This window comes from Corythoichthys intestinalis, chromosome 10 (genome assembly GCF_030265065.1).
Source record: "Corythoichthys intestinalis isolate RoL2023-P3 chromosome 10, ASM3026506v1, whole genome shotgun sequence".
Lineage (NCBI taxonomy): Eukaryota > Metazoa > Chordata > Actinopteri > Syngnathiformes > Syngnathidae > Corythoichthys > Corythoichthys intestinalis.
This window is the reverse complement of record NC_080404.1, coordinates 41,772,890-41,880,510: the sequence shown is the minus strand read 5'-3', so window position 1 is coordinate 41,880,510 and position 107,621 is coordinate 41,772,890. Positions and strand designations below refer to the sequence as shown.

The 107,621-nt window shown below is 38.7% G+C and overlaps 2 protein-coding genes across 3 annotated transcripts; both read right to left on the bottom strand.

Moving 5' to 3' along the window:
• Window positions 1–17,361: 17,361 nt before the first annotated feature.
• LOC130922737 (heparan sulfate glucosamine 3-O-sulfotransferase 1-like) lies at window positions 17,362–105,130 on the bottom strand. Its single transcript, XM_057847705.1, has 2 exons — window positions 104,809–105,130; window positions 17,362–19,608 (listed from the first exon to the last, which is right to left on the bottom strand). The coding sequence occupies exon 2, from the start codon at window positions 19,432–19,434 to the stop codon at window positions 18,541–18,543; it is 894 nt and encodes a 297-aa protein (XP_057703688.1). The 5' UTR covers window positions 19,435–19,608; window positions 104,809–105,130; the 3' UTR covers window positions 17,362–18,540.
• Window positions 76,215–94,184, bottom strand: LOC130922736 (uncharacterized). Of its 2 annotated transcripts, XM_057847704.1 has the most exons (3): window positions 87,521–94,184; window positions 87,385–87,440; window positions 76,215–87,128 (listed from the first exon to the last, which is right to left on the bottom strand). In XM_057847704.1, the coding sequence occupies exon 1, from the start codon at window positions 93,897–93,899 to the stop codon at window positions 87,864–87,866; it is 6,036 nt and encodes a 2,011-aa protein (XP_057703687.1). In that variant the 5' UTR covers window positions 93,900–94,184; the 3' UTR covers window positions 76,215–87,128; window positions 87,385–87,440; window positions 87,521–87,863. The 2 variants fall into 2 exon arrangements, with proteins under 2 accessions (XP_057703687.1, XP_057703686.1); XM_057847703.1 differs by having other exon boundaries at window positions 87,385–94,184.
• Window positions 105,131–107,621: the final 2,491 nt, after the last annotated feature.

Below are 107,621 nucleotides of genomic sequence, written 5' to 3'. Positions count from 1 at the left end.
AATAATAATTATTAAATAATATTTAAATAGTTATTTTAAACCAGAGATATTCTTGTACTTACGGTTTTAAACCAGCCGGGGGGAGGCGTTCGCTAAGTGACGTGCATGGGCAATAAATGTTCGCATTTTAGAGCAAATAAGAAATCAGCCGTCTTGGCAGTAATGTGAGACGGACGATGTAAACTAGTATTTTTTTCTTGTTTGAGGTGAGAAAATGAGTATAATTTGACTGTGTATATTAGCGGATTGCTTTATTTTAGGATGAGTGTGATGTGTGCTGAGTGTTAATATAGTTCAGAAATATGTTAATCGTTAAGTATTGTAATGTCCGTAACTATTTGTGGGCCCTTGAAGAGGCCATAGTAGTGACGTAGCGGGAAGCAAGGAGGAGAGAGCGTACGAGCGGAGTTAGCATGTTGCTGATGCCGCTGTTATTTTGTTTATTATTTCTATGGTTGCCACAATAAGGTGGGAAAGTCATCACCGACTCCTCTCCTTCCTATTTCCACATTCGGGGCTATTATAGTTCGTTTATGTGTGACTGCAGATGTGTTCGTAATGGCGAGCGGACGACGAGTGAATGCTAGTAGTGTCTAAAATGCAGAAGTTAAATGTTTTGTCACAAAAACTTGCATTTGTTTATCCATATAATTATATAAGAATCGGCATTTAGAGCGAATAAGAAATGAGCCGTCTGCGTGCAGCAATGCGAGACGGACGTTTTTTTTTCTTGTTTCAGCTGTATAAGAAAAATGAAAATAAAGCAAAATTAAATGTGTAACAACAGACTGAAGCATTTAATCCCTGTCTGCACCATGCTACAGATCCATCGCTACTATTTCAACTGACTGCCACACGCATCATCAGACTTCGAACGTCCTCCACAGCCACACCTGGAGTATCTGTAGTGTCCCGACCCAAATGTCGCCTGATCACTGGCTTGCCAATTAAAAAAATGTGAGCGCCCCTACTGGTTGCTCTTTTTAACGGTTCGCCTGTGGCTCTTACGCCCGCCAGGTTTCTCCCGAGGTCCTAGCGCCCTTCCCATTACATGACGAAACTTTTTTTTTTTTTTTTTAAGGGTACCTTGGATAGAAAGACATGTAGTTTAAAAGACAAATGTTAGTACAAGTTATAATGATTTGATATTAAAACCCATCTTAGTATTTTCATTTCAATAATATTTGTAAAATTATTTTAACTGGTCGGTCGCCATCATTAGCCACGTTTACATGCTGACTTTTATTCATACCGATTCAAATAATTCTGAATGGAAATTTCAGATCAGCTGTTTACATGTCACTTCATCTATTCCGATCCAGCGTTTACATGTATCTGCCTTTATTCCGAAAGGACGTTTGACAACTGCCGTCTGACATGCGCAGATTAATCAAAACAAAGCGTCACGTTGCAAAACATGGAGATCGATCGTCAGATCAGCTGCTGTTTTAACTTTTCGAGTGGAAACAAAACTTCAGAATGACACGCCGTTCATTTAAAAAGTTGTGTGGGTGCGCTGTGCGTGTGCTTGGAAGCCATGTTGCAAGTGACGTTACTTACGTCACCAAGTGACGTCACCACGTCAGTACGGAGCATGTGCAGAAAGAACGCAACCAGACACCATTCCGCTTCCCTGTTTACATGATATAATTTTACTTCTAATCGGTTTGGGAAAAGGAATATTCCACCCCTGTGAAACGGAATGAAATTCCATTCGGTTTGGGCCTGTTCATTCCGAATGAGGTGTTTATATGGAACACATTTATTCGGTTTGAACATCTAAACCGATTGCAATTGGAATATTTGGCTCCATGTAAACGTGGCTATTGTTAAAGTCGCTCAGCGGTGACGTCAAAGGGCCACGCTGCCGTACTTCTGTGTCACTCTTTAATTATGTAAGGTAGTGATTTAAATACGCCACAGGGTGTCAATGGCGAGTTTTAAATTAATTAGGTATCAAGCCATTAACTGCGTTTTGTCCCTTGCTCACGCAGAAGTTTTCCTTTAATGCACAATGGGGTATAAGGCAGAAAGAGAGTGGACATGCATTCAGATTCGTAGCTTGGACCGCCCCATTTATTGGCATAAGCTTTAGCAACTCCTTCACAACAAACTTAAGTATCATATAGACCCCACTCACATGACGTCACAACCCCGCCTCCGCGCCATATTGTCCGTCAGCTCGTCGTGTTTACGCATTACCGCTACGTACATTCCTCCTATTATGGCGTGTTTTTCTGCTCGTTAACATTAATAATCAAAATGGTGAAGGCGTGTGTGGCGGTTGGTTGCAGTAACAGAGAAGATAGACGGAGAGACTTGAAGTTCTACCGTATTCCGAGAGACCCGGAAAGGAGAGCGAGATGGACTGCTGCAATTTGACGAGAAAACTGGGCACCAAACGATCACCACAGATTATGTAGTAGTCATTTTATATCTGGTAAGATGCATTTAATATACAGTGCCTTGCAAAAGTATTCGCCCCCCTTGAACCTTGCAACCTTTCGCCACATTTCAGGCTTCAAACATAAAGATATAAAATTTTAATTTTTTGTCAAGAATCAACAACAAGTGGGACACAATCGTGAAGTGGAACAAAATTTATTGGATGATTTAAACTTTTTTAACAAATAAAAAACTGAAAAGTGGGGCGTGCAATATTATTCGGCCCCCTTGCGTTAATACTTTGTAGCGCCACCTTTTGCTCCAATTACAGCTGCAAGTCGCTTGGGGTATGTTTCTATCAGTTTTGCACATCGAGAGACTGACATTCTTGCCCATTCTTCCTTGCAAAACAGCTCGAGCTCAGTGAGGTTGGATGGAGAGTGTTTGTGAACAGCAGTCTTCAGCTCTTTCCACAGATTCTCGATTGGATTCAGGTCTGGACTTTGACTTGGCCATTCTAACACCTGGATACGTTTATTTTTGAACCATTCCATTGTAGATTTGGCTTTATGTTTTGGATCATTGTCCTGTTGGAAGATAAATCTCCGTCCCAGTCTCAGGTCTTGTGCAGATACCAACAGGTTTTCTTCCAGAATGTTCCTGTATTTGGCTGCATCCATCTTCCCGTCAATTTTAACCATCTTCCCTGTCCCTGCTGAAAAAAATCAGGCCCAAACCATGATGCTGCCACCACCATGTTTGACAGTGGGGATGGTGTGTTCAGGGTGATGAGCTGTGTTGCTTTTACGCCAAACATATCGTTTTGCATTGTGGCCAAAAAGTTCAATTTTGGTTTCATCTGACCAGAGCACCTTCTTCCACATGTTTGGTGTGTCTCCCAGGTGGCTTGTGGCAAACTTTAAACGAGACTTTTTATGGATATCTTTGAGAAATGGCTTTCTTCTTGCCACTCTTCCATAAAGGCCAGATTTGTGCAGTGTACAACTGATTGTTGTCCTATGGACAGACTCTCCCACCTCAGCTGTAGATCTCTGCAGTTCATCCAGAGTGATCATGGGCCTCTTGGCTGCATCTCTGATCAGTTTTCTCCTTGTTTGAGAAGAAAGTTTGGAAGGACGGCCGGGTCTTGGTAGATTTGCGGTGGTCTGATGCTCCTTCCATTTGATATGATGGCTTGCACAGTGCTCCTTGAGATGTTTAAAGCTTGGGAAATCTTTTTGTATCCAAATCCGGCTTTAAACTTCTCCACAACAGTATCTCGGACCTGCCTGGTGTGTTCCTTGGTTTTCATAATGCTCTCTGCACTTTAAACAGAACCCTGAGATTATCACAGAGCAGGTGCACTTATACGGAGACTTGATTACACACAGGTGGATTCTATTTATCTTAATCGGTCATTTAGGACAACATTGGATCATTCAGAGATCCTCACTGAACTTCTGGAGTGAGTTTGCTGCACTGAAAGTAAAGGGGCCGAATAATATTGCACGCTCCACTTTTCAGTTTTTTATTTGTTAAAAAAGTTTAAATTATCCAATAAATGTTGTTCCACTTCACGACTGTGTCCCACTTGTTGTTGATTCTTGACAAAAAAATTAGATTTCATATCTTTATGTTTGAAGCCTGAAATGTGGCGAAAGGTTGCAAGATTCAAGGCGGCCGAATACTTTTGCAAGGCACTGTATATTTAGAGGGTTTTGGGCTGACAACCACAATTAAGATCATTGCGAGGCTAATCGCCGACAACATACAGTTTCAAATTCAAGATGCTTATTTCTTCCACCATCATTATTTTTTTAATAATATTTAGCTGGTACCAAGTGAAAGAAGCTGGCCTCGTCTACGGATCATCAGTTAAACAGGTGTATCCCAACCTTTTGCAAAGGGGGCCATATTTGGTGTGGTAAAAATGCGGAGGGCTACCTTGGCTGATTTACATAGAACAATATATTTAAACAAATTTTAGCAAGCCCTTCTGTGTGTCACATTTGCTTTATTATTATTTTTTTAAATTCATAATTTCAACAATCTCATCTTTGTGGCGTTCTCTTTCAACACTCGGGCTCTTGCGAAATACTGCTGCTGTGAATTTAAACTAGCTTCTAGTTGCTATAATTTCTCGCTGCGTATCTTCCCTTTAATGTTGTCGTACATGTCAGCGTGTCTTGTTTGGTAATATCACGTCACATCGAACTCTTTGAAAACAGCGACTGTCTCTTTGCAAATGAGGCAGACACAGTTGTTGCGTGTTTTTTGAAGAAATAGTCCAATATCCACCTATCCTTGAAGCGTCGGCCATCGCAGTCAACTTTTTTTTTTTTTTTGATTGTCGCCATTTTAGAAATCACACAGGGTAATGTTGCTTAGAGTGCTGCTCTTAAAGTTTTTCAAACTTTCGTGAGAATAGGCTGATTTTGTGTGGACAAGATAGTTGTAGATATCAGAGTAGCAGATGTCAGGCACAGATGGCGAAGACAGCGGGTCGAAAAATATCGATTTAGGCATCAAATATGGATCTGGCGAATGGATAGACTAAAGCTTTTCCACACAACGCCTTTTATGCAACGCAGCCAATGAGTTAATAGTGTCTGAAAGCACCGGGGCTTCCATGAATTGCACTATAAATTGCATGACAAATTGAAACCATTGAGAATACGGATAAGCAATGACGGACAATATGGTGGCCAGATACAGCGACACGTTATTGTGTGACGTTGGTGAATGGGGTCTATAGTGAAAATACAACAAAAATATTCATATCTCTAAAAAAAATATTGTTCACAAAAAGAAAAGTGCTTCAATCTGTATTAAGGAGGCCCTATTCTCACACAGTTAAACAACAATGCAAAGAGAACTGGCGTTCACAAATTATCAATCAAAAAATCAACTTCTATTTAAACATTTTAGCAACTGGTTTAGCTCAACAAATACACTGGATGGCAATATTTAGTAACAATATGAGCGCAGTCAATATATCCAACTGAAGTCATTTAAATCCTCACCCTCCCCTGTTACCTCCGGTGTGCCTCAGGGCTCTGTCCTGGGGCCCCTACTCTTCATCATATACCTACTTCCCCTTGGCAATATTTTTCGTAAATTCAACATCCACTTTCACTGCTATGCCGACGACACCCAACTGTACCTCATTTCTGAACCCTCCTCCTCTCTCCCGCCCTCATCTCTGACTGACTTTATCACTGAAATAAAAATCTGGTTTACCCACAATTTCCTAAAATTTAACAGTAATAAAACTGAGGTGCTCCTCGTTGGCTCAAAATTCACCATCTCGTAAAACCATAACATATCCACTACGAGTGACAACTCCACTGTTTCACCCTCCCGCCAAGTCAAGAGCCTAGGAGTAATCCTCGACAACAAACTTTCCTTTTAATCGCACATCAATAACATTACCCGGATTGCCCACTTTCACCTACGCACCATTAATCGCCTCCGCCCTTCCCTCACACAACATTCTGCTGCAATCCTGGTTCACAGCCTTGTCACTTCCCGTCTGGACTACTGCAACTCCCTCCTCTTCGGCCTCCCTCGTAAAACTCTCCATAAACTCCAACTGGTCCAGAATTCAGGTGCCCGCATCATAACCTGTACCCCGTCCATCCACCACATCACTCCAGTCCTCCAACAGCTTCACTGGCTCCCGGTCCACTTTCGAATAGAGTTCAAAGTTCTCCTCCTTACATTCAAGGCCTTCCATAACCTCTCCCTTCTATAGACCCTACCCACCGACGTCACAAAATCACGTGCTCGCTGTATGGTTCCGCCCCCTTGTCCGTCATTTTGTGTCTGTATTATCAATGGTCTCAATTGATCGAGCAATTTATAATGCATTTCATGGAAGACCCGGTGCTTTCGGATGCCGTAAACTCACTTGATGCGTTGCATAAAAGGCGTTATGTAGAAAAGCTTCAGTTTATCCATTCGCCAGATCCATATTTGATGCCTAAATCGATGTTTTTTGACCCGCTGTCTCCGCCGTATTTGCCTGACATCTGCTAGCTGCCCTGATATGTACAACTATCTTGTCCACACAAAATCAGCCTATTCTCACGAAAGTTTGAAAAACTTTAAGAGCTTGAAGGCTTATAAATACTTCGTTGCTGGTTGGGTGAAACAGGTCCTCGTCTACGAAAATTCGGCAGGAATCTATCTTGTGCTTGGAAAGGTGAGTTACGAAATGTTCAATTCAAAATCTTTTGTTATTGCTAACATCCACTGTCAAGTCTAATGTATTTCATGTCGTTTGTCAATGGAGTTAGGGCTTTTAATGTTTATATGGTTTAGCGATAGCACTCTCACTACATACATACGTGTATGTTGTCGGCGATTAGCCTAGCAATGATCTTAATTGTGGTTGTCAGCCCAAAACCCTCTAAATATATATTAAATGCATCTTACCAGATATAAAATGACTACTACATAATCTGTGGTAATCGTTTGGAGCCCAGTTTTCTCGTCGAATTGCAGCAGCCCATCTCGCTCTCTTCTCTCCGGGTCTCTCGGAATCCGGTAGAACTTCAAGTCTCTCCGTCTTCTCCGTCTATCTTCTCTGTTATTGCAACCGACCGCCACACACGCCTTCACCATTTTGATTATTAATGTTAACGAGCAGAAAAACACGTCGTAAATAGGAGGAATGTACGAAGCCGTAACAGGGCAACATGATGTGTTGACGGACAATTGGGCTGCACCAGTCAGGAGGAAGGAGTTGTGACGTCACGTGGGTACGGGTCTATACCTGTCCGATCTCATTCATGTTACTACTCCCTCTTGTGCCCTTAGATCGTCCTCCTCCATACAACTGTCTGTCCCCCCCGCTCGCCTTAGCACCATGGGGAGCCGAGCGTTCAGCCGCTCGGCCTCCCCGACTTTGGAATTCACTCCCACCCGATCTCAGGAACACAGATTCCCTCCCCCTTTTTCAAACAAAACTCAAAACTCACCTGTTTAGACTAGCCTATACACAATAATCACTTAGTTTCTTAGTCTTAGTCTTAACTGCCCCTATATCTCTTTTAGTATTTTAAATTTTTCTTATACGTTATATACTTTCATTTTCTCACTTTTAATATTTTTAAATGATTGTACGGCGACCTTGAGTGCCAGAAAGGCGCCTTTAAATAAAATGTATTATTATTATTATTATTATTATTAATATAGGCTACAGACTATGATGCTGGGAGCCATTATCAGAAGTGCTGTTTGTTGTGACTGACTCTACTACAGCGTCAGTCGAGGGACAAAACGCAATCAATGTTTTGAGCTCTTATTAATTTAAAACTCGCCAATGACACCTTGTGGTGTATTAAAATCTACTTAAATAATTAAAGAGTGACACGTTTTTTTTTTTGTTTTTTTTGTGACACTGTAATGTACGGCAGCGTGGCCCTGTGACGTCACCGCCGTGCGACGTCAACAGCAATGGCTAGCTACTAGTTTAGTTTTTTATTTAAAATTTTACAAAATTTATAAAAACGAAAACATTAAGAGGGATTCTAATATCAAATTATTGTAACTCGTACTAACATCTTTTAAGAACTACATGTCTTTCTATCCAAGGTACCCTTTAATAATTGAAGATTTGTCTGCGAGCAAGATGCAGCCGTCAAAAGAGCCATATCTGGCTCGTGAGCCATAGGTTCCTGACCCCTGTGCTAAACATCTTATATAATTATTGTGACACAAACTGGGCAATATTGTGATCAAATATTTTTGCCAAATTGCCCAGCACGAGTTAAATTTTGATTGAGGAAAAAAAGGAAATACTGTATCAGAGCACCTGAGATTAAAAAACACTGGCATTTGGAAGATGTGTAACATTGCACAACCGCTATCACACATCTTTCAGTGCCATCTCAAAACACTCCTCTGTTTGCCAATATTTTTCCATCACCTCAAAGGATTAATCACAGACTTTAATAATGCTTTGCAAATAAGGAGGCACGTCTTATGTCTCCTCCCTTGAGCCGGATGCCGTGCTAGCATTCCTCCCCTTGAGTGCCACAGGATGTCATCAAACACATCCCCGCTGTACCTGAGGCAATGTTACGGAGAGCCAGCAAGAAATAAATTGTTAATCACAAAGGAAGACAAAAGATTGAGATTCATATTTAGGATTGGTTGGACCATTAATATAAACTAAACCAGTAGGGGTGTGACAAAATATCAAAATGGTGATATATGGTGATACTTTGTATCCCCAAAGGTTATCGATATGCTCCTGCCAAGAAGTGAGATATCGTTTTAAAAAGGTGTCAATGTCAAAAAACAAATAAATAAAAAGGAACCAACAAGTTGCTACCAAAATCTTCCACTATAATAGTGTCTCAGTTAACTCTAAGGTTGCATTGACGGTGCTCGACGCCCAATCCATTTAGACCAGGGGTCCCCAACGACCGGGCCGCGGATCGGTACCGGTCCATGGCGCATTTGGTACCGGGCCGCGCAGAAATAATAAACGATTTATTAACGACCGCATTCTGGCCGATTGAGTTTGGCCTGTGCTGCTTAACACACCAATATCCCTGTCATAGAATTTTTTACGGGGAAAAGGGAACCTGACGAGCCAGAAGATGAGCCTACAACCTCCAAGAAAACAAAACCTATGCTACTTCCCAATCACTAAAGACCCACGAACTGTGAAGGAGTGGATTCGTGACCCATATGTGAATAAACCGAGTGCTTCGAGCATGTCTGTGCAACAGGAATATCAGCTTGTAGAGATCGCAAATCACGGCGACCTTAAACATACATTTCAGACAACAACTCTAGCGAGGTTCTGGATTAAAGTCATTACGGAATTTCCTGACATCGCTAGGAGCGCACTAAAAACTGTGCTACAATTTCCAACATCGTATCTTTGTGAAGCTAGCTTCTCTCACTCTCCCATCTCGGGACCATCTCGTCACAACGAAACAAGCTCAGGCCTCCCACTGATTCAGCGGGTAAGTTGTATTTTCCCTGCACTTAACACGACGGCGCTAAAAACAAATGTTTTATATTTGCTGTTTTTTTCTGCCACACATTGCCGGTTTTCTGACAAATTTGGCATGCGCGTAACGTTAAAAATGACCGCGAATACAGCGATTCCAAAGTACACACTACAAACTTTCGTTAAAGAAAGGAATATTAACTTATGTTTTATAGCTGCACACAACAACTGCACGCAGCTCTCTCACTTAACGACTTTGCTGTGTCGTTAAGCATTAATTTCGCCATTTTCGTGCTGCACGTGTATGTTTATGACGTAAATAGTTTTTTAGCACCGTTGGATAACATTGAGGGATTGAATATAAAAGAGGGCTTTTTTCTCCGCCACAAAAGCTTTGGGAGCAAAATTTTATAAGGGTGCAAAATTTGACAGAACACCGGTCCGTGAAAAAAAAGACCCAAATTAAAGGTTGGGGACCCCTGATTTAGACTAGAAACGTTCGTTCACTCGAAAACAGAGCATTTACAGTCATTCTGTCCGATTTTCAGGGCATTTACAGGTCATTTGCTGTTTTTACAGGTCACTTGCTGTTCATTTTAAGGCATTTACAGGTCATTTCCTGTTGAGTTTGAGTCACTGCCTATATATTTAGGTGATTCCCAGGTCACTTCCTGTTATGTAACTCAAAATAAACAGGAAGTGACCCATAAAATACCCCAAAATCAACAGGAAGTAACTGAAAATCAACAGGTAAATGACCTTAAATGGCCCAAAATTACCTCATTGCCTGGCATTGGCTGCCACTGACGGCCATAGACGTTCAATCCATTTGAAGTGGGAGGGATGGCAGCGAATGAACGAATGTTCATTCGCTGCCACCCTCCCAGTTCAAACGGATTGGACGTCTATTAGTGATAAACTCATTCCAATTCACAGCAGAAGCTTGTTTTTCTGTTTATTAGTCGTTTGTAAAATATCACTGAATGATTTCCTGACCAAAGTATCGATAATCGTTGTATCGCCATATCGTCAGATCATCGCTGTCGTGAGCTTTGTATCGCAAATCGTATCATATCGTAAGGTACCAAGAGGTTCCCACTCCTATAAACCAGTGTGCAATGTTTTGCAAATGTAGCCAGTACCATGTTGTGTATTCCAGGCCTACCCAACCTTCCTGAAGATTATATTCTGTTTAGCAAGCAGAGAGTGTTCCTTGCACTTTGATTTGATGAAGTACTTCATCAATCATCATCCAGACAGATCATTAGGGGTTCTGTGAATGACAAGACCCGCAAAAACATCAACCGCAGATAGCTCTGGTTCACCCCTCAAAACTTTAATTACACTTCAGACTGGCATTCATCAGAGACATGCGCTGACAAGCGAGACAATCAATTGCGGCCACTTGTCAGTATTGGTGCCTTTAAATGACTTATCTTAAAAGTTCAGTGTCTCTATCCCGAAGTGTGCAGAATAAATAGAAGATAATTTAGATATAAAGCTAGTTTGGCACAAATGAATGGATGCTACAGATGGAAATTTATTCCGTTTACTCACATTTTGTTCTCACCCGTAGCAATTTTGTGAATCCTGAATGAGGAATAAAAGGCTGTGGGTTGGGATTGTGTTTTTATTGTGCAATACGCACCAGGACAGACAGACAGTTATCAGCCAGGGCACTGCATATGCTGCCACAAATCTTCTCAAATTTCCTTTTTTAACAAAACAGAGCCTTAACCCTTTATAAGGCACTTATTTAACTCATTAGCTGCCACTGATGGCACTAGACATCCAATCCATTTTGACTGGGAGGGGTTGGCAGCAATCATTCATTGACAATTGATCACTAACAGACACTCCTCCCGGTTTAAATGAATTGGACGTCTATCCTTGTCAATGGCAAGCAGTGAGCGAAATATTATGTTTGGTTTTCTTTTTATATTTAACTTTAACGTGTGGTTGGGGACCATGACCAGAATTTATTTTTGTTTTCATGCATTTTAATTTCAATATTTTTTTGTTTTTATTAACATTTTTTTCATTTTTATTTTTTTTTATTTGTAGGAAATATATTTTTAAAAATGATTAGTAATAAAAATTGAAAACTGCTGGCTTTCTAGGTAGGTGGATATCCCGTTTTGGTTCATGTAGACCACACCTGTATGCTAAATGTTAATAGTGTGGCCTACATGAGACAAAATGTAATGTGCACATATGTGGGAACCAGGTCTTTATGGGGTTAAGGTTGTTTTGTTTATTTATTTTTAAATGACCAAAAATAGTGACTTGTCCTATAAAGGGTTCATTTTCTCTCACAGTCTCATGGTGAGTTATTCTGGTGTGCAAGTGCCCCCTGGTGAGGAAAAAGGGAGAATTCCCTGTGTGAATTTTAGTGTTGTCCAGTAATACTTTTAAGTTGATAATTAATCAATAACACAGCATTTATTTAAAAAAAAAATTGTATATCGCTTTTTTTTTTTTTTTTTTTTTTTAAATAATATGAACAGAATATTTAGTTTTTCGTTTTTTAAAAATGTTTAAATCTTAAAAACTAATGAATAAAAAAAAAAAATCCAGTTTTGTATTTTTTTTATATATTAAACAAAAATAATTTAATAAATAAAATAAATAAGATAATATATATTTTTTCCTTTTTTGTTTTTATTTATATTTTTTAAATGACAAAACATGAAGCAGTGTTTAACATAGTGAAATAAATAAATAAATGACAGAATATTTACTATTAAAACTCAACTGCAACTGACAATGATGGACGTCCAATTCATTTAAACTGAAAGGACTGGCTGTGATTCAAAGGAGTAGGTTTGCATAGGGATAGTAGGGATATAACACCACCAACTTTTGAGGACGCTCAAATTGTCCCCACTAACTTTAAAGCAACCTTATTTGCATTATACAATGAGTTCAGTTATATAGGTAATTTCCCATATGTTGTAACGATAGAATTGACCCAACCACTGTTAAGTGAATTATTTTCATTATGTTCATACTTACATTTACCTCTTTCACTTGGTGAATGTGCCGGTCCATTTTTTCCCGTCAAATGCGCGTTTGATTGGCTGATGACTTGCATTCATTTAAAATGTATTTATTTATTTTCTATATCATTTATTTTATTTATTAATTTATTTATTTGCAACTGATGCAGATATTTTTTCAGATAATCATACATTACTGTAATTTTGGCATTATAAGGCGCAGCTGACTAAAAGCCGCCACCTACCAAATTTGACACAAAAACGGCATTTGTTCATAGATAAACTGCACCAGAGTATAAGCCACAGCTGTCCTCACTGTATTATGGGTTATTTTTACCCAAAAAGGTTACATTAACCGGTAACACTTTATTTGACAGCAGCATCATAAAACTGTCATAAGACCAAATGAACCACCATGAAGCTTAGAAACACTGCTCCCTTGGTGGAGACAGTTAACCTCTGCTGCCACCTGCTATCAACATTATTGTAGTCCAACATGCCTCCTAGCATGCATTGCAGTGCTACAGATGTAAATAACAATCGAAATTTATGTTCTGTGCTAATTATTTCTTCAGTTACTGTTCTAGAGTTTCATTAATTGCTAATTGTGGTATTTAGTAACACTTTATTTGACAGTGGTGCCGTAAGAATGTCATAAGATCATCATAATTATGACATGACACTGTCATGAGCATTAATGAATGCTTATGACAGGTGTCATTTTCTGCGATCCGGCAAATGATCTCACTTTGGAATTGATGTAAAAGATCCGAGCTGGACATAAATGGAGTTAGTGACATAATTTGCAGGATGACAACTAATGACATTAATTGTATAAGCATTCATTAATGCCCATGACAGTGTAATGTCATAATTATGACTGTCTTATGACGCCGCTGTCAAAGTGTTACCTATTAACCCAAATAAATCAACAAATAAATCGCATTGGACTATAAGCCACAGGATTAAAAATCAGAAGAAAACGTAGCAGTTTATACTCCGAAAATTACGGTAATCATAGTGGAGGTAAAAAAAAAAAACATTTTTGCTACAGATATAAATAACAATCAAAATTCATGTTTTGTGCTAATTATTTCTTCAGTTACTGTTCTAGTTGTTTCACTAATTGCTAGTTATGGTATTTAGTAACACTTTATTTGACAGTGGTGCCATAAGAATGTCATAAGACCATTATAATTATGACATGACACTGCCATGAGCATTAACCAATGCTTATGACAGGTATCATTTTGTGCGATCCAGCAAATGATCTCACTTTGGAATTGATGTAAAAGATCCGAGCTGGACATAAATGGAGTTAGTGACATAATTTGCCGGATGACAACTAATTACATTAATTGTATAAGGATTCATTAATGGCCATGACAGAGTCATGTCATAATTATGACTGTCTTATGGCTGACTTATGACGCCGCTGTCAAAGTGTTACCAATTAAACCAATAAATCAACAAATAAGTCGCACTGGACTATAAGCCACAGGATTCAAAATAAGACAAAAAAGTAGCGGCTTATAGTCCAAAAATTACAGTAATCATAGTCCAGGTAAAAAAAAAAATAAAAAAAATTTTGTTGAGTTGATCTGTGCTTGTGGACAAAAGCCGTAGTTTTGCCTGAAGGAAGTGTCCATTTTTATTTGGTTTTTTTATGCCCTAAGACGTTTTTTTCCCCAGGTATATATATTTAGACAATGTTAAGCGATCCTGAGAATTTTTAAATTTTTTTTGTATTCCTTGTTAGTTTAGAGATTTAGAGATTATTAACAAGTATTGATCTATTATGTATGTTAATATAATATATTTACAGATTTATTTTGCAATGATCATTTAGCATATCAATTAATTAGGTTCATATTTGTGAGAAATGTAGCCCTGATCTCCGTTTCCCTAATTTGTTTGGTCTTATCATTTTCCCATCCTCAGCAAAAAGTGTACATGCAGGTTATGCTGTTATATTGTCCCTACCAATGTTGAGACCAATCTTATGCCCTTGTTGTGAACGCTCATCCTTCAGCACAGCTGCAAAACCATTATTCGCCTCTATATTATAGCCTCTCCCAGTCGAAACGGATCGGATGTCTAGCGCTGCCAGTGGCAGCCGATGAGTTAAATGAGTGCCCTAGGTTAAGGCCTTTTCACACCAGTATGAAAGAAGGCCGTTGCTTGCCAGAATGCCCATGTTCAAAAGTGCTGACGCAAAGGGATGTATTTTTCTTTGTTGCACAGTTTTGCTTAAAGGGAACCTCTGACTTAAAGACTTGTAGACTCCAATAAGCCACAATTGTTCTCTTTTACTAAAATATGTTTTAGTATGTTACACACAAAATATTGACATTGATTTAAAAATCTGTAATATTTAGAGCTGCAACAATTAATCGATTAACTCGAGTAATCGATTAGAAAAAAAAGACTCAAATTAAATTTTGCTGCTTCGAGTATTCGTTCGATTAAAGTGGCGTTGCAATGTTTTGTTTTTGAAAGTGTTTGGATTTAGTTTTATTGATTTGGGTGGATACACTGCCCTCTAGTCTGCCTCATTTTACATGGCCATATCCAGCTGCCTCCTGTTAAGACCAACATAAGCTAGGTTTTTGTTTGAGGTAATGTTTTTTAATGCATTCGTAATTTAGTTTAAAGGTATATTTAGCCAATTTTTGTCGGAATATGTGTCGGAACCATTTGTTAAGAGCATTGTATTTAAAAAAAAAAAAAAAAAAAAAAAGAATAAGTAAGTATTTTATAGCATTTAAGGTAGTGGACTTTTGCTATGTAAGTTAGCCAATTGTTCTTTTGTTGTACATATGTAGTTCCTTATTATTATTATTTTTTTTTTTTTTTTATACCGCTTGAGGCCCAGCTCAGGCATTTTAATTTTTTTCATGTTTATACGATTACTCGATTATTCGAACTAACTCGTTCATCGATTAATCGACTACTAAAATAATCGATAGCTGCAGCCCTAGTGTGTTATCAAGCGTAATGAAATTTTTAGGTAAAAAACAAGATTTTTTAAAATCTTTTTTTTAAAATTTTTTATCTAGAAGTTTTTGAGTGAAAACAGTAAAAAAGTTTTTTTTTTCTAGTTACTTCTAAAATGCAATTGTTGGCGGTTTTCAACAATCTGCATCAAAAATAAAGACATTGATTGACTGAAAATGGTTCAATATTAGATGAAATGTCTTGTTTTCTCGTGTATATTTATAATTGCTCCTTTCCTAAAAAAAGTTTTGTCCGATTACTCGATTAATCGATAGAATTTTCAGTCGAATACTCGATTACTAAAATATTCGATAACTGCAGTCCTAATACAATTTAGTACGTTTTGACCTACGGAAGGCGCCATTTTTTACGGACGCTCGGGGTGATGACGTAGATTGTCACTGTCACTCGACGAAAAATACCGGGTTACTGCAATTCCTTCCACGCGGCGAGACGTCCAACACATGCACTCATCGGGTAAAAGCGGCCACTTTTTACTATGTGTTTTTATTCAGTCTTTTGTCACCTTATCGTTGCGTCAAAATACTTCCATCCATCCATTTTCCATGCCGCTTATTCCTCACGAGGGTCGCGGAGGTGCTGGAGCCTATCCCAGCTAACTTCGGGCAGTAGGCTTTTTGCATGTATTTCCCTCTCATAATTTTAAGCATTGTGTTTTTCTGGTGGTAGCTTTAAAGCAGATTGTTGATCTGTTGACCACATCATTCACGTAGCATATTTAAACCATCCGTATTTGATATTACTGTGTTTAAGTATTTTCTTAAGGCATCTTCAGTATTTTTTGTCTGTATGCATCTAAACAAAACACACTGAAAGCACACGGTAGTACCTTGGGTACCTTCCCTCTTGCAGGACGTTTCCCCGGTGTAGCACATTTTGGCAGAACGCCTTTTTCTCTCTCTCTCTCTCTCTCTCTCTCTCTCTCTCTTCTCGTCTCATCCTGTCTTTCCTGTTACGGTAATTTTGCTTTTGCTGCTTGTTTTGTGAAATATCGACGATGCTGTCATGCTCATTAATGTTCCTCTCGAGTTCAAATTTAAAGGGCTGAACAGATGACATGTTTATGTCGCTAGAGTCATACTCTGGAAGCCCGAAAGCATAAGCATGTAACGTCACCGCCCTGCGACCATAAGCGGATTTTAAGGGGGGCAGGCCCCCCCCTGCTGACCGAAAAGTGTCATTGCATGAAACTGACTTTCTTATATATATAAAAGTTGTAAAGCAATAAAACTGCAACAAAAATGAATGAAATGAACAGAAAAATATATTTTTGTAATGGGTTAAAATTATTTTTCGAACAGATCATGTGACTAGCACCTTAGACGGTCATTTGCTTTGCATATAATCCACCGCCCCCCCGCCCCCCGCAAAAAAAAAAAAAAAATTAGGGGAGGGCAATTTTATTTTTCAAATGTCTTTCCTTTGATTGAATTTTTTTTTTTTTTTTTTTTTTTGATTGAAGCAACTTTTTTGCGGGTTGAATGATTTACACACAAATGTCCTACCACTAATATGGCCCAAACACAAAAATGATTTCTTCAATCAAAGAAAACTTTTTCAATGAAAAATTAAGTGTTCAAATGCCAATTTTTCAATTTCGAATATTTTTCGCATTCAAAAACGGTTTCTATGATTGAATTTTTTTTTTTTTTTGGATTGAAGTGATTTTTCTTTTTGAAAATGTATTTTTTTAAGCAACTTATTTTTTGCTTGAATAATAAAGACAAAAACGTTCTAGCCAAAATGTGGCTCATACACAAATCAACATTACTTTAATCAATAAAGTTGCTTTAATTAAAAAAAAAAAAAAAACGACTCCTATCAAAAAAAAAAAAAAACAAAAACAAAAAAAAATCAAAGAAAAATAGCTTTCACATGCATTTTTTTTTAGTTTCAAATTTATTTTTGCATTAAAACACTTTTTTTTTTTTTTTTTGGATTAAAGAAACTTTTTTTTATTGAAGCAACTTTTTTTTGATTGAATAATAAAGACACAAATCTACCTCCATACGGTAACTACATTGTCACAACACTGGCGGGCGTACCATTTTCAATGGGTGACGGTCTTGGCGAAAGGTATTGCCTAAACAGCCTGATTTAGAACTCCCCTCAAGAATGGTGGGAAACAAAAAACGTTCATTGTCAACTTATTCTTATAAATATTCTTGTAAGTTAATTTTATTGCTGACACTGCGTTTCGGGGTCATCAACATGTTCTGCCCCCCTCTCCCCCAAAAGTCAAGCTCCGCCTATGCCTGCGACATCAACAACAATGGCGACTTACAAGTTAAACTCATTTTACAATTGTATAAAAACGAAAACATCAAGAGGGGGCTCAATATGAAATTGTTTTAACTCAAAATAATGTTTATCTTTTAAGAACTATGTGTCTTTCTATTCGTGGGTCCCCTTAAAGACTCCACATTTTTCTCAGTTCCCAGAAGAGCGTCAACTTCAGATGATGTTTGGAACCAAATCAATGAAAGAAACATGACCCCATGCCGTGGCTAGCATGAAATGATGGGAAATCAGCCTTTTAAATATTGTGCTGGAAAGTGACGTCTTAAAGGTTGGAAAAATGTTTTCCAGGCATTTTACTTGATCCTAACACCTGACTGTTATGTTCAGCAAAACAGCAGTGAAATGCAAGGAAAGCTCTCGGGATCTGGCTCAGATTAACTGATTCAGCTGTGGGCACAGGCTACTACCTTAGGTGTCCAAAACCATTAGTGATTTCTGTACTACTAAAGCTGTGCTCCAGGGTACCCATTTCATTGCATTAAGGTCTACTTTCCACAGCAGAAACACCTCTGTTAGAATAGAAGGGCTCAGTTATGAAGAAATGTAGCGAGCGAGAAACACAGGCATGCCAGAAAGACTTAAAAGAACAATTTATTATCAAGAACAAGGATATGAAACAGACAGAAAAAGAAAAAATCAAGTCAATTTGATCAGTTTTGTGCTTGCGGCAGAGAGAAAATGTGAAAACTTGACGAATCATCCGTTTTGCCTTGTTGTGTAAACGCAGTTAATAACAAGTCTGCAGAAACGAGAGAAGGCAAGGTTAGAAACTGAACTGAGGGGCTTTGAATGTCAGTTCTCTAAAGTGCTTGAAGTCTCATTTCCACCTTCTCACAGACAGCTTCCTTTGAGTTATGTTCTGGTTCATTATTGCCAGTTGAAGGTGCGCTTCACCAGCCTAAAGAAGGTTCTGTTGTGCTCCTGCAGGTAAGAACGGAGTTGTTGGAGCACAGTTCTGTTGACGGCAGGGTGCGGTCGTCCCTTCGACTCGTGCAGACACCGCTCTCGACCGTCACTCCGAATGCAGTAAAAACCTTTCGTCTGGTTAAAGTAAAAATTGGAGGCGACTATCCTGGGTGGCAAGTTGAGGAATTGCTCCACTTTTTTAAGTTCTGGCAAGGGGTTGTGAATAAGCAAATCCCCGTCCACAATGTGAATCTGTTCTAGAGGGAAATAACGCAACCAGTTGCGCATGTGGATGTCGTACAGGCTCCTTTGAATGGCCTTGTAGCGGGTATTCAGGGCACCGTTTCGTACTAGAAGGTTCTCGATGGCTTGAACCGGCTTGTGGTTCTCCAGACGATTGAAGTACACTTGCGTGTAGTCAGAGACGACCCGTTCGGCCGGGTCGCGCAAGATCAGGAGCAGCTTCATGGAGGAGTTCATTGCGCGGATGCGTTCGGGCGCAAGAGTTGATGTGAAGTATCCTGGTGTCTTCTCTACTGTTATCTGGTGAGGGTATGAGTAGGGCATCAGCTCACGGTACCATTCTAAACCTTTGGAATAGTTCTCATCCCAGTCAAAGAAATGCACCTCCGTTGCAGCAGCAGCAACCTCAGGGTGTATGTCGAGCATTTCAAGCAGAGCTCTTGTACCGCCTTTGCGCACCCCAATTATAATGCTATGTGGGGGTCTTTTGCTGGTCCCTGGTGGAGGAGACAAGGCCACATCTTCATCGGTGTTAAAACTTACGCCTGTCTGATGCGGCGCAGCAAACGTTTGGAGGATGAAAAGAAAGGCAGACACCAGGAAGCATGCCATGGTGAGAGTGGGAAATAATGATGGAGAGAGCTGAGAACAGGAACTTGTGATTTAGCTGTAAACCAGATCTGGCTCTCTGGGCTCAGTGGTAACAAGACCGATGGAAAGTGCAGGTTTTATCGGCCATGGAATTTGAACAGCAGGAGAAGAAATTACAGCCAATCCACAGCACATCTGTAGGGTAAAAAAAAAGAGAGAAGAGAAAGGCTTTTAGATTTGAGGTATGCGCTGCAGGATGAATGTCTGCTTTATATGGAAATGGAAATCCTCATTCCCTGAAAATGCAATCCAGCGCCTAAATACAATCCATGTCTCCTGTAAGTGTATCATCTCGAAAGGATGATATCTATTCATCTTTCTCTGAGCCTCTTTCATCATCCTCCATCCAATCTTTTTTTCTCTTCTCACTGTATCAAGCCATTCTTTATTGATTCTGTAATTTCTCAGACTGAAAAACGTCCAGCAATGCAGCTCGTTAGGAAACATAACTGAGGAATGCAAGTGTGGCTGAAGGCCAGCGGGCACTCTAAGAGCTTTGTCTTCCTTTACTAGCCCAGAATCCATATGAAAATCAATACAGATACTGTCTCTCCACAGAATACCTTCATATCAGAGGCTGAGATATATAAAGACACATTTAGCGCAGGAAATCAGATGAGTTCCCACTTGTATGCCACTTTGATTTCCTATAAATGTCAAGAAAGATCAATAGCAGGGCACCCGAATGCAGCTACCTTATTGAGCTTTTGATAACTGGCATTAAATTAGATGAATTATACTGATGAGAACATAGAAGAACCACAGAAAAGTAAACATTAAAAAAAAAAAAAAAAAAAAAAAAAATTTTTATGATTTTGAGAACTTTCATCAACATATGCATAATAGACGAGTTCCAAAAAAATCGATTATTACATGCATCGCGATTCGACACGTGACGATTCGATTACGATTCATAAAGGTTAAAAAAATGATGGTTTTCACTCATAACTTTATGACAGCCGCGCGTAGCGGAACGAAATTCAAGACACGTCTGCCGCCCGGACACCGTGAACGGACTCACGCACAAGGTTATGATGGATGCTCCCAGTTTCTGGGAGAGAGATTTACTCCTTTTTAAAAGACTGGAAAATAAATTTATGTATGAGACAGGCATGTACAGAAGCGCGACCCGGTGGTCGCGGTTTTGTGCGCAAGTTATTTTTTAGAGCGAGGGGGGAAGAGAGAGTTTGTTGCTCCTTGACTTTCAGATGTCCAGCTGTAGTTTTAAGGCATTTCAATTGAAAAATGTCCTGAGTGTGTTGCTAAGACCTGTGTGCGTCTATAAGAGGTGAGTACACAAACCCTCTTTTACTGTTTAGCCTTTATTGTTGTTGTTTTGCTGTAGCGGAACGAAATTCAAGACACGCCTGCCGCCCGGACACCGTTAACGGACGCACACACAACGTTATGATGGATGCTCCCAGTTACTGGGAGAGAGATTTACTCCTTTTTAAAAGACTGGAAAATAAATTTGTGTATGAGACAGGCTGGAACAGAAGCGCCCGGCGGTCGCGCTTTAGTGCGCAAGTTATTTTTTAGCGCGAGAGGGGAAGAGAGATAGTTCGTTGCTCCTTGTCTTTCAGTCCTAAGTGTGTTGCTAAGACCTGTGTGCGTCTATAAGAGGTGAGTACACAAACCCTGTTGTACTGTTTAGCCTTTATTGTTGTTGTTTTTGAGATGTTAACAGTAAGCGCCGCGCGCTAAGATAATTAGCTAATTCGGTAACATGTATTTCATATGCAGAACGTGTAAAACCATTATTATGTACAGCGGTAACACAAACATGTGAAATAGTACAGAAATCTGTTGTTGTGGGAGAGAGAGGGAGAGAAGAAACTGCGCGCGCTGTAATGAGAGTGCGTGTGGTGGTGTCAAGAGCAGTTGTGATTTCCACCTGTCACTCCAAGAGTTACACAAGGGAGGTAACACTGTGAAAACAAAGTATATTTGTTAAATGAAGTCTTATTTCTAAAGACACTTTCTTTGTGTTAAGAAAATGTGGAATTCATTCCACCAGTGTAAATTTTATTGTATTGTTGAGAGCAATAAGTACTCTCTTTAAAATGGTTAATGTTTTTGCACTTTCTTGTAAAAAAATAAATAAAAAAGCAGCTTAAGGGCAGCTTTTTGTGGTATGGGCATGTTTCCATCTTTCCTATTGAATCCTAAGGATATTTTAAATAAATAATGGACATAAATTTGTTTGGCTACTTTATTAATCAGTACTGCACGATGCACCGATAATCGTGATAATCGCGATCATCGTCAATACCGCGATCATCGTTCAAAAATTGAATCGTAGCACCCTGAATCGTAATCGAATCAAATCTAAGATGGCCAACCCCTAATGCATAATATGTTAACATAAAATGTTTTCTTGTTTTAATACAGCTGTTCTTAACCTGGGTTCGATCTATCCCCAGGGGTTTGATGAGTACGTTTAAGGGGTTCGGCGAAGGTAAAGAAACGCAAAGCCCTATTTTGGTACGCTGATTAAATCCAAGCAAAATGGCTTTTCAGACCAGGTTTTGGACTGGTTTACTCCCAATTTACAGGCTTAATCTATTTCTTTTAACTGCTAGTCTTCAATCTGATGGGAGGAAGAATTGGTTTGCTCAGTGGAAGGTTGACTCGCACTTGGTATGAGGGAATATAACAGACCAATGGGCAGCGTGGTCTCAAATTTTGACACGTTTATAAAACATGCTGTCAAAATGAGAAGAATTTTGACCGGGAATTTGTTAAATTATTGGCTTGCTAGCTTAGATATATTGAATTTGAAAAAACATTGCTTTAATATCTAATTCCGAAGGGTTCGGTAAATCCACATGTGAAACTTGTCGGGTTCAGTACATTTAGCAAGGTTAAGAAATACTGCTTTAATGGTATATAATTTCAAATCCATTCACACACAGAGGCAAAAAAGCATGCTTTCAGAAGGCATTTTGAGGAAAACAACCAGGGAGAGTAGTTGCTGACACAGTGCTAGTCAAAACAAAGGAGCCAAGCTTCGTAAATAAAGCAGATCCTAGCTAAGGTTGTTTCACAAACAAAGATAGTGTCCATATGGGAACAGATTTTGAGAAACACCTGCAAATCTGCATGATTTCATGTTGAATAAAATAATGTGGAGTGTAGAAAGGTTATATTATGTGCTGTGGGTAATGTTTGTCCAAACTGTTTTATTAACGAAATAATGAGGTAAAATGTTAAAATGATAATTGCTCCTTTGCATGTCAGTGTCAAAAGTATGAAAAGTTTTAGTAGTTACACTACAGCATGTGAAGTTTTGTAAACTTCAAATTCAGTTCAAAACTTGAATGCAATTCAACGTATGTCAAAATTTTATTTAATTATGGACTAAAAAAAAAAAAATCCTCTTCCTGTGTGGATTTGATGTATTTATTTTTTAAATACAATATGTTATTGTAGAAGCACTGGGCTAATATATCCAAAAAGGTTAACTCTAATTGTGCTCAACACCACATTTTTTTGCCTTTTGGAAACGTCAAACTAGCAATGTTATTTAATTGAAATGTTTTGTAATGAAGCAAAAAAGTTGTCTCACTTACATATCTTCCATATTGTTATTCGTCATAATCGTCTATGAGAAATTGTGTACAGTGATCCCTCATTCTTCATGGTTAATGGGGATCAGAACCAACCGCGATAAGTGAAAACCAGCCCCCCCCCTAATTTTTTGGTATATGTGTGTGTGTGTTCAATGTGTTTATTCAGAGTTAGCATTGGAAAGAAATACATAAAAGACATGATTTTCCACTTTTTCCCCCCCAAAGTATAATTAAAAAAAATATTTATATACAGTATATATTCTAATAATGGTTTTTAAGCACTTGAAATATAATAATTATGATATTTTAAACATGTAACTGTCCCAGCGAATTATTTTTAAACAAGTACAAAATGCTTGTCTTTATTAAAAGCTTTATTGAAGCTGCTCACGTCCACACAATAAGTTGCCACAGCAGCTGTTTAACAAGTTAAACGATGATTAAAGCATGCGGCGCTTTGAAGCTTCGGCTTCCAAGCATCTGTGGCAAGATCAAACATTAACTCATTTGCTCCTAAAAATGTATAAATGTGTTCTATTTTTAATTGTTTCATTGTCCCAAAGACATATTTATACGTCTTTTACATTTTTTTTTTTCACAAGAGACATCTCTGGGTTCTGATTCACCTTAGCTATATATTTCAATCTACTTGCTTTCTATTCCTCTTGTGCTTATCTCCATTGCTGATTTCAATTATTATTATTAGTAGTAGTTTTTGTTTTATTTTTATTTTTATTCTATTTGTTATTAAATGCGATTTTTATGTATAATTTTATTTCCGATTTTGATTGTCTTGGTTTTTACGTTGTATTGATTTAAATGTGATTTTTATGATCTTCATGTGATGTAAAACACTTTGAATTGCCTTGTGTTGAATTGTGCTATATAAATAAATTTGCCTTGCCTTGCCTTAGCTCCAAAGCACAATGCTGAAAATCCATTTTAAAGCAATAAAACCGGCCACTGGAGGGCAGTAGCGCATTTGGTATGATCAACGGAACAAACGGCCGGGCCGCATGGCCGGGGCCCGGGGGAAGACGACCGAATGGATGTCCAGGATGCAAGGCAGCGGACGACCGAGGAGAACAACCGGGAAGACGCCCGGGATGCCAACGCAGGACGACCGAGCAGAACGACCGGGACCGCCAGTGCAGCGGGCAATGCCGTTGAGTCTGTGCTGCTCACCGAGCAGAGCCAGTGCCGCCGTAATCGGCCGCTCACGTCCTCCGCACCTTCCAGTGTCCCGCACGGAAACACGCATGGCCAAACCAGTTCCCCCCCAGGAACACAAGTTCCCCAGGCGAACTCTGCCACGAGGCAGTGGTCACCACAAAAGAAAGACTCAAAAAAATCCATCTTTATGAGACAGGCGGCAATGAGGGAAAAGTTTACCCCGTCTGTCGCGGCCACAACACCGTCATCTCTCAGTTAGTTATGTGTAAATAAATAGTTACTTTGCTACCAAAAGCTCTATTTGTCTTATTGTTTATGTTATTTTGTAAAAGGAAAACATTCAAATGTTTGGGATGTACCTAAAGCAAAAACAAAAAGCTCAATTTCTCTGTTTTGTCATCAGAAATTGGAAAATTGCTCGAACTAAGCTATTTTCTAATGCTGATTTCTAAACAATGGAAAAAGATATGAACTAACTTTTTTTCCTGCTGAAAGAAGAGAGTAATCTTTCTTTTGGTGGGTTCCATGTTTATATAGCAATACAACAGAATTTTCTGTGGGCCTTGCAAAGTCAGTCAAAATCCAGTAAAACGGCCGGGAGCAAAGGGGGTTGCACCGAGTTAAACATCTATCAATCATCATTAACTTCAATAAGCAACTCCAGTGCACTGTCTGACCAACAAAGTGCAGCAGGAAGGAGAGAGACTACATGATCGGCTCAGGACGGCTAATCTGTATTTATTTATTTTTTAAGTGAAACATAATCCGCAATGGTTTGAGGGCGCGAAGTCTGAAGCGTGAAAGTCGCGTGGGATCACTATATGGCATGTGAATATTATGCTGCATTACTGAGGTAGAAATAACTTCGATTTACAAAGCACAGTGTTTTGCAATTATGTCATTTATGTAAAAAGAAAAAAAAAGTACTTCATTTAATTCCAACACATGATGACACAAATTATTTTATAGTTTGACATTAATGATACATTTTATTGGAGTCAAATGTGCTTAAACATGTATTTGATAAAACAATAATAAATAAATAAATAAAAAACACATACAAATCTCAATTCATCAACTTTCAATAACCTCTGTTGTAGAATAGCTAAAATGACTGGGGCCGAGTGGCATGCATCGACTTTACACCTGCCCTCAGTCAAGGTGTGACCCAAGAGGTGGACTCAGGATAGCTATCCCACATGACAGAATCACTAGTTGTACAGTGAGGCTTTATATGCTGTAACTGGCGCTCCTGCCTGTCAGCCATTCCACGGCAAAGAGCTGCCAAGTCCAATGCGAACAGCTCAGCAGCTTCACACGTTTCCTGTCTCATCCAATCCCACTCCTCTCACGGAACACCACCACCTGCAAGGGGCCATTGTTTCAGCATTGCACTTTCCCTCATTTCTTTTTTTTTGCCTTAATTGTTCATTCTACTTCCACACCACATAATAATAGTAATCAATTGATGACTGGTCACATTTCCATGGTGAAATGCTTGCTTGTCCTTCAGTCACATTGCAGGTGTGTGACTTTTAAAATCCCCTGATGTGTGAGCAAGAGCAGTCAGAACAAACGGGCATGGTGCAATTTAGCCATGGTGGGATTGAAAAGTTACGGGAACATTCAGCGCACACCTGTTTGCAAGGTTAAATTATGAACAGCATATCACTTAGTTCACAGGCAACTTCATAGTTCATGGATGATGGTGGGCATATGGCTGGCCTGCCCACGATTATGAAAGGTGGCGTAAATATACTTAAATACAGTCCTGGAACTCATTTTCATTATATTTTTTTCCACTAAATACGTGAAATATGACGTACAAGTAAACTTTTTTTCCCCGGGCCTAAACACGCTACTGACATCAGTAAAAACCTGTATTTCTCACCTACCTCTCACACTAAAGTAAATAAATTAGGGCTGTCAAACGATTAAAATTTTTAATCAAGTTAATCACACATTAAAAATTAATTAATCGTAATTAATCGCATTTCAAACCATCTATAAAATATGCCATATTTTTCTGTAAATTATTGTTGGAATGGAAAGATAAGACACAAGACGGATATTTACATTCAACATACTGTACGTAAGTACTGTATTTATTAAGGGTGTAACGGTACATGTATTTGTATTGAACCGTTTCGGTTCGGGGTCCTCGGTTCGGTACGGGGGCGTACCGAACGAGTTTCTGACGAAATGTAAAGTGCTGTCAAATTTAGCGCGTTAACGGGCGGTAATTAATTTTTAAAAAATTAATCACGTTAAAATATTTGACGCATTTAACGCAAGCACGGAATGCCCGCTCAAGCTTCCCATAATCCCACTGTTACGTCCCACGGACGGCTGCTAAGGGCGTAACATAAAACGAGCCACGCACACAAGTTGCAGGTGGACGCAAATTTATTCACACAAGTCGAACACGCAATGAACAAAATATACAAAATGCGGAAGAAGCTGGCTTCAGCGTTAGCCCAGGCCAAAACAACAAACAAAATGAAACTACACTTGAACCCCACCCGCTAAGTAAACCCTGATCGTAAAAAAGAAAAAAACAATACAGCCACTAACCTGGCTTCTACACTAAACAAAACGGGTTGAACGAAAATGGCAGTTTACCTCTACTGCTGCGGTGCTCTTATTTACAGTGAACAAAAACGATCCAATAACGAATGAACACAAAATACCTCACTGAAAAAGCGGAAGTGTAACAAAATAGCGATCAAATGCATAGGTGAATGAATGGCGAGCAAACAGCTGGCGAGGAGGTACGCGGCACGTATGCTGTCAAATGCGAAGTTGTGAACTCTGAGTGTTGACTGTAAAATGACGAGCGGTCAGATGACTTTTGTTAACGCTGCCTTTATTTGGTTAACAAGACTCAGGCACAATACACCACACACGCGGGTATGCAAGCTCAAACAACGGCCTAATAGTATTACCCAGAGCCGTATTACCGTGTATCAGATTAGCTACCGTAAAGCAAGTGTCGTTATTGCCGCAAATGTAAACAAAGCGCTGCATAAAGGATGCATGTCAGACAGCGGCTAGTTCGGGTGGCCCGTCAGCAGCAGTGACGTCGTCTGCCCGTCCGGCGACAATCAGAGTACGCCACGTTGGGAGGGGAGGCAGCCAACTGGCGGACGCGGCGATTAGATGACTGACAGTCTCAAAAAAGATAACAATTAAACGGCCAGGGCCGTCGCACCACTCAGAAGTGCAGTGAGCAGCGTGGGTAACGGTTAAATGTTAACATGGAAGATGGCTGGCCTTCTCGGTGGGGAATTCAAATTAAAAAAGAATATAGATGGAACAACTCTTCACTTCAGTGTTGCAACTGTTCAATTTTGCACATCAGATATTTATTTTAAAGAAAAAGTCTTAGCCAAAGTTATTTTTATTTTGTTTTTCAAAATATCTACATTTCAGAATATTGTATTTTCTATTTTTGAGCAGAATTCTAGCTTTGTATAGGCTAATGTTCCTGTTGTTGAAAGCACAAAAGTGTGTAATAAACAACTAGCACATTTATATTTTGCATTTTGTTTTCTTACTGTACCGAAAATGAACCGAACCGTGACCTCAAAACCGAGGTACGTACCGAACCGAGATTTTTGTGTACCGTTACACCCCTAGTATTTATGTATTATAACAATAAATCAACAAGATGGTATTAACATTACTAACATTCTGTTAAAGCAATCCATGGATAGAAAGACTTGTAGTTCTTAAAAGATAAATGTTAGTACAAGTTATAGAAATTTTATATTAAAACCCCTCTTAATGTTTTCGTTTGAATAAAATTTGTAAAATTTTCAAACAAAAAATAAACTAGTAGCTCGCCATTGTTGATGTCAATAATTACCCAATGCTCATGGATGGTGCTGAAAGCCATGAAATCAGTCGTGTAATCCAACATGGCGGCCGTCACGAAACAGAGCTTTTCAAGTTGAAAACTCTTGTAAATAAATGCTTAAATCGCAGAATTTCTATAGATATGAACAAAAAACGGGCAATTATCATTCATTTTACGTAAATATTTCAAGCCAAAGTTACACTAATTTTATCCATTCATTTTTTTCACGTTTCAAAGTGCATGCATGGTGCTATTTATTATAATAATTACCTTCCATCCTCGACCAAATGACTCTTGAGACACTCCTGCTTCCTTGTATGCAGTAAAACCTTTGTCCTATTTCCACCTAAATCCGGCGTTAGAATGTAGCGTGTTTTAGTTTATCACAGTGAAAACCAACTCAATGTTCTGCCTGGGTTGGCCCCCAGTGAAGGCTTGACGCAATGTCTGCGGGAGCTGTCTTGTCAACTGATGGTGAAGTCTATGGCTCATTGATCTTTCATCTTACACGCACTCAAAAAACAGTGTCAACAAGTCCTGTATAGTTTTTAGTCACCAAAAATTAAAAAGGAGACAGCACTGTTTCAGATCTGAGGTCTGGACTTCATTCACTATAGCCACTTTCACGTACTCCGAAACATCAGGAATATCGCGGGACTTAACCGTGCAGCAGTTGTGTGTGAAAACAATTTCCCGTGTCGACTGATACGGAGATTACGCGGACATTTCACGGGTCGCGTCCTAGTATCATGTACGGGACTTTTCCGGGAAGCGGTGTGCGTGAAAGCAGGCGTTAAATTCCCGGGTCACAGCACGATGGCTGATGACTTAAATATCATGGCGGGCCGATTGTCACTTCCTCCCTCTTCGCATTAAGATGAAAAGTGGTAAACAAACATTGCAATTATAAATATAGCAAGCTGGAAATAGCTAAATTAAACTGAAAACTAGGGCTGTCAAAATTATCGCGTTAACGGGCGTTTATTAATTTTTTAAAATTAATCACATTAAAATATTTGATGCATTTAACGCACATGCCCTGCTCAAACAGATCAAAATGACAGCAAAGTGTCATTTCCACTTGTTACTTGTGTTTTGCCTTCCTCTGCTGGCGCTTGGGTGCGACTGATTTTATGGGTTTCAGCACCATAATTATTATTGACATCAACAATGGCGAGCTACTAATTAGTTTATTTTTTTGATTGAAATTTTTACAAACTTTATTAAAACGAAAACATTAACAGGGGTTTTAATATAAAATTTCTATAACTTGTACTAACATTTATCTTTTATGAACTACAAGTCTTTCTATCCATGGATCGCTTTAACAGAATGTTAATAATGTTAATGCCATTTTGTTGATTTATTGTTATAATAAACAGACACAGTACTTATGTACAGTATGTTGAATGTATATATCCTCCAACAATAATGTACGGAAAATATGGCATATTTTATAGATGGTTTGAATTGCGATTAATTAATTTTTAAGCTGTGGTTAACTCGATTAAAAATTTTAATCGTTTGACAGCCCTACTGAAAACATTTGTGTTGGTTTACAAAGTCAAATGGAGTAAAATAGACTGGCATTCCAGACTTTAAAAGTCCACTGGGATTACATTTTTTATGTCCCGCATATCAAGAATAAACCATGAAAAAGTACATATATGCTGTAATTTTCAGCTTTTAAAAATAGACTTTCTTTGCTTACCACTGCCTTTTAATAAATCACCTTGGAGTCTGTACTGTGACTTTAACTACTGTGTTTTATGTGTTATTGTATTCTGCCAGGGTTTATATTCTACTGTAAATAACTCAATTTTATTTCCGTTGTACGTCTTGTTTTATGCTGTATTTTATATCGCTATTGATTTTTTTTTTTTTTGTTATGTTCCACTGCTTTTGTTTTAGAATAAAGCATATTTTTGGTCCATATGTAATGTAATGTAAACACGCTAAAAGGGAAATATATCTTACTGACCAAAACTGAATCATATTAGTTTTCAAGTTACAGTGGTATGAAAAAGTAACTGAACCTTTTGGAATTTCTCATATTTCTGCATAAAATCACCATCAAATGTGATCTGATCTTTGTCAAAATCACACAGATGAAAAAACAGTGTTTGCTTTAACTAAAACCACCCAAACAGTTATAGTTCACATTTAATATTTTGTGACCCCCTTTGGCAGCAAAAACTTCAACCAGACGCTTCATGTAGCTGCAGATCAGTCTGGCACACCAATCAGGACTAATCTTGGCCCATTCCTCTCTACAAAACTGCTGTAGTTCAGTTAGATTCCTGGGATGTCTGGCATGAATCGCTGTCTTTAGGTCATGCCACGACATCTCAATGGGGTTCAAGTCGACTTTGACTTAGTCACTCCAGAACGTGTATTTCGCTCTTCTGAAACCATTCTGAAGTTGATTTATTTCTGTGTTTTGGATCATTGTCTTGTTGCAGCATCCATCCTCTTTTTAGCTTCAACTGTCTGACTGACGGCCTCAGGTTTTTCTGCAAAATATCTTGATAAACTTTTGAATTCATTCTTCCATTAATTTATTCAAGTTGTCCAGGCCCTGAGGCAGCAAACAGCCCCAAATCATGATGCTCCCTCCACCATGCTTCACGGTGGGGATGAGGTGTTGATGTTGGAGAGCTGTTCCATTTTTCCTCCACACATGACATTGTGTGTTAATCCCAAACAATTCAACTTTGGTTTCATCAGTCCACAAAATATTTTGCCAAAACTTCTGTGGAGTGTCCAAGTGCCTTTTTGTGAACATTAAACGAGCAACAATGTTTTTTTTTTTTCTTTAGAAAGCAGTGGCTTCCTCCGTGGAGTCCTCTCATGAACACCATTCTTGGCCATAGTTTTACATACAGTTGATGTGTGCAGAGATATTGGCCCGTGCCAGTGACTTCTGTAAGTCTTCAGCAGACACTCTAGGGTTCTTTATTACCTCTCTGAGTATTCTGCGCTGAACTGTTGGCGTCATCTTTGGTGGAGGGCCAGTCCTTGGGAGAGAAGCAACAGTGCCAAACTCTCTCCATTTGTAGACAACTTCTCTGACTGTCAACTGATGAACATCCAGACTTTAAAAGATGGTTTTGTATCCTTTCCTTTCCCAGCTTTATACAAATCAACAATCCTTGATCGCACGTCTTCAGACAGCTCTTTTGACCGAGCCATGATGCACATCAGACAACGCTTCTCATCAAGACAATTCTAACCAGGTGTGTGTTTTATAGTGGGCAGGGCAGCTTTAAACCACTCATCAGTGATTGGGCACACACCTGACTTAAATCGTTTGGAATAAATTGGTTTCAATTGCTCTTTAAGTCTCCTTAGGCAGAGGGTTTACTTACTCATTTTGACCCCTTCTGTCATTGTTTGCATGCTATCCTCATTAAAATATGAAAACTGATAAATGTTTGGGTGGTTTTAGTTAAAGCAGACTTTTTTTCATCTGTGTGATTTTTGACAAAGATCAGATCACATTTGATGGTGATTTTATGCAGAAATGTGAGAAATTGGAAAGGTTCAGATACTTTTTCATACCACTGTATATACAGACGGTGAACTGTGACCCTTATATATATTGTATGAAAAACGGTACTGTTACCAAGATGATAATGCTCAGTTATGATGTTCATTAATGGGAGTCCCTCTTCTTTGTTTTTGATGGAATCCAGACTAAGAAGGAATGCAATTAAAGACATGACATCACAAATCAAACTAATTTTCTTCCACTTGAGTTGATCATTATAACGCAACAGAGCAGCCCTGGCTCATTTTTATTAAGGCCTTAAAAAGTTGTCTGCCACCAGAGCAAAAGGGCTGACTAAAAAGGGCAGTCTTCAGATGTGCACTATTCATTATATCTCAGCCAACATAAGAGAAAGGCTTGCGCAGGTTTACTACACCGCAGGGGGGTGGCTTTCCTCTAATTAACCCAAACAGCCGGCTCTATACATCTTCAGATCAAACCTTCTTTCATATTTCACTAAGCCTGCTGCCATCAAGTGTGGCAAACAGCAGGTATTGTACAGCACTGCCTTGTTTCTTTAATGGGCGTTCATTACGCACGTTAGTACAAAATAATTATAACAACAATGAGGCTTGATTACAAAGACGTCATGAGAGAATGATTGATTATTGTTAAGTTCCCCTATGAATATACTTTTTTTTTTAATAGATGCGAAGCAAAGCTGCTTTATCTTAACACCATCCCGCCTCTAATTACTACTTTACTTATATGTACTTATTGCATTTTCATTTATGTACAGGTATACAATAGATACAGTCGCTGTACATTTGTTAACCCCCCCCACCCCCCCACCCCCCACCCCACCATAGCATGTGAAATGCACAGATATGTAATGTCTGTTCTCCCTTTCAGCAATATTATCCCTGGTTATACTCTCACATACATATAGACATGATATGTTGATTTACAACAACCGGTTAAAACAACAAACGAACAAAGAAAAACAAACCCACACAGCTATATTTAAATATATTGAGCCCGAATGTGCACAACTGCACATCCATTAGAATGCACAACCTTTTAAAGCAACACCTTGAGCTCCCTCCACAATTACAACTTTGCTAACGGCCTGTCACACGCTGAAGGATTAATGGATGTGTTTTATCCAGCTACATTATTTACTGGGAATATAGACATTTAGTGGTCCATACGTTGACCGAAATGTTCGTGTTCAGTCACCATGCTTGTCACAAAAACTGGTACCATTAAAATGTCTTCAAGAAAGAGCTCACCTTGAAAATGAGTTGACAAAACAAAAATAATAAAGGAAAGCAAGTGAAAATTAAAAACTCGGTATGATCATTTATTACCTCAACCAGTACATGAAATTTTTGGAAGGCTTAGGTTATGTATTCAGTTTCGTAGGTCTTTCTGTTTGTATGTTTGTGTTTAAGATAGCTCAAAAAGGAATAAAGGTATTATAGTGATCCCTTGCTACTTCACGCTTCAAGATAGACGTTTAATGTTCTATGTTGCCAGAGAAGTGAACTTCAAAGCGCTGCATGCGTCAGTCATCGTTTAACTTGTTAAACAGTTGCTGTGGCAACTCATTGTGCAACTTGAGCGGATTTGAGTGGACTCACTCAATTTCATAAAGCCAAGCATTTTTCTGCTTTATTCTTGTTTAAAAATAATTCAGTGGGACAGTAAAATGTTTAAAACTTATAAATTATTACATTTGAAGTGCTTGAAAAACATTTAAAATATATATGTATACACATAAAAGTTTTTATTCTTAATTATACTTTGGGGGGGAAAAATGAAAAAAACATGTCATATATACATATATATCGGAGGTAGCCAACGTCTGTCCTCGAGGGCCCCTATCCAGCTTGTTTTCCAGGTTTCCCTCCTCCAACACACCTGACTCAAATAATCAGGATCGTTATCAGTAGTTCTGCAACGATTAATCGATTAACTCGAGTATTCGATTACAAAAAATATTCAAATTAAATTTTGTTGCTTCGAGTATTTGTTTAATTAAAGTGGCGTTTTAATGGTTTATTTTGAAAGTGTTTGCTATTAGTTCTATTGATGAGGGTGGATACATTGCCCTCTGGTCTGCCTTTTTTCACATGGCTGAATCCAACTGCTCCCTGTTAAGACTAACGTAAGCTAAGTTTTTGTTTGAGCTAATGTTTTTTGATGCATTCTTAATTTAGTTTATAGGTATATTTAGCATTTTTTTTTTTTTTTTTTTTTTTGTGGGAATATGTGTCTGAACCATTTGTTAAGAGCATTGTAAAAAAAAAAAAACTTTTGCATTTAAGTTAGCGGACTTTTTCTATGTAAGTTAGTATTTTTTTCTTTTGTTGTACATAGATCCTCATTTAAAAATATATATACATTATATACATATATATATATATATATATATATATACCGTTTGAGGCTCAGCTCAGGTATTTTTAATTTTTCATGTTCCTTATCCGATTACTCGATTATTCGAAGTGAGTAGACCATCGATTAATCGACTACTAAAATATTCGATAGCTGCAGCCTTAGTTATCAGGCTCCTGCAGAGCTTACTGATGAGCTGATCATTTGATTCAGGTGTTTTAAAGGAGGGAGACATGGAAACTAGGCTGGATATGGGCCCTCGAGGACCAGAGTTGGCTACCCCTGATATATATATATATATATATATATATACACACATATTTATATATAGCAGAAAACACAGACAAGACTGAAAAAGCAGTTTCTGCTCTTGCACCCCTCTTTCAAATAAACTGCTGTATTTAAGCCAAAAGAACTGTTTTGTTTGATAGAACAATATGTCTATATGCTGCCATAGCAGATTCATGGCGCACTAAGCCTCCGAACCATTTTTAATTTGTCCGTTTTACCCTGGAAACACACGTTTACAGGCATCGCGCAACCACTTTTGTTTCAAGCTAGCCATAAAAAGAATTATATTATTCAAAATGTCTGTCATTTTTAGCTTAGAATCATTAATTGATGTATAATATTTAGTTTAAAAAAAAATAAATAAATTAAAAAAAAAAAAACTTTATAAAATTATGTACTAGCATATTTTAAGCTTTTAAACAACTTCTGTCACAATGAAAAATATAGTGTCTGTAAATAGGTCATGGATATCTACCTCACAACTATCACTTAATTGTATTTATTTTATTGTTTTTGTTAGTGTCGCATTTTCCTAGATATTTTAGATGATAATCAATCCAAACAAAGAAAAAAAAAAAAAAAAAACTTTTATAAAGGTAAATATTTGAAACAGAAAATCTCGACCACTCCTTGGTCTCCCTGAATGCGATTTCTGCATTGCGACCCTTGTTATATTACCGTGTTTCACCCATAAAATCCGCAAAAATAGTCCAGCTGTGGCCATTCACAGCTTTGTCTTGACACTTGGTGAGACATGTTACACGGAGTTTTTGGATCGAAACAAGGTAAGTACACGATAGTATCTTTTTAAAATCCTGGTATCTTTAATCTCTCAGGCTCTCACCTTGAGTTAAAAGGTTTAGGGGAGTTAGGGTTTAGGTTTTTTTTTTTTTTTTTTTTTTTTGAATGCCCTCCTGTTTAATAATTTTCTTCCCCCAGAAAATTGAGATTTTAAGCTTTCCAATGACGTATCACGCATGCATACAAGACAATTTTGAAATTTGGCCAAATTGGGGGTCTCACAGCGGAACTTCAAGTCAGTGTTTTCCACCATATACACACACATATATACACACACACACACACACACACACACACACACACACACACACACACACACACACACACACACACACACACACACACACACATATATATATATTAGGGCTGTCAAACGATTAAAATTTTTAATCGAGTTAATTACAGCTTAAAAATTAATTAATCGTAATTAATCGCAATTAATCGCCATTCAAACCATCTATAAAATATGCCATATTTTTCTGTGAATTATATATATATTCTGTAAAATAAATTGTTGGAATGGAAAGATAAGACACAAGATGGATATATACATTCAACATACGGTACATAAGGACTGTAGTGGGCATTTCACTCTACTGTCATTTAAATCTGTCTATGCTGTCCTCACTCCGAAGCGTCTACTTTTTCCAAAGCTAGACAGCTAGTGAACAACGCCTTAATAATCAGACTTTTTCCTTTTTCATCTGATTTATTAATAAAATGGCCTCAAACCATTGTCCTCTTTACACCGTTTACGTAAAACTACAAAAAAAAAAGTAAACAAGCATTGCATTAGCAACAACGTTAGCTTAGCACGCTATACAGGTTGACTAAGCATAAACAAAAAGCGTCTCATACAAAAAATATAACATTTCGCTTATTAACATAATATGTACATTCTTTACAACCATACTTACGGACAAATCTTTTCCAAGGATCATATAAGCACAACAGAGACGTCGTGCAGCCATATTGAACTGGCAAGAAAAAAATAAACCATGTTGCAAAGCGACCACAAGAGTTCGCTGTTAGACAGCACAAAACGCCTTGCTGTAAAACTTACCAAAAGGCAGAATACTGTCTGAGAGGGACATGTGCGTTAATTGCATCAAATATTTTAACGTGATTAATTTAAAAAATTAATTACCGCGCGTTAACGCGTTAATTTTGACAGCCCTAATATATATATGTACTGTATATATATACAGTGCAATATTATTCGGCCCCTTTACTTTCAGTGCAGCAAACTCACTCCAGAAGTTCAGTGAGGATCTCTGAAGGATCCAATGTTGTCCTAAATGACCGATGATGATAAATAGAATCCACCTGTGTGTAATCAAGTCTCCGTATAAATGCACCTGCTCTGTGATAGTCTCAGGGTTCCGTTTAAAGTGCAGAGAGCATTATGAAAACCAAGGAACACACCAGGCAGGTCCGAGATACTGTTGTGGAGAAGTTTAAAGCCGGATTTGGATACAAAATGATTTCCCAAGCTTTAAACATCTCAAGGAGCACTGTGCAAGCCATCATATTGAAATGGAAGGAGCATCAGACCACTGCAAATCTACCAAGACCCGGCCGTCCTTCCAAACTTTCTTCTCAAACAAGGAGAAAACTGATCAGAGATGCAGCCAAGAGGCCCATGATCACTCTGGATGAACTGCAGAGATCTACAGCTGAGGTGGGAGAGTCTGTCCATAGGACAACAATCAGTCGTACACTGCACAAATCTGGCCTTTATGGAAGAGTGGCAAGAAGAAAGCCATTTCTCAAAGATATCCATAAAAAGTCTCGTTTAAAGTTTGCCACAAGCCACCTGGGAGACACACCAAACATGTGGAATAAGGTGCTCTGGTCAGATGAAACCAAAATTGAACTTTTTGGCCACAATGCAAAACGATATGTTTGGCATAAAAGCAACACAGCTCATCACCCTGAACACACCATCCCCACTGTCAAACATGGTGGTGGCAGCATCATGGTTTGGGCCTGCTTTTCTTCAGCAGGGACAGGGAAGATGGTTAAAATTGACGGGAAGATGGATGCAGCCAAATACAGGAACATTCTGGAAGAAAACCTGTTGGTATCTGCACAAGACCTGAGACTGGGACGGAGATTTATCTTCCAACAGGACAATGATCCAAAACATAAAGCCAAATCTACAATGGAATGGTTCAAAAATAAACGTATCCAGGTGTTAGAATGGCCAAGTCAAAGTCCCGACCTGAATCCAATCGAGAATCTGTGGAAAGAGCTGAAGACTGCTGTTCACAAACACTCTCCATCCAACCCCACTGAGCTCGAGCTGTTTTGCAAGGAAGAATGGGCAAGAATGTCAGTCTCTCGATGTGCAAAACTGATAGAAACATACCCCAAGCGACTTGCAGCTGTAATTGGAGCAAAAGGTGGCGCTACAAAGTATTAACGCAAGGGGGCCGAATAATATTGCACGCCCCACTTTTCAGTTTTTTATTTGTTAAAAAAGTTTAAATTATCCAATAAATTTTGTTCCACTTCACGATTGTGTCCCACTTGTTGTTGATTCTTGACAAAAAATTAAAATTGTATATCTTTATGTTTGAAGCCTGAAATGTGGCGAAAGGTTGCAAGGTTCAAGGGGGCCGAATACTTTTGCAAGGCACTGTATATATACGCCACTTTGCGTTTTTTCACTTATCGCGGTGAGTTCTGGTGTCAGGCCTAAGGCTAGGCAGGTGTGTGGGTGTGTTTGTCATCCAATTACAGGCCCAGCACCTGACAGGTGGAGCGACGGCAGCTGTCAGCAATCACCATCACCAGCCTACATAAGCCAGCCAGAGCTCCATCACATCGCTGGATCGTCTCTTTCAGCACATCATTAGTGTGTTCTCGCGTTTTGAATATTTCTGACTGACCTTATCTGATCATAGACCTTTCTTGCTTTGCTCTAGGATCTCGCCAGCGCCTCACGTCTCTTGTTACCTTCGCCCAGGCTCTCTACACCAAAGAAATCCACTGCTCTGGATTGAATAAATTTTTTTACTTCCTAACCACGCCATCATGTGCCTGCTTTAGGGTTGTCTGCTCGCGATCATAACATCAGGTCCCCATTAACCGCGGAAAATGAGGGATCACAGTATTATAGGGATGGAAAAACCGAGGCTTTCCGAAACAATGAACCACTTTTAAGACGATTGCCCTAAATTGAATCACTGTTTCGAGGTGTTTGACACACTGCAAGAGCTTCATCTACAAGATAAACAGTGCACGTTTCTTTTTAAAACTAAAGTTGTCAAATTGACTCAGCATTACATATCTTTAATAGAATTAAGTGGATGTCGTCTATTTCAACCAGGAGATTGTGTCGTCATTAAGTGTGATTTACACAATTAAAGTTGCCCGTTTTAAGCCTGTGTCATTGCTTTGTCTGTGAAGATGTGTTCAAAGCAGTATTTGTAATACACGACAGTGCTAGTCTTGTAAGTGGCTTGTCCTAGATGCCGGGGAGTAACTACGTATTGTTAATTTTTTGTAAATATTACAGTACAGTACGCACAGTGCTTGGGAAGAGGAATATTATTTATTGCATACTGTAAGGATTTCCAAAACCATAAGATGGAAATAATTGAGCTGAATAAAAGAAAGGAAAGGTTTGTGTGCGGGTGGATGTGTCGTATTTGTATCTATTCTAAATATCTAAACGTATGCCACTATCAAGTAGGGATGGGAATCGAAATCCGATTCCAATTCTGAACCGGTTCCAAGTGATTCGAGGCATCGACATCACAATGAAAAAGCCTTAACGATCCCTTTAACGATCCCTAAAGACGCATATTGCGTCGTGACGAGTCTTGTTGTCCAGATGCATCAAACTAGCATGGCGCCAAGAACCACTCGCTCCAAAGTTTGGCTACACTTCACCAGGAAAAAGGGTGAAAATGAAAGGTTACGATAGTTTAGCATGAGCATTGCAGCTGTAAACATAACAATGACAGCACGTAGGTTCGAACGCTCGAAAGTGTGTCTTCACTTCATGAGGAAAAATTACAACAAAGCGACTTGCAGTCATTGCGAGATGGAAATAACTGCATCGGGAGGAATTAGAATGCACTGTCCTCACCGAGACGCTAAGGCTCAGTCCTGGCTATACAGCTAGCTAAACTCCCAAATGACGATGCAGAAGACGTTGGTATAATTTGCTGACTTTATTCAACCATCACTTGAAACTAAAAATAGAAATGAAACAAATCAATTTCGTCCCCAATAACAAACAGGTTTGCATCAACGTAAATCAGCGATGATTAGCTGCTAACACAGTAATAAAAAACAGTTAGCATGCGTTCGCTAGCATTAGCACATCGTTTAAACCACTACACAACTGGATTTAAGTGTCCGATCGCGAGTGGAAACACACAGCAACAACACAGAAGATGATACATACAGGCGTTGCCTCTGTAGATATTTTACAAACATTAACAAAGAACGTCGGCTCGTGGCAGTGTTTCCCTTTCTCACTAACTCGCTCACTCACTTGGATACGGCATTTCTTCTTCTTCACGTGAGCGCGCTCTTCTTCGCGTGAGGAAGCGCAAGGGCGCCACCACTTGAGCGTGAAAGCACCATAAAAACTAAAAGGGATGCATTTCAATATACTGGTAAATAAAAACAGGGGTCCCCAAACTACGGACTGCGGCTCCATATTTGGTCCGGCCTCCTGAACAATTCCAGAGAGCATTTTGAATTTTTTGGGTTTTTTTTTTTCTCCCTCAGTAGTGTTATTTATTTCCTGGCCTTTTTCAGTGAATAACTCAGAGAGGGTTATTTGATTATTATCTATTTAATTAATAGTGCTATTGTTATTTATTATTATTATTATATTATATTATTAATTTTATTTTATTTACTTTTGTTCCGTGAAGAATCCACAGAGGGTTATTTGATTGTGGCTTTCTGAAAAACAATACTTTTTTTACATTTACGCACTCCTGCAATCGTCACACTTTTTCTGTTACAAACTGACCCCGGCCTCTCATCAGAGAAGGGAAAAGTTATTTGGCCCTCACAGGAAAAAGTTTGGGGACATTGCCAAAGGCAGAACAATGACCTATATGCCAAAATATACCAATATTTTTTATTTCAATTAGAAAAATGTTTCAGTAAAATGTTACACATTCTTGTGCATTTGCCACTTATTGCCACAGTTAACATTGAGGCTTTGGGCCTCTTTTGACCTCGTTGTGAGTTTGTAAGGTTGTGACATCTGATTAAACAAACTTGATGCCAATCAAAATGTTTGTTCTTCTTTTTTCCGAAATTAGAATCGATAAGAGAATTGATAAAGAATCGAATCGTTAAGCAATATCGATAATGGAATCGGAATCGTAAAAATTGTATCAATTCCCATCCCTACTATCGAGTGTATAACAATGCGGAATGAATTTAATGAAATTCAAGTGATGATATTCCCACTCCTGACTTGAAAATGAGCAAATGTTTGCAGCACTCGCGAAAATTCCTCTCAAAAAACCGCCAAATAACTGTGTTATTCTGCCACTTTTTATTGCGTTCACACCGATTGAGCGGGCGGGCTGCCATCGAGTTTTCATTTTCCTGTGGAAACAGTGTGACTCGCTGACACGTCTGTGACGTTCGAGGCCTCGTCAGCAGTGGTCACGTGACTTTGGCTTGCTCGACGCCGTTTTCAGAACACTGCTTTGACACGCACCTACTTCATTTGCTCAAATCAGATTCGAGCAGGAAGCCTCGAGCATCCCATCTCTACTGTATTATAAAACTTGTCGGATTGTTTGTAACAGAGGTGATTAATTTTTTTGTATTATGAGGTTGAAGGTCAGTGGTCACAGAGGTAAGAAAATAATTTTGTAATAACTTTGGAACAAAGTAGCCTATTTCATTCAAATTTGCAGGGTATGCTTTGAATTTGATTGCTTAGGCAGAAGTCTGCTCTCCCAGAGTGCTCTTATAGTTATCTATGGATTCTGATACGTCCTCAATACCATTTGTTCACTATTCATCTGCCTTACTGCCTGAATGAGACCTATTGTTACATTTCATCTTGAAGGTGTTAAGTTTGTGAAGCCATTTAAACCTTGAACGATTAACAACACTGCTATTGTGCATATATTGATTCTAGTCTATTCGAAGAGGTGAAGCATTAGAGAATTTCTCCCCCGCCCCACTTGTTTGGAGTGAAAATTACACCTCCACTCTAATGCAGAGTATTATTCGAGTTTTTCAGGAGAAACAAAAGGATAAAACAATAACCTGATGTGCTTCCACATCTGAGAAGAGTCCTTTTCTATGAACTTAAAGAACGGGTATTCTGTCAATTACTTGCAGAGACACGCGGCCCCACACACTAATTATAGTGCATTATCTGTGATTTTTTTTTTTTTTTTTTTTTTAAACGCTGAATTAAAGCTTCATGGTATGGTAGCCGTTTCAGCTCTTTCTTCCTGCAAAGTGGTTTCACTTGGAACGCTGTTACTTCTAATTACTAGTCTCTCGACCCACTGTGGGCTATGCACAAAAGAACAGACTATGATGCTCGTGGTTTGTGCCAGCTAAACATATCCTGTGATAGTTATATGAACAGCAAAATCCCCTTTTGGACACTAAATTATACTTCCTCCAAGATAATCACTCTTGAACAATCTACCACGTCCATTGTACTTGTATGTCAAGCAGCACATCATCTCTTTTGTCTTTGTTACCAACCTCAGAAGAGAACGGTCTCGGGGGTCCAATCAATTTATGTACTTGTCCATGCTCCGAGATGTTCCACAAGCATCAGGTAACATTGTGTGAACTCACGGCAGACATTTTCCAGATAAGAGAGACGAAATTGCTCATCAACCTGGGAGCAAGCAATTCACAGGACCGAGACTCGTTCAGAGTCGTGTTCCAATGTTGGTCAGAAAGTACGAGAAGGAATTCAATCAGTGAGTAGCCTGGTTATCGTCTAATCTCAGCCAAGATTCCCACGATGTTTCCTAGTAGGTTTCAATTAACTATTTCAGTGCCAGTGACGATGATAAACGCCCAATAATGTGGATTTTTTCATTCTTTTGCTGTGAACTTAAATTAGTTTTTCACCTGTAGACGTCCAATCCATTTGAACTAGAAGTGGAAACATTTATTCATTCGCTGCCAGCCCTCCCAGTTGAAATGGATCAGAGGTCTATTGCCATCAAAAATCAGTGAATGTAAATACAGTGGTATGAAAAAGCATCTGAACCTTTTTTAATTTCTCACATTTCTGCCCACCCCCCAAAAACCCCCCATCAAATGTAATTTGATCATGTCAAAATCACACAGATGAAAAAAACTGTCTGCTTTAACTAAAATCACCCAAACATTTATAGGTTTTCATATTTTAATGAGGATAGTATGCAAACAATGACAGAAGGGGGAAAAAATAATTATAGGTGATTGGGTGCACACCGGACTTAAATTGTTTGGTAAAAATTGTTCATTAAGTCTCCTTAGGCAGAGGGTTCACTTACTTATTTCTAGGGCTGTCCCAAACGACTAATTTTCTCCCGATTAGTCAGACGACTATTTTTACGATTATTCGACTAATCTAATAATTACAACAACAACAAAAATTATTTTTACTAATTCAGCAATGAAATTTTTGTTGACGCTTATCAATTCAGAAAAACATTTTGAAACACTTAAATTATTTAAGTACAAAGAAACACGTAAAAAACAATAATAAATCACAAATAAACAATGAGTTCAAATGCTGATAGAATTAGTGCAAAAGAATGGAACGTAAACAGATTCAGAACACTGACTTCGCCTTTCCAACATGATTCAAAAAAATTTTTTTTAAATACCTAGCATTAATATTATAGTATAATACTATATATAATAGTATTATAATAATTATAATAATTATTCATTGCCAATCAGATTTTTCATAAAGGGTGTCATTTTAAAGGTATTCTTAATGAAGAATCTGAATTCTGAAGTATGTGGGATTAACTCCAGAAATCGTTATTTATATGACGAACATGAAATGCTTTTATTTTGAAATGTTCACCGGAAGTACGTTCGCTAAACAGCTAACTTCAGCTTTACACGCTGCAAAAAAAAGTTTTTGTCATTGCATGTAGTGTCAGTAATAATTTTTTTTCCTCATTTTTTTCATTTGCAAATGCTGTTAACCAGTGATTTTTCATGTTTGAAGTGTCACCTTTTAACCGCAAGTTTGCTTTCACGAGACGACTGCCAATGTTTTATAGCAGGCTAAAGTAGGTTGCCTTTTTCCCCCCCATTCACTTCAGTGTAGCAGTGCTAACGTTACAGTGTTTAATATAGATGTGTTTTCTTATTTTGTATGTCTTAATTTTAATTCTACAGCATGTTGATGAGAAAGGAACTGGAGTCTCATATGCCATCAGCACGCACGCACCAATGTATGCAAGGATGCACGCGCGCAGAGATAAAACGCAGCCGTGAAAATTACCGCCCTCATTTTTATTTGCCGTGCGATAAATGGACATTGGACTCGTTGCATATCGCGACAGGCTTAGCAACTTCAATAAAGCATGTCGTTAGTTAGTTAGATGGACTTACAAACTGGGTGACGGCGCTTTAGGTGTTTATTCACGGCCGACGTGCAGCCAAGCTTGGCATTGAAGAGACAGGACACAAGGGTGTACCCTCCTTTGTTTCTTTGAAATAAGTCAATGTTTTGAACACTCTGGTGCGCTTTTTTGGCTTTGTGCCGCTTTCCCCACTTGCATACAGAGCGTCCGACATTCTGAACTTTCCACGCATATATTTTTTAAACCCTTCATTAACCGTCGACGGGATGTTGTGCTCATCGACGGATTTACATCATCGATGACGTCAACTATGTCGACTAGTCGGGACAGCTCTACTTATTTCCCCCCCTTCTGACATTGTTTGCATGCTATCCTCATTTCAATATGAAAACCTATAAATGTTTGGGCGGTTTTAGTTAAAGCAGACACTGTATTTTCATCTGTGTAATTTTGACAAAGATCAGATCATATTTGATGGTAATTTTATGCAGAAATGTGGGAAATTCCAAAAGGTTCACATACTTTTTCATACCACTGTATTTTCCAGCATTGCACGTTTACAAAGGGTTTTGATTTTCTTTGTATGAACTAATTGCGATCCTATAACTATTCTCTTTTACATGACTGTAAACCTTGGCAAAGCCATTACTATCTCCGTTTTCCACACTCATGCTGAAGACTGCACATATACTGCTCATACTGTGCATGATGTATGAATTATGTCATTTGGGAGAAAACACACACACACAGTACTGTATCTTGAAACCAAGTAGGGGGAAACACTTAAAGTTTTATGAAGCTCATGTTGAATGAATATTTTAATGAGATATCGTCTAATTAATTGTTAGAACATGCATCGGATTTTCTAATGAAGTGATATCTTAAGAGGTCCTACATATTATAAAACACACAAGACACTGAGTCAGGCAGCAACCCTTTACATGTGTCTGCTGGGACGGACTCCGGCATCCCTGCCACCCTCGTGAGGATAAGCGGTACAGATGATGGATGGATGAACATTGACTTCATGAGTTGAGCCTTCTTCAGCCTAGAGTTGAGCAGTTTGCGTGGACAATATACCTCAGGGCAATGCATGCAATACATATTTAACTTACAACTTATATGCTATTGTGTAGTGTTACAAAGTCATGAAATATAAAATGTACACTTACACAACCTGTTTTTTCTCCTTTTATTTAATTTTTTACTTTTGCCACCACGCACGCTAAGTTGTTTTACCAAAATTACGATAAACCTGTATGATTTTTAAAGGCCAATAAAATAGAAAATCTTCAGTGGATTGTGGTACTCCTAGTAAAGTATCCCGAGGATGAAAACTCCATAAAGTATACTATGTAGGTAAATTAAACAAAACAAAACAAAACATATTTTTGTGAAAACGGCTTCAAGTCCATATTTTAGTCACACCTGTAGTTTTACTTGAAATCCCATTTGGCGATGTAGAAAGACTTCTGTAAATACATATGACAGGAATTTTTTAAATTATGACTATAATCAGTGGCATGCACAGACATTTAGACATTACAAGCGTGTATAACTCCCAGCCCGGCTGCCTTGTTTGAACAATGTGAATTAAAAAAAAAGAAAAAACATTGCAGATGTATTACATACAGTAATTAGCTATTTATATATGGCGGAAAACACTCAGGTGACATGAAGTTCCGCTCTGAGACCCCCAATTTGGCCTTCTTTCAAAATTGTCCGATATGCATGTGTGATACATCATTGCAAAGCTTAAAATCTCCATTTTCTGGGGGAAGAAAAATTTTGAACAGGCGGGCATTTAAATAAATAAATAAATAAATTTAAACAGCAAAACCCTATCTGGACGTGAGAGCACGTGGGAGCAGAATTACAGACGCCATGACTAACGAGATATTATCGCGTACTTACCTTGTTTCGATCCAAAAACTCCATGTAGCATGTATCACTGAGTGTCAAGACACAACTGTGAATGGCCACAGCTGGATTTTTTGGGGATTTTATGGGTGAAAAATGGTCATATAACAAGGGTCGTGATGCAGAAATCGCAGACATCAAGGAGTGGTCGAGATTTTCTTTTTCATATATTTACCCTTTTAAACTTTTTTTTTCTCCAAATTTTCTTTGTTTGGATTGATTATTTATCATCTAACATATCGGAGAAAATGCGACAGTAACAAAAAATATATAATTAAGCGATAGTTATGAGGTAGATATCCGTGACTTTTTTACAGACGCCATATTTTTCATTGTGACATAATCTGTTTAAAAGTTTAAAATATGTGAGTGAATAATTTTTTTAAAGTTTTTTTTTTTTTTTTAAACAAAATATGAGACATCAATTAATGATTCTAAGCTAAAAACGACAGACATTTTGAATAATAAATATCATTAATTACCTTCGTTTTATGACTGGGTTGAAAGAAAAGCGGTTGCGCGACGTCTGTAAACGGGTGTTTTTAGGGTAAAACGGACAAATTAAAAATAGTTCGGGGACTTCATGCGCCATGAATCTGCTATGGCAGCATACAGACATATTGTTCTATCAAACACAACAGTTCTTTTGGATTAAAATACAGCAGTTTCTTTTAAAGAGGAGAGCAAGAGCAGAAACTGCTTTTTCAGTCTTGTCTGTGTTTTCCGCCATATCTAAATAAATAGAAACCTTTTCCAAACTGTCAAGGGTCAACAAAACAGTCGAAATAAAATATAAACAATGCAAATGAGAATCATTCCGGCTTTAAAGGAGCAATCTCCTTGGTGCCATGTTTTGACAGTCCCGATAATCTCACTATGGTTTATTTTGACAATATGACCAACAATATAAATAAGCCTGCTTGGTGACATTCCAACACGAGACACACACTACACAACTAATTTTATGTTTGGCATTTAGCAAATAAATGATACTTACACCCTGCTTTAAACTATAACAGTGTGTCTGTGTGCTCATACTCAAACCAGGGAGCCTACAGTTTTCTCTGAGTACATTATTCACTTTCTACAACACACACTCAGTCTCACTTCCTCCAGGAGAGTTTCAAATTGTATACTGTATTGATTTAAGGCAAGCGGCTAGCCTAGCTTGGTTAACAGGTCGGACTGGGCAGTCGGCTAATTTAGACAGTTCTCACTACTTCACGAAAAAAATACACACTGAGGTTTAGGGGGCACACACACTCGAGATTCGACTCATTATGTGTTACCTCTGTGTAGGGGCTGTAGGCGGGGATGTGAATGGCTGCTTTTGTACGTGCATTTCCTGATGCAATTAATGTGCCACTTCCGTAACTTCATGTCCGCGCTGGGCGTTCACGTTGACAAATGAAATGACAGGCGGTACACACCTCACAGGAGGGTGTGTTTTTACGCGTTTGGAGGACAGAGGGTGCTTTCACAGTGATTCCGGCTGTGGCGCTTGGGAAGGCACATGCATCACTAAAATAATAACGATCATGACTTAATAACCTTGATAAGGGCACTTGCTCAGTTAAGAGGGCAAAGGCCAGTGCCTGAGCACCAGCTGGTGTCTATGTGTGTACGCTACTGACTATACTGTCTTAATTTAAGCCATTTATTAACAATACTTAGAGTCTTACAAAAAGGTACATTCTAGAATTAGAGTTTTTTTTTTTTAAAATCAACAAAATACGATGCAATTCTATGAAGCCCCTAAAAGAACACTGACAGAAATATAAAAAAATAATTGAGCAATCTGATGAGCACCAGAACCTTTTGTTGTTAATATTATCATTATATACTAGGCCTGAACGATATTGGAAAAAACTATTGTTGCGATTTTTTGGGGGGTTTGCGATATATTGCGATATCATATTGCAATATTTTAAAAAATATATTTTAATATATAAATTTTCACTAGATGACTTGGATAACTGTTTGGAAAGACTTTGGATGACTCACCAGTGATCCCTCGTTTTTCGCAGTTAATGGGGACCAGAACCCGCCGCGATAAGTGAAAAACCGCGAAGTAGCGCACCCCCCCAATTTTTTTTTTTTTAATGTGTTTTTTGTGCTCAATGTATTTATTCAGATTTAGCATTTGAAAGAGATACATATAAGACATGTTTTTTTTCCCTCACTTTTTCCCCCAAAGTGATTTAAAATATTTATATAAATAAATGGTTTTTAAGCACTTCAAATGTCATAATTATGATCAGTTTTAAACATAACTGTCCAACCAAATCATTTTTGAACAAGAATCAAGTACTGTAGTAGAAAAATGCTTGGCTTTATTAAATGCGTTTGTTTATCTACCTTAGCTGTGACTCTTGGAGTGACATGTAGAAATATCAAACTCCTCATGATCTTTTCTGGCTTTTATTTTATATGTCTCCAACGTCTCCACACACACACATTCATTCCAGCGCGGCTTCCTTGCAGAAACTGTTTAACAAGTTAAACGATGATTGACAGATGACCGTGTGAAGTCTGCTTCTTTGGCCAGATCACAGCCATCATTAACTTTAATAAGCAAGTGCCGCAGTGACTGAGAGGAACAAAGGGCTGGGAGAGGGAGGGTGTGAGGCTGTGCGCAGAGCAGTAAGCAAGGCGTATGTGGATTAAAAAAAAAAAAAAACTACCGCACGTGCTTGCGATGGGACTATCGCGCACATCGCGATGGCGATGTTTAAACGATATATCATTCAGGCTTATTGTATAGCATTTAAGCTTGCAGATCTTTGCCATGCAAGTTAGCCAATTGCAACAATGCTTACCAGATAGTTTCTGGCGCACACTAGAAATCTGATGCACACCAGATTGCTTAAGTTTATTTTATTTCTGTCAATGTCCCTTAAGGGGCTCTGTACAATTCAGTACAATGACAGAGAGCTGGACCAGGTTTGTTCACCTATCCACCATAAAATGTCACCATTGTACTTTCAAACGTGTCACCAGACAGTTAAAATATCAATGCTTTTTACGTTTTCTTTTGTTGTACGCGTAGCCTGGTGGCGGGCCAGAAAAGCCTGGCTTCCCATTAGGCTTATAAAGCACTGGGGGAAACGCTAAACAATAATAATTTAAAAAATCTGCCACTCTTCAAACACATTTGAACTTTACTGTATCTTGTTTGTTCCCCAAAACTACAGCTGGTGTGTAAATTTCAACAACATCAACTTGGAAAGCCTCTCTTGCTTTGGCACAAAAACATCCCTTTGGAAGGCTCATATCAGCGATCCGCCAGTGTTTTCCTGCCATCACAAATATGTGCTGTGGGCTGCCAAGCACTGACGTGATCCAAGTATCCACATAATAGTGTGTTCGAGTAAGAGCTCATTTTCTGTTTTTGCACGCATCAGAGTAAAAGTATCACACAGTCATTTAGGAGTCTTTCTGCAGCAGGGACAGCAGCAGGCTATGGCTGGCGTGCGTTTGGTAACTACACATGATGGAAGACACAGTGCATCCACAGACACAAACAAACCATGCCATGTAGTGGTAGTGAACAGCAGGAGACAGAAAGCTGCAACAGCAGATAACACATGCGGTTATAATATTTAAAGTGCCTTTCTAGAACTTTTAAATATTTAGACATCGTGTTCGTAACAGAACTGTCACAACATTTTTAAATATTGCCTTGACCTTAACAAGAATAAAGTTTTACCTCATCTGCATAAGTATTTCAAGTTGTCGCATGCTGTTCAACAAAGATCAGGCTGGTAGAGGTGAAAAAGCAATTTATCAGCAGAAGCGCAGACTCATAACGATATGCTTTCTAGGTCATCCTATTCATAAATTGCGCTCTAAATCAACAACAGCACAAATAATGCCTGGAAGAAGGGAGATTTACAGGGGTATAAACTCGGTTATCTTCAAGTAACTTGCAAATTCCTACTGGCCAGGCAAATAAGATCTTAGGAAAGTGTTTATCTAGGATAACAATCTCTTGCTCCATTTCTTGCTTTATTCTCTCTACAGAGAAAAGCTTTATAAGTCCCATCTTCACTATCCAAGAACCTATCAATAAATTAAAACAGTCCCCTTTGCATCAGTGCCAGTGTCACACCAAGCAATTATTCAGCATGTTTCAACTCAGCTTTATTTACTTTTGTGCCAACACTGTTATTTTCTTTATAACAACAGTCAACATATTCCTACAAGAACAATACCGGTGATGGAAATGTTACGCTTGCGCTCTCTTTAGGCTGCCACTGACGGCGCTAAACGTCTAATTCTTTTTGACTAGCAGGGGCGAATGAATGAAGCACTTACATACCATAAATGCAAAATAATAAAAATGTTACCTATTTTAAAGAAAATTAAAAGGTTTTAATAAGAATAACGTCCTATTTTTACAAGACAAAAAGATGCATTTCATAGAATACAATAGACAGCCTTCATTGTCATAGTGCAACAACATTTAAAGCTTCGCAATAACGTGTACCACATAAAACAAAAGTACAATAAGGCTAATACAGGTTATAGTGTACACAGATTGGGAAAAAAGTGAATAATTGACTAGCAGCAAGTGGTGATCTAGTGGTGGAATAACAAACTAATGACAACTTAAAGTACTCAGGCCACGTCCACACGTAGCAGAACAAATATTTTGCCCCATCTGTCAAGGGAAAAAAAATTAATATCCAAAACACTAGTGGTGTCAACAATAATCAATGCGGAGATGCATCCCGATGCGGGGCATGGACACTTCGATTCGGGCAACAAGCCGAATCGATTCAGCGCATTTTAAAATATATAAGTACGTACCTTCCCTGCGCAATTCCGGTGATGCAACTGCGTGTGTGTATATAAGCTCCCAGTTTCTTTTCATTCCTTGTTGCGTCATTGTCAATGCCCATGTGCTCGTCAATGTCTGTGTCGGTGTCTGAGTCAAGCCCTGTCCAAGCCCTCATGTATCAGTCCCTCCGATTTAATTAAATTTTGTTTGAATCTTGCCCTTTTGATCCCCAGTGCTTTTGGTTGTACTTTGTGTTTTTGTTAGATATCATTAAAACGTTTTTTGAGTTCACCGCCACCTGCCTTGCGGCTTTTTGTTTCCCTGCAGTTGGGTCCACACAACCTGCCTGCCTGCCCGCGTCCCTGACACACACAAAGGCAATACAAATGTGAATGTGAATCTTCTCCTCTGTGTCTGCAAAATCGTATGTTTTTTTTTTTTTTTTTGTATATTAAACTTTCCCAGCGTTATTTCATTGTGTAAATGCTTTTATAATGATCATAAAAATATGTAGACTATTTAAACATTAAGAAAACTTGCGTTTTTTCTGCCAACTCGAAGAAAATAAAATAAATTGCTGCTGCGTTTTTTTTCACGTCACTCCAACAAATTTAAAAAAAAAAAAAAAAAAATTGGGTTTTTCGGGCTGGGCCGGGTCCGGTCGGGCTGGATTTTTTAGGCCCGATCTAACCTCTATTATCTCTCTGCTCTCTCGATTGCAAAAAACTGATATTTCCTCATGTTGAAACAGATTGCGATGGCTGCTAAAATGCTGCTGCACTTCATTTTAATTCATTATTTTTTATTGTTATGTGGTAGTAACTGATTGCATTTCTAAGTTGATTGCACATATATAGTTGTGGTCAAAAGTTTACATACACTTGTGAAGAACATAATGTCACGGCTCTCTTGAGTTTCCAGTTATTTCTATAACTCTGATTTTTCTCTGATAGAGTGATTGGAACAGATACTTTTCTTTGTCACAAAAAACATTCATGAAGTTTGGTTCTTTTATGACTTTATCATGGTTGAACAGAAAAAAGTGATCAAATCAGCTGGGTCAAAAATATACATACAGCAGCGCTAATATTTGGTAACATGTCCCTTGGCCATTTTCACTTCAATTAGGCGCTTTTGGTAGCCATCCACAAACTTCTGGTTGAATCTTTGACCACTCCTCTTGACAGAATTGGTGCAGTTCAGTTAAATTTGATGGCTTTCTGATATGGACTTGTCCACAAGTTCTCAATGGGGTTTAAGTCTGGACTTTGGGAAGGCCATTCGAAAACCTTAATTCTAGCCTGATTTAGCCATTCCATTACCACTTTTGATGTGTGTTTGGGGTCATTGTCCTGTTGGAACACCCAACTGCGCCCAAGACCCAATCTTCGGGCTGATGACGTTAGGTTATCTTGAAGAAAATCTGTAAAGCACCAGTTCCATTGGCAGCAAAACAGCCCCACAGCATAATACTACCACCGCCGTGCTTGACGGTAGGCATGGTGTACTTGGGGTTAAAGGCCTCACCTTTTCTCCTCCAAACATATTGCTGGGCATTGTGGCCAAACAGCTCGATTTTTGTTTCGTCTGACCACAGAACTTTCCTCCAGAAGGTCTTATCTTTGTCCATGTGATCAGCAGCAAATGTCAGTCGAGCCTTAAGGTGCCGCTTTTGGAGCAAGGGCTTCCTTCTTGCACGGCAGCCTCTCAGTCCATGGAGATGCAAAACACGCTTGACTGTGGACATTGACACCTGTGTTCCAGCAGCTTCTAATTCTTGGCAGATCTGCTTTTTGGTGATTCTCGGTTGAATCTTCACCCTCCTGACCAATTTTCTCTCAGCAGCAGGTGATAGCTTGCGTTTTCTTCCTGATCGTGGCAGTGACAAAACAGTGCCATGCACTTTATACTTACAAACAATTGTTTGCACTGTTGCTCTTGGGACCTGCAGCTGCTTTGAAACGGCTCCAAGTGACTTTCCTGACTTGTTCAAGTCAATAATCACTCACAAGAAATTGCTAATTCGTGTTGCTGTATGTATATTTTTGACCCAGCAGATTTGATCACTTTTTCTGTTAATCCATAATAAAGTCATAAAAGAAGCAAACTTGATGAATGTTTTTTGTGACAAAGAAGTATCTGTTCCAATCACTCTATCGGAGAAAAATCAGAGTTGTAGAAATAACTGGAAACTCAAGAGAGCCATGACATTATGTTCTTCACAAGTGTATGTAAACTTTTGAACACAACTGTATAGTGGGATGGGCCTACATTTTACTTTTGTTCTACATTGCAATTTAGTTGATGTTTTGTTTGCAACTGAACTGATCCCTGAATTGATATTGCGATCAATTCGAGTCAATTAATAACGAGTCACATGACATTTTAGAGGGAAAATTTCAAGCAGTACTCAGTTTGGACATTTAAGGATGTACTTAGTTTCTAAGGGGTGTACTCACTTTTGTTGCTAGGGGGTTGGATATTAATGGCTATATTTGGAGTTATTTTGAGGGGAAAATACATGAACTCTATTATATAAGCTGCGCAAAGACTACTTTTCATTGTGTCAAAGTGTCATTTTGTCAGTGTTGTCCCATGAAAAGATAAGTGCCTTGCAAAAGTATTCGGCCCCCTTGAACCTTGCAACCTTTCGCCACATTTCAGGCTTCAAACATAAAGATATAAAATTTTAATTTTTTGTCAAGAATCAACAACAAGTGGGACACAATCGTGAAGTGGAACAAAATTTATTGGCTAATTTAAACTTTTTTAACAAATAAAAATTATTCGGCCCCCTTGCGTTAATACTTTGTAGCGCCACCTTTTGCTCCAATTACAGCTGCAAGTCGCTTGGGGTATGTTTCTATCAGTTTTGCACATCGAGAGACTGACATTCTTGCCCATTCTTCCTTGCAAAACAGCTCGAGCTCAGTGAGGTTGGATGAAGAGTGTTTGTGAACAGCAGTCTTCAGCTCTTTCCACAGATTCTCGATTGGATTCAGGTCTGGACTTTGACTTGGCCATTCTAACACCTGGATACGTTTATTTTTGAACCATTCCATTGTAGATTTGGCTTTATGTTTTGGATCATTGTCCTGTTGGAAGATAAATCTCCGTCCCAGTCTCAGGTCTTGTGCAGATACCAACAGGTTTTCTTCCAGAATTTTCCTGTATTTGGCTGCATCCATCTTCCCGTCAATTTTAACCATCTTCCCTGTCCCTGCTGAAGAAAAGCAGGCCCAAACCATGATGCTGCCACCACCATGTTTGACAGTGGGGATGGTGTGTTCAGGGTGATGAGCTGTGTTGTTTTTACGCCAAACATATCGTTGTGCATTGTGGCCAAAAAGTTCAATTTTGGTTTCATCTGACCAGAGCACCTTCTTCCACATGTTTGGTGTGTCTCCCAGGTGGCTTGTGGCAAACTTAAACGAGACTTTTTATGGATATCTTTGAGAAATGGCTTTCTTCTTGCCACTCTTCCATAAAGGCCAGATTTGTGCAGTGTACGACTGATTGTTGTCCTATGGACAGACTCTCCCACCTCAGCTGTAGATCTCTGCAGTTCATCCAGAGTGATCATGGGCCTCTTGGCTGCATCTCTGATCAGTTTTCTCCTTGTTTGAGAAGAAAGTTTGGAAGGACGGCCGGGTCTTGGTAGATTTGCGGTGGTCTGATGCTCCTTCCATTTGATATGATGGCTTGCACAGTGCTCCTTGAGATGTTTAAAGCTTGGGAAATCTTTTTGTATCCAAATCCGGCTTTAAACTTCTCCACAACAGTATCTCGGACCTGCCTGGTGTGTTCCTTGGTTTTCATAATGCTCTCTGCACTTTAAACAGAACCCTGAGATTATCACAGAGCAGGTGCACTTATACGGAGACTTGATTACACACAGGTGGATTCTATTTATCTTAATCGGTCATTTAGGACAACATTGGATCATTCAGAGATCCTCACTGAACTTCTGGAGTGAGTTTGCTGCACTGAAAGTAAAGGGGCCGAATAATATTGCACGCTCCACTTTTCAGTTTTTTATTTGTTAAAAAAGTTTAAATTATCCAATAAATGTTGTTCCACTTCACGACTGTGTCCCACTTATTGTTGATTCTTGACAAAAAAATTAAATTTCATATCTTTATGTTTGAAGCCTGAAATGTGGCGAAAGGTTGCAAGATTCAAGGGGGCCGAATACTTTTGCAAGGCACTGTACATATACAGTGGGGAGAACAAGTATTTGATACACTGCCAATGGGTTTTCCCATTGACAGTGTATCAAATACTTGTTCTCCCCACTGTATATGTAAATTCCAAACGAAGTGTCCTCGGTATAGTTTCGGTATCGGCCGATACTGCACAGCCAGGTATCGGTATCGGGGCCAAAAAATGGTATTGGTGCAACACTAAATGTAACTGCAAATACTGTTTGTGATAAACAATTGTAATGACTAAACTTCTATTTAAGTTGTAGCTAGTGATACTGTATTTAGAATATTATGATGTTGAAGTTTGACATTGGAAAATATTTTAACTACTCGATTAAAAAAAAATCATTTTATTCTGTAAATGCAGTAATTGTAAATAAACTTCGGCTATATTCTCAAAAGAAAAAACGTAACTTATTCTAGTTATAATAAACTTTTAAGTCAGAAAAAAAATATTCGTGCAAGGACTTTATGTTGTCAGATAGAATGTAATGGCTTTTTATTTGGCCTGAAGTAGGAAATAAATGTAATAAAGAAGGAAATATTGGCATTAGATGTACATTATACTGCAAGGCCATTCCCGACATGTACAAATTCACTTTTTTAAATGACACAACATAGTGAATTAACTTTAAAATAAGGCTTCCACATAAGGATCGCAAGGTTCTATTTGAGAATCCCCTGCTTCAAAAAAGTAAGGGAAAACTGTTCCATGGGGGGGTAATTGCTATTGTAATTAGTAGAATTAGAGAACTGAACAGAGTGTATTGTGGATGTACTGGAATCTCAAATGTTGAACACATCCACTGCCGGATGCCTCGATTGATTTCAAAATCACCCCAAAAAAATGTGGATAACCGTTCGAGGGTAAAATAATTCCCATCGTAACGTGACATGATATCACTAAGCAGGGGTAATATATGACAAGACATCATAGCAAACCTGGGATTATATGCAAATATGCTCCTTGGGAAATTAACATATTTAGAGGATGGCATCTGAGCACTATGATTGGATTTTTGGTATTGCCCCTTCCAGGCAGAAAAAAATCCCAATGTTTTGCAACCAAAGTGTTTGGATGAGAAAAATAACCGCTCACTTATAGCTTTCGCAGAGGAGTTCTACCAAGCCTCAGAGTTCCGTATTAAAGCACTACTAACCACCTGTATCAGCACTCTGTCACTTGATTCGTTATCTTGTTTCTTATGGCAAACGTACCTCTGGCAGGTTTGAAAGTAATCCCTTCATACAATTCTAATAACTGGTGGGGGTGGGGGACTGTTTGGAAAGTAATGACAATATCTGAACATCTGCCATGCTCTGTATGTGACAGAATGAGGTTGAGGAGACAGAGGGAATAAAACATTTTGCCATTTCAGCGGGGTGACTTTCAAAACAAAATCATCTGTGCAGACCTGATGCCCAACCCGCAAGCTATTATTACAGCCCTTATAAGGCTAATGAGGGTATCGTATTAGTCCCCCCAAAAAGAAAGACGCACACGCAGTGCATTTGATCATTTTTGTGTCAGAATGATGTATGAAGCCCAAGCTTGAGATTAATCAACACAAATTTAAGTAGGAGACTTTCTCAGACATTTTGTTGCACTATTCTTCATGAATATGTCATCAGTCACCCCTCCTCTGCCTCCGCGGCCCAGTAAAACCAACCAAACTGTTTATGGGAGATAAGAGGCGAAAGAGGTCGCAGGTCCAATAACTCCTTTTATCACCCCAGGTTCTTGCGGCTAAAGCCATTTCGTAGGTAGACTTGCTGAAGAAGAATTCTTAATTAGAGAATTTTGTGAAGAAAGTATCAGGGGACTAATACGAAAATACAATAGATCATCAATATGACATTGCTTGTTGGCCAGCTGTGTGTGCTAGCAAGGTTTGGACTAAATCTTTTGAAATGAATTAGCTAACAATGGGATTGTGGGTAAGTAGTTATGTAGGTAAAACTGCATGTACAGTAATTACCAGTATAATTTCAGCTAGTCAAATACGGTGTCAATGTCTTGAACTGTTTGGCTCTTAAGTAGGTCATCATGTTTCATGTTAGTTCCGCGCAATAAATTTGTTAGGGTAACATAATGTCACACATCACACAAGTCAAACAATACAAATGGAACATTTAAAACATTTTTACTGTACAGTGCCATTATGATATACAGCACATGTAAGCCACACACGCACAACAACAGCACATATATACAATCATGTGCACCCTTCACACACACGTCATACATAAATCATACCCCGCACCCTTTGCATTTTTTCTTGCACTATAATGCACATATTTATGACTAGACATGTGCCCATTACCAGTTTAAAGGTATACCGTGGTATGAAAACGCCAAGGTTTCAAAAACGCCAAAATTTTCCGTCATACCGTCCCTTCGGTGTTAGATTTTTTTTATGTCCCAAAAATGCAAGGAGAAATGCATCGCTTCCAGCTGCAAGGCTCAACCCTCCCCCGCGAGTTGTTGCTCAGTATCAGCAGTTTTAATTACATTAAAAAAGTAATTAGTTATAGTGACTCACTACTTCCTCCAAAAAGTAACTGAGTTAGTAACTGAATTACTCTATAGTAAAAGTAACTAGTTACCAGGGAAAGTAATTATTTCCTTTACTTTAAAAAGAAGTTGTTGTATGTCAAAGAATTTGAAATTTTCTGAGCAGTATTCGAGTCACTTGAATAGAGAAGAACAGACAGGAAGTTGTGTTATAGAACCTTGTAATATTTATTGCACCTCACCAGCAACAGATTTATCCTACTCTTGAAGTGCAACAAAAACAACAAAACAGTAAACAATATAATAAAATCACAATCAGCAGTAAACAATATAAAGTTAGTTTAATCAATTAAATCTAACTCTCACAACCTGAAACAACTGGTCAAGTAGACATAGCCTACTGTACTTCAAGTATTTTGACTTAAAATAGTGTTTATATCTCCACCTCGTAAAGGACAAATTTTCTTCTGAATGCTCTGCCATCAGATCTCTCTGCATCTGTTTTGCGTGCGTGTGTTTGCCGCACGCGCTGGTCCGGTTTGTGTGTGATTGGCCTACCATGACACATGACTAACCCTCAGCCAATCACAATCACTTCCATCGCATCTATCCAGGTGGTGCATTCAGGTAGCCTCGTCCCCCTACTCCTCCCATCACCCTCAAAGCGTCTGCAGTCCTCAAGATGGAAGCAGCATTCTTGCTGGCTGACAGTGGGGGATGGGAACTAGGCTAGTATTCAGGTGTAGCAAAAACAGAAACATTAGCAAGCTTTGGAAAGCATTGTGTAATTGAATGAGCAGGGACAAACAGCCTGGAGTCATAAGAAGTATGTGCTGTAATATTCTGATACAGAATTATCCGAGGCACCCTAAAGTGCACACGGCGCCAATATTGTTTTGCACACATGATGCGGGAGTGAGTTAGAGACACGGCCTGCCGAGAGCCGTACGTTTGTGTTAATGTTGTTAATGCTGTACATAAGTTATATGTACTATTAAAGAAACAGAGTGCCAGCACGTCCTGTGTGGTATATCTTTGCTAAGAAAAAGCACAAAATAAAACACGTGCGCTATTCTCGAACCTGAATGCACCCCAAGTCTTGGATGACAAATAAACAGAACAGAGTAGACTCGCTACGGCTGGTAGTTTCTTCAATTTATTCAGAGTAGGTAACTCACTGCTTTTGACAGTCAGTAACGGCGGAAAAAATAATTAGTTAGATTACCCCGTTACTGAAAAAAATAACGCCGTTATTTATAACGGCGTTATTCCCAACATTGAGTATCAGTGAGTAGCTGTGCTACACGATGGCTGGAGGAGGTGAAACTCCTGAACTTTTTCCCCCATTCAAGAAAACCAAAATCGCTGGTATGGGAATACTTCAGCGACAGAAAAGTTACAGATGGCCGCGGTTTAAAGGAGGAGGGCCAACCGACATGTAAAACAAATTTGTGGAGGGTGGCTCCTGAGGAGGCAATACCTCCAATATGATTTCGCATTTATAAAAAATTAAAGGTTAGCAAACACTGTCATGAACGTTTCCCACCAGCAACGAGAGTTAACTCCAGCGTGTTTAGTGTGTCTAGCGGCGGTAAAATATGTGTTTTTTCCTCTCTGGCAACTGCCTGTGTTGAGAAAAGTGCGTGTGTGTGTGTGTATAATGTAAACACAATACGAGTCATACACATGTGCTTTTTATAGAAAATAATTCAATTATTTTTGTTCTGATGGTTTAGGCTCCCCTAAAGGACTGCATTCATTTTTATTTAGAATATTTTGCAATTTTTATTATATATTTTATTACATAACATTATACTTATGTTTCAATATCCTATTCAATGGGAATTTTTTTTTTTTTTTTTTTAATCCAGATATCTCAGCTTTAATCGTTAAACTGTTATATTTTGGTTTAAGGTTATCATACCATCAGAATCTCATACCGGCACATGCCTATTTATGACCCTTGATTATTTAATGTTTTATACTGTTTTTCATTATAATAAATAATGTTTTTTGACATTCATATTGGACACTAAGGCTGCAAAAACTAATCGATTAAATGGATTGATAAATTAGTTGCCAACCAATAGGTCTAAGACGATCATTTTTTGACACGATCCGATGCGTATCCCAATACCTGGGTTATATTGCAAAATTTCAACTATGGGGACCTATTACCTTTAAAAATATATTTTAAAAAAAAAAAAAAAAAAACAGGATTGTATCTCCGTTTAAACCAGATGCTATTTGACATTTATTCTTTTTTTTTTTTTTTTTTTTTACACTGAAAAGTGCATTAACTCTTTGTGTAGCTTGAAAAGCGCTCTAGAAATAAATAAATAAATGAATAAATAAAAATACATTTTAACTGTTGCTGCAACTGTTCTTGTGCAAAATAGAACAAAAACTATTTAAAACACTTCACATTTTAAAGAACATGTAAACAAAACTCAAATGTGCAATAACAACGCCATTTCTTTCTTTTGTTTCTTTATTGGGTTGTTGTTAGCACAGTGTTGCTCTCTAGCGCTTTTGCCAATTGAACGGTAGGTATTGGGGATGTCCCAATCGCATATTTTTGCACCAGAGTCAGAGTCACTTTATTTTGAAAATCTGCCGATACCGAGTCCCGATCCGATACCAAAAAAAAATTGTTAAAAAAAAGTTTAAAACATGTTAATGTCCCACTATATTTTTTTTTTTTAAACAAGAATAACAGAAAAATACTTGTCTTGACTAAATGCTTAATTGAGTCAGTCCACTCAAATCTGTTCATGCTGCTACACTTATATGTACACAAAATGAGTATCCACAGCAGACTTCGCTAAGTGCCATGCTGTGAAATGGAGCTGCAAAACTGATTATCACTGTAAACATTGTCAATGTGTATAGTGACTGTTAAAGATTATATTCTATTCTAGTGGTTGGATGGAAGTAGCTCAGTTTTAATTTAACAACATTGCTATCTGACTGAACCTGATATGGGAATGATTAAAATCACTTGAACTCAATCTTATGCATATTAAGTGAGAAAATGAGGAATATAATTACATTTTTCCTCACCAGATTGGGGGTGGAGAGTCTTGTCCTTGATTGTATGTTGAAAAAAAAAAAAAATCTGCATTTTTACTCAGTTGGCACTGTGGAGATTCTATAACGTACTCTCTTCTTTTTTCAATGTATGCTTAAAAGGTACCACGGATAGAAAGACATGTAGTTCTTAAAAGATCAATGTTAGTACGAGTTATAATATTTGATATTAAAACCCCTCTAAATGTTTTCGTTTTAATAAAATTTGTACAATTATTTTAACTGGTAGGTCGCCATTGTTGTTGACGTCGCATGGCAATGACGTCACATGGACTTCAACCTTGTCACTTTAACTGTCCTCGGTTCTGCCCTTCTAATTTGAATCCGAGTGGAACATTAATGTGAAGGAGAGCAAAAGGGATGAGTAGAGTAGCATTTGTGTCAAGTTCGCTAGTGACAGCACTCCCCTGCTCTAGTTACATGAGCAATAGAGTGTTTGATCTTAAAAAATGTTCTTCACGGTAAACTATTGTGTGATCCCATGTATTCCAATATTATTATGGAGATAGGTATCATCCAGAACTGGCGTGTGCATTACATATGATTAGGGTATACAGTGAAACACAGCAGTTTTGATTATTTTTGCTGATAGCCCGGGGCCGCGCATCACGACACGCGAAAACGTTTGACCCTACCGAGACGTCGAATGGCATCTAATGACGTCTAATGACGTCTTACCTTATTTTTTGTCACGTAAAAGCAGATGTCCAAATTGTTGATCATTCTGCCGGTTGCTTCCCGGTGGATAAGCGACACGTAAAACGAATAAATGTGTTAATGCCCAACAGATTATCATGACGCCTTATTTTGCACATTTAGATCTAAGAGGCAGAGAAAGGCGAGTGGACACAGGCATTCAATGGACTGCGCTGTTTATTGGCATTAGCTTCAGCAAATCCTTCACAACAAACATAAGTATATTATAGTGAAAACACAAAATAATCTTCATATCTCTCAAAAAATAATGTTCACAAAAAGAAAAGCGCTTCAATCTGTATTAATGAGGCCCTATTGTCACACGGTTAAACAACAATGCAAAGGTAACGCATTCACAATCAAGGTATGCAAAATACACATAAAACTTACTTAGACTTTGGTAAAACATTTTAGCAACTCGTTTAGCTCAACTAATACACTGGACGGTAATATTTAGTCACAATATACAAACCATGATGCTGGGAGACATTATCAGGAGTCTTGTATGCTGTAAAGACCACACTCAAATGACGTAAGGTACAATGAACCCGCAGTAAAACAGGAAACTACGGCATTAGTCGAGGGACAAAACGCACTTGTTTGCTTGATCTCCAATTTAAAACTCGCCACTGACACCTTGTGGTGTATTTAAATCACTACCTTGGGTAAAGTGACACTTTGGAAGTACGGGAGGGAGCCCCGGTGACGTCACCTTCTACGACGTCGACAACAATGGCAAGCTTTTGGTTTATTTTTTTCGATTGAAAATTTTACAAATTTTATTAAAACGAAAACATTGAGAGGTTTTAATATCAAATTATTATAACTCGTATTAACATCTATCTTTTATGAACTGCATTTCTTTCTATCCGTGGTACCCTTAGTTTAAAGCATAATCATTATATGTATAATTTATACTGTGTATTGTTGTTGCAAAGCATGCAACACCAAATATGAGCTGCATACTAAAGATTAGCAAAAAGTGTCCCAGAGTCATGAGTACAGAGCACAAAACTAAATTTAGAAAATAGTGGAACAATAGAGAAGTCTATTAGGAAATCCTCTCGCCTTTCTTGCAATACTGTTACGCCTCAATTAACCAACATTCGCTTAGAGAGGCTTTGTTGAGTTTTTGATGATTTGATCTCCATCTACTCCCAAAGCACACATCAGGACTCCATCAGTATTAGACAAAGATGAGTTTGAAATTGGTGATTAACTTTTGTAAACCCTGCTTGTATATTGAAAAATGGATGTCTAGTCTTGGTCACACAAAGGAGATGTATAGTATTTGCCAAAAATTGACGCTCAGAAAACAGTGTTTTCCATCAGGTGGTTGGCTTGATAAAGGTTGATGAAGGTGGCGTTTATTTCAATTTACAGCCTTATTTCAAAATGATCTCAGCAGGTGAATTTGTTTTTGGATTATTATTATTTATTTATTTATTTATTTTTACATTGCAACAAACTTTGGTAGCAACACGTGGGTGGTAATTGCTGCCCACATTCCTAATGAGGCCTAAATTACTTATGGAAATGAGTGCTTGTCATTGTTTAGATGGTGCTATTACAGAGTAATCTGATATTTAACAAGTCATTTCCCCCTATTTAACTCCAAGTGCGGTGATAATTGTCATTTACTGGGCAATGACTTTGCAATGACTCTACCTCTTTGCTGGGTGCCTTGCTTTGAATCCCTGGCCAGTGGAAGTGTTACTAGAAAGTAAACATCAAGATATGATCTCCCATGATTAAAAACAGGGTCCAACATTAGGGCTGGGCGATATGGCCTTAAGTACGTATCACGGTAAATTGAGCAGATTTACCTCGATAACGATAAATGACGATAAATTGTAAACTGTTTCTCTTTGATTTATTTACTAGCTTTCAATTTAACATATTTAACAATTGTACATGCACTCTATAAACATTAAATATATTTTTTAAAAAATTGTAAACAATAAGAATTCAAGTATGACCATTTATAACAGCTTGTATGACTTGAACAATGTACAACATTATAAAAATTAATACGACGACTGTGCTAACATGTCATTATAACAAAAATGACTTACAGTTTGAAGCAGTACACTTCTAACAGATAACTTATTGTTAATGGCTGCTGTGACATAATTACTCAACACAAGTGTTTACGTCAAGGTTTTAGTTTTTTTTTTTTTCCAGAGCATTTTTTAATACATGTACGTACACATGCACCACCCACACAGACCCATACACACATTAAAACTCTTTTGCCAATAAAACATTTAAGATTTTGCACAGAATAAAGCAAGCACATACAAAAGAATAGCTGTGGCCATTAAATGGTCATATTATAGGTTTCACTGTTGGATTATAATTTATCATGAATACTTTACCACCATAAAAGGGATATCAAAGAAATCAAACAGATACCAAATAACGCGTAACACTAATTGCTAGATGCAGTCCGTGTACAATCAATCCACTCATTAAGTTCAGCCGTTTTGACAAGGTTAGAGCCGCTATCTGACTCCATCACGTTTATCTGTAGCTAGCGTTAGCCTGTGGCCTGGCTTCCAGTAGAGGGCAGTGAAAGCACCCTCTCCTGAAATCGTGAGAACCAGGAAGGAAAGCGTGCGAAAGCCCATTTGGAGGCCGCCAAGACTACTTCATGTCGGGTGAAAGTTTGGCGAAGCTCCCTTAAGCCCGACTCCATCACGTTTGCTTGTAGTGATAGCCGCTAGCGTTAGCCTACCTGGCTTCTGTTTGTTTGAATTCTTGATAACCATGTGACTTCATACGTAAGCACACTGACTGCTTTCTTAAAGGGAATGAACATAGCCGAACAACAGAGTCAAAGCGGGATAAAAAGACTATATTTTCTTTTTTTTTTTTTAAATTATCGAATTTACCGATATGGTCAAAATTACGTCGGTTATCGTGAAGAATTTCGGTAACGATCAGTTTTTGGTATATCGTCCAGCTCTATCCAACATAAATCTTTTTGGTCAGGAGTCAAGTTGTGGTGGGTCTGTCAGAACCGATACTGACACGTATAGTCATGACACACAAATATTTATTCCCTCTGCACATCAATAATGATCACTGTCCTACGCTCATCTTTCCAGTTCAACCTCTACCTGTCCTATCGAGTAGCTGGTATATCCCATCCTTACAGGGTCAGCCCTCGGTGAATGAAAGTATGATGATTTGTAAGGCTACTTATAGTCAAGTAGCACGTTTTTTCAATCGTTTTTTTTTCATTCATTCTTTCCGTCATTGTTCAAGCTGCAGCTTTTTGAATAAGCACCACAATATAAACAACGAAAAATGTACTATTTCAACTTACTCCTGGCACACACACAAATGTTCCAGCATTTAACAACAATCATATCTAACATTCTCTGTGTCAAAACAGCTGAACAGGAAGATAGGAAAAATAAAGGTCCATAAGCAATATTACAACCAACACTCGATCCAGCCCAACACTGTATATGCAGTATAAAATTTAGTTGTGGATTTTATGTTGAAAATTGTATTATTGAGTTGCCTCCGTAAACAAAAAATGAATGTTTAACACAGCCGCGTGTAACCTCGGAATAAGCCATAACTCAACCCCCAGTATATTGTCCAAGCACTCAGATTTTTGGTGTCCTCGAGAAATGCATCAATGTGCATCATTTGTTGCACAGGTCGCTAAAAGCTTTATACCTCTCCCTGTGTTAATAATAATTTCATCTGATGGGATTCACGCATGACTAGGTGCAATTAGACACACTCAAATGGAGAAACTCACTGTCATGATTAGCGATAGGGCAGCATAGAATAGGATGCTGACAGATCCCCACTCACAAGGGTTTCACACAAATACTGGGTTCTACACCTCACATGGCTGATTTGTGTAAACTTCGCCCATCCCAATAACTTATCTTTCTGTGTCAACCTGAAGTACAACTAGCTAATGATAGCATCAACATATTTAGGGGTAGTGTAGGCATTCAATGTATTTCTTGTTGTTTGTGCTTCTGCTGTCTCTCTCTCCTATTCTTTTTTTCAGTCCCCACATAACCCTTTCCTGTTTGCTGCTTTCTCTGAATGAACGAGGCACGTTCAATGATCACAACGAGAGTATGTCATACTCCTATGTGATACATTCAAACTTTTCGGACCAATCAGACACTCAGATTTCCATTCTCTGTGTCAAGCAGCTGAACAGGACAGGTTAAAAAAAAAAAAAAAGAAAGAAAGAAAACTGCATCATTGAGTTTCTTACGTAAACAAGTAAAAGATGAATCTGTGACTGTAGCATTTACACACGTAGCAGCAAATAAAGCATTTGTGATCAAGTGGTTAGCATGTAACCTACGGATAACCAGCTCGATCCCCAGTATATTGCCCAAGCACTCAGATTTTTGATGCCGTTGAAAAATGTACCAATGTGCCTCATTTGTTGCACAGGTCGCTAAAAGCTCTCCCTCTGTTAATAATGTTTCATAATTACTGTGTTTACCACTGTGATGGGCTCTAAAGTGAGGTAAACATCTAATACATGCAATCAGTTCCAGTGAGAGAAAAAGATTGCAATAAAACTCTTACTAATCTTTCTAACTATATCTCAGCTGAATAATAGGATATTACGCCAAGGATTTCAGGCCAAGAGAACACAAGGAAAACAGCTAAATATGATAAAAGAATTGATAGGAATTACCACAACTCATAATTAACAACTCACAGAAACACAAACTTGTTAAACAGCTGCTTCACACAAACTGTGGATTTATAGAAAACACCAAACAACATGATTAAGAGATTAGCACGAGAATGTCAATATGTTCAGAATTGAAAAAGGAGATGGAGAGGATAAAACAATAGCCCCCCTCTCATTCTATATACTGTATATATGGCGGAAAACACTCAAGTGACTTGAAGTTCTGCACTGAGACCCACAATTTGGCCAAATTTCAAAATTTTCCCATATGCATGTGTGATACATCATTGGAAAGCTTAAAATCTCAATTTTCTGGGGGATGAAACATTTTTGAACGGCAGGTCGATATATTATCGCGTACTTAACTTTTCGGTCCAAAAACTCCATGTAGCATGTATCACCAAGTGTCAATGCACAGCTGTGAATGGCCACAGCCATATTTTTGGGGGATTATAAGGGCGAAACATGGTAATATAACAAGGGTCGCGATGCAGAAATCGCAAACATCAACGAGTGGTCGAGATTTTCATTTTCATATATTTACCCTTTTAAAAGTTTTTTTTTTTTTTCAATTTTTCTTTGTTCGGATCGATTATCATCTAAAATATTGGGGAAAATCTGACAGTAACAGAAAAAAAATACAATCAAGCGATAGTTATGAGGTAGATATCCCTGACTTATTTATAGACGCTAATTTTTTCATTGTGACGTAATTTGTTTAAAAGTTTAAAATGTTCGAGTGAATATTTTTTTAAAGTCGTTTTTTTTTTTTTTTTTTAAACCAAATATTAGACATCAATTAATTATTCAAATCTAAAAATGACAGACATCTCGAATAAATAAGATTACTCACCTTTTTATTGCTAGGTTGAAACAAAAGCAGTTGCGCGACGTCTGTAAACGGTGGTTTCCAGGGTAAAACGGACAAATTAAAAATAGTTTGGTGGCTTACTGCGGCATGAATCTATGGCAGCATATAGGCATATTGTGCTATCAAACACAACAGTTCTTTTGGCTTAAAATACAGCAGTTTATTTCAAAGAGGGGTGTAATAGCAGAAACTGCTTTTTCAGTATGTATTTATATATTTATACTCACATATATACTGTATATACACACATTAGGGCTGTCAAACGATTAAAATGTTTAATCGAATTAATCACAGCTTGAAAATTAATTAATCGTAATTAATCACAATTCAAACCATCTCTAAAATATGCCATATTTTTCTGGAAATTATTGTTGGAATGGAAAGATAAGACACAAGACCGACATATACATTCAACTACTGTACTGTATTTGTTTATTATAACAATAAATCCACAAGATGGCATTTTTAACATTCTTTCTGTTAAAGGGATCCACAGATAGAAAGACTTAAAAAGATCTTCTTAAAGTTCTTAAAAGATAAATGTGACTACATGTCATTTTGTATTAAAACCCTCTTAATGTTTTCATTTTAATAAAATTTGTAAAATTTTCAATCAAAAAATAAAATAATAGGTCGCCATTGTTGACGTCGCAGAGCGGGACGTTACATGGGCTCCCTGCCGTTCTTCCACAGTATCTTTCACTACGTAAGGTAGCGATTGAAATACACCACAAGGTGTCAATGGCGAGTTTTAAATTAATGAGAGATTTTGCCAAGTCAAAGTCTGATTAAGTTTTATGTGTATTTTGCATAGCTATTTTGATTGGTAATGCCAGTTCTCTTTGCATTGAGCGCTTTTCTTTTTGTGAACATTATTTTTTTGAGAGATAGGAATATTATTTTTGTTGTGCTTTCACTAAATGATACTGTAGCGACTAAACTGTTCCGCCCAAATGCATGATGGGAAGTTTGGCAACCATGACTGTCAGTGGTAGCTGCAAATGGTATACAGTATGTTCTGCGTTGTGTTCAATTAAGCGTGCTAAGAAAAAGATCATCTCCTGTCATTCTTCCCCCACGTCGCTCGCCACAATAGTTATGTTTGTTGTGAAAGTGTTGCCAAACCTTATGACAATAAAAGGCGCGGTCCAATGAATGCCTGAGTCCACTTGCATTTCACTGCCGTTTATCTCTCAATGTGCAAAACGGCGTCATTGTAATCTGTTTGAGGCAATGCATGAGTGGGTCATTCCGTGTATGCGTTAAATGAGTCAAATATTTTAATGTGATTAAATAAAAAAAAATACCGCCCGTTACCGCGATAAATTTGACAGTACTAATATATATACACATGAGTTTGGATGTTATCCATGAAGTTCTGATGTTTTCAATAAGTTGTTATGGCAAGGCACACAATTTTCTTAGAAAATTATTTGTGAACGATAGTCATTGAGTAGTATGTCACTAGAAAATCCAAAATTACACATTTTATGCAGTATGACAAGTGTGGAAAAAAAGCAATTTAAATTTGAGCACAAGATCGCTTGTTGGTAGCTCTTGGAAAAGCTGCAGCAAGCAAAATCTTAAGATGAACAGTATCTTTCATTACCATGGACAGTTCCGTACACAACTTCTGAAGACAGTGGTTTAAGTCTTCCTCAATAAACATGAGCTGAAGATGTCTTTAACGCAACTTAGCTATCTCGCTCTGAATATGTGCATGCAGAGTTGATTTTTTTTCTGCTTTAGTACTCTCCTATAAGGTAACATTGAAAACGGAGAAACCAGTTTGAAAACTTTAATCCACACTAATCATCGTCATCTGCTTTTCTTGCCTTCATGAAACTGCGTCCACCCACACGCCAGGAAGCAGTATTTACAGCCTGGCCTTGCAGGGGCACATGAATCAAAACAAATCGTTCTGCTCTAGACAGGGTCGTGATCTCCCCCCGGAAGAAATAGCACCATTAATCTGTCAAATATGACATGGCTGGGACAAACAAAAGCAGCGACAGACAGGTGGAGAGCAAAACAGACCAGTTTGGACTTGTCATCAAAAAAATGAAGTGGATGCAATTTTGCGCATTTGCCTGCTTTTCCTGGCCAAGCAGTTTTTTCCCCCTTACAGTTAAGTCAGTCACTTACAATTTCATGCTACATTCGGACTACGGGTGGATCGACCCTAAAATGTGATTGTTCCCTGTCAAATCCACCCATTTCCATGTGCGTTAGCCTGAAATGCTATGTTACCATGCCACCAAACTCTGATTTGACAGCAAGATTTAGAATTGAATCAACATTTCCACACTAAAAAAAATATGCACATGCACTACATTGACTTTTAAATACAGTGGGGCAAATAAGTATTTAGTCAACCACCAATTGTGCAAGTTCTCCTACTTGAAAAGATTAGAGAGGCCTGTAATTGTCAACATGGGTAAACCTCAACCATGAGAGACAGAATGTGGAAAAAAAAACTGAAAATCACATTGTTTGATTTTTAAAGAATTTCTTTCCAAATTAGAGTGGAAAATTAGTATTTGGTCACCTACAAACAAGCAAGATTTCTGGCTGTCAAAGAGGTCTAACTTCTAACGAAGTCTAACAAGGTATAACGAGGCTCCACTCGTTACCTGTATTAATGGCACCTGTTTTAACTCATTATCTGTATAAAAGACACCTGTCTACAACGTCAGTCAGTCACACTCCAAAATCCACTATGGCCAAGACCAAAGAGCTGTCGAAGGACACCAGAGACAAAATTGTACACCTGCACCAGGCTGGGAAGACTGAATCTGCAATAGGTGTAAATCAACTGTGGGAGCAATTATTAGAAAATGGAAGACATACAAGACCACTGATAATCTCCCTCGATCTGGGGCTCCATGCAAGATCTCACCCCGTGGCGTCAAAATGATAACAAGAATGGTGAGCAAAAATCCCAGAACCACACGGGTGGACCTAGGGAATGACCTACAGAGAGCTAGGACCACAGTAACAAAGGCTACTATCAGTAACACCATGCGCCGCCAGGGACTCAAATCCTGCACTGCCAGACGTGTCCCCCTGCTGAAGAAAGTACACGTCCAGGCGTGTCTGCGTTTCGCTAGAGAGCATTTGGATGATCCAGAAGAGGACTGGGAGATTGAGTTATGGTCAGATGAAACCAAAATAGAACTTTTTGGTAGAAACACAGAATACTGAATTGCATCCGAAGAACACCATACCCACTGTGAAGCATGGGAGTGGAAACATTATGCTTTGGCGCTGTTTTTCTGCTAAGGGACCAGGACGACTGATCTGTGTAAAGGAAAGAATGAATGGGGCCATGTATCGAGAGATTTTGAGTGAAAATCTCCTTCTATTAGCAAGGGCATTGAAGATGAGACGTGGCTGGGTCTTTCAGCATGACAATGATCCCAAACACAGCCAGGGCAACAAAGGAGTGGCTTCGTAAGAAGCATTTCAAGGTCCTGGAGTGACCTAGCCAGTCTCCAGATCTCAACCCCATAGAAAATCTGTGGAGGAAGTTCAAAGTCCATGGTGCCCAACGACAGCCCCAAAACATCACTGCTCTAGAGGAGATCTGCATGGAGGAATGGGCCACAATACCAGTAACAGTGTGTGAAAAGCTTGTGAAGAGTTACAGAAAACGTTTGGCCTCCGTTATTGCCAACAAAGGGTACATAACAAAGTATTGAGATGAACTTTTGGTAATGACCAAATACTTATTTTCCACCATGATTTGCAAATAAATTATTTAAAAATCAAACAATGTAATTTTCTTTCTTTTTTTTTTTTTTTTTTTTTTTTTCATTCTGTCTCTCATGGTTGAGGTTTAACTATGTTGACAATTACAGACCTCTCTAATATTTTCAAGAGGGAGAACTTGCACAATTAGTGGTTGACTAAATACTTATTTGCCCCACTGTAAGTTTTTCATTGTACAATATACACATTAGCTTTGTGTTTTTACAAATTACTGAATAGTTGTTGCATTTATCATGTAGGAGAGTCAATTAAAACACTAATAAGCATTGCTATATATACGTAGCGTGATTTTAACCTTTAAATAGGTGTTTTTCATTGTATATACACATTAGCTTTGTGTTTTTACAAATGACTGAATCCATTGTTGTTTTAATTCTGTAAGAGAGTCAATCAAAACACTTATGAAAAAGCATTGCTTACTATGTACTGTATGTAAAGTGATTGCACAAATTTTATGACTTTAGTCCCTCTGAGGTTGCCGTAGCAAAATCTGTGGAGGGAATTTTTGGGTGTAAATTATTTTTGAGTTGATCGGTGTTGATTTGGGTGTTTTGACACTAGCAGTGTAAAGATCGCTCTTGGTGCGGTGTCAATTAAATGAGTTGAACACAGACACCCCTGGCAGAGTTAAATTATAGCAGACTTAACACCCAGTTTAAGTGCACGTGTCAGAAAACAAAGCAGTGCGAAGACTTGTGGGTGAAGTGACACCACGACTGCAGAGGTGTGTAGTAACGCATTACATGTGCTGTTACATTTACTTGAGTAACTTTTTGAGAAAAATGTCATTCTAAGAGTAGTTTTACAAAGCCATACTTTTTACTTTTAATTGAGTAGATTTGTGAAGAGAAATCGCTACTTTTACTTCACTACTTTGGGCTTCACAAGAGTCGTTACATTTTTCCTCTTCATTCTACATATTACATTAATTTATTTTTTGCCAGCGATGCCAAGAGTAGCTCTATAAATTTCACCAATGAGACGTTTCAACAATAGTCACATGATTCCATGGCACCAATCTGACGCGAGCTTGCCGTTCTAAGATGACGCCAGCCTGTTCATTCACATGGCATCTTTAAAGCACTGTATAAATTGAAGTATTTGACATACAGCACTGCCCTCAATATGACTCAAAACGCGGATCTAAACCCCTCTTCCAGTTTTTATTTGGCACTGATTGAACAGGAAAAGCTGGAGATACGATCCTTTTAATTTCATAATACTAACTAAGAAGGAACTACAGTATTCACTAGTAAAACTAGCCAACTATTTTCTCCACTAGAGGGCACTCATGCTCTTTATAAGAATAATACTTCATTTCTGTCTTTTTTTACTCTTGCTGGAATTCAATTTTGTTTTTTTTTTTTGTATTTGACTTAATGTGGTCATGTAATGAGTTATTGCACAGTATCATTATAACTACAGTACATATAGATAAGTTTGTTCTGAGAGAAAAAAAAATACCATTGTTTAAAAAAAAAAAAAAAAAAAAAATCAAACAAAAATAAGCAGTTACAAACAATGTTACTCATTACTTGGTTATTCTTTTCACTGGATACTTTTTACTTGTACTTGAGTACATGTTTTGGATGACTACTTTCACTTTTACTTGAGTAATAATATTTTGAAGTAACGCTATTCTTACGAGAGTAAAATTTTTGGCTACTCTACCCACTTCTGCACGACTGTTAGTTGTGTTGTCTGTAAATAGCTGGAGTGTGTTCAGTTGAAAAAACACATAATCGTGAGCCTTGCTTCTGTGCTTACTTAAGGGATGCAAAGCCCCTCTCTCGCAAGCGCAACAGTAGGGTACAATAGCGTACTGCTAGAATGCTATTTTTAGACGGTGACGTTGCATCGTAAAGCGGAAATGGGACATTGTAGATATGCCCTCGCCAGAGGTTCCGCTAGACTTTTTCGTTGTCTGTCATTTTGACTGACAGGGTCATAAAAATCCGGTCATAATCTATTTTTACCCGTCACTTAAATTTTTAAAATGGTGATAATGACCTTGTGGTGACCCTTTGTTTGGCATAATTCACCTTCCGTACTTGTGTGTCCATTTGGCCGAGCGCGTTACCGGCTACGACACAGTCACGTGACAGACACTTAAGAGCCGCACGCGTTCCGGCTTGAATAGAGAGTTCACAGAGAGCAGCAGAGCTACAGCGGCTGGACACAGCAATTCGAGCTAACAAGACTCTTAACATTGCATACCGCTTCAACATATTCAATAGTATTTAGTTTTCATTCATTTTAAATTAATATTCTGTCCGAACAAGCTTAACAGAGAATCCACACCATGCCATCACACATCAAGCAGATGAATATGTAACTTTTTCTCCGCGCTGACAAAAACAGCTGACTGTGGCCCCAGTAGCTAGGCTACATATGGAACAATGAAATTAACAGTTCACCTGCTGTGGCCTGAATGCAGTCTCACACTTTCCTCCTGGTGCGCATGGACTTGAATTGCGTGCCCGCTTGTGCAGTCCCTCTTTTTTCACCTCTTTTATCAACACCATCGTCGTTTTGGGGCTTTTTGAAGAAACTTCGGACACTCAGTTGCCTTGACATTTTTCAGAGTAAGGCCAACGACGTCATGCATCAAGAGAGACAATAGCTAATTAATATGCTCACTCGCCACCCTGTGGTCTGGGGTGTGAATTCCAACCTGTCAAAATGACAGATGGACTTCAGTTTTTTCCGTGTCAGTTTTTAAAAATCGGTCAATGAAGGAAAATATTCGGTTAACGCGACCCCTGGCCCTCGCATACAAATCATTATATTTCTGCGAGTTTTCTCCGGTAATCTTTCAAAAACGAACATTCCGATCAAACACTGCTACTATGGAACTTGTAGAAACGACTAGACATTACGACCGTCCACATATGAAAGACGTTTTCTTCATGTTTCCTGAAACCAAAGACTCAAAGGAAAAAATGTGAACAGTATTATCAGCTTGTGCGGAAGTCCGAAAGACCAGTTTAACGCAAGCAAGGTGAAGTCATTCAAACGACACACCCTGACTCCCGAAGAGGTAAGCCATTTTCATATTTTTACTTAATTTTTAGCGTGGCGTTTTGCCATGCTGCTTCTGTCTGACACTGAATGACCTGAAAAAAATTAAATTGGTATCTGACTGCCACCGTTGTTACCTTTTCTGTTATAAAGAAACAACTTTAGTAAGGGGGAAGTGTAAATAAATTAATAGAATTTAAGATTTGTTATTGATAAAAAACTTAAAAGTGTTCATTGGCTGTCACTGATTAGAATTTGCAATTGCGACACAAAACAAAAAAACTTTTGCTACACAAAAGTTGCTGCCCCCAGGTTGTGGAATAGCCTACCCCCTGAAATCTGCATTTTACCAATTTAGGGCTTTTTAAATCTCGGTTAAAAATGCACTTTTTAGACTCGCTTTTTCCCCCCCTGACTGAGGAAGCCTGGTTTTATTTCCTAGGGGTTTTATTTATTTATTTATCGTTTTTTTTTTTTTTAAAACCTGTCCTGTTCAGCTGTTTGACACGGAGAATGGAAGTCTAAGTGCCCGGTTGGTCTGAACAGTTTTAATGTTTCACATTGAGAATATGACATACTCCCATTGTGATCATTCAACATACCTCGTTTATTATGACAAAGCAGCGAACAGGAAGGCATTATTGGGGAACAGAAGAAAAGAAACACAAGAGGAAAAAAAGCAAAGAAACACATAAAAACAACAAAAATACATTGAACATCTACACTAACTACTAATATGTTTGTGCTATCTTCAGCTAGATGTATTTCCGATTGACACCATGTGGGGGGCCTGTTGAACAAGGAAAGAGTGTGACGGGGGTGGGGGAGTCTATAAGCTAAGTGAATGAAAGGGATAGAACAGACATGTCCAAAGTTCGGCCCGGGGGCCAAATGCGGCCCGTGGTCAAATTTCATCTGGCCCCCAGCCACTGTCATAAGATCAATAACGTCTGCCCCAAACACAGACTTAATAAATTGGCCAGCAGTACTGCTACCGCATATGAAGTAGCTTACACAATAAATGTTGCTCCTCATTTACCCACTAAACGGCAGCAGTACTCTAAGCAACATTACCCGGTGTGACCCTTGACTTCCAGTTTTCTAAAATGGCAACAATCAACAACAACAAAAAAGTTAACTGCAACGGCCAACGCTTCAAGGATAGGTGGAAATTGGACGCAACACGTAATACGCAACAACTGTGTCTGCCTCATTTGCAAAGAGACAGTCACTGTTTTTAAAGAGTTCAATGTGAGGGGATATTACCAAACAGGACACGCTGACATGTACGACAAGATTACAGGGAAGATACGCGGCAAGAAATTGAAGCAACTTGAAGCTAGCTTTATTTCACAGCAGCAAGATCCCGAGAGTCGAAAGAGAACGCCACAAAGGCTAGTTGCGAGATTGTTGAAATTACTAATTTTAAAAAATAAATAAATAAATAAAGCAAATGAGACACACAGAATGGCTAGCTAAAATTTGCTTAAATATATTGTTCTACGTAAAGGACGTCAGCCAAGGTCGGCCCCCCACATTTTTACCACACCAAATCTGGCCCCCTTTGCAAAAAGTTTGGACACCCCTGGGATAGAGTGTACACAAATCAGCTCTGTGATCTAGAACCCATAATCGTGTGAATCCGTTGTGAGTGTAAGCCTGTTGGTGACTGACCCTACGCCGCCCCATCGCCACTCCCGGCACCGGGACCCCCCACCCGAGCGCGCCCTTTCACATCCAGCCACACCTGAGCCCCACCAAGCACGCGACAGCCACGCAGACGACCGGAGACGCCACGCGGGCGCCAACCCAGGGCCACGGCCCCCACCCACCCAGCCCGGGGAGGGAGGTTGGGCGGGTGGGGGGTGTGTGGGGGGTCTCAGCGCAGCCCATCCCTCCTTCCACAGCTCAGCAAAGGAGCCATCGCCTCCCCCCCTGGGATCCAGGGTGGTCCCCTGGGCCACCCGCGCACCCATCAACCGCCCTTCAGGGATGGCAAGAGAGCCTTAAGGGTTTTAAGGTTTTCGGATTTTATCCGTTTTATTTGCTGTTTTGACTTTTATCGTGATGCGTTGTTTTGTTTTTCTTAACATCATAGTATAGTACTTTCCTTTTTATCTATCATGAAACATGTTTGTCTTTATTGTAAAGCACTTTGAGGGCCTTTCAGGTTTTTGTAAAGGGCTATAGAAATTTAATAATAATAAAATAATAGAAAAAATAATGGAAATTTGATTGATTGATTGATTGATTGAAAACTAACAATATATAAATTACCCCCAAGAACGGTCAGAGATGTAAGACAACCAAAGGATATAATATATAAGAAAAACGGCATATGTGGGTAAAGGATAGTTTGTTGAAACAGGAGAACGTCATTGTCAGTGCGTAAGAAAAAAGGTGTGGATCAGCTCGGCTCTTTTTCAGCCTTCGACACTCAAGCCATCTCTTTAACTGAACATTTGTATGTTCTTTCACATCTTTACCAGTTAATTTGGCACCGGGGACATCATTTTAAGACAGAATTGGTAGGTTTAGCTCTGTAAACATCTCCTTCGTACACTATTTCCATTCATTTACTATTGAGGGCAAACGGGAGCGTGTCCCCCCTTAGCAACAATTGCTAACTTCACGAATATTAATGAACAAAGTGACGTGAAGCGTGCAGTATGCCATTGCCAGATAGGCACATGGTCTGCACTAAGGTCCCCCACTCAACCAGAATATTTTAAAAAATCACAATGAATGTTTAAAATTAACACTCCTATTGTAAGAAAACAAAAGGTGGTTACACATTTTGTGTGTAAAAGGTTGGAATGGGATTTGTTTAGCTTGTTCAAGTAGTTTATTAAGTCTTACTTAAATCATTTAGGCATGTCATTTAACTACATAACTTAATAGTAACTTAAAGCAGTTGTGTGGAAGCACTTGAAATAAGGTTCCTGCATAAATACTATATATATATATATATATATATATATATATATATATATATATATATATATATATATATATATATATATATATATATATATATATTGTTTTGTTTTGTTTTGTTTTGTTAGTTCACTTTGGTGTTGGCGTATTAATTCCCTGGTTGTTTGGTGTGTCAAAAGTCTGGATGGAAGCATAAGTATAGATGAAAAGTGTGCGAGCCAAAGCTTACACACAAACTAGAGAATATAGCCCTTAGTGCATCGCTGGCAAAATGAGCGTTACAAGTGAATGACAGTTTTAATTTGCCCAAAGTTAATTTAAGCAAGAGTAATTGGCTCAGATAGCTTGTTAATGCAGTATTTTCCAAACATAGCTATGCCCTCTTTTTAATGATACCCTACAGCTTCATTAATTATTTAAAATGATTTTACTCATGGCTTGTAGACTGCCACTCAAACCCAAACCCAAATGTTGTTTCTCTTTTTGGTACAAGAATGAGCAAATAGAGCTGCACCTATAATACAGGGGTGTAAATGTACTGTATGGACTGAAACACCATTATTTGGTCAGTCATTTTCTCTTTTATGTTTGACTTTATTTTTAGAATAATCATACATATGGGCTTTAAAAAGCTAGCAACAGTCTCTGCCCTCAAGGCTGAGTTCATACACTGAGGTTGTTGATAAAGATTTACCATCCAAGAGTCAATGACAGAATCAGACTTGCTTTTGATGCGGTTCTGTGCCTGCACATGGTGGATATGCGTCTCTAAGTGATGTGCAGCATATGGACAAAGGTCTTAGCACCGCGGATTTCTGCCTGCTGCATTTTCATGAATTATGGAATTCAGCACAAATATGCAAATCTGGGCATTAGCCTAGTTATACTGCCGTACTGTAACTTACAGTGACTTATTTATTATGTATGAAGCGAATATTGGAGTGAGAGGTCCTGGCAGTCGGCTTTTCTCAGATGCACAGTTTCACATCATGATGGAGCATAAATAGTCGGAGAGGTAGCTCCAAATCGCGAGCATCCTTCCACTCCGAGGAACAATTAGAGCCTGCCTCTGCACCCAATTGCCAAGCTACTTAAAATAACAATAGCTTGCACTGGATTTGGAAGCCTGGAAGATACATAGAGAATAAGTGAGCAGTTGTTGCTAATCCTCTATTTCCCCCCACAAGGCTGATGTTAAATGCGATCAGTGACTAGTCGGGGGAGGCAGGATGGTGAATGGAAAACACGATGTATGAAACATGGCACAATGCAGCATCATTGATTTTACCTGTGTTGTAAATATCGTATTGCCAGTCAAGATGCAAATTCAAGAAGTCTGCTGCTACTCACTTTTGAAATCAAGACTAGAGTTATTAAAAACATTGAAAATAATCAAGAAGTATGTAAGACTGAAATGTTGTATTATATTTGATTGCAAAAGTATCTATAATCAGTTTTATTTTTTGTTTTTGCACCACCACAGCTCACCAGAAATTCATATTTGTCAAATTGTACGGTTTCGGCGTAATTTGTACAAGTGAGCACTGATTTTTAAATGTGTACGCCGTACGTTCAAAATCTATACATTTTTCGTGCATTAAGTTTTTTCTCCATTCGGATTTTGTCACCGTTTCAGCAACGAGACAATGTGCGTTACTACGTTGGTTGAATGACGCGAGAAAAGTCAGAGACACTGAGAGAGAAGAGCGTTGTGACGCTGTAGCAAACGCGATGCTAGGTGGCTCCAATATTTCCTGACTGTAGCCGACAGCCTACAATCTACGCCTATGTATCAAATGCTTATAGAACTACATGCAAAATGACAGACGGCGGCGTTAATAAACAGCCGCCATTTTGAAGCAGTAGACTTCTCAGAAAGGCTCTGTTATAGTGAACGTTCCAAGCGAACTTAATTAACTTTTTATCTAAAATACTCCTAAATCGGCAAATTCTTGACTTGAATCTATCTTTAAATGATGAAACAGTTTTAAAACTTTAACATGTCGAAAGTAGACAGAAGGGAAGGAATGCAAAAACTGTAGCAATTTTAACAACTTTAACAGTTGATTCACAACATTAAACGATTTCTAGACATAGCAAAGTTTACTATGTTTTATTTATTTATTTATTTTTAAATGAAAAAAAAAAAAAAAAACATGAAAGGTAACACGAGTTACTTTGCCAAGTAACTAATTATTCTTACCTTCAAGTAACTGAGTTACTAACTCAATTACTTTTTGGGAGAAGTAATTTGTAACTAATTAATTACTTTTAAAAACTATGATTAACAACACTGGTCATAAAGATGAAGTCTGCAGAATGAAAAGTGATGAAAGTGGAGATTTCATTCTGCCAATTTGTTGCGGAACACAATTTGGATGCAACTATTGCTGATCACTTCTCAGAATTAGCAAAAGAAATTTCCCTGACTCAAAGATTGCATCGGTAAGTTAATTTTATCAAATGACCTTTTTAATTTATAATTGGACACACTAACGAACTACCTTCAAGTCAAACCAGCCATCATAAGGCATCATAGAAATTGCCAAAAGTGCTACATACAATTATAACAAAAGCCTCTGTTAAATTTTAGTTATCGTGATGTAGCTAAAGATACTGTTTTTTTATTGCACCAGGTTATATGAGACAATATTACCAATAAATTCATATTATTTTAAAAATGGAGTTTTATTTTTGTTTCATATTGCAAGCTATATAAAACGTTAGATTAGTCACCAATTTGTAAGGGCATACGTCACTATTAGTAAGATTGCCAACAACCTCGGGTTGATAGGTATGGAAATTTGTTGTCATGGGGTATACAGGGATCCTTTGCTACTTCGCCACTCAGCTTTTGCGCCCTAAATGCATCGTGGACTGGAGTTACATATGATGTTATAACAATATAAGAGCTCTAAAAACACATTTCTGTACATTTTACTATGTATTAGGCCTGAACGATATTGGAAAAAACTATTGCTGTGATTTTTGGGGGGGTTTGCGATATTATATTGCGATATAAAAAAAAATGTATATATATTTTTATAAAGAAATTTTCACTAGATGACTTGAATAGCTGTTTGGAAAGACTTTGGATGACTCACAATGACCAGTGTACAGTGATCCCTCGTTTTTTGCGGTTAATGGGAACCAGAACCCGCCGCAAAAAGTGAAAAACCGCGAAGTTGCGCACCCCGCCCCCCAATTTTTTTTATGTGTGTGCTCAATGTATTTCTTCAGATGTAGCATTGGAAAGAGATACATATAAGCAGGGGTGCACATAAGTGGTCCGCATGCGTACTGGACGTAGACAAATGCTCTGGCCCTCAACGGCTTCCATACGCTTTTGCGTACCGATGGCTGACCACTGTATTTGCGGCAGACATGAGAAAATAACTTCTCAAAATTTTGAAGAGGCAGGCCACACTGAGTAATTACTTTAGTGATGGGACAAAATGAGCCGAGGTTCCGAAGCTTGTGTCGAGTAATGGGAGGGGGGTTTCCACGAAGCTTGTAGCGAGGCGCGCTTCATTTCGGCAAAACCCGGAAATGATGACGTGGGAAGCCTTGCCGGCGGCCAGCGGCCGGCTGAATCTCGTGAGTGCTTCGGAAGTGATCCAACGTTTGGCGCACATTGCAAAAACAGGACAGACTACGGTATAAATTGGTTGCAAAACGCAATGGCGATCGCCTGTTATCTCACATTTTGTGGATTTCGGGCTCCTGTACTTGTTACATCTGTGTGCAACAGTGCAACCAGTGCAATCTTTTTTCGAGCCTTGTCCTTTGCTTGCGATGGAACCTGCGCGAAAAGAGCCATCCTCCCCTGTATGGGAACATTTTGATTTGATTGCTTTCAATAAGGTAAGGGAGAAAAACTACTTTAATATAAATGTGAGTGTGTGTGTGTACCTATCTGAACCAAACATCAACAGAATGAACAATCCATTAGTGTACTGGGAGGCACAAAAGAATACCTACCCAAATTTATATAAACTGGCACTCACATTTCTCTGCACCCCAGCTTCATCTGTGCCTTGTGAAAGAATATTTTCTAAAGCTGGTGAAATATTTTCCAAAAAAAAAAAAGAAACTGTTTAAAGCCAGCCACTGTGGGAAAGCTATTATTTCTAAATAAAAATGAATAACAAATTACCCTTAGCACTTGTTGTATTTTGTTCACATACTAAATTACTAACACAAGCACATTCATATCTTTGTCTTAAGCAAATAGCCATTGAATTCTTAACAATGTTGACCTCTTGGGCTTCTAGACCACTTGATGGCGCCATAGGGTAAATGAAGCACCATGAAGCTTTGCTACATGTGCAAACCAATTGGCTGCAAAGCTTCATTGCTTCATGAGGCTTCATTTGGCCATCACTAAATTACTTCCGTGTTCCCCCACCCCCGTCAAAAGACAGACGACAGAGACTTCACCGGAGCTACCGAAAAAAAGGACTTTTGCTGAAAAGTGGCTACAGGAGGTACCATGGCTAGAAGCAAATGATGCTCGCACGGAAATGCGGTACAAAATGTGCCGTGAGAATCCCAATGTCGCCGATAAGAGCAGCGCATTTTATGTAGGGTCAAAGAATTTCAGCCATCCAAACTTTGAAAAGCACGAAAAAAACAGAGCATGTGGCAATTAAGCAAACTATCGATGTCAAACAGGACCCCACTCGCCCTATGGACAAGTGGTGGAATAAAGGTAATGAACAGCGACATGCACTGACAAACATGTTTTTGCTCGCATTTTACAAAGCTAAACATGCACGTTCAATGAGGTCTTATGAGGAGGATATCCCACTTTTAAAAAGGCTTGGAGTTAATGTGGGAGCCGCATAATGCCCTTTATTTTGAATTGGTGCTTCTTATTTCTTTACATTTCACTTCAAAGTAATGACAATTTTGTTGTGCCAGTTGATGTTAATCAAGCATTAATTGTTAATATAATTAATTAAAGTTAATTGGCTCTAAGTAAAGCTTGTCATAAATTTATCGCATCAGGCGAGTCGGCTCTCGAGCTCAATGAGGACCAAGTCACATCTCCAGGTCCTCCTCTGAGAACCTGGGCAAAAAAATTATGTGCACCCCTGCATATAAGGCATATTTTTTTCTCACTTTTTCCCCAAAGTATGATTTTAAAAAATGTACAATGTACTGTATAAATATACATTTAAAATATACATAATGTATATAACACCATTTACCATATATATTAATAAATAGTTTTAAGCACTTCAAATGTAATAATTATGATCAGTTTTAAACATAACTGTCCAACCAAATCATTTTTGAACAAGAATAAAGTACTGTAGTAGAAAAATGCTTGGCTTTATTAAATACTTCTGTTTATCTACCTTAGCTGTGACTCTTGGTGGACATGTAGAAATTACAAACTCCTCATGATAATAATAAAAATAATAATAATAATAATAATGTCTTCTGGCATTTAATTTATATGTCTCAAACGTCTCCACACACACTCACATTCACTCCAAAGCGGCTTCCTTGCAGAAACTGTTTTACAAGTTAAACGATGATTGACAGCTGCTGCGCTGTGATGTCCGCTTCTTTGGCAAGATCAAAGATACCGGCATCGTTAACTTTAATAAGCAAGTGCTGCAGTGACTGTGAGGTTCAAAGAGCTGGGAGAGGGAGGGTGTGAGGCTCTGCGCAGAGCAGAAAGCAGGGTGAATGTGGATTTAAAAAAATAAAAACACGTCCCATCGCACGTCCTTGCGATGGGACTATCACGCACGCACACATCGTGATGGCGATGTTTAAACGATATATCGTACAGGCTTACTATGTATGTATGTATACTAACAGGCACAAGCACCCCCCCCCCCACACACACACGCACCCTCATCAAATGAGAGAGCGTGAGAGAATGAACGTTTTACTTATACATTATTTTTTTTTTTGTGTGTGTGTATTATTGTCTTAAACTATTCTCTAATGTTCTAATGATAATAAAGGCATTTATAGGGTTTTATATACACTTATTGATATCATACTATATATACACCAAACATTTCTGTTAAAAATTGGGCTAGGGATGGCTAGGGATGACACTACTTCGCAGTTTTTCACTTCACTTTGGGTCCCCATTGATAAGTAAGGGATCACTGTATATGATTAATAGTAATCAAAGTATGTTAGCATTTTCCTTGTTAAGTCATTGACAGCCATTGATGGCGCTAGACATCCAATCCATTTGAAGTGGGAGGTTTGGCAGCGACTGAATGAATGCACTCATTTAATGAGTATTAGTTTAGTTTTTAAGTACCACATGATTGGACGTTTATCATCGTCAGTGACACTGGAAGAGTTCATAAAAGCATCATACATTAAATATTTTCCGGAGTCCAGTAAAAGGCTTTCATATGCATAATACAGTATTTTTTGTGCAGTTTTTTTTAAACAAATCATTGTCACTATAATTTCTATTTTTGGGCAATCCCCCCCAGAGGGATGCACTTGAAAACAACAACATGCCCATCTGTAACAGTGTAACAGACCCCAAATTTACGAGTAGCAATAATAACGGTTATTTCAAGGCAACGGTGGAGTAGAATTTATTGTTTAATTTTAAACCACTTATTGGTTAGCAGGATATAAAACGATGTACATTCATTGCTGATGTATTTCCTGTAAAGCATTTGGAATACAAGCTTGTGAATGCCTTTAAAGTCGCTTCAAATTTCAAAAAATCTCCACACAGCAGCTGCGCATCCAGCGTTTTCCCTAGGCTGGAGTCTTAGAACCCTGCTTCCTACTCCCTCCAGAACCTACTCTTTGTTCACACAGTCTTTATTTACTATTCTATTTTAATGCTTGTGGCACATGTTCGCTCAGTTTTATTTGACCCACATTATTCACTGCAAGCAGCTCATTCATTATAAGTATCTTTCTTTGGCCCGGTTTTGGTGATGGCAAATGATTAGACTGTGAAGACCCACAGCAAAGTAAGTATTTAAATGCTTACTCTGCGTAATAAAAAGGGAAACTTAGATTGAAGTGATACTAATTTTTTTTCCAAAATAGAGGTTTACTCTCCACTAGTGACAAACTACAGTATTTTTCAGACTATAAGTCGCATTTTTTTTCATAGTTTGCCCGGTGGTGTGACTTATACTTTGGAGAGACTTATCTATGAAATTATTAACACAATACAGGTAGTCCCCAGGTTACTATGTACCTGACTTACGTGGCGTCGACTTTACGACACCGGAGTCCCGTCCGCCATTTTGTCTCCAATTTTTTTTTTTTTTTAAATAATGTTGATCTTTGTCTGTGATGCATGCTTTTATTTTGTCGCAGGAAGCGTAGAACAGGTAGCATTTCCGCACGTAAGTAAGAGTGCTTGTACCGTATTTTTCGGACTACAAGTCGCACCTGAGTATAAGTCGCACTAGCCATAAAATGCCCAACGAAGAGAAAAAAAACATATACAAGTCGCACCGGAGTATACGTTGCATTTTTGGGGGAAATTTTACTCGATAAAATCCAACACATAGAACAGATAGGTCATCTTGAAAGGCAATTTTATATAAAAATACAATAGAGAATTAAGGGAATATGAACCATTCTCACACACACCATATAATTGTTTGCATTAGTCTAACACATTCATCTAACGATAGTTTAGGCAGACTTCACTCCATGGCCTTGAACACAGTAAAGTGAATCACCTTATCGGGGCTCATGAGGGGGAAATGGAAAAATGGTACCGTTTCTCGTAGTCACCGTCTAACTGTTTGCATTACTCGAACACACGTAATATAATTAATCAGGGAATAGTATCATTTCTCATATTTACTGTAGGACTGAACTACTCTAAACACACCTAATATAAAATAAATAGCACACCATAGTTTAATGAAAAGAAGCAGAATAGATACACAACGCCATCTTATCACAGAAGCCCAACGCGTGCGTCACGAGCAAGATTGACGCACCAACTATCGCAATCAGTTCTCCCGAGAACACCAACAAGGACAAAGAGCAGCGCGCCTTGTCCTAAAACAAGTAGAGCCAGCCCGGATAACAAAGTTGATAGCAGGCGCTTGGGACGTCAAGACCAGCGTCGGTCGCTGTGGCAACCACGTCCCATCCACAGACGAATCTAACTGCCCAAAACTGGCCACAGAGGGATGGCCCCGAAACAACACTCAGCCACACCTTTGGCCCGGCCTACTCTACCACAGACTTAAAAAACACTGGACACTGAGATAACACAGATTTGCTGCTCTGAAACATTTTCTATGTAGCCTTGTTTTGGATTTAGCATTGTTCCTCCGTCGTCTGTTTTTGCATTGTTTTTTGACCATTGTCGACGGATAAATTGTCAACCTGCTTTCGGTGAGTCTTCTTCAAACTTTTGGACATGGAGTCAGTACAAAGGGTTAACACAGGGAGTGAACCCGCGGAATTTCCGCCCCTCCCAGTTAGCGCATGGAAGCGTTAATCAGCGGAGCACACCTTCGTTCGGCTGTTGCCGTTTTCCGTGCGGCTTCGTGGGTGGGCGGATTCCAAGAAGAACAACATGCTGAATAAGTGTACAGTGTATGAACAACGAAATAGGAATATACTGCCCTCACCAGGACGCTATGGCTCGGTTCTGGCTATACAGCGAGCTAAACTCCCAAATGACGATGCTGTACGTCTGTATAATTTGCTGAATGAATTTCGTCCTTGATACTAAACAGGTTCGCATCAACATAATTAAATGACAATTAGGTGCTATTACAGCAATGACACAAACGGTTAGCATGCGTTCGCTAGCATTAGCACATCGTACAAACAACTACACAACTGGCTGTAAGTGTCCGATCGCGGGTGGAAAACACACAACAACAGAAAAGATGATTCACACAGGCGTTGCCTGCCTCTCTCTCTCTCTCTCTCTCTCTCTCTGTCTCTGTCTCTGTCTCTCTCTCTCTCTCTCTCTCTCTCTCTCTCTCTCTCTCAGACGTTGTGTAGCTGTCAGTCTTCTTCTGGCGTGTGAGCGCTCTTCTTCGCGTAAACAAGTGCGACCCCACGTGGGCGTGAAAGCGCCACAAACTAAAAGCATGCATTTCTATATAAAAAAGTCAATTGACTTACATACAATTGAACACACGTTTCCAAAGGCAGAACGCGAACGTGGCCATAGCTATTAAGAGTTATTCAGATAACTATAGCAAAAATAACACGCTAACAAGTTTACCAAACTATCAGTGTCACTCCAAAACACCAAAATAACATGTGAAATGATATCTTAATGTGTTAATAATTTCCCCAGCCAAACTATTAAAAAAACTGCGACTTATAGTCCGAAAAAAACGGTACACACGAAGAAGAACGTATTTACGCACACGAAGAGGGGAAAGATTACAGCTGCATGCCTGCGCGCACATTTCTTCCTTGTGATGCACCCACAAAGGCACCTGTATATAACACATTTTTGTACTGTCGAATTCTTGGAGCGAGTTTGGGTGATTGTTTTTGATGATGTGCAAACGCTAACTGATACATGCTAATCGTTTGTTTGGATCATTATTGCTGTATTAGCAGCTAGTTGTAAACGCAAATTATGATTGCTGTTATTGAAGATGAAACTGATTTGATTTTTATTTTAGTTTCCTTCTGCAAATGTTAATTTCATCAGTAGCTGAATAAAGTCAGCAAACCACACGGACGTCTGACATCGTCATTTCGGAGTTGAGCTCGCTGTCTAGGTTGGACTTGGACATCGTCTTGGCTAGTACAGTACAATGACGTCTAATACACGCTTGTTTCGTCCTCTGTTTTTTTTCCAGTCGTTTTTTTTTCGCGTAACAGTGTCTCGTACACCAACTCTCGGCATTGATGGTGGGTACAGTATATTTTTTTGTCTTTTTTTTTTTTTGTTATTTATTGGGTCTGATTAATCTAAATGATTGATCTCTACAGCAATTATTATGCATAGCTTGTATTTCATTATGTTACTGTATGTGCGGTCCGCTTTCCTTTATTGCACTCGGACTCGTTTGACGTCACGCCAGCGCTATTTTCTGTTAGTTTCGAGCGTTGCTTTCACATTGGGAAGCGGGGGTGAACGCCAGTTAACATTTCAAGAAGGCAGGGAAACTGTAAACGGCGTGGGCTCGGCCATGCTCTCCCCTATTAGTTCGCTATTAGCCTGCTAGCTTATTGAGTAGCGTTCGTTTTCACCGTTGGACCGGTGCCACTAATAGCTGCCAAAATTTGGACCTTATTTCCCTCGGTTTCATTGTGCAGGTTTTGAGGTATGTTTTTGTAGGCAAATATGTCTCTGTTGATTTACTTTAAAGCAACATTGTACGCTCTTTGTCATTATTGTATTTCATTTTATTATCATTAATAAATGTTAGTTGTAGGAAGAACTATGTTGTGATCAGTGTTACAAGGGGGGAGTAATATCTACACATCTATCCATTTTTTACTTTATTTTATTAAAATGACGTATAATACATGTGTAGCCCCTATCTATACCCTTGTGTATGTATACCGATAGGAGCTGCAATCTAGGTTCGGTTTATTTGGTTTGGCTACGATAACCACATCTAACATCAGGTTTAGGCAATTGGAATGCTTTTTTGTAGATTTTTAATGAACAACACAATGAACAATTTTAACAAAAACACACAATGAACTATTATTTAACACACTATAAAATTAACAAGAAAAAACAGTCGTGTTGGGTCTCAGTCAAGTGTTTGTCAAAGTCAAATTCGTCGAATATTAGTTGCAATCGCAACTAATTCAATGTCTCAAGTTTATACTATTGCAGTAGTTTTCAATGTTCGTTGGAGTGCACTCTTTTCGAAGAAAAAAAATGTATGTATCAGTCCGATGACTGATACAATCCTACCACACAGACAGTCCGTCTGTTATTCCAGAATTTTCGATGTTCTTGGTTCTTCAAATCACTCTGGGTTAGCTCGCCATCGTTGAATCCAATCTGATGATCTTTCTTTTTTTTCCAATCAGAAAAAAAACCTGACCTGTATTTAACACAGGTCTTGGGTTACAATCTTTTCAGTTTCAATGTTTCAGTTTCATTTTTGTTGTACAACTTTTTCAAACACTACTGAGTGTAAACACTCAAGAATATACTTCTAGTCATTTACAAAGCATTTTGTACGCAATAAATGACATTTCCATTAAACAACATTAATAATTACATTTCTTTTCCTTTCAAATGGAACTATAGTTTATACCATTTCAAACAGCAGTATATTTTGATAAAAATTATCTCACCGAATAGTCTTAACTGACGACGCCTGGTCCTCTTCTTCTCACACAAGGCTTTTGGCCTGCATGAATAAGGCGCTAGCAGTTAGCCATGAATGCAAATTTAGCATTAGCGAATTAGCGAATTGTTTCCACATCTTACCGAGTGGTTTCTGCTCAATATTTTCACCACGTGACCGCCTGAATTCGCTTCACGCAACAGACGCCACACAGCAACAGTTGATGCATTCGTCAATTTGCTTTTTTTTCTCTTTTTCTCATTTCTTTCTGGGCGAACAAAACTTTTCCCCCTTAGTTAGAAAAGCCAACGTTCCAAAAGGAAGTGCGCATGCGCTGACGTCATAGTTGTGAGTCTCTGACTTCATTCAAGTGTCGCTCATGCCCTCTATTGTTGTTATTGGGTATAACGCTTTAATATTTTTCTCTGGCCTACATTATTGGGTATAATGCTTCAATATTTTGCTCTGGGTTACATCCTCCCCCCCTTAAATAACATGAGTCCCTTCATGTGCTTCTGTTCTCAATCTCTCTTCAAACATTTCGCCTAATGCTGTATTGAAACCATCGAAAACAGTTTGAATCAAAGAAAGGAATGGTTTTCCTAACTGAGAATAAGTAAGTTTTTCAGGTGGTTTTCGTTGGCGTACAGATCTGCGTAATGATTGTTGGGAATATTGATCACTTTCACCTGTATCTTCTGCAGGTAAAGGGTTACTCTCTTGTGTAACCTCTGCAAATTCAGCTGAACTTTGGAAGGAGTTGTCAACAAGAACTTGATCAGTTTTGCTTCCCATTTCATTTTCTTTTGCATTAGTTAGGTCCTCTGTTTCAATCCTAAACACATTCTCTTCCATTTCGGTTAGTGGATTTTCAGTTTGTATTCCATTTTCTTCATTTGGCTTGGAATCATTAGAATGTGATTGACATTCTCCTGCTAAATCGTGGGATAAGTGTCCATTTTCTTCCACAACCGATTTTTGGAATTGAGTGTTGATCGACTCTGACAGATTGGGTTGTTTCACTGGAATTGATTTTTCCATTTCCACATCGGGTACTTTTTCCAAGTTTGGTACAGGTTTTAATCTATCCTTTGTTGGTATTGTTAGTTTTACCATGGGTTCGACAGGGTGAAACACCGTCTCAATGTCCGGGGAACAGAACTGAATTTCATCTTCATCCTCATCAAGAGAATGAAATTGATGGTCATCATCCATTTGCGTGTCATTTCTTGTTCTACTCTTGGTGGTAGTCTTTGGCTTAGCAAGTGTTTCCTCATTTTCGGGAAGAAATCCACAAGGTAACAATAGATCCCGGTGCAAAGTACGTGTTGGTCCATCTTGACCTTCAGGGCACACAGTATACACTGGCAAATCACTTGCTCTCTTTTGGACAACATAAATGGTTGACTCCCAACGATCAGCAAGTTTATTCTTACCCCTGAGACGGACATTACGCACTAGTACCCTATCGCCTATCTCTAGAGTACTTTCTCTTATCCGCACATCAAAGGTTTTCTTGTTCTTGTCAGCCACTTTATTTGCATTTTCTGTCGCAATCTGGTAGCTTGATTTCAGGTAAGATTTCAAATTTTTCACATATTGAGCGTGTGTTGGAATGGAGCCCTCCTTGACCGGCAACCCAAAAGCTATGTCAATCGGTAACCGTGGTTGCCGGCCAAACATGAGTTCATAGGGTGTGAACCCTGTTACGTCATTTTTCGTGCAGTTGTATGCGTGAGTTAGAGGTTTCACATAATCACGCCACTTCATCTTTTGTTTCTCTTGTAGAGTTCCCAGCATACTGAGAAGCGTACGGTTGTACCGCTCAACTGGGTTTCCTCGTGGATGATATGGACTTGTCCTTATTTTCTTTATACCGAGTAAGGTACAAAGTTCTTTGATGAGCACAGATTCAAAATCACGACCTTGATCACTCAGTAGACGTTCGGGAAATCCGTAGTGGATGAAAAATTGTTCCCATAAGCAACGTGCTACTGTAGATGCTTTCTGGTCTCTCGTTGGGATAGCTACTGCATACTTTGTAAAATGGTCAGTAATAACGAGAACATCTTTTGTGTTGTGACTGTCTGGCTCTAATGACAAAAAGTCCATACAGACTAGCTCCATTGGACGGCTAGTTGTGATGGAGACCAAAGGTGCAGCTTTGTCTGGTTGTTTCTTTCTTTTAACACATCGTGCACAGGTTTTGATTTTGAGCTCAATCTCAGACGCCATTTTTGGCCAGTAAAACCGGGATCTGACCAAATCAAGAGTACGATCTATTCCAAGATGACCCATCTCATCATGCAAACTAGTGAAAATGGATGATCTCAATGCACGTGGAAGAACAAATTGATACACTATTGTGTTGCCACAATGCCGTTTCTTGAATAAAAGTCCATTTTTCAGTTCTAGACGAGGTAACTCTCTAAGCATCAGACAAAGCTCTGGCAGCTCTAACTTTAAGCTGTCAGGTACGGGATCCCCTGACTCAAGGGACTTAATGACAGTAGAAATCACAGGATCTGCTTGCTGTAGTCTAGCTAATTCAGCATCACTATACTTTGGGAATGTGAAAAGTTCATCAGATATCTCTCCATCTTCTTCAAAGGCGGCTGGAATAGCATCCGGATGGAGTGCTAGTGACTCTATAAAACAAGGAGACTGACCTAGCTCTTCTTCTTGTACCAAAGTATGATGTTGACAGCTTGCCTTGACTACGTCTTCAGAAACTAAATGGTGTGAGGTGAAATCACGAATTCTCATTATTTCGTCTTGAGAGATTTGGTCATTGATCAATTCTCCATGTGGCCTTCTTGATAACCCATCAGCATCCTGGTTTTGTTTTCCCGCCCGGTATTTGATATCAAAGGAGTAAGTAGACAGGTTGGCCAACCAACGGTAACTGGTTGCATCTAGCTTTGCAGTGGTGAGAATGTACCTGAGTGGATTGTTGTCTGTTACAACCGTGAATGTATTTCCATACAGGTAATCGTGAAACTTCTCAGTAACAGCCCATTTTAAAGCTAGAAATTCCAGCTTGTGTGCTGGGTATCGGGCTTCGCTCTTTGAAAGACCCCTACTCGCATAAGCAATAACTCTGTTCTGCCCATCCTGCTCCTGATACAATGCCGCCCCAAGTCCCGTTGTGCTGGCGTCCGTATGAAGGACGTAAGGTTTCTCGGGATTAGCAAAACCGAGAACTGGAGATGACGTTAATTTCTCGATTATGTCTTCAAATGCATTTTGACAATCAGCTGTCCATCTTTCTCCGAATTGGCCTTTTGGGTCGTGGTACTGATCGGCATTTTTATATACTTTGGTCATTTTACGGCTAGGTGGGTAGCCTGTCAAAAGGTTGGTTAAGGGCTTTGTGATTTTTGAATATCCCTCCACATACCGGCGATAGTACCCAGCGAAGCCTAAAAATGATCTCAGTTCCTTAAGTGTCTGAGGTTTCGGCCAGGTTTTTAAAGCTTCGATCTTTGTTGGATCGGTTTCCACTCCATTTCGAGACACAATATGTCCGAGGTATCGAACTGACGTTTGAAAAAAACGGCACTTCTCTGGTGACAATTTCAAACCATTTTCTCGTAACCGTTCAAGAACTTTGGCTAAACGAATCTCATGTTCCTCTAAAGTTTTTGAAAAAACTATTATGTCGTCAAGGAAAACCAAAACTTCGCGCAAGTTGATGTCACCCATGCACTTCTCCATTAAGCGCTGGAAGGTGCTTGGCGCATTAGTTATTCCCTGTGGCATTCTATTCCACTCCCAGAAACCAAGCGGACATACAAATGCTGTTTTCGCCTTGTCGCTCTCCTCCATCTCTATCTGATAGTAGCCCGATTTTAAATCCATAACCGAGAACCATTGAGACCCATTGAGTGCCGAGAATGATTCTTCAAGGTTAGGTAAAGCGTACGCATCTTTGATAGTCTGGCTGTTCAATTTTCGATAATCGACACACAAACGAATATCACCATTCTTCTTTTTTACAACAACAATAGGAGATGAGAATGGTGATTCTGATTCGCGTATAACCCCAGCATCTAGGAGCGTTTGGAGGTGACGTCTTACAGCGTTGTAATCCTGAGGATGTATAGGACGAGGTCTCTGTTTAAAAGGAGTATCCTCTTTTAGCTGTATTCTGTGTTTAACTTTAGTTGCATGACCAAAATCGAGATCATCATGAGAGAAAACATCAGAGTATGTATTCAAGTTTTTAATGATTCTAGCCTTCCACTCTTCTGGAAGTGGGGAATCTCCAAAATCAAATTTTAGACTTCCTGATGTGTCATATGTCTGTTGATTTGTCGGTTTAGCAAACTCTTCAGAACTTCCTTCACATTTCTGACTTAGCGGAACGTTCTGGATGTCAGTAATTTTCTGGGGTACACTAAGTTTGGCAACAACACAATTAATGGGCAAAGAAATATCACGGTTGGTCTCATTATTAAGCACAACTGGAATTTTGTGTGGGAAACAGGCCGGTAGAGTAATGAGACAACTGTCAATAAAGATTCCACCCGGTAATGATGACAGGGTGGGTTGTTCAAGCAATGCCCATTTTTCATTGCTGACACCACTGACATTAACAAACCCGTCTAATACAACTTTTTGACCAGCTGGAATAACATCTGGTTTCCTGCTTCGCAATTTTACAAACCCAAACTGGTCATCTTGTTGATCCTGTCTAAATCGTAAAATCCTCAGTACTTGATGATAACCACAATAAGGGTTAATTGAAGGTATGGAGTCACAGTACTGTTCATAAAGTGGATCTAAAGTGTTAGTTCCAATCAGTATTGGAGTGTCGCTGTTGGAGCGAACATCTGGCACAACCAAGGCTAGAGTTTGAATTTGAGGTTCACAATCAATGAACTCTTTAGGAAATTGTACATTTAACTGTACATAACCAGCATAGGAGACCAAATCACCAGTTGCTCCTTCCACTTCAAGAATATCACTAATTGGGTGCATTATTTGGTCTGACAAGTGCAAATTGTAAAACGATTTTGAAACCGTGGTGACCTGTGAACCGGTATCGAGTAGTGAATTACATTCAATTCCATTGACTTTAATGTTAGCTGCAGTTTTGGTGCCAACAAGCCCTTTTGGAATTGTTCTTGTTTGGACTGTTTGGTGTTGTTTTAGTGAAATTCTGGATTTGTGCACAGTGTTAGTTTTGGGACTTTCTTTCACTTCTGTTCCCATTTGCCCCTCAATGGAAACAGCTACGTTTAAATTATCTGCTGCGTTGCTCTTCTCCCAAGCTTCTTGTTTGGCTTTCAGCTCTTGTCTCTTGGCATTCACAAGTGCAGGGTCGGGAGGATTGTTGCAAGATGTTTTAATGTGTCCGTCTTCACCACAGTGAAAGCAATACCATGGTCTTGGTCGTTTGGACACAGAGCTAGGTTTGACTGGAGATTGCTTCACACTAGATGATTCCTTCCTGTCACTAGGCTTTTTGTTTTTGGTTTTCTCTCCTTGGTTCATTGTAGGTTTATTTTCTTTGAGTTGCATTAATGTTGCAATTTGAGACTGAAGACTGACAAGTTGCTTCTGAATTTTCTGTAGTTCTGTAGGTTGTTTGTTCATTTCAGCAGTTGAGATGCTATCAGTCTTGTCACAAAAACTGATATTGTGAGCTTGGGTTTGGGCTTTGGGTTTTGTGAAGCCCAAATGTTGTTTCATTCGTGTGGCTTTTGTAGCTTGCTTATCTTCCTCTGTGCGCAGCAGCCATAAGAGTTCAGAGAAACTGGGTGGGTCTTTAACCTTACTTTCTAGCTGAAGCTGTCTTATAAGGTCATTATCCCAGCATCCCCTACAGAACTGTTTTAAAAGCTGCTTATCTGCATCAATGACTGAAATTGCCTTCATTTGTACAGATTTGTTCAAAACATTCTGAAGTCTTTGAAGATAGTTGGATGCTGCTTCACCAGCATTTTGGTTAAGACTAAGGAATTTAGCAAACAATTCATCACTATCCTCCACTGTAGCAAATGCAGCATCAAGAAGTTCTAAGTACGCTCTGGAACTTGAGTGTGGACCTAACGACTTGACTACACTGGCAGCTGGAGATGATAAACTGTCGACAATTTTCCTTACAATCTGTCTATCTGAAATTGTGGAATCAGCTAAATAAAACTCAACACTATCTCGCCAAGTGTCATAGTCTACTTCAAAATTTGGACATGGCATCCTACCTGAAAATGGTCGCAACCTTGCAGTGGAAATACTCTGCGAAGAGGTATCTGGGGTTTTGACAATGTGTTCGACAACTAAACGTTGCACTTCTGGTGGGATAATCTGTTCAGATGGAAGTTTTCTGTTGGATTCTGAAGTTACTGTGGCTGGAGCAATGTTCTCATTTACTTCTGAACTAATAGTTCTGGATGTATCAGGTTCATGTCCTTCAACATCAGCAGGCTCTTCGTTTGACTCTCCAATAACTTCCGTTATTCTAGTTAAGCCCTCTCTCAAAATATTCTCAAATGATTTACCACTTATTTTCGCCATGGTTTTAAGATCAGACAAAAATTTGTCTGCAATGTCATTGCCTTTCTCATTAGAATATGTATTGGCTAATGCATCAACATGGTGAACTACTGTGGTGTTTGCTTCGGCGGTTCTGTCAAATGGCAGCTTTAGAAATTCAACAGCTGCACCAGTTTTGAACTCTACTATTAGATGATCCGGCAACTGCGGAATTACAATATGTCTCTCTATAGCGCCATATTGTTTCAAGTAATCAATTATCTCCTCATCTACCACTGTATTAGACAAACCAGTGATAATCACAGAATTTGGGACCTTTACATTTACTTTCTCAATGATGTCCATTTTTTTTTTTTTTTTTTTTTTTTTTTTTTTTTTTTTTTTTTGCTTTCTGGGCGAACAAAACTTTTCCCCCTTAGTTAGAAAAGCCAACGTTCCAAAAGGAAGTGCGCATGCGCTGACGTCATAGTTGTGAGTCTCTGACTTCATTCAAGTGTCGCTCATGCCCTCTATTGTTGTTATTGGGTATAACGCTTTAATATTTTTCTCTGGCCTACATTATTGGGTATAATGCTTCAATATTTTGCTCTGGGTTACACATGTTTTTGGATAGTTATTTTGAGAGGGGGTAATTGAGGTACTTAAAGGGAACCTCAGACTTAAAGACTTGTAGGCTCGAATAAGCCACACTTGTTTTCTATTACTAAAACATGTTATTAGAAACACATAAAGGGCAAAGGGCGGTGGGACGGGCGGCTGGACAGAAACTCCATGCTGCGGTCCCACTGCCCCAAGCCAAGCGCTCCTATTTTAATGCATACATTGCACTACCCTCCCCTCACACCCCCATCACGGTGCTGGTTGATGGCTGCCAGTCGGGAACCTGGCAGCCACAGTAATAGGGTGGTAGGTGGGTCCCACACTTTTTCTATATGGCGTGGCTCCCGGGGTGTGGCCTCCCCTCTGCCTCGGCTGCCGGCCGCGGGAGTGGGTTGGGGGGTCGGGTCTCCGATCTTGCATCGCCCCGTGGCAGTTCCTGGGCGTTCTCCTGCCTCCGCCTTCCCCTCTCTTCTCTGGCTGGGCATCCGCCCTGCGCTCCGTCGCGGGTCGCTGGCTGGGCGCCGGTGTATCAGCGGGGTGTCGCCTGCACCGGCGGGGGTCCCTGCCTTGCCTGGGGCTTGGTGGGCCGCTGGGGGTCCCGTGGCGTGCCGTGCCGGTTGGGGGGCTGTGGCTGTGGCTCGTGGCCCGGGTGGGCGGGCGGGGGTGGGTGTAGGCGTGGGGTTGGTGATGCGTCCCCTCCTGCCATCCCTGAAGGCCGGTTGATGGGCGCGCGTGTGGCCCGGGGGACCACCCTGGGTCCCGGGGGGGGGGGGGGGGGGCGGTGGCTCCTTTGCTGGGCGGCGGGAGGAGGGATGGGCTGCACATGGCCCCCCCACCCCCCCGCCAGCCCTCCCTCCCCGGGCTGGCTGGGTGGGGGCCGTGGCCCTGGGTTGGCGCCCGCGCGGTTTCTCCGCCCGTCTGCGTGGCTGTCGCGCGCCCGGTGGGGCTTGCGTGCTGCTGGATGTGGTAGGGCATGCTCGGGTTGGGGGTTCCGGTGCCGGGATTGGCGATGCGGCGGCGTAGGGTTGGTCGCCAATGGGCTTACACTCATAAGAGATTCACACGATTACTGGGTTCTAGATCACAGAACTGATTTGTGTACACTCTACACCTTTCAATCACTTAGCTTATAGTCTTATAGACACCCCCACCCCCATTCTCCTCTTTCACTGGCCAATTGGCCCCCACATGGTGTAAACCGGAAATACATCTCGCTGACGATAGCACCAGCATATTAGTAACTAGTTTAGATGTTCAATGTATTTCTTGTTGTTGTTTATGTGTTTCTTTTCTTTCTTCTCTTGTATTTCTTTTCTTCTGTCCCCCCATAATCCCTTCCTGTTCGCTGCTTTGTCATAATAAAAAGGTATTTTGAAGGATCACAATGGGAGTATGTCAGACTCTCCATGTGAAACATTAAAACTGTTCAGAATCCGGGCACTTAGACTTCCATTCTCTGTGTCAAACAGCTGAACAGGACAGGTTTAAAAAAAAAAAAAAAAAAAAAAAACCACATAAAATATTGCCATTGATTTAAAAATCTACAATATTTAGTACAAGTTTTGACCTATGGAGGGCACCATGTTTTATGGACGCTTTGGGTGATGACGTGGATTGTCATTTGACGAATACTACCAGGTTACTGCAATTCCTTCTTCGCGACGAGACATCCAACACATCCGCAAATCGGTTAAAAGCGGCGAGTACTTAATATTTGTGTTTTTATTGAGTATTTTATTACTTTTTCATTGCCTCAAAATACTTTTTGCTTGTGTTTCCCTCTCGTACTTTTAAGCATAGTTTTTCTTGTCGTAGCTTTAAAGCAGATTTTTCATCTGTTGACCACATTAGTCACGTAGTGTATTTAAACCACCCTTATTTGATATTACTACATTTAAAAGTATTTTTTTTAGGTCATCTTCAGTATGTTCTGTCTGTATGCATCTGAACAAAACAAGCTGAAAGTGCACTGTAGTACTTTGGGTGTCAAATTCGCCTCTTGTAGAAGGGTTTCTCCGGTGTAGCACATTTTGGCGGATCATCGTTTTGTCCTTCTTTCGTCTCATCTCATCTTTCCTGTTCATTTTGCTTTTGCTGCTCGTTGTGTGAAATATCGACAGTGCTATCATGCTCATTAATGTTCCTCTCGGGTTCAAATTGAAAGGGTTGAACAGATGACCTGTTTATGTCGCTCGAGTCCTACTTTGGAGGTCCGGCAGCGTAAACATGTGACGTCACCGCCCTGCGACGTCAACAACAATGGCGACCTACTAATTAAACTAATTTTATAAATTGTATAAAAACAAAAACATTAAGAGGGGTTTCAATATCAGATTATTTTAAATCATAACAACATTTATCTTTTAAGAACTAAAAGACTCTCTATCCTCAGATCCCTTTTAAGGGTTTATTCCAACATCCATGGAAATTCGGGTTAAGTCGCAAGCATAGGAACGGAACTCGTTCGTAACCCGGGGACTACCTGTATTATGTCATTTCACATGTTATTTTCACACTAAACTGCAAAAGGGCGCCCAAGGCCTGACGATAATTCTGACATAAGCGACATAGAAGAGGGAGCGCCGCACCTTTTACCTCTGGAGATGGCGGAGGTTTTTAAAAATGACGCCGAGTATGAAGATTTCATTGGATTAAGTGATTTGCTGTGACACTGATGGTTTGATGAACTTGTTAGCATGTTCTTTATTCTATAGTTATCTGAATAACTCGTTATAGTTACATTTCGTTAACATACTGGGTATGTTCTCAGTTCATTGTTTATACGCCATGTAACGTTGCCATACCGTACACTTATTCAGCCTGTTGTTCTCTATTTTATTTTTATTTAAAATTGCCTTTCAAGATGACGTCTGTTTTTGGTGTTGGATTTTATCAATATATGTTTTTTCCTCTTAGTTGCACATTTTTGGCTGGTGCAAATTATACTCAAGTGCAACTTATAGTCCAAAAATGCGGTAATTTAAATTCATTTAAATTCTATCATCTTCAATGACACTGAAAGAGTTAATAAAGGCAATTATCTATTAAAAAACATATTTCTTTTTCTTTTGTGCCTTAAGCGGCTATGAAGATGTACAAATGTTACATTTTTTATCTTCTCAAAACAGTATTGATCAAATGCAACACTCAGATGTTAATACGAAGGTCTCAATGATTTCCAGACTTTTTTTTCCCTACTTAACCTTAAGTCAAAGCCTTGAAATGAATCAAAAAATGTTGAACTAAAAGGCCCTTTGTTGTTCTTTCATATTTTTTCCCTCCTTGATGAATAAACCAACATGTTCCAGGCATTCACATGCAGAGAAAAGCTCAAGAATTAATTAGCATTTTAAACAAATGTCTCTGTATGCCTCGGCTAATAGTTTTCATTCCTTAATTGAACAAACAAACCTTCATCAATTATTAATTCCACTTCCTCGTTATTTTCAATTGCTCTTGATTAAAAAAACATTAAGGGGAAATATTTTTTTGTTTTGCTTTATTCTTTCCTTCATTCAGTCTCATTCTTAGCCGAGGTGGAGCCAAATGGACCAAGTCCATCAAATAAACAGGAAATCACTCACTGGAAACAGATTTTCTCATCATCTCCTCCTCCACCTCTTAAAATCTTGTTACAAAAAGCTCTCCTCACAATATGGAATACAACATCCTTTCACCTGAAACTCAGTTCAGACATCCATCAAAGATGATTGGCATTTTTACATACAAGATTATTAACATTTAAGGTATATTTCCACCAACTGGTGAACAACAGATGAGCTCAGTTTGCCTCAATTTGATTTCAAATTACAGTGGGACGGGGATCGCTTTATGAGCAACATAAATAGTAAGAAATGATACAGCTATGACGGTGTAACAGTGAATAGAGCAAAACAAAGGAAAAATCCTGGTTTCTAGGAAACATCCTTCACACTTTTGGTTTCGCGAGAGCAAAATAACAAACAGAATATCGTTCCCGTTTTAGCTTCCAATAAACAGATGCTCCATTCAAGAGAATCACTCGGGTATAAAAATAACGAGAGTGACCGAGCTTTCATCTTGACCTTCTGTCCTTACTCATCAGCCCGTGTCTGAATATTTGAAGTTCCCATGACCCAGCGCATTTAAAGTCCTTGGTCAGTTTTATTCCGCTTTGGCCCCTTTGGAAAAATTATGATAATGTTTATTGACTCCACATGCATTTTTGCACAGGGGAAAGTCCCTGAGTAGCACAGGTGGGATGTTGAACAAAATGCTTACTCGAAATTAGGACTGCAGCTATCGTTTTTTTTTTTTTTTAAGTAGCCGATTAATCGATGAACTAGTTAGTTTGAATAATCGAGTAATCGGATAAGGAACATAAAAAATTAAAATACCTGAGCTGAGCCTCAAACAGTATAACAATAAAATAAATAAATGAGGATCTAAGTACAACAAAAAACCAATTGGCTAACTTACATAACAAAAGTCCACTAGCTTAAATGCTATAAAATGCTAACTTTTTTTTGCAATGCTCTTAACAAATTGTTAAAATATTCTATATTCCCACAAAAAATGGCTAAATTTACTTATAAACTAAATTACGGATGCATTACAAAAAACATTAGCTCAAACAAAAACTTAGCTTTTGTTTGTCTTAACAGGGAGCAGCTGGATTTAGCCATGTGAAATGAGTTATGTCATATTCACTGTTCCCACTAGAGGGTAGTGTATCCACTCAAATCAATAAAACTGAATGCAAACACTTTCAAAACAAACCATTACTACGCCAATTTATTTTGTCAGAAAGTATGAACCACCAGCATACAGAATCACACGAGAACAAAGCATGTGTTTACCTGAAACTATAAATCAAAAATTTAGAAGTTTTAATGTGTTAGCATACACTTTGCTGTGTGAGCTCTGTATTTTTTCATTGACTTTTGTGGCTTTTAAAAAATAGCTTATCTTTGTCAACATAATTAACCATTACGTTTTGTTTTTATCTTTTACTTAAAAACATTGTTGAGTTCTTTTTGTACTTGAGCAATCGGCAAATAAAATGATACAACTTAACACTTAACAGCAGTCAATTTATGTCGAGTGACTGTTAATGTGAATGTTAAGAATGTTATAATGCTGCACGCTAGTGTTACAGACTTCAAGAGTGAATCTATATTGCACAGTTTTATTGTAATGCGCACGGTAAGAGGCTAGAGAACCTGGAGAAGACCCATGCATGCACAAGGAGAACTTGCAAACTCTTCACAGAATAGTTAGTTACCAAGATTTGCACCCGGAGCTTTCTGAAAAATGAGGTAGCTGACCACTCGCATGTTGTAAATCGCATAAATTCCTTTTAATATTTCCAACATCCTGGAACAGATTGTGTTTTACCCAAGAGGCTTAGGTGTAAATGATATGTTTATATTCATTTCAGGATTTAAGCCAACCTGTCAAATGAAAAGTCATATTAACACTCCTAATAGCCAGTCTAAAGCCCATTATTGCAAGAGCAAAAATAGTACAGTGTGTACCATATTGAGGATCTCAAATAACTGAGCCGATTGGCTTAGAAAACACATTAAATTATAATCAAATGATACCAAATTTAAAATGGCAAATAGTCAGACAGTGGCTTCTCACCTTTGAAAAAAAATCCTGAAATTTCAGACAGGCACCTGCTCCCATAGGTTAATACCTGCATGCATATAATGAAAAGTGATTTGCACAGCCTCTGGCAATTTGATTCTACTGATGCTAACAAGCTGCTGTTGCAATTTTAGAAGTAGAGTCTAACACCATATAGAGCAGAGGTCGGGAACCTATGGCTCGCGAGCCAGATCTGGCTATTTTGACGGCTGCACCTGGCTCGCAGACAAATCTTTAATTTTTTTTTTTTTTAAAGTTTCGTTACACTCCTTTGCGCATTGCGGGAAACTGCGACGGTCACCAGTCATACACTGGTGTTGTGCAGTAATGAGCAGATGTGACTTTTGCGGCGTACTTTTTTAATGCTCCGACAACACTCTCGCACTTCGCACTAAATATCATCAAATAGCAACCTAGATGTGCTACGTTAGACCCCCTCCCAAGTCCCATGCCATTGGCTGCGTGAGCCCAGGGTGATCATGGGACACGTAGTCCATATATGGTAAATGGTGTTATACTTATATAGCGCTTTTCCAACTTTCAAGGCACTCAAAGCGCTTTACACTATCTCGCCATCCACCTACTGGTGACGCAGCACCAGGAGCAACGTGGGGTTCAGTGTCTTGCTCAAGGACACTTAGACGAGTTCATCAGGGCGGAGAATTGAACCAACAACCTCTGGGTTGGGGGACAACTACTCTACCACAGAGTCACGCCACCCCACATATAATACAACTGCCGATTAGAAAGCCGGTTCGCAGTAATTTTAGTGGGAAAGTGGCAATGTCATTATGTCTATCTATCTATTTTTTATCTATAAATCACATAGGCAACGCAGATGAGGCGGAGACACTGATCAAGTGGGGTTGCCATGTTTTGCTGTCGAAAATAGCGGCCGATGTGTGCATGTACGTGAGATCAGGAAGTAAACTTTCCTTGTTTTTTGTTTCATTTTCCACGTTGTCATCTAATTTTAGAAACCCTTTTGAGAAGATGGCAAAAAGACTAGCAGTATCGCACTTTTCAGCAGGACATAAGGACATAAATGCGGCATTGTTTTTTCGCTCACTTTGGATGAGTCAACAAACGTAAACTATTTATTGCAGTTCAGCATGATTGCAAGGTTTTGACTATGAAAGGTACAACCAGAGGGAAGGATTTATTCAAGTCCTTCAATGAGTTCAGTAAAGAAAAAAAAAAAATCTATCGATGGATAAACTTGTTTCGGTGTGCACTAATGGTGCTCCGTGCATAAGTTTCTTAATGCCTGCATGAAGCTCAATTCCACCAATTATCAACCAGACTACAAAACCATCAGCAAAAACATGCACCACCAGAAGTCGCATTAATGGTAAGAAATACTCATCATTGATTAGCAAGAGCATAACTATGTTTTTAAAAAGAATTCAGACACTTATTGTACTTTAAAAGTGTTGAAACTACACAAAATGCACACATTACCGTATTTTTCGGACTATAAGTCGCATCAGCCCAAAAATGCGCAATAAAAAGGAAAAAAAACATTAAAGTATAAGTCGGAGTATAAGCTGCATTTTGGAGGGAAATTTACTTGATAAAATCCAACACATAGAACAGATATGTCATCTTGAAAGGCAATTTGAAATAAAAATACAATAGAGAACAACATGCTGAATAAGTGTACAGTGTGATAATGTTACAAGATGCATGAACAACAAAATACGAACGTGGCCGGTATATTAACGTAACATGGCTATTAAGAGTTATTCAGATAACTATAGCATAAAGAACACGCTAAGAAGTTTACAAAACCATCAATGTCACTACAAAACACCAAAACAACATGTGAAATGATATAATACTGTCTTAATAATTTCACATATAAGTCGCTCCGGAGTATAAAATGCACCCCCAGCCAAACTACAGTATGAAAAAAAACTGCAACTTATAGCATACCTATCAAGTTGTACGGTTTCGGCGTAATTTGTACGAGTGAGCAACGAGACAATGTGCGTCACTATGCGTTACAATGTTGGTTGAATGATGTGAGGAAAGTAAGAGACATGGAGAGAGAAGAGTGTTTGTTGTGACGCTGTAGCAAACGCGATGCTAGGCTAGGTGGCTCCAATATTTCCTGACTGTAGCCGACAGCCTACAATCTACGCCTAGATATCACATGCGAAATGACAGACTCGACGGTGTTAGTAAACAGCCCCCATTTTAAAGCAGTAGACTTCTCAGAAAGGCTCTGTTGTAGTGAACCTTCCTAGCGAACCTAAGTAACTTTTTTTTCTAAAATACTCCTAAATCGGCAAAATCTTGACTTGAATCTATCTTTAAATGATGAAACAGTTTTAAAACGTTCACATGTCGAAAGTAGACAGAAGGGAACTAATGCAAAAACCGGAGCATTTTTAACAACTTTAACAGTTGATTCACAACATTAAATGACTTCCAGACATAGCAAGATTACTATATTTTTTGTTTTTTGTTTAAAAATGAAAAAAAAAAAAAAAAAGGAAATTAACCAAGTAACTAACTACTCTTACATTCAGGTAACTGAATTACTAACTCAATTACTTTTTGGGAGAAGTAACTTGTAACTGTAATTAATTACTTTTTAAAAGTAAGATTAACAACACTGGTCCTAAAGATGAAGTCTGCAGAACGAAAAGGACAAAAGCGGAGATTTTATTCTGCCAATACGTATGTTGCCGAACACAATTTGCCCGCAACTATTGCTGATCACTTCTCAGAATTAGCAAAAGAAATGTTTCCTGACTCAAAGATTGCATCGGTAAGTTAATTTAATCAATTGACCATTTTAATTTATAATTGGACACACTAACAAACTACTTTCAAGTCAAACTGAATTGCGAGCTGAAGTGCCATGAAGTGCAGCCATCAAAAGACATGATAGAAATTGCCAAAAGTGCTACATACAATTATAACAAAAGTCAGTCAAATTTTAGTAGTCATGATGTAGCTGAAGATATTGTTATTTGATTCCACCAGATTATATGTTACAATAATACCAATAAATTCATATTATTTTAAAAATTGAGTTTTATTTTTGTTTCCTATTGCATGCTAGATACGTTGTAAGATTAGTCACCAGTTTGTAAGGGCATACGTCACTATTTGTAAGATTGCCAACGGCCTCGGGTTGACAGGTATGCTTATAGTCCAAAAAATACGGTACTTGTATTTTTAGATTTAAACATATTGTATGGCTCTCAAGGATTACATTTAAAAATATGTGGTGTTCATGGCTCTCTCGGCCAAAAAGGTTCCCGACCCCTGATATAGAGTATGATGCTGAAGGAGTAGTGCATTAACCCTTTATAGGGCACTTCATTCATTCGCAGGTATTGACGGCGCTAGATGTCCAATCAGTTTTGACTGGGAGGATGGCAGCGATCGCTACCAAACATCCCTGTCAAAATGGATTGGAGGTTTAGTGCAGTCAATGGCACTGGAAGATGAGCATTCAAAGCCAGTTCGATGAAATTAAAATTAATAATAATTAGTGCTACAACGATTAATCGATTAACTCGAGTATTCGATTAGAAACAAAAGATATGGATTAAATTTTGCTGCTTCAAGTATTCGTTTAAAGTGGCGTTGTAATGGTTTTGAAAGTGTTTGCATTTAGTTCTATTGATTTGGATGTATACACGGTCCTTTAGTCTGCTTCATTTCGCAAGGCGGAATCCAGCTGCTCCCTGTTAAGACCAACATAAGCTTAGTTTTAGTGTGAGCTAAATTATTATTTATTTTTATGCATTCTTAGTTTATAGATATATTTAGCCGTTCTTTTGTGGGAATATGTGTCTGAACCATTTATTAAGAGCATTGAAGGAAAAAAAACGTTAGCATTTTATAGCATTTAAGCTAGCGGACTTTGATTATGTAATTTAGCCAATTGTTCTTTTGTTGTTTATAGATCCTCATTTATTTATTTTTCATCCTGTTTGAGGATGAGCTCAGGTATTTTAATTTTTGATGTTCCTTATCCGATTACGCGATTATTCGGACTAACTAGTTCATCGATTAATCAACTACTAAAATAATCGATAACTGGAGCCCTAATAATAATATTTTATCAATACGTTAGCAAACATGAATCTTGTGGGATATACTAAACTATAAACTCTCTATAAACTTATACTGAACCGAACTGAATATGACCATAAATGTGATGTTCGCATATGTAGATGCCAGGTCTTTAAAAAATTTTAAAAATTAAAATACTCATTATTATTAAAAATATTTACTTCCCTATGAAAGGTCATGGTCACTTCAACTTGTAATGTTAAATTCTTCGTTTTTCAAAAGCAAACCATATTCGATAACAATTGTTTTTCAGCCAAATAACAAAAATCAAATGAGTTAAAACATTTCTAATGCTAAATTGCATGCACCTTGTACACAGTGAACCCTATCTAATTAATCGACTGTGTTTGACATTTTAACTACTAATTTAGATAATACATGATCTCTATAGGATTTCATGCTTTGTGCATTTTATTTAATTAAAAGAATGGTTTGTTTCAAGGCGTTGTAGAATTGCTTTCCCCAACCTAGAAGTCACTCACCTGGGAGTATTGTTAAACAAGAATTCAATCCCACGAGTGACAAACAACACGTGCGAGACACACCCTCGCAATATGTATTTCACAAAGACAGAGCAGAAGAAATGTGTGGGGAAAGTGGTTACCTCGGTGAGGATGTCAGCGGGTCTCGTGGCGTTTTTTGCTTTCTGGAGCAATTGATGATAACGGAGATGAAGATCATGCCGAAAGAAGGAATGCACTTTTCTTCACAGCCGGTCCACGTAAACAGTAAAGAAATGACGCTGTCCGCTTCTCGGATCGGTAGGCAGGTGCAGAAGAGGAAAGGAGTGGAATGCTTTCACTGCTCTAACTGAAGCGAGCATGTACACGGACACCCGTGGAACAAGAGAGCGAGAGAGAGGGAGAGAGATGGCAGAATGGAGGGAGGTGCTATGAGCTGAGTACAGTCAGGTGATCAGGTCAAGGTGCTCTCCACACAATTGGGTGGTGCCAAGACGATCAGACTTATAATGCTGAGATAAATGATCTACCATAATCAGTGACGTGCGGTCAGGGGAGGCAGGTGAGGCAGAGCCTCACCTGTCATCATGACAAAAAAATAATAATAGCATCAAATTTATATTAATATTTGTCCATTGCTCTTTATTTATGACTCATTTCAAACATTTTTTATAGTCAAAATCGCTGAATTTGCCTATTTCCTGTTCAAATAAAGAAATGAAACGAGAGGTGCGGCAGCAATGAGTAAAGCCTCACCTCTGATTGCGCAATCCTTAACAAACTGGGTTGATACATGGAATTGGAGCGTGCTGGTTGCCGTACATCTGCATGTCGCCATTATAATGTTTCCAGATACTTTATTTGACCTGATTTTCCTCAGTCTGGCTAATGTCTTTAACCCTTAAAGTTTAATGTTTGTTAGCGACATATTTAGTTTTGCTGATGGGAAATAAAACCGCAGTGAAAAGACACAGGCTGCGGCAGATAGTACTCTGCCGCACTGCAAGGGGGCGTACGTGAAACTGGACTTTCCGTTAAAAGTGGACGCGGTTAACACAACGCCGGTGTTGTCCGGAGCTAAAAGGTTTGCTTCAAACTACGGGACCGAGGATAACTCGCGCTTTTCAAACGGACTGGTACACCCGAAAAGACTGTCTATGTGGCTGTCCTTCGAAAAATCGCCTTTGCTGCTTTCCCTGCCTTTTCTTCTCAACTTGTGCCAATGTCTGGACTAACACGAGATATTGTGACATTAAAAAACTACCACGAAGCTTCAGCAAACATGAGAGCTCGACCACTCACATTCAAAGCCTGTTTGCTTTAAAAACTTTTGGAAGCTCAAGGATCGATTTGGCTTTGACGAACAGCGGAAGCTCAACGGTAGCATCCTCAAAAGCTAAGGTAAAGAAATAGAGTTTGAAAGACCTCATTTATGCAACCTGCATCCTAGCTAAACAGGAGTTAACATTTGGTGGTAACGATGAGCGTGTAGCTCTTCTAAAAGTGGCATATATGTAGAACGATTACATGGTTTTGCTGAGAAAGATGAAAGGTTAGCTAGACATTTGGACACATCCACTGTGTTTTCTGGCTTGTCAAATAGAACACAGAACGATCTAATTGAAGCAATCCTCTCCATTGAGGCGGAGAGATTTTTTTTTTTTTTTTTTTAAAGTAAAGGAAAATAAGGAGGACTTTTACTAAAAGGGCGTAGGTTTGCATAGGGACGGTAGGGACATATCACTACCAACTTTTCAGCATGCTAAAATTGTCCCCACCAACTTTTAAGCAACCTTACCTTTTTTGCATGATATAATGTTCAGTTATATAGAGAATTTAGATCTTTCAATAGTTCCGTATGTTGTAAGGATAGAATTGACCCTACCATTATTAAGTGAATTATTTTCACTATGTTTATGTTTGCTAATAAAAACCAGACATTTATTCAGGAAGTTTTCAAAATGTTTCTTTAGTATTTTTTGAAAACAAAGGTTTGAATTGAACAGTGTATCATCTAAACCAATGCACGTAAAAGTTATTATCAGTAGATAAGGATTTATTTTGCATTGATCATTTTGCCAATTAATTAATTAGGTTCATATACATTAGAAATGTGGCCCTTTGCCCCCTTGGTCCAATTAATGTCCCGTCCCCAGCAAAAAGTGTACCTACATGCAGGTTATGCTGTTATATCGTCCCTACGAATGTTGAGACAAAACCTATGCCCTTCCAAAGTAACGCCGATTTTTGTGGTGAAGGACAGGCGCAAGACCACAAACAGTTTTCATTTCAATCTTATTAAAAAAAATTTTTTAAAAAAGAGCTTGGACCAAGAAAAATACAATAGAATATTTAAAAACTAAATTTTGGCCTTAAATAAAATATTATTTTTCTTTTCACACTTTTTGTTTAGCAATCTGTAATAAATTGATTAAAGTTTCAGAATTAAAAGTTTTAAAAACAACTGAATATTTCACTAAAGGTCAGAATTGAATTCTGTGGTTTTGTACACCACTCTTTACTCTCATTTATGTTGCATTAATTATAGAATGGTGACGGCCAACACATTGAGGGTGTAGAGCAAATGCATGTTATTTTCTTACTTTTACGTATCGATAATATGTACCGTGTGTGCCTGTTTTGTGAAGAATGCTGATGAGATATGAAATAACCAGTAGCCAATTGAATAAGCTACCCTTTTTGGTTTATATATTTGGAAATCTGACACTAAAGGAGTCAGTGCCTCACCAACCATGAACCTCACCGCACGTCACTGCTACCATTGCTTGTTCTCGTTAGGCTGTTGGGTGAGTCGGACCCTCATTAAAGATGAAAATGGGTGACGTATGGCATACAGGCAGGAATGGTAGCCAACTAATCACAGGGCCTGTACAGTGGGGCAAATAAGTATTTAGTCAACCACTAATTGTGCAAGTTCTCCCACTTGGAAATATTA

Bases quoted from the DNA above. Each gene is read 5' to 3' on its own strand.
- LOC130922737 (XM_057847705.1), bottom strand. From the start codon at position 19,434: ATGGCATGCTTCCTGGTGTCTGCCTTTCTTTTCATCCTCCAAACGTTT.
- LOC130922736 (XM_057847703.1), bottom strand. From the start codon at position 93,899: ATGGCGAAAATAAGTGGTAAATCATTTGAGAATATTTTGAGAGAGGGC.